Here is a 112,982-nt window from a genome sequence, read left to right on the forward strand (position 1 = left end):
ACATACACACACAACACACACACAACACAACACACACAACATACACACACACAACACACACACAACACAACACACACACAACACATACACACACAACACATACACACACAACACACACACAACACATACACACACAACACAACACAAACACAACACATACACACAACACACACACAACACATACAAACACACCACACACACATACACCACACACACAACACATACACACACACAACACAACACACACAACACACACACAACACATACACACACCACATACACACACACACAACACATACACACACAACACATACACACACAACACACACACAACACATACACACACAACACAACACAAACACAACACATACACACAACACACACACAACACATACAAACACACCACACACACATACACCACACACACACAACACATACACACACACAACACAACACACACAACACACACACAACACATACACACACCACATACACACACACACAACACATACACACACAACACATACACACACAACACAACACAAACACAACACATACACACAACACACACACAACACATACAAACACACCACACACACATACACCACACACACACAACACATACACACACACAACACAACACACACAACACACACACAACACATACACACACCACATACACACACACACAACACATACACACACAACACATACACAACACACACACAACACATACACACACCACATACATACACACACAACACATACACACACACCACATACACACACACCACATACACACACACACAACACATACACACACAACACATACACAACACACACACAACACCTACACACACAACACATACACACACACACAACACACACACAACACATACACACACAACACATACACACACACAACACAACACACACACAACACATACACACACAACACAACACACACACAACACATACACACACACCACACACACACCACACACACACATACACACACCACACACACATACACACACCACACATCACACACACAAAACACACAACGCACCACATACACACACACAATACACACACACAACACACCACACACAACACCACACACACACGGCCAAAAGCATGTAGAAACCTTGACATCACACATACCTACAGTGGATGTAAAAAGTCTACACACCCCATTAAAATGATCGGTTTTTCTGATGTACAAAAATGAGACCACAATAAATAATTTCAAAACTTTTCCCACCTTTACTGTGACCTATAACCTGTACAACTGAAAAACAAACAAATCTGTTAGGGGGAAAAACAAAAAATAAACGTGCAATAAGCTGGTTGCATAAGTGTGCACACCCTTAAACTAATACTTTGTTGAAGCAGCTTTTGATTTAATTACAGCATTCAGTCTTTTTGGGTTCACACCTGCCATCAATTAAAATGACTCTGATTAACCCCAAATAAAGTTCAGACATTTCCTCAGTTGCATCCTCCAGCAAAAGCCAGCGTTCACAGAGAGCTTACAAAGCGTCAGAGGGATCTCACTGTTGAAAGGTATCAGTCAGGAGAAGGGGACAAAAACATTTCCACGCCATCAGATATACCATGGAGCACAGTGAAGACCGTCATCAAGAAGTGGAGAAAATATGGGACAACAGTGGCATTACCAAGAACTGGACGTCCCTCCAAAATTGATGAAAAGACAAGATGAAAACTGGTCAGGGAGGCGGCCGAGAGGCCGACAGCAACACTGAAGGAGCTGCAGGAATTTCTGGCAAGTACTGGTTGTGTACTACATGTGACAACAATCTCCCGTATTCTCCATATGTCTGGACTATGAGGTAGGGTCAAAGAAACACATCCAGGCCCGGCTAAATTTTGAAAAAAAAAAACCTCTCCCAAAAGCATGTGGGAAAATGTGTTCTGGTCTGATGAAACCAAGATTGAACTTTTTGGCCACAATTCCAAAAGGTATCTTTGGTGCAAAAACAACACTGTGCATCACCAAAAGAACCCCATACCCACGGTGAAGCATGGTGGTGGCAGCATCATGTTTTTCTTCAGCTGGAACAGGGGCTTTAGTCAAGGTGGAGGGAATTATCAACAGTTCTATATACCAGTCAATTTTGTCCCAAAACCTTCAGGTGTCTGTTAGAAAGCTGAAGATGAATTTAATCTTTCAGCACAACAGTGACCCCAAAAAAGTTTTGGAACGGCCCAGCCAGAGCCCAGACCTAAATCCAGTCGAAAATCTGTGGGGTGACCTGAAGAGGGCTGTGCACAAGAGACGCCCTTGCAATCTGACAAGTCTAGATGTGGCAGGCTGATAGACTCCGACCCAAAAAGACTGAATGCTGTAATTAAATCAAAAGGTGCTTCAACAAAGTATTAGTTTAAGGGTGTGCACACTTATGCAACCAGCTTATTATACATTTAATTTTTATGTTTTCCCCCCTGACAGATTTGTTTTTCAGTTGTACAGGTTATAGGTCACAGTAAAGGTGGGAGAAGTTTTGAAATTATTAATTGTGGTCTCATTTTTTTAAATCAGAAAAAACGATCATTTTAATGGGGTGTGTACACTTTTTATATCCACTGTATATGAGCTTGTTGGGCATTGTGGTCCAAAAAACCAGTACTGCTCGTCTGCACCTACAGCAGCCTCCGCTCTTCTCCGAAGGCTTTCAACAAGATTATTGAGTGCGTCTGTGGGAACTTCTACCCATTTAGTCATTAGTGAGGTCATGCACTGATATTAAATGAGAAGGCCTGGCTTGCGGTTGACATTCCTGGTGTCCAGCTCGTCAGAAATTGTCTTTATGGACAATGGACATAAAGACAGAAAAGGGTCTTCCCTAATCTGTTGCCACAAAGTTGAACGCGCACAACTGTTTCAAATGTCGTAACGTTAACGTCACCCTTGACTGGAACTAAGAAGCCTGAACCCTGAGAAACAGCCCCACATCATTAGCGCTCTTCCACCACTCATTACTGTCAGCCCTGTGCAGTCTGGTAGGTAGCATTCTCCTGGCATTCACCAAACCCAGACTCGTCCATCAGACTACCAGACAATGAAACGTGATTCATCACTCCAGAGAACATGTTTCCACAGAGTCCAGTGGCAGCGATTTACACCACTTTCCACCAGCCCACGCTTGGCATTGCACACGTAGTGATCCTCAGCTTGTGAGCTACTCGGCCACAGAAACCCGTTTCCTCAACGTACAGATCTCACGCTGATGTTGTGTCCAGAGGCGGTTTGGAACTGTGTTGGCTGAACTGTTGTTGCTCCTCGACACTTCCATTTCACAATACGACCGGGAAGTTCAATCAAACAGGGACAAAATTTCACAAACTGACTTGTAGTAAAGATGGCTTCCTATGACAGTACCAGTCTACACTGTGGCACTGCCATAGGATATCATCTTTAGTATGATCCATTCTATTGACACTTTAAGAAGATTGCATGGCTGTGTGCTTGATTTTAGGCACCTGTTAGGAATGAATGTAGCTGAAAGACCTGAACTGTGCATGGTGTACACTCCCCGGCCACTTTAACAGGAACTTCTTGTTGATTCTAAGGTCCTTGTTCTTGGCTGCAGGAGTGGAACCCAATGTGTTCTTCTGCTGTTGCATGCTGAGATATTTTTCTGCTCACCACGGTTGTAAAGAGTGATTATATTAGTTACTACTGTATATCCTTCCTGGCAGCTCGAACCAATCTGTCCATTTCCCTCTGACCCTCTCTTATCAACAAGGCGTTTGTTTCCACCCACAGAATTGTCGCTCACTCACTCAGTGTTTTTTGCGCCATTCTGTGTAAACTCGAGAGACTGTCGTGTGTGGAAACCCCAGGAGATCAGCAGCTTCTGAAATACTCAAACCTCACACTCATCTGGCTCAAACCAACACCCATACCACAGTGAGAGAAAGAAAGTCACACTTCACTGTGAGATCACAGTTTTACCCATTCTAATGTTTGAACAGTGGGCGGCACGGTGGTGTAGTGGTTAGTGCTGTCGCCTCACAGCAAGAAGGTCCGGGTTCGAGCCCCGTGGCCGGCGAGGGCCTTTCTGTGTGGAGTTTGCATGTTCTCCCCGTGTCCGCGTGGGTTTCCTCCGGGTGCTCCGGTTTCCCCCACAGTCCAAAGACATGCAGGTTAGGTTAACTGGTGACTCTAAATTGAGCGTAGGTGTGAATGTGAGTGTGAATGGTTGTCTGTGTCTATGTGTCAGCCCTGTGATGACCTGGCGACTTGTCCAGGGTGAACCCCGCCTTTCACCCGTAGTCAGCTGGGATAGGATCCAGCTCGCCTGCGACCCTGTAGAACAGGATAAAGCGGCTACAGATGATGAGATGAGATGTTTGAACATTGTGAACATTAACTGAAGCTCTTGATTTGTATCTGTGGGATTTGATGTCAAGCGACTGGCTGATTAGAGAACTGCAGAAAACAGCAGGTGGAAGTATGGGCGATCCTAATAAAGTGGCCAGTGAGTGTATATGCAGTGTATATATGATCGTCCCTGGGCTATGCATGATGTCATGACTGAACCTTTTTTTTTGGGGGGGGGTGTTAATAAATGAATGAAAAAATCAATAAGAGAACAAGACGGCACACACAAAATGTCTGAAATCTGTATTGTTTTATTCTGTTACAGGCAAGGTACTTTTGTTTGTGTGTGTGTGTGTGTGTGTGTGTGTGTGTGTAGGCAGGTTTTTATAATACATTCTCATTCATGGTGAAAAGTAAGGACCGGCAAGTTATCTGGCAACAATAGAAAGATGTTTCTTCTGAAGATCAATGGCTACTATTACCGATTCTTTTAATAAATCAGTATATACACACAGATAAATTCCCCCCTCACTATTTATAATATATACTCCATATAGCTATAGATTTCAGATAAAGTCATCACTATGGTACAGGATACAGCCATTTTTCTTTATAATGTCCAAGTGGAATATTTATTCAGTTATTTATTTCATTCGACTGAAGAATGAGATGGGATTTACTTGCATAAAATAATCATGTGGAAAAAGACAGCTATTCACAATCACTCGGGGAAAAGGTACAGCAGCGGACCCTGAGGGCACGAACCAATGGGACAGAGGCGAGAAGTTGTTCAGTATCAGTAAACCGAAGGTCATCATCATTGTGGAATCTGGATCTGACCTTCATGGTACAGGTCGTAACTGGAGTATCTGCTGCCCAGTGATTATTCAATAAGAAGTGACATTCAGAGTGTGCAATCAGGGTAACTGCAGAAAGTGTGGAAGAAGCTGCACAGGTAGGCAGGATTTTTCTGCAGCATCTCTGAGCTCTGGAGATAAAGCTGAATCACACGACCTCCTTGAAATAAGAAATCTCACAATTCTGGACAAAAAAACCAGTCTCAGCAAATATACAAGTAAATACAGTCCTGGTGTAATAGCTGTGATTAAAGGCTATCAGGATATGAACACGTACAGTGATATGGGTCATGCAGTGTTTTAACAGGGTACAACACCGCTAAATGTTAGTTTCACACACAGATATGCAGATCAGAGAATTAGATGAGAATCAGTTGATGACATTATAGTGCACAGAATAACTTTAAGCCACTTTCTGCGCTCTCTCTGCAACGGAGCATAAACGGTAGGCTGCATCAGTCGCCCTCACTTTCATAAAATCTGATGCATTTTTGTTTGGGTGTTCCTTTTCACCAATAAAGACATCCTGTAAAATGTTTTGACCATATTCAAAAGTCTAATGGTGGCACCATGAGGTTCATTTTTTGCCAAAAAACGCTTATTTTATGTTTTCGTGTAAGGTTTGAATCACAATGTTGGTGATTTCTTGTGAGCCAGAGATCATGTTAAGAACCTTTGCAAGGGATTGAGAAGCATTAATGTGATTCATAATACATTTGTATTGTTTAAAAGTAGTTGAACAATGATTCAATGAACAGCTAAAACTCAAACTGTGCTTGATAATATATTTAGAATATGGACTAAAAATGTGTATCTAAGATATTTGGTATACTCTATAAGGTGCCATAATGTTTCATGAAAAGTGATCGAAATTTTGTCATAAAATAGCAGCTTTTTCCATAACTTTGAGCTCCTGGTGCCACCATTAAACTTTAGAATTTTGTCAAAATATTTCACCCAGTGTGTTTTCTCACCAAAAGGAACATAAAAACAAAAATGCATCATGATCGGAGGAACTTTTCAGTTTTATGGGGCAACTGATGCACCCTAATAAACGGGCGTCACATAAACATCCTGTAGTGTCGTGGAAGTGTTTTAAACAGGCCTGAAGAGTAACTGTGCACATATCGTCTACATGTAAGTGACCCAAATGATCACTATCTAAGTTAACTAGTCAATATTTGCTTACCATATTCGATTATTTATTCGACAAAGTTCAGAGAAGCAAGTCGCTGTTGCGGCGGAGATTTAGTATATACAGTAGGTGTATAAGAAACGGCAGGTCAGTGTGTATTACTGGGTTTTTATTTAGATTTACAAATGTGCAATGAAATAGTGCAAGATGTTTTCTGATGACAAAATACAGTAATGTTATGGAGCTTAAAGAAAAGAAAATCAGTACAAGGCTGGGGGAGGGGGCACTTACTTTTACAAAGGAGCAGGAGGTTCAGTAGTAGTGTGCACTCTGTCTAGGGCCTGTGTGTGTGTGTGTGTGTGTGTGTGTGTGTGTGTGTGTGTGTGTGTGTGTGTGTGTGTGTGTTTGAGCACCCAGTGTGTCCCACTGCTGTACTTTTCCTCCAGACACAAGATGAACTCCTGCTATAAAAAAAAAATGTCCAACTGAAAAACACTTCATTCAGAAAAAATAGAAAAAGGCAAGTCACACGGTAACAGTTAATAAAATATTCATCATAAAGTTAAACCACCGAGTAATATAATGTAATATAGTCATAGCAACAGCAGTAGAAATGATAAAAATGGAGAGGGAGAGAGAGACTCCCTAAAAAGACCAGTTCCTGCTACGTGTTCATGAATTTTGACTCCTAAAATAGAAAAAAGCATGTTCTGTTATTTGGTGATTGGTGTGCATGCCCCAAGTCAATGGATTTAAACGGCAAAACGTGGAAAAAAAACAATAAATAAAATATCAATAAATCCATGTAGTTTTTTTTTTGTTCATAGGTCATTTTCTACACATATTTGGCAGGGTACTATTGACAAAAGAGTTATAAATAAGCATTCATTATTTTCTCATGCACACAAAAACAGAATTGTAAATGTAAAAAAAATGGCCCCTAAACTCCAAAGTGCTCGATCTCAAGTGTTGCACGTGCTCAATAAAACACGCCACACAATCTTCAGTCCGAAATCTGACAAGTGTAACATAGAAATCAGAATCTTTCTTTCATCTGTGTTCTTAAAAGACCTGAGGAAATGTCACTCCATCTGCAAACCTCTCACCGTCCAAACGCGTTCCCTGCAAATCTGCAAATCTTTGTACGTGTGTTGTTCAGTGGCATTAATGTAAACATAAACATAAGATTGGACTTGATGAGAATTTTCGGTCATTTGTGTGAAGCTTCTTTCCTACGACGTTGTGTCCCCGGCCGCTGACAGGAAACCCGTTGTAACAGTGCACATCGACTGCATTCAGTGTGTAAAGTCCAACGATGGTACAAAATGAGGTTTTCAAAATGCTTCCAGTGAGTCCGCGATCTCAGCCTGGATGTCTTGAACAGGTTGCTACGCATGCATCTTTTTAAAGTGAAGATAGAATTCCCCCATGCCACCACTTATGGTTAGGAAGGCGTTAAAGAGGGAAACACAGGGAAGTGAAATATACAGACACCAAAAGAGAGCTGATTTCCTAAGGTCCACGTTTCACTACACTATGGATGATAACGTGTTTTCTTCAGCGTAAGGGGAAGCAGTGGAAGTCCGTAGCATGGTGTGATTGACGGGTGAGAGGTCATTCATCTCTCCGGACGAGGATAAAGGGAACGATGGAGAGAGAGAGATGCCGGACGAGGGTTCAGCCGAGCCAGCGAAGGTTCGAGGAGGCTTTGGGACAAGGTTGGGCTCGAGTGTGGCTCTGGCCAGTAGCTGCTGCTCGCTGTCCAAATCCTCTATGCGCTGTTCTTCCGTCTGAACTGAAGAGCCGCGTCCCGATTCGGATTCGGCATCAGAATTGTCCGGAGGCAGAGAGTCACTTCCATCTAGCTTGAAGAGGGAATCCAGATACTGAGCAAACTCCAGCACTGCCTGACTGGTGTTTCCATTGGACAGTGGAGACACCTTCACCTCTTTTGTACTCTTCTCATCTTTGTTCACACCTTCATTTTTTTGGTTCTTTCCACCTTGCTCCTTTATAATACCAGTCCAAGGTGCCACAGGACTTGATTCCTTGCTGTTAGACCTCTGAAACCTTTCAAAAGTCTCTGATTTGGCACGCACGAGAGCCTTCTGCTGGCCTTGCTGACCCTCACTGATCTGCTTGGGTGCAAACCGAGGAAAATAGCTACCACGGTTGGTTTGAGAGGGGGAACGGCCTTGATTAAAAGGTACCGCAAGTTCCGGAGAGAGGCCGTGGCTGTCATTGGGAGGCAAAGCGAGTTCTGGTGGGGTGGGGCAGCAGGGTCCAGTTTGGCCCATAAGTTCTCGCTCAGGTGAGGCCTGAATCAGCTCAGTACGTGAGCTCAGGGATGGATTCTCCTCAGGAATCGGGGCATCAAGGGGGAAAGGGAGTGTCCCAAGACACGGTGAGCCTCTGAAAGCAGCTGAGGAGCGGCGAGAGTCCATGCTGTAGACAGAGTCAACATCCGAAAGGCTCTCCATCATAGCTAAAGGAGCCTTTCGCTCCCGCAGCTCCAGAGACAAACGCTCACGAGCACTCATCAGCACCACAGGTACAGCTGGAGGAGGACATTCTGAAAAACCATCCAGAGAGATCTCGGAGCGAGCACAGGAGCTACAGGAGAGGAGGAAGGTGGAAGAGGATGGGGTGGGAGTAAAAGCGATAGATATACAGAAGGATACAGAAAAGGTCAGAAATCAAAAGAGAGTGAACAGTAAAGTTAAAGAAAAAGTAACAAAAAAGGACAATGGTACAGTATAATGTGAGCAGAAAAGAGACAGAGAAGGAATAAGAGGGATAAAGAAAGCACACAGATGTATGTAAAAAAAAGTTGGATTAAAAGATATTGAGGAAGAAGATATAAACAAATTAAGGCACATGGAAAAGCACATGGCCATGAAGACAGAGAGAGAAAAGGGAGAAAAAAGGAAATGCAGGTTAAGTTAATGCAACAGGACTTTATCTACGCTGTGCTTCTCTACTGAACCAAAGGGGCCGAGGGGGAAACTGGATACTACCATATGTGGTTCCTCTGTCGTGAGCATGAGTGAGAGAGGACAGGGCCCATGGTTAAGATGAGACAGATTGTGCGATCACATTAGATCTAATTTTCTTAAATCCAAATAAATCATCATCATAAGCTATTCTAACTTTGTGCACCTTTCTTAATATACATCCATTTCTGAGTTTCAGGAATTTGGCCTCTGTGTCACCTCATTTACAAGAAGTCATGGATGACTGTTTGTTTAAGAATTCCTAAACACTAAGGTGTGGAAAATAGATGCTCCAGGTACATTTTGGTCATACGAATTTTTAAAAGTGCCAACGATTGTGACCTGTGGTTTTGTTTTTGGAGGTTTGAAACTCAACACCATGCACATCACCCTGAGAATGCCATCCGTACAGTGAAGCATGGTGGTAGTAGCGTCATCAGGTTTTCTGATTAATACCCTTTTTACTCAGTCATCTTTTGATCCAGGGTCTCGTCTAAGCAGAGTCATATTTAAAAAAAATTTCTAACTTTCAAAGCTTGGGATATTATTATTTTTTAAGACCAAACCATAATCGATACTTTTCCAGAACTTTGTTTTGATTGCTCCTTGGTCTTTATGAGGCTGTTAGTGATGTTATCTCGTGAACTTTGGGCTTCTCCAGGAACAAGTGTATTTATCCTGAAGCCATGTGAAACTTTAATTGCTCACAGGCAGATTACACTCAACTGATGTAATGAAAAACGCAATAGTGGGTTGGGTGGATATCATACCATGAATCAATCACACCATTTAAGACATAATGACAATGAAGCTGATTTGTGGAGACGTTCGAGTGTAAAAGCCTGTAGGTGTATTCGCAGAGCTCACCGGACGCTGCTGTTTCTGCGGTGTTGGGTTTGTGGAGTGGGCTCATGGGAGTTGGAGACTCCATGGAAGTAGGTCTCAGCATTCAGGTCCACCTCAGTTGGGCTAACCATGATTTTAGCTGCTGAAAGAAGGGCAGTCTTGCCCTTATTGTAGTTTTCCAAAACCTAAAAAGTAAGACAGAGAAAGTGGAAGGGAAAAGGAATAAACATAAAATGGGCTTTTTTTTTTGGAAAGACGAGTACGGATATGAGTAAGGTCATCAAGAAACATTACTTATATATGAATAGTTTATATACTCACTTTGTACTGTATATATGGTTAGTGTGTGTGTCTGTCACTGGTTCAAGTGTATTTCAATGTTGAATCTTTATTAATGTTGAATCACTGTCATTAATCCTTTAAAATAAATCTACACACCCAAAATGTCATGCTGAAAGGTGTGTCTTGCACTGTAAGTACACTTAATACACTATGGAATACCATTTGAGGCCAATTTTAAATATGGCACAATTAATTAACTTTATCGTCCTTTTAAGTCCATGAAAAGTCCCCCCCACAGATGACACTGGTGAAGATGTGCAATCTTAATCAGAGAGATGACTTGTGAGGAAAGCAGAATTATTTCTGGATACAAGTACACACACCACTTCTCTGTAAGTGTAGCTACCGAATGCTCGGTCAGCTTATCCTTCATATTATAGCCATGTTTTTCTTTCCAGGAGAGTGCATCATATGAACACACACACACACTGAGATTAAGTTGATGATTTAAAATACCAAAATAAAACATGTAATGAAATAGAGAACACATGATTGTTTATTATAACCTCTGTTTAGTACCTCATGGCTTCATTAAGTTGTGTATTGAGTAACTTAACAAGTCTGTGCTGGACTGAGTGCCATTCTGTGCTCTGCTGAATGAAGAGTGTGGCAGCAGGGACGTGGTCAAGTGTCAGTTTGTGAGGGGGTGTTGTGGCTCGGGTGGATGGGGTGCCATGCCATGAGTCCGGGGATCCGCGTTCGATTCCGACCCGGGGTCATTTCCTGTCTCTGCACTGTCCTATCCAATAAAGGTGAAAAAAGCCCAAAAAAAATCTTTAAAAAAAAAAGTGTCGGTTTGTGAATTGAGGGTGGAGCCAGGGAAGGTGAGTGCCAAAGTGATCACACTTGGTGTCAATTGGTGTGTATGTGTCTGTCTGTTGCAGTGATGATGGAGCAGAGAAAAAGAGGGAGACAGCAAAGAGGTGTTTCATAAGCCTTCCTTACACTATTTAAGCAAGCTGCAGAGATGTGGGGGTGATTGGTTGAGCAACGCGTGGCTCGTATTCTGCTGCTCTTGACTGGAGAAGCTCAGCTCACTGTCCAACAGCTCCCCATTGACAGTTGGCTCCACTACACCAACTTGAAGTGAGCCATCCTGCAGCATGTCTGCTGCAACCTTGAACAACAACATCAGCACTTCCACATGTTGACACTGGAGGAAGTTGGCTGGCTGTTTGCTTTCAGCCAACAGCTCTGGGATGCCTGCCGATGGTGGCTGAAGGCTAAAGACTGCAATGCCAAAGGGATCATCAGTGTGGTGGCACCGGAGCAGTTCATCGCGCGACTGCAAGAAGGGATAACAAAGTGAGTCCAGTGCCACTGCCCGGCATCGCTGGATCGTATGATCGAGTTGGCAGAGGTTCCAGCAACAGATGAACATCCTGCCTCTTTTCTTTTTCTTTCTCTCTCTCCCCCTCTCTACCCCCTCTTCCCATCCCTGCCCCCACACCACAGAAATGGGGGCTGACCCTCCTGCAGCCAGCTCAGTGAGCCCGTGGTGTCTCCATCCCTCCCTCCCCTACCGTGTCTGTCTCTCCTCCTGCTCAGGTGAGTGATCCTCAAAACGCTGGTGCAGAAGTGAAGCCTGGGCTGGTATGCTGGCACTGTGGGGAACCTGGGCATTTCCAGAGCCAGTGCCCAGCAATGGAGGTAGGGGCTATGGTCCGGATCCCCAATGTGCCAAAGACCTCCCTCAATCAGGCTAGACCATATCGCATACCGGTATATATTCAAAAGGATACATATCACACATTGGTGGATTCTGGCTGTAATTAGACCTCAATCCACCAAAGCCTGGTTCAAGGTGAGGCTTTGGGGGAGCACGAGTGGTGAAGGTTGTGTGTGCATAGGGATGTTCATGAATACCCGCTAGTGTCCGTCCACATTCAATTTCAGGGAGAAAAACATAGTGTAGAGGTGGCGGTTAGCCCGTGCCTCACCCACCCACTAATTCTGGGGACAGATTGGCCAGGGTTTAAAGGTTTAATGGAGTGTATAGTAGTGGGAAGGTCCTGTGGTAACATATCACGGAGGGGATTCCAGTGTGGCTTTGTCTGGGGAAGCCATCTCAGAGCTGTCCATGTCAGCATTGCATCATAGCAATAAAAGGAGAGGGGAGAGGTCCACCCCTCCTCTCTCTTTTGGGGATTCCCTCGAGGATTTCCCTTTAGAACAAACACGAGATGAGACTCTGCATCATGCTTTTGGCCAAGTGAGAGTAGTCAGTGGTCAGATTCTTCAGCCAAATGCAACACTCTCCTTCCCACACTTTGCAATTATTAAAGATAGGTTGTACTGAGTGACACAGGACACTCAGACCTAGAAGTAAATAACCCAGGTGTTAGCCTCAAAGAACCATAGAGAACTCATATTCCATGCAGCTCACTTTAAATTCTATGGCCAGACACTTAGGTCAGGATAAGACACTAGTCCGAATAATGGCTCGGTTCTATAGGCCAGGGATTCGCAGGGATGTCTGCAGGTGGCATGCAGCATGCTGCGAATGCCAGCTAGTGAACCCAGTCGCCATGCCAAAAGCGCCTTTGTACTCTCATCCCCTGATCGATACCCCCATTGAAAGAATTGGTACAGTATGGATCTCATCGGGCCGTTAGATCAGTTGGTATGAGGATATCATTTTATTTTAATCCTTGTGGACTATGCAATGCAATACCTGGAAGCAGTCTTGCTGCATAACATTTCCACATGTAATGTGGCAGAGGCACTGTTTAATATTATCTCCTGAGTCAGGATTCTCAAAGAAAGCCTGACTAACCAAGGCACTGCATTCATGTCATGCACACTTCACAAACTATGAATTACTAGGGGTTAAATCCATTCGCATCAGCGTTTATCACCCACAGACAGATGACTTGGTCGAGCGATTTAAATAAACTCTTAAAAACTTAATTCAGAAGTTTGTAAGCAAAGATGCAGGTAATTGGGACAAATGGCTCGAGCCACTGTTATGCGCAGTATGAGAGGTCTCGCAAGCCTCCATGGGGTTATCCCCATTCAAATTATTATATGGGCGTAAGCCTCGCGGCATTTTGGATGTGCTGCAGGAAAACTGGGAGGAAGGACCTTCAAACAGTAAAAACAAAATTCAGTACGTTCTTGATCTGCATGCAAAGCTCCACACACTCAGTCACTTTATCCAGGAAAATTTGTGGCAGGTGCAAGAATGTCAAGCCAACTGTGCAACAGGGGTGTGTGCATGAGAGAATTCACACCAGGAGATAAAGTGCTCGTATTACTGCCCACTTTGAGCTCAAAATTACTCACTAAGTGGCAAGGGCCCTTTGACGTCACACAATGAATTGGGGACATCGATTATGGGGTGAGGCAAATGGATAGGGGTGGGGCGCTACAGATATACCACCTCAACCTACTAAAATCATGGAATGAGGGGGTTCCCGTGGTGTTGGCATCAGTAGTTCCGGAGAGGGTGGAGCTGGGACTGGAGGTAAAAACAAAAGTAACCACTAGAGCCACTCTAGTCTCCTGTGGAGACCACCTCTTGCCAGCCCAACTCACGGAGGTGGCCAAGTTGCAAGCGGAGTTTTCAAATGTGTTCTTGCCCCTTCCCAACCACACTCACCTCATAGAACATCACACTGAGACACCCCCAGGGGTGGTGGTGCGTAGCTGCCCATACCACTGATTCGAACACAAGAAAGCGGTGGTTTGGTACAAACTCAAGGCCATGCTTGAAATGGGAATAATCAAGGAGTCCGACAGTGATTGGAGCAGCCCGGTGGTCTTGGTCTCCAAGATCGATGGGTTGGTCCAGTTCTGTGTGGGCTATAGAAAAGTCAACGCGGTGTCTAAATATGACATGTACCCAATGCCTTGCATTGATGAGTTGCTCGATCAATTAGGTGCAGCTTGCTTTTATGTGACACTGGATTTGACAGAGGGATATTGGCAGATCCCCTTACTCCTCTATCCTGAGAAAAAATGGCCTTTTCCACACCGTTTGACTTGCACCAATTCATCACTCTTCCTTTTGGGTTATTCAATGCACCCGCAACATTCCAATGGCTCATGGACAAATTCCTCTGTCCACATGCCGCTGCCTACCTAGGCGACATCATTATATATAGCAATGATTGGCCGCAGCACCTAGAACACCTTAGGAGCTGTCCTGGAGCTGCTGAGGCATGCAGGCCTCACAGCTAACCCCAAAAAGTGCGTGATTGGACAGGTGGAAGTATGGTATCTGGGTTTCCACTTGGGTCATGGGTAGGTGTGCTCCCAAATTGACAAGACCACAGCGATTGTGGCCTGCCCGAGGCCCAGGACCAAAAAGGGAGTGAGACAGTTCCTGGGGCTGGCTGGCTACTATCACAGGTTCATATCTAACTATTCGGACATCACCGGCCTGCTGACTGATCTCACTAAAAAGGGAGCACCAGATCCAGTCCAGTGGATGGAGTAAAAGTTGCACTGTGTAGAAGGCCACTTTTACACTCCCCTGACTTCTCTCTCCCTTTTATTTTGCAGAGAGACACATCAGACAGAGGGCTGGGGTCTGTTCTGTCCCAGGAGGTGGAACGGAAGGAACGTCTGGTGCTGTACATCAGCCGCAAGCTCCCCATGTGAGAAAATAAGTACAACACCAATGAGAAGGAGTGCCTGGCCATTAAGTGGGTAGTCCTGACCCTCCGGTACTACCTGCTGGGGCACCCTTTCACCCTCTGTTCAGATCACACCCAGGTCCAATGGCTCCACCGCTGCCAATGCATGGATCACCCATTGGTATCGAGCCCTCCAGCCTTTCAAACTCGAAGTGGTCCACAGGCCAAGGGCGCAGATGGTGGTGGTGGCGGACTTCCTGTCCCGTCGGGGGGGCTGCTGCAGGCTGAACGGCTCCCCGGCCTAAGGCGGGCGGTAGGGGTACGTGGCAGCAGGAGTGTGGTCAAGCATTGGTTTGTGAATTGAGGGTGGGGCCAGGGAAGGTGAGTGGCAAAGTGATCACACGTGTTGTCAACTAGTGTGTGTGTGTGTGTGTGTCTGTTGCAGTGATGACAGAGCAGAGAAAAAGAGGGAGAGAGTGAAGAGGTGGCTGTGTCCCGACCAGACCGTGTGTGCATGTGTGAGATAAACTTAACGTGATGCTGAAAAGCAAGAATATTAATAAAAGACTGTGTTGCACATAATTTCCCGCCTGTCTGCACTTCAGTGTTCCACCCACCCTCAGGGACATACTACAATGAGTGTGGAAAGTATTTTGTTCAATTAAACCAGTGATTAATGTGATAATTACAACTAGGACTAGGAGTCACACAACAATATACAGTGTTGATGTAGGAGACTTCTATTAGATTTATTACAAGGCTAACTATCTTCTCTTTTGTTTGTCATTCGTATTCATCTTTTTTTTTCATTTTTAAATTGCGTCTTGCTTTTATGTTGCATCATAGTACATTTTACAGGAAAGCAAAAAAAAAAATTTGTTTCTTGGGTCTGCATTTTCTATCCCCGATTTTTTTTTCCCATTTCTCTTTGAAGGCAATGGTCTCGATGCTGTTTATATATGTTTTACAAACACCTTGTCTCAGACATTTCTACTCAAGAAAAAAAGATTTTAATACGCAGAAGGAAGATCACATAATATTTGGACTTACGCATCACAAATATTTTGTTTTCCTGTGCATTTATTTTTACAGAGTTGTATATATTTCCCGTTTGCTCTTATCATTAATTCTTCATTTTGTGCATGAATCTTCATCTCATATTATGCATAAAAATGTACTGTAGTGTTAATGAGGTACTGAATGAATTGTAAGTAATAAATACTAAATAATGTACATACTCTAAGATGTTCCTGAGAAATATTATGAAGTGTGTAAGGTATCCATGAGATGATGAGACAAACCAGCATGCAGACACACACATCTCCACAATCACTGCAAATGAAAACACATCCAATGTAGCCACACAGCCAGTAAGGATGAAATGGTGTTGGTTTGTTTATTAGTGAGATTAAAACATGCTAATGAGGTTAAAACAATTCACAGACACAAAAAGGGAAAAAAAAATGTAACATGGCCAGATAATAAGCTTATACAGTGCAAAAATAAAATAAAAAAGACACTAAATAACGCTAAAGTCTCTGTGTTTGCATTATAGGTTGAAGTAAACAGAGGAGTTTAGAAGGCTGAAGTTTTTACCCTTTAGTGAAGTAATACATGTTAGAGCAGGATGTTGTATCAGATCTCCTTCAGATCGACTGAAGTTATTCATGCTTATATTATTATTTTAGAAAATAGTGCCTGTATGTGCTTTTTATCATATATAAGCAAGCTGAGCACATTTATAAATCCAGTTGATCATCAAGATTTCTTTATATAAAACACTGGGGTTTGTTTAATCTTCTGTAAACATATAATCTATAGAGACGCATGACACGGTGCTGATTGGCTGGCAAATACCATCTCGGTTGCACCCTGACAAATATGTAACCATGGCAACAACCATAAATAGCTTTAGGCTTATACTGAAATGAAAAACAAGAAAAAGGCAAGTTGAACTGATATGAAGTGAAGAATAAAACACGGTATATGGTTTTAATACTATTAGGACTTCATAGGGTGAGTGTGACAGATGCTCCTGATGTTTTATCTCTTTACTGGGATTACAGACTGATTCTGATCTGAACAGGATGTAAATCGCGCTCTGGATAACACGCCAGTCACGTGACGCGAAAAATCGATGTGATAAAAACATCCTGGGCTTCTGTAGACCACACAGCATCTCGGTTTATGAAAACAGAAACGCATAAGGTATCAGGATCTGCCGGATGGTTGGTGTGTGTGTGTGTGTGTGTTGGAATACTAATGTGACATACTGTGTAATATATGATTCAGCTTTTCACTGCAGGTGTTTAACTGGAGCATAGGAGCATAATCAGTAACACACACACACACACACACACACACACACACACACACACTATCACCAGTGTAAACTCTCTCTCTGTGTCTGTGTGTGAAGTGAAAGTTGAACTATAAAACAAAATGAAACACTTGAACGAGGACAGAGTAAAAAGCGCGTGAGAAGGGAAAGGGATGGCGTGACTCCACACCGACACGCAAAACCCCACATGAGACGTATTAAAGAACAGAATGAGCTCTGTGGAGCGAGACTGAAGCTGGTTCTGAGACTCTCACCACCTCTGAACCACATTCATTACAAACTGTACAGGTTTAACACAACCACCTAAAGCAACAAAACACTGTCCAGAGACACAAACAGTGATGCAGAGCAGCTACCGCTGAGCAAAGCAGGTGAAGGGTTTGGGATCTTGTGCTACTTCCTGCTTGAGCTACAGCAAAAAGCATTCCTCAATCCGGACGGCTAAAACCGGGCCTGCATTCTCAGCAGGTGTCTGGAAAAGCTCAGTGTGCTGAGAGTTGGATGCTGAGATCCCAGGTGTCCTGATGAACGTCCAGCTGTGAGGTCGTTGTACCTGATAAACAGGATAATTATAGCGTCTAATGGAAGGATAATGGAGTAAATGGTTTCTCTGGAAGAGTTTAAACACGTAACAAGATTTCACGCTGCTTCTTTTGGCTAATGGACTTCGAGTAGAAGATCAGAATTCTTTCGGACCCTTTGGTACTCAGTGGCTAAAGGAGGCTTAGTTCATAGCGAAGAGAGAAATGTGAGCACTACAACAGGAAGCTGACTAATCGTGCAACAATACATCATTGTTGTAGTTCCTCCGCGATCGGCACGCTGCTGTTTACACACACCACAGGATTTAGGAAATGATGCTATCCCACCAAGTGCTTGACTGCTGTTATGGAGTCCTCTTGGTTACTATGGCAACCCTCTACGTCGTATGGCTATGTCCCAAATCACAACCTTCTCATTAGCACGCATTTAGTGTACAGTATACCTATTACACATACAGCACATACTGATTGACTTGTTGCCATGGGAAGCTTTTTTGCGACAGATAATTATCTAACTCGAATTTAGAAATATTATTCGTTCCATATGATTTTTTTTTTTGTGCAAATTAGTTGAAGTATTCACTGAGAGAACAGAGTGTTAAGGGAACGGTTCAGCAAACCCTGAAACTCCTAAAGGTCACTGATGAGCCGAGCTTTGTTTAGTGTCCAACGTTTCCTTCTTTACTCTGTCACCAGAGACACAAGGCTTAATTCACACTAAATCTGTGTAGCACACTGCTTAATTATTACCGCCGCCAACTGTGTTGTTGGAGGAGGTTGTGTGTTCACCTCCATTTGTTTGTTTGACTGTTCTGAACATAACTCAAAAAGTTCTGAACAGATTGTGATGAAATTTAGAGGAAAGGTGGGTTATGGGCCAAGGAACAACTGACTAGATTTTGATCTAAGTCCAGATATGTATGTGGATCGAGAATTTCTTTTTTTTTTTTAACTTTTTCCCAATGTAACTCAAAAAGTAGTGAATGGATTTGGATGAAATTTGGTGTACAGCTTCAGTATTATCCCAGGTTCGAGTGATTTGATTTTGACATTGGCAGCACAGTATGTGGCTTGGCAGAGGTATGGACTCTACCAAGCGCCCTTCTCATTTCCCATGCAGTTAAAGTAAGCCACAATATATTTGACATCATGTAACAGTTTCCCGCTTGACATATTTTAGCTAAACATCTCACAAATCAAGTTTAATCTTTTCATGACGCGTGCATTTTTAACCTGTCTAAATATTACTCATATATTAAAAAGTAAACGGATCATCCATGAGTTAATAGTTTAGACGTTCAGGTCTAAAATGAGACAAAAAGTAGAAAATCTCACTACGGGACTTAATGTACATGGTTTAGGACTGTTCCCAAAAACAACACTCGTTTAAAAAAATCAAAAGTAAAATAATTCAAGATTGAGATTGACAAAAAAGCCGAGAGAGATACAGAATTTACAGTAATACTCTCAAGTGATTTGGAGGTGATTTACATATAAATAAACATTTAAAATATGTTTTAAAAAATAGCCTTAAATTGACTGAGTGTGGAGACAATGAGTGAGAGTTAAAGTTAACTGTAAACTGTATGACGTTGCTGAAGAACTGAACTACATGCGCTCCGATTCGGGTGTTTACAGAAGGGTTTTTGGTGGTGTAGACTTCAGCACATTTCAGAGACCAAACACCAGCTGGTGTAAAGGATTTTGGTCAAACTTCTTCACCATCCTGAAATCAGATTAATTCAAAGTGCTGATTAATTCAACTGAAGCGGAAGGAGAGACTGATGAGGTTGGAGATGCTAGACATGTTGACGTTGGTTCTGATGGATTAGCGCTGAGCACCAGAGAACTTTCATCCTCCTGCTGCAGCAAAGGGGCCGAAGGGACAGAGGAGAGATCAAAACCTAACGAGTCATGGGAGAGCAGAGGAGTGAGGGAGGAATCTGGAGGAGTTTGATCAACAAAAACCAACGCCAGAGCACAAGTCTCCTCGTCCTCAGCGGAAACCAGCTCTGAAAGGTAAAATGGGTTTTCCAGCACCTGCAAAAACATACCAAGATGCGTTACTGTCGACCTGACATCGACAAGACACAAGGACGAACACACACACACACACACACACACGAGTGCGGAGACCCACAATAAAAGCTCAGGAAGAGAAGGTAAAGAAGAAACTGTAGGAACCAAGGAGAATTCCACACCACCGAGAGAGAGAGAGAGAGAGAGAGAGAGGGACCTGAAACCTCCATTAAACAAGAAAACTGGAGACAAATGACGTTTTCCTTCAGCCTGGTTTAAAGCAATTTTTGAATTTGCAAAGAGCCTGAAATGAAACAGAAGGTATTTGTAAAAACAATCAAAAGACTGAATTAAAAGCGTAACGGTGTGCATCTCTTCTTCTGAAGCAACACGATACTCACATTAATACACAATCAGCTCCGTGTGACGGGAACATCTGAAGCAGCCAGCAGTTCAGTACAATCCGCTGGACTGGAGCTGTTTCAAGTGAACCCAATCCCGTGTTTCAGATTTACCCAGGAACCTAATAAACACCTCTTCAGCGTGAAACTGAGCACGACGACTTCATTATGAGCAGCTCACAGCAGCGCAGGCAGAATAACGTCTACAGGCAACACAAGGTGTGAAAATATCAGCTCCAGAGGTTCTGGATGATCAGCGACGATCGGTTCATAACGAGATTCCGACACGATGAAAACAAAAACATGCTTAAATTACAGCTGAGCAGAAACGCATTGCTTATGAAATTAAACAAAACCTCAGATAACTCATGTGGCTTGTGAAAGCACTTTATTTAAAATCAACTCATTGACGTTATAAAGTACAAGTCTATGCTTTTAATGGCCGCTAATTAAATCCAGAGAAGCAAAATCCAGGGAAATTAGGGCGGTACGGTGGTGTAGTGGTTAACACTGGCACCTCACAGCAAGAAGGTTCTGGGTTCGAACCTCACAGCCGGCGAGGGCTTTTCTGTGTGGAGTTTGCATTCCTCCGGGTGCTCCGGTTTCCCCCGAAGACATGCGGTTAGGTACAATGGGGCCGCTATTAAATTAAATAAAATTTAAACGCGACCTTCTGGAGTAACAGTTCGACCCAAATCACAAAACCTCTTTTAAAAAAAACCAAACACTTTTTAACTACATAAGATGTCGTACAAGGCGGCACGGTGGTGTAGTGGTTAGCCTCACAGCAAGAAGGTCCTGGGTTCGAGCCCCGGGGCCGGCGAGGGCCTTTCTGTGTGGAGTTTGCATGTTCTCCCCGTGTCCGCGTGGGTTTCCTCCGGGTGCTCCGGTTTCCCCCACAGTCCAAAGACATGCAGGTTAGGTTAACTGGTGACTCTAAATTGAGCGTAGGTGTGAATGTGAGTGTGAATGGTTGTCTGTGTCTATGTGTCAGCCCTGTGATGACCTGGCGACTTGTCCAGGGTGAACCCCGCCTTTCGCCCGTAGTCAGCTGGGATAGGCTCCAGCTCGCCTGCGACCCTGTAGAAGGATAAAGCGGCTACAGATAATGAATGAATGAATGAGATGTCGTACAAGATGCACAAAGATGTAGGGATTGCCACGCCTTCTTTACACTGAGACACACACAGAGGCCACGCCTTCTTTACACTGAGACACAAACACACAGAGGCCACGCCTCCTTTATGCTGACACACACAGAGGCCACGCCTCCTTTACGCTGACACACACAGAGGCCACGCCTCCTTTCCTTAGACTGACTCAGAGAGAAGCCACACCCTCATTCCTTAGACTGGCTGACAGAGAGACCACGCCTCCTTTATGTACACAGACTCACAGAAAGTCCACGCCTCAGAGACCACGCCTCCTTTCTTTAGATGGACACACAGAGGCCACGCCCAGTATTGCCAGATACTGCTGACGTTTTCCAGTCCAAAACATGTTCAAATCCGCCAAAATGCACTTAAAACCGCCCAATCTGGCAACACTGGCCACGCCTCCTTTCCTTAGACTGACTCAGAGAGAAGCCACACCCTCATTCCTTAGACTGGCTGACAGAGAGACCACGCCTCCTTTATGTACACAGACTCACAGAAAGTCCACGCCTCAGAGACCACGCCTCCTTTCTTTGGATGGACACACAGAGGCCACGCCTCCTTTCCTTAGACTGACTCAGAGAGAAGCCACACCCTCATTCCTTAGACTGGCTGACAGAGACCACGCCTCCTTTATGCACACAGACTCACAGAAAGTCCACGCCTCAGAGACCACGCCTCCTTTCTTTGGATGGACACACAGAGGCCACGCCTCCTTTCCTTAGACTGACTCAGAGAGAAGCCACACCCTCATTCCTTAGACTGGCTGACAGAGACCACGCCTCCTTTATGCACACAGACTCACAGAAAGTCCACGCCTCAGAGACCACGCCTCCTTTCTTTAGATGGACACACAGAGGCCACGCCTCCTTTCCTTAGACTGACTCAGAGAGAAGCCACACCCTCATTCCTTAGACTGGCTGACAGAGACCACGCCTCCTTTATGTACACAGACTCACAGAAAGTCCACGCCTCAGAGACCACGCCTCCTTTCTTTGGATGGACACACAGAGGCCACGCCTCCTTTCCTTGGCAGGCCGTGTCCTATCATTGAGACTGACAGGAACAGGGGAGCGAGGAAGCGGAGAGAGAGAGAGAGAGAGAGAGAGAGAGAGAACAACACACACTGCAAAGGAAACTAACTTTTATAAATATCTGTATGCTGCTCACACAGAACTGCATGAGACAGTGCAGACGTCCCACTCAGACCTGTGAACTGATCACACTGGTGCTCATATACTAATACAACTGCAGTGCCACCTTCTAAATGGCAGTATTTGGTTTGGGACACAGCCCAGGACTCATGGCTTCACACATCTGGATGGAAACATACAGAAAGTTTTAAGCACGCACACACACATACACACACACGCACACACACCTCACCAGAGCCGGGCGATACCCGTAAGCTCCTATTCCCCCTTTGCAGAAAGTCAAAGTCGCTCCACGCGCAGTGAGCTCAGTAGCGTGTGCTCAGTAAAGCACAGGGGAGTAAAGACTTTCAGAAATATTCAGTTTGAGGCTGGACTGATAATTCTACCACAGCGTGGATGGATCCTCCAGCCTGACTGGTCTGAAGGTGAGCAGTATTTCATATAGCAGTTTCAGCTGTGACCTGAGCGACAGGTTTATATTAATGCACTCATTCTCATACGGTATAGTTTCTATACGAAGCGCTCAGACACAGGGACCGGGACGGCGAACGCGCCACACCATCTCACAGGTTAAACACGTGTTTAACAAAGTTAACCTTAGGCCACACCAATTTAATTAGTTGGTTCTCGGATTTTTTCAGGAAAAATATGAAGCGAGCGAGCGAAATAAAAATAAAATTAAAAAAATGCTCTGATGGTAAAATTAGCGGTGGAAATAAAGGGCTTTCATAATAGAGAAATAAAACATAGACAATACATTATTGTTACACATTTCATATGGCTCTTTTAATAGCTTATCTTATTTCCACCCGTATGCATTAAGGATAATTGAAAATAAAAGTCTGAAACAACAGTCTTCATTTTTTCCTTTTATTTGTGTAAACAAGCCCCCAAGGGGAGCTCAAACAAGTCTGCCTGACGAGTCAGAATGCCGTCTCTCTGCACGTCTTTTATCAGGCAAACCAGTAAACAGAGAGGCTAAATAAACGATTGAATTACAGTCAATTGAATATCTACAGGGCGGCACGGTGGTGTAGTGGTTAGCGCTGTCGCCTCACAGCAAGAAGGTCCGGGTTCGAGCCCCGTGGCCGGCGAGGGCCTTTCTGTGTGGAGTTTGCATGTTCTCCCCGTGTCCGCGTGGGTTTCCTCCGGGTGCTCCGGTTTCCCCCACAGTCCAAAGACATGCAGGTTAGGTTAACTGGTGACTCTAAATTGAGCGTAGGTGTGAATGTGAGTGTGAATGGTTGTCTGTGTCTATGTGTCAGCCCTGTGATGACCTGGCGACTTGTCCAGGGTGAACCCCGCCTTTCGCCCGTAGTCAGCTGGGATAGGCTCCAGCTTGCCTGCGACCCTGTAGAACAGGATAAAGCGGCTAGAGATAATGAGATGAGATGAACATCTACAATGCACAGAAAAAAGATTTGACCAGGAGTAGCTACTTCTGATGGCTAAATACTTCGAATGATTTTGTTTGCCCCTCACATCAATCAATGAAATATATAAATCAAACCCACCTCCACAGAGTCGTTGTCCAAGTTGGCACATCGCAGGGTAACAAGCTCACGGCATCTTGAGTACAACTGTGCAAAGTTTTCCCCCTCTTGAATTTCGACACACCTGTCAAAGATTTTACGCTTCTGTTCGCTGAATATCCTAACAATCACAAACAGGCTTTGCAGGATTCCCCTCCACAGGCAGGTTTCTTCCACAAGTCTTTATCTAAAGTGATTGGTTTTCAACGTCACGTGACCTCAACCTGCAGTCTTCAGTATTTTGAACCATCAGCCACGATGTTTTTCTGTTGGTAGGAGTTTGATTTCTATTTTTTTTTTCATTTTGCATTTTCTTCAAGCAGCGATTCCGAGAACCAACTAATCGAATTGGTGTGGCCTTAGAACTGTTAAACAGCTGTTACATGAAAAACATGGGTTATTTATGCAATATTTTTTCATAACTGTATTCAAATAATTTTATTTGAATAACAGATCTGCTGACAGTGTGTGTGTGTGTGTGTGTGTGGCAGCTTTGAGCACTTCAGTTTATTCAGAAACACCAAAGGAGAACCACAGCAGTAACCAGCAGCAGCGTGACAGACAAAAAAGTGCAAGAACACACACACACACACACACACACACACACACACACACACACACACACTTGCACCTTATTGAGTCCGTCCAACACCACGTGCGGCATGTGTTCGTTCAGCATGGCCGGTGAGATGATAACCTCATCAAAGGCTTTGTTATCACCCCAAAGAGCTGAGTAGGTGGGATCCTCCTGACCACAGCTACAGAGAGAGAGAGAGAGAGAGAGAGAGAGAGAGAGAGAGAGAGAGAGAGAGAGAATTGATTCCCTCCATCCATTACAATCAGCGTGTGCCATCAGGAGCTTGTTTCATTTGCTCATGTCTATAAATAATTTGACTCCTTTGATATTTAGGACTAAGGAACTCATAATTTAACACCATGGCATCCAGGTGAAGCCGAGTGAGAAATATGTACAGAGGACAAAACAAAAAATGTCCGGAAGAAATAAAAGCAAGAGAGTGAGAAAGAGAGAAGAGAGGAAGGAAGCACATGAATAAAATATGTATTTTCCTGAATAATTAAGAAGGCAAACGGCAGGTACCAGGTTTCAGGTGGATGGTTGTGCACGACGTGGATGATGCGTCCGGGCAGATAGAGAGGCGTGGACGCAGAGAGGGCGATGCTCAGGTCACTGGGGTGGAGACACAGCCGGGAGGTGGATGGAGTTACGCCCTGAGAGGGAGGGTCATCTTCTAACGGCAGCTCTGTCTTCGGGATGCACTTAGTGCCTCCTATAATGATCCTCCACTGTGAGGGAGGGGGGATGAGATGAGGGGAGGGGAGGGGAGTTTATTAAAGCCTAAGTGCCAGAGAAACAACTGCAGTGTATGTCATGTGGTTCTGGCACAGAAAAGACTGAGACTGCCGATTTATTCAGGTGTCAGTACTTTATAGTGCCTCTAATCTGTTTGCCCAATGCTACTGAAACCATGGCTTGAAGGTTAGAGAAGCAGCTTTGGGACCAAAAGGTCGCCAGTTCAATTCCCTGGATCAGCAGGAATGGCTGAAGTGCCCTTGACCAAGGCACCTAACCCCCAACTGATCCCCGGGTATGTTGTATTCTGGGTATGTTGTACGTCACTCTAGACAAGAGCGTCTGCCAAATGCCTGTAATGTAAATGTACTGAAATTTCAGTGCAAAATCAATTTAAAGTTTGAGATTTAAACACTGGTTCATCTTCATAAACACAACATCTGCAAGAATACAGTAAGTGCTTTTACTTCTTATAATTGAAAGGCTTACTGTGTGTGTGTGTGTGTGTGTGTGTGTGTGTGTGTGTGTAATAACCTTTGGCTTATCACTTTTCTGCAGGACTTCAAGCAAGTGACGACGAAAACCCTCGAGTTGAGAGAGGCCAAGCCTGAGTACAAACAAATCACAAACACTCAGTGGAGCACACCACACACACACACACACACACACACACACACACACACACTGCATTACCCACCTGGGGACGAGGTCTTTCCCCAACACCACTGAGGTGACGAACTCTTTGGAGTACTCCATCGCATCCTCACTGCACAACACAAGCATCACACACACAGAGCTGCAGTTACAAGAACTGGAACTTATTTATCTCAGATATTTTACTGATCATCTCACACTGATCTCCTCAGAGTCACAACGTTTATCCTGCAGCGCTACTTCACAAGGTTCAGTGCGTTTTTCTTACATCCAGTACTATTGTGTTTGGTTCCACAACAAAGTCTAAAATAATCTGCTTTAAATCCTGGAGAATTATCTGATGTGGACGCAAAAACTGAACCATTTTATTAATGGAATTTTTTCTGCATTGACAAACAGGAGGTAGAATTCAGTTTGCAAAAAAAAAAATTGAAGGTATTTTGTTTATAGCTTTATTTTAAGTCTTTGAATTATTTTATGTATTTGTGGCAGTGAGAGTGTGGTCAAGCATCGTCTGTGAATGGTGAGGAGTCAGGTTGAACCAGCAAGTAATGTGATGAGGTACACCTGTATCTAATTACTGGCTGTCTATTAATGTGCATCTCTGTGTGTCTTTCAGATAGCCGGTAACAAGAGAGAGAGAGAGCGCGTGCGTGCAAGTGAGTGAGTGAGTGAGCGAGCGAGCTGCATCCTGCAATCTGTGCATGCGTGTGTGTGTATATAGATAGTGACAGTGAAAAGTGAACGTTTAAAATAAAAGTGCACCTTGGATTGTAGCACCTGTCTCCAGTTCCTGATTTATCCCAGCAAAGCTTGTCACACTGGTGCCGAAACCCGGGAGTGAGGAATGAACGCCGCCATGGAGTCCAAACCAGTCAGAGAGCTCCTCCAGGCACTTTCCAACAACCTCTAGTGCCAGCACCAGGCACTCGTTGAACTGTCTGTAGATCAGGGGCAGCACTTTTTCAGACTTTGCTTGAGGCCCAGGTGGAGGGCTGGCAGGTGATCTGGAGCTTGATCCTCTCAGCAGGTACTCCAGTGGTCATTCCTGTGACCAGAATGCCCATCCAGCTGATCAAGATGGGTCCACAGGATGACCCCAAAGCCTTCGTTGAGCTGTTTGAGCATGATGTGGAGGCAAGCTTGTGGCCAAACTCACAGTGGATGGCTCATCTATTGCCAGTCCTGTTGGGGGAAGCCCAGCTCCTGGCTCGGCAGCTCCAGCATGCTGGTGGCTGGGAATACCCCAATCTGAAGTGGGCCATACTACAGCAGGTCAATTGTGGCCCAGAAAAGCAGCACCAGGGCTTCCATTTGCTAGCATGCAGTGAAGTCGGCCAGCCATCTGCATTCACACAACAGCTCTGGGACGCCTGCCGACAGTGACTGCTGGCAGGCAAGTATGACATCGAGACCATCATCGATCGAATGACACTGGAGCAGTTTGTCGCCCAATTGCCAAGAGAGACATCAAGGTGGATCCAGTGTCACCAAGTGGCATCGCTGGAGGAGGCTGTCCAGCTGGCAGAGGGCCACCTGACAGCGGTTCCAGGAGCAGGCACTCCTGCAGCTTCTGTTCCTCTCCCTCTACCACTTTCACTTTCTCCCCCTCCCTCTCCTTGCCCCTCCCCTACCCCAGCCCCACGGAAACGGGGGCCAATTCCCCCGAAACCCACTCCTCACACTCGTGTTTTTTCCTCATGTTTCATCTCTTCCTTCTTCTGTGTCTGTGCTGCCATTAAGCCCCCCCCAACAGGTGTACTCATCCATGCCTGGGCAGGTCTGTTGGTGCAGAGGGAAGGCTGGGACTTCCCAGAATCAGCGCTTCCACAAGGAGGCAAGGATACTGATTCGCATTCCTGATGCAACACAGGCTTCCCTTGATCAAGCAGGAATGTACAGAGTCTCTATGAGTATTCAAGGGGTACACATCAGGCTTTGGTGGATTCTGGTTGTAATCAGACCTCCATGCATCAGAGCCCGATTCATTGTGGGGCACTCAGAAATGCACGATTGGTGAAGGTCAGATGTGTGCACGGTGACATCCACAAATATCTGCTAATGCCTGTCACTATTCAATTCCAGGGAAAAAAAAGCATAATGGCGGTGGTTAGTCTGAGCTTCACCCACCTACTGATCCTGTGAACAGATTGGCTGGGGTTTAAAACGTTAATAAAACAGTTAGTAGTGGGTGGGTCCTGCAGTAGTACTTCATAGGGGAATCCTGCCGCAATATTCTCTGGAGAGGCAGTCCCAGGCCCATCAGCACCAGCTCCGCATCATGAGGACACAGAGTAGGGAGGGCCCTCCTCTCTCTTTGGGGAATCCCTTAGACTATTTCCCATTGGAACAGATGTGTGACAAGTCTCTGCGGCCTGCTTTTGACCAAGTGATAGTAATTGATGGCCAACCCCTCCAACCTAATGTTGCACTCTCCTTTCTGTATTTCTGCATTATTAAGGATAGGCTATACGGAGTGCCGGAGGACACTCAAACTAAGGAAGAGATGACACAGTTGTTGGTCCCGAAGAGCCGTAGGAAACGGTTATTCCATGCAGCTCATCATAATCTGATGGCTGGGCACTTGGGTCAGGATAAAACACTAAATCATCTCATGGCTCGTTTCTATTGGCCAAGGATTTGCATCGATGTCCACAGATGGTGTGCGGCTTGCTGCGAATGCCAACTATAAATTGGGGAGGTCGAATTGGGGAGGTCGACTATGAGGTCAAACGTCCAAATAGAGGCAACGCATGTAAAATTTACCACCTCAACCTCCTGAAACCCTGGAGAGAGGAGGTTCCTGTGACTCTGGCAACAGTAGTTCCAGAGAGGGCAGAGCTGGGACTGGAGGAAAGTCTAAAAAGTGCGGCCCAATTCACTCCGGGTCCCTGTGGAGACCACCTCTCACCGTCCCGGAGAACAAAAGGTGATTAGGTTGCAGGAGGAATTCTGCAATGTGTTCTCACCCCTCCCTGGTTGCACTGACCTCATAGACTACCACATTGAGACTCACTCAGGGGTGGTGGTGCACAGCTGCCCGTATCGACTCCCTGAACACAAGAAAAAGGTGGTTTGGAATTAACTCCAGGCTATGCTTAAGATGGGAGTAATTGAGGAGTTGCACAGTGACTGGAGCAGCCCAGTGGTCTTGGTTCCCAAGACTGATGGGTTGGTCCAGTTCTGTGTGGACTATAGAAAAAAGTAAATGCAGTGTCTAAATTTGATGCATATCCAATGCCTCATAAAGATGAACTGCTTGATCTGTTAGGCATGGCTCACTTTTCCTCAACACTGGATTTAACAAAAGGATATTGGCAGATCCCCTTGACTCCATTATCCTGTGAGAAAACGGCCTTTTCCACTCTGTTTGGTTTACACCAATTTGTCACCCTTCCTTTTGGGTTGTTTGGGGCCCCAGTGATGTTTCAGCATGTCATGGACCAAATTCTCCGTCCCCACAATGCATATGCCGCGGCCTATCTAGATGACAATCATTTATAGTCATGACTGGGAGCGGCATTTACAACATCTCAGGGTGGTCCTGAGGTCGCTGAAGTGCACGGGGCTCACATCAAACCTAGGCAGTTTGTGCCTAACTTTTTGGACAAGACCATCCCACTAACGGACTTCACTAAAAAGGGGGCACCAGCTCTGGTCCAGTGGATGAAGCCATGCAAACAAGCTTTGCTCAGGTAAAAACGGTTTTGTGTGGGGGTCTGCTGTTGCATTCTTCTGACTTTTTTCTCTCCCCTGTTGTTTTGCAGACCGACATGTCAGACAGAGGGCTGGGGGCCATTTTGTCCCAGATGGCGGAGTGAGAGGAGCGCCCAGTGCTGTACATCAGCCGCAAGCTCTCTATGCGAGAATCAAAATACAGCACCATAGAAAAGGAGTATCTGGCCATCAAGTGGGTGGTCCCCACTCTCCAGTACAACCTGCCAGGATGCCTGTTCACCCTCTGTTCTGACCATGGTCTGTTCCAGTGGCTCCACTGCATGAAGGATGCCAACATGCGGATTACTCGTTGGTATCTGGCTCTTCAGCCCTTTAAATTTGAGATGGTCCACATGCCGGGGGCACAGATGATGGTGGTGGTTTACCCCTCCTGCCGGGGGGATCCAGCTGCAGGCCAGATGGCTCCCCAGCCTGAGTCGGCCAGTGGTGGTATGTGGCAGTGAGGAGTCAGGTTGAACCAGTAGATAATATGTGATGAGGTACACCTGTGTCGAATTACTGGCTGTTTATTAATGTGCTTCTCTGCATGTCTTTCAGAGACATGCAGAGAAGCTGAATCCTGCAATAAATATTATATATATAATAAATAATGTGTGTGTGTGTGTGTGTGTGTGTGTGTGTGTGTGTGAGCGAGAGAGTGATAGCGACACTGAAAAGTGAACGTTGAAAATAAAAGTGCACCTTGGTTTGTAATGTCTTGGATTCCTCATTTATCCCAGCAAACCTTGTCACTGTATTATTTTTCTTTGTTTTATTTTTTAAATATTTCACTTTATTCTTGGCACATAATGATGCATCCTATTCACAATTCAATTCACAATATTTTTGAAAGAAAAATTAAATGAAGAAAATTGTATTCACAAATAAGAAGCAACATTTGTTTTTATTGTCAGCTGAAATATTCCTTTTGTTAAATTAAAAAACCCTTCATTTTCTGAATAACCAACAATAATTATTTACCCACATTTGTAAAATTTAGTAGCCTATTCACTAAAATATTCCTTTTATTAAAAATGATTAATACTGTAAATATTCCTTTTCTAATTAAACTTTTATGAACATTTGTTCTGCCTCCATTTGCTTCTTTTTTTATCTTTCAGCAGTCTGTAAAAAGAGAGCTCCAGTTTCTTGTTAAATCTATTTGTACAAATCACACAACAGCTCTTTCACATTTTAGATTGGTGTTTGTGTGTTTTCGTGGCATTAGAGCTGTGATATTTCCACCTACGCTGAAGTCACGTGTATTCCCACTACTGTATGTTATTGCTGTTTAAACAATGCAATTACCATGAGGAAAAATGATGGTTATGTACATAACCATGGTTCTCTGAATTTCGTATGACCATCTGAGACAGTGCTTTAAGCACCTGGAGGTCCATCACGTGTACGTACAGGTCAAGTGTTTGTATCAACAAATTCACCTGTGACCTGGGTGACGTATGCCCCTTGCCCGAACACTAAAGGCATGTTCACCCAGGAAGTGACCTCTTGGCAATCTTTTTGCAAGTATTCCGAGTGACTCCCAAGCTGTGGCAGTCAGCCGAAATTCACAGAACTACGTTTACATACACAACGATCATTCTATTTAATTTCTACTGAACGCCAGAGACGGTGCTTTAAGTACCTGGATGACTAATACCAACAAAGTCATGAGGAAGACCTACTCGCCCCTTTAAGAGAGCTGTGAAGGAGCAGGAAGAATGGCTATTGCCACTGGATTGAGAGAGACCTCATTAACCCTATAGAATCTTGCAAATTTGCAGGTTGATATCCATGATGCAGCTGCACAGATATCTGAAAGAGGAACCCCTCATAGGGCCACCCATGACACAGACACACTCCTCGTTGAGTGACCCCTCACATGAGGGATTGGGAGACCACTGCCCCGTAGGCATAGACAATTTAACAGTCGCTGCTTGGACAAGACATGACCTTGCTTATACCCTGTACGACAGACAAACAGTGAATCTGGCTGCTGGAAGTCAGCAGTGGTTTGAATACAAGTCTTTAATGCTCACACTGGGCACACTAAGTATGCACTCTGCCCCTGCTCATCCTCTTGAGTTGGGGGCTCAAAAGCTGCCAGACTGAGGGGCTGGTTTGTGTAAGATGAAAAGGTTTTTTGGGGAAAGGAAGAGTTAGGCCATAAGGTTACTCCTGTGTCACCAGGATTCCAATGTAGGCACTCTTGGCTCACTGATCAGGTGTGCAACTCACCTACTCATCTGGCCGAAGCCATGGCTAAGAGAAAGGCTGTCTTCACAGACAAATACTTCAATTAACCTCGAGAGAGGTTGGAAATTGGGGTTGGCACAGTGCCTTTAATACAAAGGGCAAGTCCCAAGAGGGTACTGGGTTTCTCTGAGGTGGTCTGAGCCTTTGTGCACCCTTAAGAAAGCGGGTCACAAGAGTATGGAACCCAACAGTCATTCCATCTACCCTGTTGGAAGGCCTTTGTCAAGGCAGGACTGGAGAAAACTGAGAATTACTGGTATAGAACAGCATGTCGGTTCCTGATCTTGTGCGTGGCACCATTTGGAAAAAAGCTTCTATCTGTTTAGTGGAGAGCTCATTGGTGGACGGTGTCCAGGAGCTGTTGATTGTCCACACAGTTGCTGGATTACAGGATCCTAACAATGGCTCTGGCCCTTCACAGGCCAGACCCACAGTTGCAGCCGAGCTGGGTTTGGATTACAGGTTTGACCCCCCCAGCTGTGAGAGGAAGTCCTGTCATACAGGGAGGCACCAGGGCTCCCTGTCCAGTAATCTGTGTAATATTGAGAACCACACTCTCCTGGACCATCTGGGGGCTATTAGTAGCACCTCGTGATTCCTACGGAGGATCCTGTCTAGAGTGGGCAGTATTAACGGTAGTGGAGGGAAAGCGTACAGTAGCCAGTCTGGCCACACATGAGCCAGCACATCTTAGCCGAAGGGGCTTGTTGATTCCCCCAGACAATACCAGAGGGGACAGTGTGTTGTTGACTGTGAGGCGAAAAGCTCCACCTCCGCCTTGCCAGATCTGTGCCAAATCTCTTGTACCACTTCAGGATGCAGTCTCCATTCCCCAGGATGGGGGCATTGCCAGGATAGGAGATCTGTTGCCCTGTTCTGAGTGCCTGGTAAGTGTATTACTTTCAGGCTTAATAGGAGTATGGGCCCACACTAATAATATCTGTTGCGCTATCCTTAAGGACTGTTTGGACCTGGTGCTTCCCTGGTGGTTTATATGGTAGACCACAGCTGGATTGTCTGTCCTTATAAGGACATGTTCCCCTACCAGCACTGGGAGGAAATGTTTGAGGGCAAGCAGAACAGCGTGTAGTGCCAATGCATTTGTGTTGTTCCTGCTGCTGAGGACTCCATTGGCCTCTGACCATTCTGCATTGCCACACTGCTCCCCACCCTGCTAGGGAGGCGTCCATGGCCACAACCTCTCTGTGTGAAGGTATGGACCCTAAAGGAACACCCTGGGTGAGATGTTTTTATCCTCCATAGGTGCAGGCATCTTAAGCAGCTGGCAGTGACTCTGACCAGCTTGCATCTGTGTTGAGCGGGATGCAGACAAAGATCGTTCAGCCCAATCTGGAGAGACCTCAATGACAGAAGGCCTAAAGGGATTACAGATGAGGCTGCTGTGAGCATGCCTAGCAGTCTGAGAAATTATCTGAAGGCCAGGGTTCTGCCTCTCTTGAAGTGACTGATGAGTTGGAGGATGTTGTAAATCCGCAGGGCAGTCATCAGCTGCAAGTCCAACTGGATGCCGAGAAACACTATGTGCTGACTGGGTATAAGGGAGCTCTTTTCATGATTTATTGTCAGCCCTAGCTTGATGACATGGGAAATCAGTGAACCTGATTCCCTCAAAAGCATCTACCCTTGACTGGGAACAAAATCAGCCAGTCATCCAGGTAGGGGATGTGAGGGAAATTTAGTGAATGAACATTCCTATTCTCTGTGTTTCTATGTGTTGAGCTCAAGTGGCCTAGTGTACTGAGAAAAGTTGTTTTTCCAATGCTGTAACCGCCTTTCTGTGGCCTTGGTGGTGATAAGCAGGGTGCCCGAGTTCTCCCTAACTATGCATTAGGGTGCATCAGTTGCCCTCACTTTCATAAAATCTGATGCATTTTTGTTTGGGTGTTCCTTTTCACCAATAAAGACATCCTGTAAAATGTTTTGACCATATTCAAAAGTCTAATGGTGGCACCATAAGGTTCATTTTTTGCCAAAAAAACACTTATTTTATGTTTTCGCATAAGGTTTGAATCACAATGTTGGACTCCATTTATTGATTTCTTGTGAGCCAGAGATCATGTTAAGAACCTTTGCAAGGGATTGAGAAGCATTAATGTGATTCATAATACATTTATATTGTTTAAAAGTAGTTGAACAATGATTCAATGAACAGCTAAAACTCAAACTGTGCTTGATAATATATTTAGAATATGTACTAAAAATGCGTATCTAAGATATTTGGTATACTCTATAAGGTGCCATAATGTTTCATGAAAAGTGATCAAAATTTTGTCATAAAAGTCATAAAATAGCAGCTTTTTCCATAACTTTGAGCTCCTGGTGCCACCATTAAACTTTTGAATTTTGTCAAAATATTTCACCCAGTGTGTTTTCTTACCAAAAGGAACATAAAAACAAAAATGCATCATGATCGGAGGAACTTTTCATTTTTAGGGGGCAACTGATACACCCTACTATGCATCCGCCTGCACATATCAGAGCATTCCAGGTGCACGCTTTAACAAAGCTTCATAGAAAATTTTGAGCCAATCACGTACAGACGTGAGCAGTAAGCGAATATCTTCAGAGTATAATAGATAACATTTCTAAGAGACAACTCAGAGTGCACTCTCGACATCACCGGAAGTGGTGTCTTCTTCTTCTTCTTCTTCTCCTTCTTTTTCCCTTTCCTATTTTATATATATCTGGTTTATATGATCTACTATAATAAATAACCAAAAAGACAACTACTAAGCATTCTGAAGTGTTTATTAGAAGTTTCCATTACAATTTGGCATCCCTGGGTGGGCTCTGCGTGTCTGATCCTCGGACGACGGGACACTCCCAAGGCTACGGTATGGAGCTGAGAACTTGGATGAGAGACCAGACCGTCAGGGCTCACCGAACCAGTACATGATAACTTTGCATTTTTATGTAAAGAAATTAGTGGAAACAGTATTTAAAAAGACTGATACAAGAGACAGACAGAGATTTGTCCTGGTCAATGAAGACTGATATAAGAGATGGACAGAGATTGTCCCAGTCAATGAAGACTGATGTAAGAGATGGACAGAAGTTTGTCCGAGCCCAGGAGGACTGCTAAGCTGTGGTACCATCAATGTGTTCGCCGAAACGGATAAAACACAATTTTGAGACAATAAACCGTGAGTAGTTTATTGGGTTCTGTAAGAGAAAATCCGCCTAAGTGATGACTGGGTAACGGCTCACCTACTTGAGCGAGGGAAGTACGGGTGCGTTTCGATGGATTCATGTTCAGCTATTCGTAACTGGTAAAGAATTGAATCTTGTTCCCTTTGTTCTGTGTGAACAACTGGCCTGTCGTAGGAACGGGATAGAGAGGTTCGATCATGAAGTCACCAAGACACGCCGGTGTACACGCAAAATATTGATGAATTAACAGAGTACTGTCCTCCTCCAAATTCTGAAACAGAGAAATAGATCTTGTACACATGTGAGTTGTCTTTGAGATTGTTGTGCTAAATGATACCTACTTTAATTTAAGGCAAATGTCAGATAAATTGCTTACTAATAAGAACATACCTAAAGGATTACTGTGTCGCATTTTTGGACATAGTCCAACTTGTTCTTCTTGTGATCCTGATAAAGAAACTCAGCCATTGTTGTCACAACCTATTGATATAACAGTGTACAATGGGGAACAGCAACGGCAAGCTAGGGAAAGAAAAGGAAGAAGCAAGTAAGCCCGAGGCTACATGTGCTAAAATAAGAATTGGGTGTTCCGATGACAGCCCAAACATCCAGTTTATGAAAACCTCATATGGCGAGGATTGCTGAGCACAGTTTGATATATGGGTAAAGGACTTAAGGGCAGTTTTAGTCCCAGGCAGATCGGACAGTTAGAAGAAACAGAAGGAAAAAGAAGAGTCTGCAGATAATGTTAAGTTCTTAGGGGACTGGTGGGCGTTTTCTGCATGGAAAGAAGAAACACTTAAGAGAGAGTACAAAAGAGAGAAACGACAGGCAGGGCTCTCACCCTCTTCTCAGTGTTTGAAATTTCAAATGGACTCTGATCTGGAGTCTGCCCCACCACCCCGACACACACTGCCTCCTCAGCAAGGCGGAGCATCATTCCCACAAGCGCCTCACCCACAGAAAGGGGGAGAAGTCGAGACAAAGAAAAAAACTGAGCCTCTGGAATCTCTCCCAGCCGCCTCCAGCGTCAGCGCCTCCCCTCACTTCTCCATCGCACACGAGATCTGGTCTTGCATATGGCGATGGAAGAGACACCCTCCTGGACCTGACCACATGCTCACCAGTGGGTCCACAAGGCCGTAACCTAAAGTCTGAAGTCCTTCTTCTTCCAATGGTGGAAGTGGCTGGAGTTGATGGCATGCTTCTAGTCCACAGACCCTGGATGACAGGCGATATCAAGGAAAGCATGGCTTCTCTCCCCAATGTGAGAGAAGTAGGAGGAAAGAGATTTGGTAATGAGCTGTTGATATTTTGCAGAGAATTCTGACTGACCACCCATGAACTTCGCCGCCTGCTCATGACCAAGATGGGTATAGATTGGAACAAAGTTTCCAGAGAGTGGCCGGAAGCTGACCAGCGAATGACTACACCAGACTGGAGCGCGGCTGGCAATGGTGAGTACAGAGATACCATCACTGCTTTCTGTGCTCGTCTGGACAGTGCCTTTCCCTTCAATATAGACATGACTAAGATCAGTATGTGTAAGGAAGAAGATGGTGAAGTGGTGTCAGCGTTTCTCGCCCGTCTCACTGCCGCACATGAGAAACACAGTGGCCTGACCAGACCCGTGACCCTGGCTGGAGTGGAAGGCACTCCTGAGGTCTGGGAAGCGCACCTGCAGAACAGTTTCATGAACGGTCTGAATCCAGCAGTGGCCAAGTCAGTAAAGCAGCTCTGTCTCCTGTGGGAAACCGCCAGCCTCACCAAGATCGAGCAGTACGCTGTGCATGCAGAAAGGCTGCTGAAAGAGAAGGAGAAGACAAAGTCAACACAAAGAGACCAAGACCTACACGCCGCCACTCTCACTCTTCTCCAGACTGCTCAGCCTGGACAAAGTGGAAGAGGAAGAGGTTGAGGTAGGGGCCAAGGCAGGATGACCTGGGGTGACCCGTCCTGGATAAAAGGCGCAACCTGCTACAACTGCAATCAGAAGGGACAAATTGCTCGAAATTGTCTCCATATAATTCCTAGGTGGGGTATACCTAGCAAAATCTTAAGTGACAATGGAACACCCTTTGTTAATGCAGCCCTAAAGAAAATAGGAGCATCCCTAGGGACAGACCTGAAACAACATTGTGCCTACCATCCTGCCAGTGCGGGAGCAGTAGAGAGGGAAAATGGGTCCCTTAAAAATAAACTAAGCAAAGCTTGTGCAGAAACAGGGCAAGGATGGACAAAGGTCCTCCCTGTAGTACTCACACAAATGAGGATGCAAACAAGGCCTAAACATGGGTTAAGCCCATTTGAAATTCTGTTTGGACGAGTACCCAACATGGGGATAGGACCAGCTCAAGGAACACTGCCGGACACTACACTGTGTGATGATGCAATGTTGAATTACTGTGCAATGTTGTCCTCTGCTTTGAAATCTATCCACAAGCAGGTAAAAGAAGCACTTCCCAAGCCTGCTGAGGGACCTCTGCACGATCTACAACCAGGGGATTGGACAGTGGTGAAGGACTTCCAATGAACCAAGTGGAACAAGCCACGGTGGAATGGCCCATTCCAGGTCCTGCTCGCAACCCCAACGGCAGTGAAGGTCACGGGCAGAGTGACGTGGATCCACGCTAGCCACTGCAGGAGGGTTCCTGAACCAGCTGAGCAGGAGGAAAAGGAAGGCCTAAGTGACCCAGATGCTAACTAAAGCTCGTGAGGAAGAAAGGCATCACTACATGGAACAGTGCGAGTATCACATCAATCATGCACGCACCCGAGAATTAGTGGACAGTGGAAGGTGTAACCCATTAGGAGGCGGGCTGTGGCTCCTTATCACGGACGAAGAGGTCAGGGTGACAGCTCCAGGAGGACAATCCCAGCAGACAAATCTGAATGACACCAACGAGGAGAAAGAAGTGTTAATTGAGTACATCTTAGCACAGAACCCCAACCATAAGGTGAGACAGGTGGTAACCCGAGACTCAAGAGGAGAGGTAAGCGATTATCATTTAGAAGGTGCCCCACATGTCCGCTTTCCCACCTTGATCCAAACCACGTGGCAAGCAAGTTCCGTGGAACTGAGTGCGGCAGCACAGTTATGCTGTTGCACCCTCAATAGAGGAGAGTATTTCAGTATCTAGTCAGTAAACTGGTTTCAGAAGTCCTGAGTTTCTCCAAGCCCTGGCGAGGTGGAACGAGGGCTGATAGGGTGTGCCCGCCCTCTGAGCACCAATACACGTCAAGAAGGGCAAGGGTTAACTCAGAGACCTAGTTAACATAAAATGAAGGAGGTAAATCAGCTAGGTCCAGTCGTGGGCCTGAGCATCCTGATCCTGCTGGGGCTCACAGGAGGGTTCGTGTGGTGGTCGATAGAGGGAACCCAGACTGACACAGAGTCGAGACAAGGGAGACATCCAACTCATAATTTGTATTGGCAGTATGCTACTTTTACAGCTAAACAGGCTAACAGGTCAAATTGTCTAGTTTGCTCCACCCTGCCACACACCATTACACAACCATTCGTGTTTGAGACCGTCAGCACAACTGATGAGGATACTGCGCAAGCATGGCAAGCCGTGATGGAAGCTGTCTGTGGTGATGTAAAAAAAAAAAGACTGTAATGTCACGTATCAAGGTGGGGGAGACAACCCAAGAGTAGAAATTAGCATAAATGAACCAGGAAAGGAGATAAATTATACCTTACGTGCAGGCCGAAAGGGCGATCCAAATTCTACCCCTGTGGGGAAGGTCAAGGAAGCTAGGTGTTCAACTGTTTGCACAGTGCAGGGTTCAGTCCCAAATCCAAACATGACCTGCACGGGACGAAATGGCACTCTGTACAAGCAAGGCAGAAAAGCGACAATAGGAGGTAACTTAGGGCCAGGAGGGAATCTAACTCAGTTAGCGGGTCCAACCTTTTATTACCCAGGCTGGCAGTGGAAGTGTGGTCACCATGTGTACAACTTCCTCCCGGTAGACTGGAAAGGCATGTGCGCCCTGATCCAATTAGATGCGCTCCTAATAATAGCAACCCCTGAGGCGAGTGGCAGACGGTGCAGAAGCACCGACGATGATTTTCCTCCTCCAGAACATCAACTGCAACCCAAGGTGAAGAAATTCTTCCAGGCACTGTTTCCACAGTATGGGATAACACAACTCTGGAATGAACTTGAGGTGGTGCATTATAGACTGGCACAGTTTGTGAATTCAACCATAGAGGCCATGGAGGGCATGAGAACTGAATTGACTGCACTCAGATTAATGACAACACAGAATCGCATGGCCCTTGACATCCTTTTGGCAAAGGAAGGTGGAGTGTGTGTCATGATAGGAGAACATTGTTGTACATACATTCCTGAAAATGACGGGAATCATGGTAACATCACTGAGGCACTGAACAAGATGCACAAGGTTGCTGAACAATTACGAGCAGATGAACACAGAGGAGTCGAAGACAGCTGGTGGCATTGGTTTAGTGGATGGAAGACTCTGATTCTATCCACCATACCGGTCCTGGGCTTAGTGATTGTGATGCTATGTTTGCTCCCTGTTTTCTGTCAATGTTGTATGTCTGTGTTTCAGAGGCAGCTGACAAATATTGGTTACCAGATGGTGAAAATAGACCCAGACGACTTGCCTGACTGGCCTCCAAACCCACGCGAAGACTATAACCCACCGTTTGATGACATCAGCACAGCTGACATGAAATTAGCCCTAACTTAAAACACTTTCATTTGTGGTTGTTTCCTGTTCTATTGTTTCCTGATCTATGTATATAGCTTGCTAGCATTAACTTAAGACGTCTGTGTCTTACAAAACAGCCTTAGCATTATCCCTGTACACTCAATGACGTGTTAAGTCGAATCTCTCTGGGAACTCTTACCACTGAAATTGTGTACATTTCTTTCTTTTAGTAATTAGACTGTAGGATAAAAAGGGGGGGAAATGTGAGGGAAATTTAGTGAATGAACATTCCTATTCTCTGTGTTTCTGTGTGTTGAGCTCAAGTGGCCTAGTGTACTGAGAAAAGTTGTTTTTCCAATGCTGTAACCGCCTTTCTGTGGCCTTGGTGGTGATAAGCAGGGTGCCTGAGTTCTCCCTAACTATGCATCCGCCTGCACATATCAGAGCATTCCAGGTGCACGCTTTAACAAAGCTTCATAGAAAATCTTGAGCCAATCACGTACAGACGTGAGCAGTAAGCGAATATCTTCAGAGTATAGTAGATAACATTTCTAAGACACAACTCAGAGTGCACTCTCGACGTCACAGGAGGTGGTCTTCTCCTTCTTCTTTTTCCCTTTCCTATTTTATATATATCTGGTTTATATGATCTACTATAATAAATAACTGAAAAGACAACTGCTAAGCGTTCTGAAGTGTTTATTAGAAGTTTCCATTACAGGGATAATGCGCATCCCTCTAGCCTGTAGTGGGGACAGCGCTGCTGCTGCACACCTTGTAAAGACTCTTATTGCCAGTGAGATTCAAGGTGAGGCATTGGGGAGAGCACAAGCAGTGAAAGTGTTGTGTGTGCATGGGGATGTTCACAATTATCCCTTAGTGTCTGTCAGTATTCTATTCCGGGGCCAAATGCATAGAGTAAAGGCGGCGGGTAGTCCTCGTCTCACCCACTCGTTGGTTTTGAGTACTGATTGGCCAGGGTTTAAAAAACTGATGGAATATTTAATACGTAGTGGGTCCTGCACTAGTAGGTCATGGGAAGATCCCAATGTGGCATTGGCTGGAGAAGCTGTCACAGAGCCGTCTGCATCAACACCGGATCAGATTGAGGAGCAGCCCGCTCCTCCTCCCTCTCTTGGGGATTCCCTTGGGGATTTCCCGTTAGAGCAGTCGCGACACGAGACTCTGCGGCATGCGTTTGACCAAGTGAGAGTAATCAATGGTCAAACTCTTCAGCCAAGTGCAGCACCGACCTTCCCTTATTTTGCCATTATTAAAGATGGATTGTATTGAGTGACGCAGGACACTCAAACTAATGAACAAATAACCCAGTTGTTAATCCCAAAGAGCCGTAGGGAACTCGTATTCCATGCGGCTCACTTTAATCCCATGGCTGGACACTTAGGGCAAGATAAAACACTAGCCCAAATAATGGCCCAGTTCTATTGGCCAGGGATTTGCGGGGATGTCCGTCGGTGGTGTGCAGCATGCTGTGAATGCCAATTAGTAAATCCTGCGGCCACTCCAAAAGCGCCGTTGTGCCAGCTTCCTCTAATCGAGACCCCGTTTGAGCGAACTGGGATGGATCTTGTCGGGCTATTAGATCGGTCAGCACGGGGATATCGCTTTATTTTAGTTCTGGTGGACTATGCAATGTGATATCCAGAAGCAGTGCCTCTCCGCAATATCTCAGCATACAGTATTGCGGAAGCGCTCTTCCGCTTTATCTCCCGGGTCGGGATTCTGAAAGAAATCCTGACAGACCAAGGCACTTAATTTATGTCACGTACACTGCGCAAACTGTATAGATTATTGGAAATTAAGTCTATCCACACCAGTGTCTATCACCCACAAACGGATGGCTTAGTAGAGCGATTTAACCAAACACTTAAGAACATAATTTGGAAATTCCTAAGTGAAGATGCGTGTAATTGGGATAAGTGGCTCGAGCCCCTGTTATTCACAGTATGAGAGGTCCCGCAAGCCTCCACAGGGTTTTCTCCCTTTGAATTATTATATGGGCATAAGCCGCGTGGCATTCTGGACGCGCTACGGGAAAATTGGGAGGTGGGACCTTCACCTAGTAAAAATGAAATCCAGTACGTTCTCGACCTGAGCGCAAAACTCCACACCCTCACGCACCTAACCCAGGAGAATTTGCGGCAGGCACAAGAACATCAAAGCCGGCTGTATGACAGGGGCACGTGCCTTAGAGAGTGAATACCGAGAGACAAAGTGCTCATATTATTGCCCACATCGAGCTCCAAATTAGTCACCAAGTGGCAAGGGCCCTTCAAGGTCACACGGCGAGTCGGGGACGTCAACTATGAGGTGAGGCGAACGGATAGAGGCGGAGCACTGAAAATCTACCACTTCAACCTTTTAAAATGCTGGAATGAGTGGGTCCCCGTGGCGTTGGCGTCAGTAGTCCCGGAGAAGGCAGAGCTGGGGCCAGAGGTGAAAAAGATAACATCTCGGACCACTCCAGTCCCTTGTGGAGTCCACCTCTCACTGGCCCAACTCATGGAGGTAGCCAAGTTGCAAAAGGAATTTTCCGACGTGTTCTTGCCCCTTCCTGGTAGTACCCACCTCATAGAACACCACATCGAAATGCTCCCAGGGGTGGTAGTGCATAGCCACCCTTACCGCTTGCCCATACACAAGAAAAAGGTTGCTCGGGATGAACTCAAGGCCATGCTCAAAATGAGCATAATTGAGGAGTCCCACAGTGACTGGAGCAGCCCAGTGGTCCTGGTTCCCAAGACCGACAGGTCAGTCCGGTTCTGTGTGGACTATAGAAAAGGTCAACACGGTGTCTAAATTTGATGCATACCCAGTGCCTCGCATTGATGAGTTGCTTGATCGGTTAGGTGCTGTTTGCTTTTATTCGACACTGGATTTAACAAAGGGATATTAGCAGATCCCCTTGACTCCTTTATCCTGAGAGAAAACGGCCTTTTCCACACCGTTTGGTTTACACCAATTTGTCACGCTCCCTTTTGGGTTATTTGGGGCACCCGCTATGTTCCAACGGCTTATGGACAGGGTCCTCCGCCCTCACGCTGCCTACGCAGCCGTCTATCTAGGCAACATAATAATCTACAGTCATGATTGGCCGTGGCACTTGGAACACCTGAGGGCCATTCTAAAGTCGCTGAGGCGAGTGGGCCTCACAGCTAACCTGAAAAAGTGTGCAATTGGGTGGGTGGAAGTACGGTATCTGGGGTTCCACTTGGGCCATGGGCAGGTGCATCCCCAACTTAACAAGACTGCAGCGATTGCGGCCTGCCCGAGGCCCAAGACCAAAAAGGAGGTAAGACGGTTCTTGGGGCTGGCTGGCTATTATCGTAGGTTTCTACCTAATTATTCGGATGTCACCAGCCCACTAACTGATCTCACTAAAAAGGGGGCTCCAGATCCGGTCCAGTGGACGGAGCAGTGCCAACAGGCCTTCTCTGGCATAAAAGTTGCACTGTGTGGGGGGCCACTTTTACACTCCCCTGACTTCTCTCTCCCCTTTATTTTGCAGACTGATGCATCGGACAGAGGTCTGGGGGCCGTTTTGTCCCAGGAGGTGGAGGGCGAGGAGTGCCCTGTGCTGTACATCAGCTGGAAACTGTCGATGTGCGAAAGCAAGCACAGCACAATTGAGAAGGAGTGTCTTGCCATCAAGTGGGTGGTCCTCGCCCTCCGATACTACCTGCTCGGGCGCCCTTTCACTCTCTGTTCGGACCACGTGCCCCTCCAGTGGCTCCACCGCATGAAGGATGCCAATGCGCGGATCACCCGTTGGTATCTCACCCTCCAGCCATTTAAATTCGGGGGGGAGTCAGCTTCAGGCCGGACGGCTCCCCAGCCTGAGTCGGGCGGTGGGGGTATGTGGCAGCGGGGGTGTGGCCAAGCAGCAGTCTGTGAATGGAGGGCGGGGTTGGGGAAGGTAAGTGTCTAAGTCATTCCACTTGCTGTCACTTAATGTGTGTGTGTGTGTGTGTGTGTGTGTGTGTGTGTGTGTGTGTTACAGGGATGGAGCATAAAAGGAGAGAGAGCAGAGAAAAGGCTCTCTCCCTGACCATAACGCATGTGTGAGTGAGTGAGTGAGTGAGTGAGTGAGTGAGTGAGTGAAAGAAAGAAAGAAAGAAAGAAAGAAAGAAAGAAAGAAAGAAAGAAAGAAAGAAAGCTCAATAAAGTGTTTGTGTAAACATCAACTCTCGCCTGCCGTGCTTCTGTGCTCCACCCACATCAGGAACTGTTACAGTATTATATAATAATGCTGTTTTATTACCTGAACCACTGCCAGGACACCACTAACCAAAAGTTTAAATATGAGTTCTGTTACAGTTAGAAAAAAAAAAAACCCTGCAGACTGCATTTACTGCACAAATGCCCTTTATACTTAGGCCTACTTAATACTTTGGATAAAATTGTTATTGTTCGTTACACACTTATCAACCTGTGTGACTCAGTTGTGCCTTTTGAATCGAGAATAAATGAAGCGGGAACTGAGCCTAAACCGTTTATTGAAATTATTATTACAAAGATGATTATAGTTACTATACGACTACAGCTACAACTGGAATGTGCTGATTCTGTGAGTATTTGTAATTATTGTACCATCCACTATTAGATAAAATTAAAATCTTGCAATATTGTTTGAAAGTCTCAAGCAAGATATTCTGTTATTTTACAAAAAAAAACCCTCACACAACCCACTTCAGGTATTGTTTTAACAAGACTAAGTATCACTTTATAAATGATAGAGTGCAAATAGTTGTGTAACTAGATATCCGTGGAGTTACTGAGACATGGAGGGCCAGAATACCATCAAGCCCACAGTTCAGGTAGGAGTTCTTTGAAAGTAAATGCTTTGGCTTTCGCAACATTCTGTTCCAAAAAGCTGATGTTAGGAAAAACATTTTACACAAAAAAAGTTTTCTTGCTTTTGTAGTTTCACTGTTCTTCTGTGTCGGGACCATTTGGGAAAAAGAAGGTATATTTCAACATGTAGCTAATGCTAGGCCACAAATCTGCACCATCACTCCACTCGAGGAATTTTGTATGGATCATAACCACTAATAAACTCTAATTTCTGCATATTTCTATCCTTTGCTTCTTTCTGACAAAAATTGTCCAAGTAGTCCGGTAGTAAAGCTTTTTAAGCTGTAGTTTTCTTCGGGCAACAGACACCAGACATCTTCGCTTGTCTTCAGTATGTGAACAGTATGTAAACAAAGGTTGCTTGTCCCCCAGGCATATGGTAGCAATGGCTGCTAAGGTAAATGTGATGTTAGTGCAAGGGTGCTCACCCGCGCACTGAAGTGTCATGGTACCAATGCAGCAGAAAAGTGATTGAGGGCATTTATTGTGATTGGGGATTTCCCTGGGGTATTTCCAGTCTGCCTGAGTGTATCCTGGCAGCAAACCGGCCCAAAACACTGATTTTCCTTCAAAATATGCCCCAAACATCGCAAGATAGAAATCTGACATGATTTTTTAGCGAGTGTTGGAGCAAAAAAAAAAATAATAACGTGTCGGCATGAAATTAAAGTGTGTCGGCCCCGGCACGCAAAAGCGCTGTGGGGAGAACACTGACTTTAGCCTACCCAACTGTCTTGTCATATCGGCAAACGTCTGCAAAAAGGCATCACTCAGGCTCTGGGCAGAAGGGTTCACACAGAGGTCTGCAATGTCTGGGACAGGGCAAGTATAAGGTGTGACATAGAATTCCCAATGTGTCCAATACGAGCTGCTGTGTCATAGTTCCTTACAATCAGATCATCTGTCAAATGGCATTGGGGTCGGGGACAGTGTGCATTGGGCCAAAGTGCTTCATCAGGTGACAGCATCAGGACAGCAACAGCTGGCTCTATATTGGGCATGCGATCTAGGCTGTGATCAGCTGCATCCTGCATGCTAGCCAGTGCTCTGCAATCGCTGGGGAGATGAGAAAAACATCTGGGGTCAGCCCAGCATCTCTGCAGCTCCTCAATATACAGGGCTGAAGGTGGGACACAGAAAGGTGCAGACTGAGAGGTCTTCTTGAAAAGGGCACTTTCAGGAGTCACCTGGGCTGGTGCTGCATCCAACCCCAGACATGGTAGAGCCATCTTCACAGCAGGCCTGACTGATGTCTGGCTAGTCTCAGAGCCCATCAGTGAACTGTGGCTCATCTCCTGGGGGTTGGGATGAGAGAAGTGGGAGTTCTCCTCTACCCCCTCCTCAACACCCTTACCGCTGAGAACTAGGTTTCTCTGAAGTCCTAATGGAGAGAGCATCTTCCTCCTGGATCTCAAAGGCCGGTGACCATACCGGAGGCAGTGCCTCAGAAGGAGACTGTTGCACGGCTATAGTGGGTATGCTAGCAGGCTGTGCACTAGGTTGTTGCAGATTAAGTAGAAGGGTCTTAATCTCTGCAAACTCAGAGGCCAAAGGATCAACCTTTTGGACCAGGGGATCTACTTTCCTGCATTTGCCCCTAGTGGGGGCCTCACGTAACTCAGATCTGTGGCGCTTGTGTGCACTAGGAGACAGCGCTGTTCCTCTGTGCAGAGGGAAATTGAGAGCTTATTTTGCTCTCTAGTTGGGCTAGCCTGACTGACTGTGTTGCCACACACACACACACACACACACACCTGTTGTCATATAACACCATCCGTGGCTTGCTCGAAAGCCTACGGAACACACTTAACTGTAAATAAAAGGCTAATCGCAGTCTTTGGAGGGTGAAAGCTCACAGCTCCACCTCATCTTGAGTGACAAGGTTACCAGCAATTCCTGTACATTCCTGAAACCTACTTAATAACGCGAGAAGATAGCAAGAGGTCACTTCCTGGGTGAACGTGCCTTTAGTGCCAGGGCAGGGGGCATATGTCACCCAGGTCACACGTGACTTTGTTGATGCAAACACTCGACCTGCATGTACATCCAGGTGCTTAAAGGACCGCTTCTGGTGGTCAGTAGAAATGAAATAGAACTAAGAGATTACGCAGCCTAATAATCATCGCAATTAATTTTTTTATTTCATCGATTGTATACATCATAAAATTGATTTATCAGTCATAAAATTGTATCATGATTTATCACCACACAATATATATCATTACAGCTATTGTATTCTATATTTGACAGCAAAACAAACTATTAGAAATATAAATGCTTGAATTTTAAGGAGGTTCTTTCAAAAGAAATGAATACATGTGTTTTTTGAGGAAGGTTCAGATCCTTTAGGGTTCTCGCTCTCTCATGCGTTGTGTATCGTAACAGTTATCACTGTTTCTCCCTGTCGCCATCATCACATCACCTCTGTGTGCTTTAATAAGCCATGCAGTGAGTAATGAACATGAATCCTGTGTGTGTGTGTGTGTGTGTGTGTGTTGCCTGACCTGAGCAGGCCTCCCGGTGGAGAGTAAGCATAGCAGCGCAGCGTGGGATACTGGGGGCGGAGCAGGAAGGACAGGATGGCAGCGGTGCCGGCACCGAGAGAGTGACCCACGATCACCAGGCCATAGTGCATGGTTCCTTTACTCTGGGGGGAAAAAGGCAAAATACTACAAAACAGAAACATGAGGAGGCATCAAACTAAGGCATGCGACATCTTATCTGTTTGTTTGACTTCTAGCTTTATTTTTGTGTGCATGTTCCCTGAGACTACAAACCGCTAATTGCTAATGAGCAATGCATTATGGGTATCATCTACTGCGCCAACTCTGCTGCGGTGAGATTTCACAAGTCACTGAATATTCAGCTCAGTATCGTGCCCACCTCCTGTTTATTTCTCATTTTAACTTGAATGTAAATTGTTTAAGTCTAGTGAAATGAACATCGCTGAATCGATGGGTTACAGTTTAATCCTCATGCTGTTACATGATCAGTGCAGGTTTAGTTTTGTTCTTTACTCTAACCGGCTCACGTTACCACATGACCACGAAACGCCTTGATTTAAATCCTCCTGCAGTAGAAACGTTTAAAAAGCGAAGTCCTGCACTGTGATTAATACCTGCTGGTTCACCTCTACTGAACGAGAGATGTGGCGGAGCGTTAGTCATTTTAGTCGGTGAGATAAACAGTGACTGAGATTTTCTTTTCCCTCCTGCACAGTGCGATAAATATGTTTATAACAAATTAAATGTGTGGTTCAAGGGGAGGTGTCCTTCACGTCCAACATACCAAATCTCTGCCAAAAGCCTGAGACAGAATCATCTCCTGCTCCAGTTTCTTCTTAATGTACTCTGCTGAGTAAACCATTCCCTGCAGCAAGAGAGAGAGAAAGAGAGAGCTTAACAGATTGCTTTTGTGAAGCTGAATGTATGTCTTTGGGTGTTACAGAAAATCTTGCATTTCTGTATATATATATATATATATATATATATATATATATATATATATATATATATTATAGGTCAGGGTTATATTGAGGTCAGGTCAGGGTCAGGATACCTTGCTACTGGTAACATGTAACCCAGTACAACCTGCCGCATGGATGGGTAGTCGGCGTCTAAACCGGCTTCCCCACCAGTGTAATGCTGGTGAGGATGATGGCATGTCACCCAGCAGGATTAAAAACAAGACCTGACAAAGGGCGGATGAGCTCCTCGCGAGCTAACAGCCAGCATGCAAAACAGGTCAGCAAAACAGTGGCCCTGTCCCTGTTATTTTGCATCAGGGGTCCATGCCCCTGCCAAAGCAGCATCATTATGCGTGCCTTGGCCTGCTCTTGATGAAGCATGGAGGTACCATATATACCTGGGCAGAAGGTTCCAAGAGTGCTGGCTATCTCAAGCTGGCCCAGTATGCTTGGGTCAGTGCCGTCAGGTGTCAGCCTGCTGGCTCTACAATTGACCGCTTCACATGCAAACATTGCACCAATATGCAGCTCTTGTAGTTCCATTCTGCAACAGCACCTGTGGAGGACGCAAGTACGGAAGTAGGCAGCCTGCTTGCACGTGAGCAAAGGCTTGCAACCTCAGCTCATGTTTACTATACCCACAACGAGCCCTAGTCAAGAACATCAACAACCTCTATGTTGTACACTTGGGCAACCATCTGGCAACCATGACGAGCCTCAGGCAAACCCATCTGGAACCCGTGCCTCTGATAAGCCCAGACGTGCGCGTAACTTCATCTCTCAAGTTAAGATCACATCATGGAATGTGCGCACATTGTCAGACACTGCAACAACACATAGGACAAGCTCCAGAGCGTAGATCTGCTCTGGTAGCAGCTAAGTTAGACCACCTCAGCATTGATATAGCCTGTTTGAGTGAGTGCTGCATACCTGGTGAAGGAGAGTTTACTGATGGCAACTACACCTTTTACCACTCAGGACGGAGCACTGATGACCACAAACTTGAAGGTCTTGTCATAGTTCTCAAAACCAAGCTCTGTCCCTCCATGATTGCCTGGCCAGGTGTGAAACTCCAGGATGATGACTATGCGTGTAAAGCTTGGAAGACACTGCAATGCCACCATCATAAGTGTCTACGTGCAAATATTTAAGAGACCCATGGAAAAAAAGATCCTTTTCTATGACCAACTTTCATCCCAAGTCCCTCATGGAGACAGATTATTTCTGCTGGGTGACTTTAATGCGAGAGTAGGATCTGATGCCACCACTTGGCCCAATACCATTGGCCCCCATGGGTTAGGAAATGTCAACTCATAAGGCTTCATGCTGATTGAGATGTGCACAAGGTTTGGCCTTACCATCACCAACACACTTTTTGCACATCCTGACATCCACAAAGGTACTTGGAAGCATCCCAGATCTAACCGTTGGCACATGATTGATTACATCATCATCAGTCAACATTTCAAGAGTGATGTGATTGACTTGTATGTGCGGCGCAGCACTGACTGCTGGACAGACCCCAGGCTTGTCTGTGCGCGGCTCAAACTGCACTTCCACATATCCAGACAGCGCAAGAGGAATGCAGGCCCAAAGAAACCTAACACAGCAAGACTTAAGGACCCTGTCATCATGAAAGATTTCCAGAAGAAACTCGCAGAGAACCTTACCAGCATCAACACCAATGGACTTGATCAACACTGGGAGTCTTTACAGAGTTCCCTATACAACAGCTCCAAGGAAACTCTAGGTACTCAGAAAAGAAGACATCGTGACTGGTTTGATGAAAACAACCACACCATAAAGAACCTGCTGGAAGGGAAACACCAAGCCTTCCAGACCTATCTCCGTGACAACACTCCTCAGACCAAGCAGAAATATCAGCAGGTCAGAAACAAATGCCAGAGAGAGCTCCGCAGGATGAAGAATGATTGGTGGCTTGCCCAAGCTAAAGACATTGAATCCTGTGCTGAACGTCACAACTTCAAAGGGTTCTTCAAGGCCATCAAGTTGGTTACCAACAGGCAGACATCTGGCTTAAGTCCCATCAATGACACCAATGGCAACAGCTTAACCGAGAAGGATGAGATCCTTGCAAGATGGAAAGAACACTTCAGCAGCCTACTCAACCAACACAGTACAGCCGACCCCTCAGTCCTTGACAACATCCCAGAAGAAGAAGTGATAACAAGTCTCAACTCAGTTCCATCCATTGAAGAATTAGCTAAAGCCCTAAAACAGTTAGCCCCAGATAAAGCTCCAGGACCAGATGCCATCCCTAGTGAGGTCCTCAAGGCTGGAGATGAACCTCTGCTCAGACAGCTACACTCCCTACTTACCACCATCTGGGAGGAAGAACGGGTCCCACAAGCCTTTAGAGATGGAGACATTGTCACACTCTTCAAGAAACAATGCCGTTTTACATGTGGAAATTACAGGGGAATAACGCTCCTCTCTGTTGTTGGTAAACTCTATGTCCGGGTAATCCTCAACAGAATATGGCCTCATGTTGAGAAGCACCTCCCTGAAGCACAATCCAGCTTTTGAGGCAGAAGATCCACGAATGATATGATGTTTGCCCTACGTCAACTTCTAGAAAAAAGCAGAGAGCAACATTGTGAACTTCACATAATCTTTCTGGATCTCGTCAAGGCCTTTGACACGGTGAACAGACCACTTATGTGGGGCCTCCTCCGGAAGATTGGTATCCCCAACAAGGTAGTCAACATCATCCAAAGCTTTCATGATGGCATGAACGCAAGGATCTCGATCAATGGAGAGTACACAGAACCATTTGAAGTGACTGCTGGCCTCCGGCAAGGCTGTATATTAGCTCCAACCTTGTTCATCCTGTTCTTCACCTATGTGCTCAGGCATGCTTTCAAAGACCAGCCAAACTTTGGTGTCAAAATCAAACACAAACAAGATGGGAAACTTTTCAATACTAGACGCCTGAAGAATAAGTCTGTACCCGCCACAACCCGAGGCGTATTCCTATATGCTGATGATGCCTCATGTGCTACCGATAAAGTTGAAGATCTCCAAGCCACCACACACTCACTGAACACTGCATGCTCTAGTTGGGGCTTGACAATCAGCAAGGAAAAAACAGAAGTCCTCCACCAGAACTGTGATGACCCCCCTCCTATCATGTTGGATGATTACAAGCTTAAGCAGGTTCACAAGTTCACATACCTTGGTGGTGTAGTGTCTGACGATGCCTCACTGGACCATGAAATCAGTAGGAGGATATCTTGTGCTGTAGCAGCCTACAAGTCCTTTGATTCAAGGTGCTGGAAATGATCGAGACTCTCCATAATAACAAAGCTTGCAGTATACAAAGCTGTTGTCCTCCCTACTATCTTATATGGCAGCGAAACCTGGGCCACTCTAGCTAATCACACCCACAGACTAGAAGTGTTTCACCAACAGTCCCTGTGTCGCATCATGAACATCAACTGGTGGCAACATATCACCAACCAAGAGGTACTGTCAAGAGCCAACTCAACAACTGTGGATACAATGCTGAGAACAAATCGCCTATGGTGGGTAGGCCATGTATCAAGGATGGAAGAGGACCACATCCCAAAACAATTTTTGTTTGGAAAACTAAAGAATGGCACCAGAGAACGTGGATGGCCAAAAAAAGATGGAAAGATTGCGTGAAAGACGATATGAAGCTATTTGCCATCAACAGTACAACCTGGTATGAAGAGACACAAAACCGAGACAAGTGGCGCCAGAATCTGCGACGGGGTCGAGCCAGCTGTGAGGCTGAACTAGCAACCCGTGCCGTAATAAATGTGAGTGACAGGGATTGGAGTGTGTGTGTGTGTGTGTGTGTGTGTGTGTGTGTGTGTGTGTGTGTGTGTGTGTGTATAAACCTTATGCCCAAGCCAGACACCATGATGTTCATCCACAGGCAAGCGCTCTGAATCTCCAGTGAGATCAGTCAGAGCATCCTGAAAGAGAGAGAGAGGAAGAAACTGAAAGGGTTACATCAGTAGGTCATTTGTTTGTTTGTGTGTGAGAGAGTGAGAGCTCACTTTAGGCGACAACGTTCCTCTGATGCTGATGACGACTTTCTTCTTGCCGTGATCTACTGCTACATAGAAAGGCGTCTCATAAACCTAAAAATCACAATCCTGTTATTTTATCAGCGTCAGTCTGCATGTCCATGTAACCCAACAGAAGATCGAGCAAAATACCACATGAGGAACACGAGACAGAAAAGCCAGAGCCCAGAACTTCCTCTCAGGGACCAATCAGGAGGTTCAAATGTGGCAACGGAAAATCGACATAACGTCAATAGCCATCTGAATGATGGAGAAAAAAAAAAGCTGCTGTGAGCATGACATCACATCCTGTTGCTTATATTTGTAGTGGGATCCTGGGAAACCCCAGCTCACCCCTCCTCTGGTAGTGTTCAGGACCTTCATGATGACTCGCTATTGCTGAGAGTCATGAAGTACCACACACACACACACACCACATTACTCACTCACACACTCATAAGGATTATATGGGGAACAGAGGTTACTTGTTCGCAGTCCAATAAATGCCGCTAGAGGGCGCTTGTGAGCACTCCTCTGAAACTAAAAATGAGAAACCGGACACGATACAGCTTCGGGGTCATTTATAACAGAGTATGTGTGTGACATGTTTGTGTCTGGATGTTTGGATTCTCTCACCGCATCGTGGCAGGACGTGTAGACGATCTGAACCTGTTTAAGGTCTCGGTCCAAAAACTGGCGCCGGATAGCAAGGACGTTACAGCCGCAGCAGTTATCCTCTTCTACTGTTACAGACTGAGAGAGACGAGACCTGGAGCCGGATGTACAGCTAACGAGAGAGAGCGAGAGAGAGAGAGAGAGATCAATCTTGGAGAAAAGAAAGAAAGAAACAAATTCCCCTTGTTACAGCTGTTCTCGTTTCTATGCCACCGTTAAACCAATTAACCTCACCCGTAATAGAGTATTCAAACATATTCACATTTACAGCCTTATTGTTTAAACAAGTTTATTGCTAAATAAAGAAGCATATGATAATTTTTAATGCCTGTATCTCCACAGAAAAGGACCACACGCTAGGTCAGGGCTTCGCAAACTTTTTTGGGCAAATGGACAATACAAAATTTGTGTGACTCCCGAGCCTGAACAGCACTACAATTTTATAATAAAAGGAACATGTACACTAACATTTAAACGTTTCATTACATCAGTAACATACAGTGGTGCTTGAAAGTTTGTGAACCCTTTAGAATTTTCTATATTTCTGCATAAATATGAGCTAAAACATCATCAGATTTTCACACAAGTCCTAAAAGTAGATAAAGAGAACCCAGTTAAACAAATGAGACAAAAATATTATACTTGGTCATTTATTTATTGAGGAAAAATGATCCAATATTACATATCTGTGAGTGGCAAAAGTATGTGAACCTCTAGGATTAGCAGTTAATTTGAAGGTGAATTAGAGTCAGGTGTTTTCAATCAGTGGGATGACAATCAGGTGTGAGTGGGCACCCTGTTTTATTGAAAGAACAGGGATCTATCAAAGTCTGATCTTCACAACACATGTTTGTGGAAGTGTATCATGGCACGAACAAAGGAGATTTCTGAGGACCTCAGAAAAAGCGCTGTTGATGCTCATCAGGCTGGAAAAGGTTACAAAACCATCTCTAAAGAGTTTGGACTCCACCAATCCACAGTCAGACAGATTGTGTACAAATGGAGGAAATTCAAGACCATTGTTACCCTCCCCAGGAGTGGTCGACCAACAAAGATCACTCCAAGAGCAAGGCGTGTAATAGTCGGCGCGGTCACAAAGGACCCCAGGGTAACTTCTAAGCAACTGAAGGCCTCTCTCACATTGGCTAATGTTAATGTTCATGAGTCCACCATCAGGAGAACACTGAACAACAATGGTGTGCATGGCAGGGTTGCAAGGAGAAAGCCACTGCTCTCCAAAAAGAACACTGCTGCTCATCTGCAGTTTGCTAAAGATCACATGATCAAGCCAGAAGGCTATTGGAAAAATGTTTTGTGGACGGATGAGACCAAAATAGAACTTTTTGGTTTAAATGAGAAGTGTTATGTTTGGAGAAAGGAAAACACTGCATTCCAGCATAAGAACCTTATTCCATCTGTGAAACATGGTGGTGGTAGTATCATGGTTTGGGACTGTTTTGCTGCATCTGGGCCAGGACGGCTTGCCATCATTGATGGAACAATGAATTCAGAATTATACCAGTGAATTCTAAAGGAAAATGTCAGGACATCTGTCCATGAACTGAATCTCAAGAGAAGGTGGGTCATGCAGCAAGACAACGACCCTAAGCACACAAGTCGTTCTACCAAAGAATGGTTAAAGAAGAATAAAGTGAATGTTTTGGAATGGCCAAGTCAAAGTCCTGACCTTAATCCAATGGAAATGTTGTGGAAGGACCTGAAGTGAGCAGTTCATGTGAGGAAACCCACCAACATCCCAGAGTTGAAGCTGTTCTGTACGGAGGAACGGGCTAAAATTCCTCCAAGCCGGTGTGCAGGACTGATCAACAGTTACTGCAAACGTTTAGTTGCAGTTATTGCTGCACAAGGGGGTCACACCAGATACTGAAAGCAAAGGTTCACATACTTTTGCCACTCACAGATCTGTAATATTGGATCATTTTCCTCAATAAATAAATGACCAAGTATAATATTTTTGTCTCATTTGTTTAACTGGGTTCTCTTTATCTACTTTTAGGACTTGTGTGAAAATCTGATGATGTTTTAGGTCATATTTATGCAGAAATATAGAAAATTCTAAAGGGTTCACAAACTTTCAAGCACCACTGTACGCATGTGTAACCACGACAAACTGAAGGAACATTTCCTGCACAGAGGGAAGTGTTGTGCTGTGATAGGAAAATAATCAAGGCCAAGGTGGTGTGATGTGGCCAGATGCCAAGCAGAGGAAGCTGGATCGCACGCACATCCAGAACATTCAAAACCGACACGTCAGAGCCAGAACGTCCCTCTCCATCAGGTTTCCGAGTCGAACCGTAACATTTTTAGTGATTTCAAGCACAGCCATGTTAAACACACCGACAAGCTCCACTTTTCTTACTTTCCACTGTTGTCTTGATTGTCTTCATGAACCGCGTCTCTAATGGAAAACTCTATCCTTCCACTGCGCTACTATATACAGAATCCAGAATTCCGCAACACGACAGACCTAAAATAACACACTATTAATTTAAATGTGGCTTGTCTTAAAAAGAAACATTAACACTCTTCAACATTCACATTTCTAACATTAAATTTTAAAATAAATGAACGAAGCCAAAGAGGATATTCTGAAGTTGCCCTGCAAACCCGGTTTGTAACTCGGGGGAGTTTGAGAAATCCCTGCTCAGTGAAGCGGCTCTTACGTGCAGGAGCTGAGCAGCCTGCAGACGCCACAGGTCGCGTTCCTCAGCAGGTACATGGGCCAGCCATACGCCGCCATGGCAAACAGCATGTAATAACACACCTCCTTATACATGGCCATCTCCGTCTGCAGGAGCGGTGCACAGAGAGAGCAGTTACACACACGTACACACACTTCACAACAGGAACAGGTTTTCACATTCGTGCTCTCACTGAGTTTTTGAGGTCCAGGTAGCGTGTACTTCGTGTTACCGGCATCCCGGACAGAAAGGCTAAAATATCGTTGTTTCCCTGAAGGACAGAAACACAAGTGAATTTTGATTCTCATGCATTTAGTGTGTGAATTTTGCCAGCTCTGACTTGTACCTGGTCCAAGATGGCGGATCTCTTGGCTCTCTGTCGCTGCCTGAGCAGCACCAGGCCAGCGATGATGTCACTGGGTACGATGTCCAGATCCCTGAAGAACTCGGCGAAGAGGCTCGCCACCTCCGAGTAGGCGTCCTGAGGAAGCACAACAGAGCAAAGCACGTTGAGATGTTTCACTTTCTCTTCAGTTTGCTCAAGATCAAGCTCTATTCTACAGAACACGCAGGTTCAGTGCACGCCAAGCTTTCGATCGCATCTCTGTACGGGCGGGAGATCAGAAATGTAAAGCGTTACAACCATCTTCCCGATACACGGAAACATTTCACGCTACTTTATAAACAGTTTATTACTTACACAAATAACAGCATTTCAGGCATGAGTGTGATGATGCACGTGGCATGACGCGGCTAGTGAGAGTGTTCACTTTATTAATGAGTTACACAGAGAAGTGCAAGTGTTTTAACGTGAGAGTAGAATGTGGTTAAGGCCTTCACAGAGACCAGATGAAGCTCTGCACTCGCTTTTCATAAACAGACAAAAACACTTTAAACAGTCAGGAAGCTTCTGTTTACACCGTCCCAGTAAAGCTATTAGTGTGGATATACAAGTGCGTGCGTGTGCGTGTGTGTGTGTGTGTGTGTGTGCGCTTACAGACTGTGTGTCTTTAGCTCTGGTGCAGCACATAAAGAACCGGAGTCTCCTACTCCAGCTGCTGGCTTGACCCTCTTCTAATCTGTGTCTGAGAGGGACAAAGGACAGGAAAGACAAGGAAGGAAAAGCAAGAAAGGGAAGGGAAAAGCAAGGAAAGGATGGAAAAGTAAAGGACAGAACAGGAAAAGATGGGAAAGAAAGGGAAACAACAGGAAAGGAAAGGAAAGGAAAGGAAAGGAAAGGAAAGGAAAGGAAAGGAAAGGAAAGGAAAGGAAAGGAAAGGAAAGATAAGGAAAGGCGCAGATGGGAAAGGAACAGAAAAGAAACAACAGGAAAGTGAATGATGGGAAAGGAAGGGGAAAAAAGGACAGGAAAGGATAAAGACAAAAATAATAATATGGTTACATACGCCCATCCCTTTGTATTTTTACACTTCAGTTACAGCTGTAATTTAATGTATCTGAATATTAATTAGGTAGCAGATTAGCTTTATACTACTAACATTTTGAGAAACACACACAGGTTCCACATTCACTTTTATTTTCGTTTTTGTCATAAACTTTCCCCAAGTTTACTGATGAAAGTCCTGCTGCTTGGTAGAAATCCAGCTGCTCATACACACATCCTTCTAAATGACACTAACCAGCTTCGGCCTGGAGTAAAGTACACCGACACAGCCCACTGGACCTTACCTTTAACTACAAAAACACCCCACAACAACAAAACACACCCTTTTGCCCCTGTGGGTCAAAAGCCGGAAGCACAGCTGGCTCTCGGTCAGGTTCCTCTGACGCTACGTGGAAGTAGCTCTAGGTGTGAAAGTTAAAGCCACCTACACAGCCTGTGCAGTTCCCACGCATGGAGCTCAACATGCCGGTCATGTGATCCTCTCTGACAGAAGACAGAGCTGTCTTCATCATAAGGGCAGACAGGAAATGAGGAGTAGCTGCAGACAGCATGCATCTGGCAGAGCAGCAGCCGCCTCAGTGATTAAACGGTCAGTCACTACAGGGCAGTTCAGGAACTCGGCGTCTCCGTCTCAGTCTCAGTAAAGTGAAGGACCTGCTGTTTACGCAGCACCATCAGGACGCCTCACGACAACTCTGACACACATCCAACCAGCAGACGGTGCTACAGGTGATGGAGACAGGGTCACAATCGGGGTCACAGTCGGGGTCACAGTCGGGGTCACGACTTGCTATCACTGCTCCACTAGTTACCCCGGAGTGTGATGTGTTTCTGAGGTGTGAGAAAAAAAAACTGTGTTTTTTTTTAAATCCTACGTCCACCCACTCCTGAGGGAATTTTGACCTGTCCCACCCACTGCCACAGACACTCTTCAGTGATGTGTATAAAGGCGATGAACAGAAACACACACACACACACTCTTTCCCGTGCTAATGAATGTGGCTTTTCTCCGTCCGCCGAGCTTCATATCCGTCCTCCAACTCCCACTGCTCTTTCTGTTTCACAGGATCGCACTCCTGATACACACCTCCACTGCACTTTATCTGAGTGTGTGTGGTGTGTATTTTATCCGAGCGTGTGTGGTGTGTTGTACCTGAGTGTGTATGTTGTCAGGTTGCGTTGGCGGCGGCGTGTGGCTTTCAGTTTGACGAAGGTCCGTCCCGTGGGGTCAAAGGTGCACATCATGGTGAAACACACACTGAAGATCACTAACCAGTTACACACCACGATGCCTGTGTCACACACACACACACACACACACACACACACACACACACACACACACACACACACACACACTATTACCTCTTCACACAGGCATTAGATTCTACCAGGACTGACTGACTGGATGAAAAACAGGAAAGTCTACATCTAGAAATATAACAAAAATCATGAAAGATGGTAAAGATCAAGGAAATGAAATGGTTGAGGCTGAAGGGAAGAAATGATCTCCAGAGAAAACAATAACAAAAAAAAACACAACATGAAAGATAAAAGGGACTGTGTGTGTGTGTGTGTGTGTGTGTGTGTGTGTGTGTGTGTGTGTGTGTGTGTGTGTGTCTGACCGAGAGCGAGGTTTTTGGCTGTCACGTCGGAACAGGGTTGGTAGTACTGCACCAGCCAGGCGATCCCGACCACCGCATACACCAACTCTACCAGCAGGATGGCTGAGGGACGGACACACACACACACACACACACACCTGTAAAGAAATGAAGTATACAAACATATAAGACATCTAAATACAAGTGTGCATGTGTGTGTTAATAGCGGCTCGTGCAGAGATCTCTTTTGAGCGAGCAATGATTAAAAGAAATTGTTCGACACACATAAGCCGATGTCCTGCTGATTTTCTCGCCTTTCCAGATGTTGCGTGGTCACTGTGCAGCTCACTGCTGAATTCAGCCCCATAGAGCCGAGTCCGACCCCCTAGTGGCCAAAACACGGAACTGCAAGAAGCACTGACGAGGCCACTGGGGCAGGACTCACACTGCCTCACACTCGCTCAGTGGAGGAGGAACACCCAGGACAGTGAGGGACAGCGCTGGTGTTTTAATCCTCCACAGCCACCAAGATATTATTTTATATATAAAAAAACCCAAAGGATCAGAATTCTATCTAAAATAATACATTTCCTTTAAACAGAAGCAAAGATGTACAAAGTTACTTCGATATTTTATACCTGCAAAGTATCAGTGTTTATTTAGAAACTACTAAAGAGGAAAAGGAGGAGAGTGCGGGAACAGAGTTATTTCTATATTTTACACCTGGATATAATTTTTATTTATAAACTACTGAATAATTTTTTTCCAGGTTTTACCCACATGTACAATCCATTTACTTTTAATATACATGATGTTTGGAGGGAAAAAAGTGCTTTTAAATCATTTTTAAAAACATCTGGACTCATTTTGGGATGATTTATGCACAAAAGCGTTCAAATCAAAGGACTGCAGGATCAAACTGCATGTATTTTACTGAATATTCGGAGTCAGGCTTCAATCAGTGAGCTCTGTGTCACAGCAGCCGCCTGCGTCCCATCACAAGGCAAAGGACTGTGGGATATGCGAGATGGCGAAAGATACATGAATGCTGAAAGTGAGAATTAGGAGTGTGTGTGTGTGTGTGTGTGTGTGCACGCCCCTTTCTTACCGAGCCGTATATAGAGCACGTACTGCACGGCCTCTCGGGGCTGTGTGTACAGGATGCTCCCTCTCATGCTCAGCCACATGATGGCACTCTCACAGATCAGGCAGCTGATCAAGATGCCCATGTAGCCGCGGCCATGGTCCACCAGCGTGACGGAGCACGACTGATCTGAGCCGTACGGGAGACCGAACAGAACCACAGACAGCACCACCAGCCTAGGAACAAACAGACCATAATAATAACAACAACGATTAGTAATTCCCTGTATTTATGTTCCCTGTTAAATAAAATCTGATTATTGTATTAATTTGACTAAACAGTATAGACCCTTTTCACGTGACGTCACGACAAACGCGGCCGCCATTTTGGACATGAACTACCAGTAGTCTACCACAGCCAACAACGAGGAACGACGGTGAAGCATCGAAAGGAATATAGCCATCAAAGAAAGTTTTTACTTTCAGCAAGACTTCCATCATGCCATTACATTGTTGTGCACCTGGATGTAGTAACCATCAACACACAAGGCAAGATTTATCATTTTATCGGATCCCGACAGATGCTGACTGACGGAGAAGATGGATGGTCTCTAAAATATTGGCAAAATGATGTTTATTGACATAGCAATCGTGTGTAACGGAAGCATTTGCATATCCGAAGTGTTGTGTTTACATCAAAGATAAAATAAACCGATATGACAACGACTGCTGCTGCCAGGTTGGGGACACAAACTAGTAGAAAGGAAGTGTGCCAACAGTGCCAACAGACTTCCTTTGTGGTCGATTCTGCTTTAAGGTAAGATGCATTTAATTATTCGTCTGCTGTGGGTTTGGAATCGGTAGCCTGACCGATTCGTTCATGTTTGTGGTGCCGTTTGTTTGTTGACGCGTGTTGAAATGGAAGATTGGTTGTTGACGTGATTTCCAGTGGTGCTTTGGTGCTGCTGTGGATCAGATGTGTTGAGTAGCCTGACTGTTTTTTTTTTCTTGCGTGTGGGATCATTGTTGACGCGAGGTTGTTTTTTGAACATGCCAATGCGGACACGATTTCCCCTGATGAGTTATGACTTCAGACGCGATGCGTGTGTGGAGTCCGTGTGATGTGTGCGTAAGATAGGCTTCTCATGTGTTTGGAGATCCGCGCTCTGAGACAAGCGCAAGCACCCCCCCCCCCCCCCCCAAGGGAAAAAAAGGGGCCCCCCGAAAATATCGGCATAGTTCGAACACTGGGTTGGAGAAAGTAATGGCAAATAGCGAGTGCACAAACCATAGAAGGTAAACTGTACACAGCGCCAGGGCAGTGTGATGGTATGTCTACTTTTAGATTGTGTTAGCTTATCAATGAACACACTCGTCACTCGACGAGTTTCACGTCTTTACGACGGATACTTAAATGTGTGTTAGGTATTATTGTTGCAGTCTAAGCAGTCATTGTAGCAGCTAGATGAGCGAGAACCGAAAGGGTCTGTGCCATAAACCGTTATTTCTTCATGTCCAAAATGGCGGTCGCATTTACGAAGGTCACGTGAGTGAAAAGGGTCTATAGCTTGTTAAAGGTAAGCGAAATAGATTTTATCCTTCACACACAGACACTGACCATATGCAGTGCAGTAAGAAGAGGAAGAGAGCGGGCAGCACCAGGTCATCACTGCCAACTGACCAGCGCCGCCGAAACATCACCATGCCTGGCATCACTGCCCTGAAACACACACACACCACAATCCACACAGCTGCTTTAATAGATGCTTCTAGAAAGAGACAAAATGACCAGCACTACAAAGAGAAGTAAGATTTAAGAGAAATATTGACAATCTTTCACAATGTTCCCCAGGTCAGATTAGGCAATCACAGCGCCGTGGATTCTTGGCAGCACTACAAGACTGACCCTGAACAATCATCGTGTGTCGTCAGGGAGGACGTTTACTCATGATGAGTCATTCTATGAAACTCACCAGTGGCCTCCCAGAAAACCATTCAGGGAACCTAAATCATGCAGAATCCTAAAGCTCGACTCCAAATCCTTCTTTAGTTATGACTTTTTGAAGTTTCGTGGTCTTTGCGATTCCATTCTCAGCCTCACCAATCACTTACTTTTCACTGGATTGCACTGAAATTTATTCTGAACATCCAAGATGTCAGTAACAGTGCTGAAAATCCGAGTTCAGAGCGGCCTCCAAAACATGGCCGCTCTGGACTACATTTCCCAAACGCCTCAGTGCCCCTCATCTGAATTCAAGGAAGTAAACCCGTTTTCCATCATCCCTCTAATCACTGCTCTATATAAGCCCAGCATTCACAAACACTCTCCGCGAAGTATTGTTCTGTGTCCCGTACCGGAATATACCAAGCCTTCTGACTTCCTGCCTGACTTTGTTTATGTTTGTTCGACTCTGATCCCTCACCTGCCCTTTGACATATTGTTTGCTGACCCACGCCCGACCCGGACTTGGATGCCAGTTTGTGACGCATCCATAAGTGCCTGCGCCCTGACACAGAAAACGCTCAGGCTAACATACAGCATGTGTTCATTCAGGTGAAGAGTTTTGTCTGAACATTTACAGCAATCGAATGAATGAATGAAAAATGTTTTGTTTTTTACCCCCAATGAAAAATCTTTCATTTTCAAAAATCTCCACTAGTCTTCATGTTCTTGCAGCCTAAATGTCACAGTGATTTGGTCCTGCGTAAAAAACTGAATATAGCTTCAGGGCTTTGTGTCGTGATGCGCTGATGATCTGAACATCACACTCATCAGAAACACTGGATGATAATGAGAGCCTGAGGTACAGGTTTTCCGGATGAGGTCATGATGATTGACAGCGCAGAACAGGAGCTGAATATTAAATTACTAAACAAACGCTGACTAAACATCTGCATTCATGAACAGGGCGAGGAAGTCATTACACGCAGAACAGCTTTTATTGGACAAAGGACTGAGAAATTTGCCAGGATGAAGTTTGTACGCGGTGGTTAACATCGCTGGACTCCTGATGCTCTGGTGCAGGACAGATGTGCCGGGGAGCCAGGAATTAACATGCAAGGTGCAACCCGACTGCTGACGCGTTTTGTAGAAGTAAAAGGAAACGGGATAAACGAATGATGGAATCATGAATGAGAAATTCCTATTTCGGTCCCGATAACACCGTGACACCGGGACAGCGCCATGCCCCTAACCAATACGGCATCGTAAAGAACGCACACAAAAATATACAGGAGGGAAAGATGGACGGAGGAAAGAGGACGAGACGCAGCATCTCACAGGAGCGAAATCAGCAAACAGTAAACACATGGAGGGCAGACGGCAGTGAGAACGAGGAAAACAGACAAACGAGAGGGAAAGAAGAGAGAGAGAGAAAAGAAAGACAGGGAGGGAGGACAAAAAGAGGCAAAGAGAGAGAGAGAGAGAGAGAGAGAGAGAGAGCAAGACAGAGAAAGAAAAACAGAGAGAGTGTTCATTAGTCCAACATTGGTTTGTCACCGTCAATGAAAATGAGGCTCCTATCCGGTTGCCATGGTTACCGCACCCTGTAATCGGTCAACTGGTTCTGTAGCATCAAGTGTGAGGAGATGAATCAATACACACACCTCAGCACAACACACACATCGTAATTACTGATTATTACTATTATTTATTTATTTTTATTTTTTTTACTGGAACACGTCCTGGAAAATATACGCGCAGCAGCTCGGCTCCACCGCTCACGCTGACACAGCGAGCGTGCCGGTAACCTTTATTTACTGTCAGTCAGACAGAGCGAGGAGACGCACTGCTCCGTTTCAGAGCGAGGACGAGGAAGAGACAGGAGCCGTGCAGAACCACAGGGGGACTGGAGAGCGCTACAGCCTCATTTAGCCTGGGGTCAGTATAGGCGGAGCTTAAGGTAAAGTTCATCAGCTAAATGCCAATTTGATCATGATGTCACCACTGAGGGATTTTTTTGTCGCTCTTTGTCTTAATGCACCGCTTCGTAGACATGGCCTCTGTTTTTAATTTAGACAAATAAAGGCGCTTATCATGAGTTACTGTACGCCGAAACATCCGTTTTAGTGATCAGACCACAAGCGGACTGCCTGATTTCATCACCGAGATGAGACGCTGCTGACATGTGAACAGCTCCGAGAGAGGATAAATCTGGGAAAGAGAGTGGCTGATATTATTTGTGATCTGCATTATGAGTTCACTTACGAGAACAGGAAATCCTGACGCAGACGGCAAGGTCAGCTTCTCTGTGTCAACAGTTTAGGCTGGTGGGGGTTGTGTAATGGTGTGGGGAGTGTTTGCTCCGCACACAAAATGTCTATTTACCAAATTAGAAGGATGACTTCCAGAACGATGCTGCTCCGCGTCACAAAGCACAAGTCGTCTCAAACATGACCCTGAGTTTCGTGCACCTCAGTGGCGTCTGCAGTCACCAGATCAGAATGCAGTAGATTCACAGCAGGAACGCGCAGCTGATGAATCTGCAGCAATGACGCAATCGATCATGCAGCAGAATCTCAGAGGGACGTTTCCGGAACCTTGTGGAGGCTGAGCAAGCAAAGGGGAGCACTAGTATGGTGTTCCTAATAAAGTGGCCAGCGCGTGTACGGTAGACACACATACAATACTCTGGTTAAACATTAGCATGGGCATCCAGGACAGTTAGATTTCATGTCCAGGTGATCATCTGAGGACAGAACTCCACATCGCAAAGCCAAAACGCCCTTTTGATGATTATATACACTCACTCATTAGTGCACTTAACTAGTGAACTAGCTCACCATACACCATGGAGCGCTGACTTTCCCATGAGTTAGCACTGATGATTTGTCTACCTCTGTATGGACCCCTCCCCCCTCACTCTCGCTCATCAGGAGTCAGGCCAGTACACCATCAATAAAAACCACAGCCCTTGGCATCTCCAGCCAATCAGCACTTCGAGATCTCCAGCTTCAGCAAAGATCAAATGGGTTCTTCTGCAGACGCAATTGAGCATCGATCTCTCAGTACCGAGCTCTTAAAAGGGGTGGGTTCATCAGTCCATCACAGAGAAGGAGCCCTGAGGGAGCAATAAATGTCACACAAGGCAAAGCACATCAGGTAATGCAAATCAGGAAGGGGAGAGAACGGTCGAGAGAGAGAGATACACCCATATAAAACCGTATAACCATTGTTGGCATGAAATCAATTGATCATGATATAATAATGATGTAATTGATCAGCGATATAACAACATCAGGTACTCACCATAAGAACAAGTGGGGTATTTAAAGCTCATCTCATTATCTGTAGCTGCTTTATCCTGTTCTACAGGGTCGCAGGCGAGCTGGAGCCTATCCCAGCTGACTACGGGCGAGAGGCGGGGTTCACCCTGGACAAGTCGCCAGGTCATCACAGGGCTGACACATAGACACAGACAACCATTCACACTCACATTCACACCTACGCTCAATTTAGAGTCACCAGTTAACCTAACCTGCATGTCTTTGGACTGTGGGGGAAACCGGAGCACCCGGAGGAAACCCACGCAGACACGGGGAGAACATGCAAACTCCACACAGAAAGGCCCTCGCCGGCCACGGGGCTCGAACCCGGACCTTCTTGCTGTGAGGCGACAGTGCTAACCACTACACCACCGTGCCGCCCCTTAGTAAATACTAAATTTAAAAAAATTAAACCTTATTTGTATTTTTATTTTTGCAATATTATTTTAAACTAATAGCTTGCTGCATTTCTTTTAATTCCTCGTGTGTGCTGTTTAAAGGAGCCGACCGTACCGGGCACGTTCTCGGTATATTATATCCGGACACTGAAATATTTTTATTGCAGTGTTTAATGATTTAACAACACAGGAACTACAAGAAGCATGGTAGTGGCAGCATCACGCGATGACGCTGCGTCTCTTCAGCTGGAGCTGGGGCTCTAGTCAAGAGAGCTGGAATCCTGGAGAGCTCCAAACAGCAATCTACTGCGGCACAAAACCTAAAGATAAAGAAATATTTCCAGATTCTTGTGCGATAAACGCAAGCAGGTTATTGGATGTGTTTCTAAAACGTTTTATAGAAACATTACGCTCTTGTAAACAACGTAAGAATACATAGCCTTCTGTTGAAATTTTAGTTGAGACAAAAACAGAACGCACACACACACACACACACTACATTAAACACACCATCGATTATAACGTTATATAAAATATACCCAGCTCGATGTCCACCTTCACATCAGTGAGTCATGATGCATCAGTGCATTACCCAGAATCCACCCAGGGTGTTAAGACACAGGAAGTGACATCACTAATGCTCACTCTTGATTTCAAAAGTAGAATACTTACTTCACAGCAGCAGGGAAATGTGCTCAAGTGGTTTTTTTTTAAAACTGCACTGCATTAATCTGTAGTGTGTGTGTGTGTGTGTGTGTGTGTGTGTGTGTGTGTGTGTGTAAGCCCTTCATTTCACCGAGTACAATCTGGAAAAATCACGCGCGACTATGATCGCAGCTATGTTTTCCCGTAGTCGCGGGCAAAATCCGTGCGACCTAAACCCATTATTTTCTGTGCATGCTCTATGTTCGATGTTATCTCGTTCGACCTTCGATGTGTACGCTCTACCTGCGTCCTATATGCTCTGTAGACGCTTTACATACGCTCTACTTGCGTCTGTCCACTCGATCCGATGCGATCTTAACATCAATGTTCGACCAATCTGCAACATAGCGTTGATCTCTCGGTGATCTATCCTCGCAAGTGCGCGACCTCAGCCGATCAAGGCTCAATCTTGGCCGATCTAGCTACGTATGAATTGCAACATACCCTCGATCAATACGATTTAGCCTGTGATATAAACGTTCTAGCCTCGCTCTGTATGCTCAATTCTCGATCTTTTCTAGACAGATTCTCGCCTGAGCTACGCGCAAATTTGTCACGGTCGCCCGGATTTGCGTGCGACCCACTGTGACCGTATAAAAAGGCCCGGCGATCGGTGGCCGACCATCAGTTTTTGACCAGCCTCCGAAGGGACAACATGGACCCAATCGCTCTGCATCATGCTATTGCGCCCTATTTATATGACGTTCAGTAGGCGTAGCTTAATCGGATTAAGCAAAGATAGGTCGCAATTTAAGCGATGGTCGATCTTTATTGTGAAGTAGGTCACACCTTAATCCTCTTTATGTGCCCTATTTATGCGCCCTATTTATATGACGTTCAGTAGGCGTAGCTTAATCGGATTAGGCGAAGGTAGGTCGCAACTTAAGCGATGGTCGATCTTTATTGGTTGAAGAAGGTCACACCTTAATCCTCTTTAGAATCCAATCGTGCCCGTGGGAAGAATAGGGAGCGTACGGGTCTAGGGAAGGTCTGGGACAGGTTGCGCAGAGCGAGGCTTGATTGCAAAAGAGTGAAGCTAGATCGCACGGATCGAGCGAGTGTTGAGGACGGGCCGAGCAGCACAACCATGCGCGCAATCAGTTCTCGCTTGAGAAGACTGAGCATCGCTCGTCCCCGTTCTAGCCTCGATTGTCTCTTGACCAATGCATCCTTTCCTCGACCTTGTTCGCTCTTTCGACGCTCTCTGTGCGACTTTTAGGTCGAGGCTCAGTTTTTTGACATGTAAAAAACCGAGCTACGATCTCTTTGTCGGGGAGACCATTCCTCGACCACGTGCAACCACGGAAGACCGAGGCGTGATCTACCCTCGGTCAACCGTCGACTGCGTACGACCTGCGGCGACCAAGCCACGCTCTGAGATCGCAGCTCGGTCTTCCGGGAAGATTTCTCGGTGAAATGACCCCCTCAGATATACAGCATATTCTGGCACCCATACATTGCCATACACGTGCACCCATATGTGCATCTACTCCTGCATGCACACACACACACACACACACACATAGTATATATGCATATGGAAACACACATTCATATGCGAGCACACACACAAATATATAAATATATGTACACACACATGCACAGCTAAAAGAGGTGAAAAGGACCAAGTGGGTGGTGGTGGGAGTGAAAGACAGGGAATGAAGCAAGAAAAACATGAAGAAGAAACAAAGATAGAGTGTAAGAAGCAAAAGAGAGAGAGAGAGAGAGAGAGAGAGAGAGAGAGAGAGAGAGAGAGAGAGATTAAGCAAAATGCAAGAGGAATGGTGGAGGGAGAGCAGAGTGGGTGTGAGTGGCACACAGTCCTCATTCTAAAAAAAGGAGATGATGCCAGTTCGGTGCCAGAGACTGAATCTGGATGTGTGAGATAAAGTGCAGGAGGAGGAACAGCTGCACATGAGGAGAGAAACAAGAAGCAAAGGATGACGAAGGAGCGGTGAAGATCATGAGAAGATCTGTTAATGTATATATAAATATATATGTGTGTGTGTGTACTGTATTTAAAATATCTAATGACTTATTTGTTCCACTCTTTAGACAGAAAGAGGATTCCTGAACTGATGAATATCTGATGCCAGTGATGATGCACAGATGGTTAATCAAAAGGTGTTACGATTTTGGGGCAAAGGAAAGAGGTTGAGGAAAGGACGACTGAAGGGAGCTGTGCATTGTGGGGCAGGAAGAAGGAGGAGCATGAAGGAACACAGCACGCTGACAAAGGATGCTGAAAAATAAATAGGGCATGAGAGAGAGAGAGAGAGAGAGAGAGAGCACTGAATATATAAGATGTTTAAATGTTATATCTGTTTATCAATATCTTAAAAAAACACCACCACATCCGTCAAATTTATTAACAAACACATTTTTAAAAAAGTCACTTCCTGTTACAAAGTGCTGACACTGGAGACTCTTTCCATAAATGCAAATAAACATCTCTTTACACAAATCTTCATCTCATCAACACGTCGACGGAGTTATCATTCACATGTGTGAAGAATCTATGATGCAGGTCCAGTTTGATGACATTTCTAATATCACAAACTTGATCATTATCACAAGAACAATGCAGCCAGGACAGAAATGACTTCGACATGTGCTTAGTTTCCATCCAAAGTGTGTGCACGCTCAGTTGAACACAAACGTCTTGCTGATGCCACGCAGTCGCCCAGCAGCCAAGCAACACGCACGTCCTCTTAGGCCCACTTTACACGGGGACGGTCTGAAACAAAAACGCAAAAGTCCGTTTTCGTTCTCACTTTTTTCCGCGTCTACACGACCGTTTTCAAGGAGGAAATCTGCGTCTATACGGTGACGCATAAATGTGTGGAATTCAATTGGATGTGCATGCCAGGCGGCTAGGTGGTGCTGTGAAAGACCTCCGCTATGTCTGCACGCATGCGCAACGTCTTCCGTCTTGTCTGATCTGCACATCTGTGCCACGAAAACTTTGACTACTCTGGCTATGGTAAGTAAGAAAGTAAGAGCATGCTATACCCGCCTCTGTTCATTAACGGTATATGTGCAGATTCGGTATAGATGTTCGAAGGACTCCTGGACGTTTATTAAAGCTGCCAGAGCAGCTTGAAGGTCCGTTGGATCGATGTAATCAGACGTGCTCTTACTTTTTTACTTACTTTCTTACTTCCCGGGCTGGCATGTACAGTATATGACATATGCATGACGTAAACGCGTACCCGACGTGAGCAGATCCGAGCAGAGTTTCACGTATTGGGTAGTTTAGACGGATATGCAACGGGGGCTGTTTTTAACTTATCCACTCTGGAAGGCGTTTTCAATTTTTTCCGTTTTTCAGCCTCGGAAACGCCGTCCCCGTGTAGACGAAAGGCACTTCCGATAAAATATTTAGTCGTTTTTACCCGACAGCGTCCTCGTGTAAACGGGCCCTTGATCATCACTGAATTTTCTCTTCCAACACAATACCTGTTAAAAGTTTTGTCCAGCGATTCCATGATGCCGTTTACAAATATGCCACGTCTGCACCTGCTCGCACTCAGGACTCCACTTCTCAGAGTTCACAGCAGCCTTCAAATATGGCCGCCATGGATCACAACAAACATCATACACCGCATCGCTCTCAGTCTCCACAATTCTAATCAGATAGACTTGTTCCTGATCACAGCCACAACCAGGAACAGACTCACAACTGGTATTTGTTCCCAGTGAGTTCTTCTCACAGCAAGAAGGTTCTGGGTTCAAGTCCAGTGGCCGACGGGGGCCTTTCTGTGTGGAGTTCGCATGTTCTCCCGTGCCTGTGTGGGTTTCCTCCAAAGACATGTGGTGAGGTTAACATGGGGCAGCCTTGGCCTGAAGTGCCCTTGAGCAAGACACCGAACCCCCAACTGCTCCAGCATCGCTGCCCACTGCTCTGGGTATGTGTGTGTGCACGCATGTGCGTATTCACTGCTTCAGATGGGTTAAATGCAGAGGAGAAATTTCACTGTGCTTAAGTATATGCATGACTTCCTGGTTCCTGAGTTGTTTGCGATGAGTCCTTTTTTCCCGCGAGTGAAAAAAAAATTAATTACTAATCTTTTTTAACTTTTTTCTACAAATTATTTTCCAGTATCCTCTTCAATTTTATTGTACTGTTGCTTTCCTTTTTCCGTTTTTTTCTCTCTCTCTTTTTCGGAAGAACGCCAAGACCGGAAGCTTTCTTTTTCTTTTTTTTTTCTCCTCCTGTGTAAAGACCACAAGCGGAGGCCATCTACATTGGATCTGCTTTAATATCAACAGATCTTCGATTAAGGTACGTGAATCTTTTCATCATGGCACACCTTCAGCCTGTTCAGTGTGCTGAGTGCAGGATGTTTAGTCATTCTTCCTCCGTCACTAGCGATAGCTTTACTGTATTTGTGATAAGTGCAGATTAGTTAGCTCTCTGACAGAGAAGATTACAGTGTTAGAAGCGCATGTCCAGGCTTTAGAGAAGGCTAGTGAGAATGAGAGCAGTGTAGTTTCTGTAAAGTCTGGATGCCCTAGGTGGAGTTAGTAATCCCCCAACTCCGGCGTTAGAGCCCTTACAGCAGGGCGAATGGGTGACGACTCGGCGGCATAAGCGTAGAGCCAAAGCTACCGCTGAGGCTCGCCCACGGGAGCACCACTCCTCTCCGCGTCACGTGCTGAACAGGTTTGCTCTCCTTAGTGATGCACCCACTGAGAAACCTGAAAGAGCTCTGGTTATAGGGGACTCTATCATATGGCATGTGAAATTAGCTCAGCCTTTAGGGGCACCAGCAGCTTTAGTCAGGTGTATACCGGGAGCCAGGGCGCCGGACATAGCAGGTAATCTTAGGGTCCTAGGCAAGCACATGTTCTCAAAGATAGTTATCCATGCAGGAGCTAATGATATACGCCTTCATCAGTCTGAGGTTACTAAGAGTAACTTTGTAGAGGTGTTTAAATTAGCGAAGGCGATGTCTGATGCTGTAGTATGCTCTGGCCCCATCCCAATGCGGCGTGGCGATGTAGCTTACAGCAGGTTATGGTCGCTGAACTGCTGGCTGTCCAGGTGGTGCTCTGAAAACAGTGTGGGCTTTATAGATAATTGGGCTAATTTTGAGGGCACTGCTGGCCTGTTAGGGCAGGACGGTATCCATCCCACTCGGGAAGGTGCTGCTCTCATTTCCTGCAGCATAGGTCATAGTCTCAGAACAGGCCTAGTTAATTTCTGACAATCCAGAGCCAAGGCCAGGGAGCAGACAAACAGGCTAAACCGACTGTCTGCTAGCTGCACAGAGTCGTCACTCAGGGCCCACTACATCGAGACTGTGTCTGTTCCCCGAGCTCAACAAAAAGGTAGAAATATTCAGAGAGTTTGTTCCAGTAACCTAATCAATATAAAATTAGATCATACTGACTGTACAGCTGCTGCCAGCACCTTTGATCTAAAGGTGGGGCTATTAAATATTAGATCTCTTACATCTAAAGCGCTAATGGTTAATGAACTCATTACTGATCAGGAGTTTAATGTACTGTGTTTAACAGAAACATGGATTAAGCCAAATGAATATATAGCATTAAATGAAGCGAGTCCTCCTGGATACAGTTATATACACCAGCCTCGTCTAACTGGCAGAGGAGGAGGCGTCGCGGTTATTTATAACGATTATCTAGGTGTAACACAAAAACCTGGTTATAAATTTAATACATTTGAAGTTCTTCATACTCATATAATGTATGTAGCCTCGAAAAATAAGTCTACCCAGTTAATTCCATTGCTTATTATTTACAGGCCCCCGGGGCCATATTCTGAGTTTCTTTCTGAATTTGCAGATTTGATCTCAGATTTGGTTATTTCCTTAGACAAAGCTTTAGTTGTCGGAGATTTTAATATTCACTTCGATAACCCAGAAGACCCTTTAAAAACAACGTTTGTGCCCATTTTAGATTCAGTCGGGATTAAGCAGAATGTCATAGGACCGACCCATAATGGTGGTCACACCCTCGATCTAATACTAACATTCGGGTTAAACGTAGACAATATAGTCATACTTCCACAGTCTGAAGTTATCTCAGATCATTGTCTCATCTCATTCAAACTATGTCTGAGTAATAATATATGCACCTCACCACGCTACTGTATTAAACGTACTTTCACGTCAACTACTGCACAGAGCTTTATAAATGATCTCCCAGAGCTGTCAACTTTGATTGGGTCACTGTCAGCCCCTGCAGAACTTGATCAGGCAACTGAATGCTTAGAGTCAACGCTCCACCATACTTTAGATAATGTAGCTCCTCTTAAAAGGAAAATGGTCAGAGACAAAAAAATGAGCACCCTGGTATAATGATGACACTCGCACATTAAAACAGACCACTCGAAAATTGGAACGTAAATGGCGTCAAACAAAATTGATAGTGTTCAAATTAGCGTGGAAGGAGAGCTTCCTGAAGTATAGAAAAGCTCTTAGTGCTGCGAGATCAACATATCTCTCCTCCATAATAGAAGATAACAAAAATAATCCTAGATTCCTATTTAATACTGTAGCAAAATTAACCAGGAATAAGTCCACTATAGACACATGCATACCTGCAGTATGGAGTAGCAACGACTTCATGAATTTTTTTAATGACAAAATTGAGAATATCCGACAAAAAATTCAAACTACTAATTTAAGGTTAGACAATGTAAGTGACCCTGTAGTTAACAATATAACTGTATCAGATCAGCAATTAGAATGTTTTACTCCCCTAAAAGAAACTGAATTACTTTCATTAATCTCGGCATCAAAAGCCTCAACTTGTGTACTAGATCCCTTACCTACACGTCTATTCAAACAGATAATACCTGAAGTAATTGAACCGCTTCTAAAAATAATAAATTCTTCTCTTATGATTGGCTATGTACCCAAATCCTTTAAACTAGCAGTTATCAAACCCCTGATTAAAAAACCTGACCTTGATCCCTGTCAGCTGTCCAATTATCGGCCAATATCAAACCTCCCCTTTATCTCCAAGATCCTTGAAAAAGCTGTGGCACAGCAGTTATGCTCATATTTACATAGGAATAACATCCATGAAATGTATCAGTCAGGATTTAGACCTCATCATAGCACAGAGACAGCTCTGGTTAAAGTAGTAAACGACCTACTGTTGGCGTCTGATCAGGACTGTGTCTCACTGCTTGTGTTGCTTGACCTTAGTGCAGCATTTGATACCATTGATCATTCCATTCTTCTGGATAGACTAGAAAATGTTGTGGGAGTTAAGGGAATGGCCCTCTCCTGGCTCAGCTCTTATTTAACTGATCGCTATCAGTATGTTGATGTAAATGGTGATTTTTCTAGACGTACTGAGGTAAAGTTTGGTGTTCCACAAGGTTCTGTCTTGGGTCCACTGCTTTTTTCTCTATATATGTTCCCTCTGGGTGATATTATTCACAAACATTGTATTAGTTTCCACTGTTATGCTGATGACACACAGTTGTATGTCTCTGCAAAACCTGATGAGAGACACCAGCTTAATAGAATTGAGGAATGTGTGAAGGACATTAGACACTGGATGCTTATTAACTTCCTTCTGCTTAACTCTGACAAGACTGAAGTACTTGTACTCGGACCACATGCAGCTAGAAGTAAGTTTTCTGATTCCACAGTGACTCTGGATGGCCTTTCTGTTTCTTCACGTGCAGCAGTAAAAGACCTCGGAGTGATTATTGACCCCAGTCTTTCATTCGAAACTCACATTGATAACATTACCTGGATAGCTTTCTTTCATCTCAGAAATATTGCAAAGATAAGAAATTTAATGTCCCTACATGACGCGGAAAAACTAGTTCATGCTTTCGTTACGTCCAGGTTGGATTATTGTAATGCCTTACTGTCTGGATGTTCCAATAAGTGCATAAACAAGCTCCAGTTAGTTCAAAATGCAGCAGCAAGAGTCCTTACTAGAACTAGAAAATATGACCACATCACCCCTGTCTTATCCACACTGCATTGGCTCCCAATCAAATTTCGTATTGATTATAAAATACTACTATTGACCTTTAAAGCACTGAATGTTCTCGCACCACAGTACCTGAGTGAACTTCTGGTCCTCTATGACCCGCCACGCCTACTTAGATCAAAAGGTGCAGGCTATCTGCTGGTACCTCGTATAGTGAAGGCTACATCAGGGGGCGGAGCCTTTTCTTACAAAGCCCCACAGTTATGGAACAGCCTTCCAAGTAGTGTTCGGGAATCAGACACAGTCTCAGTGTTTAAGTCTCGGCTGAAAACAGATCTGTTTAGTCAAGCCTTGTGTTAATGGTGTTTATGAGGTAAAGGTGTAGATCTAGAGGATCCTCAGACATAGAGTGTTTTGGTAAACTGGGATGTATGGATGCTGTCAGTCCCCACTCGCTTGCTCACTCGAGTTTGTTGACAGTGTAGTGGCTGCTGCTTTATGTCCCGGGGCCCCTCATGCCTGTGTTACCTTCTGGCTCTCCCCTTTTAGTTATGCTGTCATAGTTAGTTGCCGGAGTCCCTGCTTGTACTCAGTGCAATATGTATACTGTTCCTACTTATTCAGGTGACACTGGGCATACCTAACAACCTGTGTTTTCTCTCTCTTCTCTCCACCCCCCCCAAATCTGTCCCTCTGAGTTACATGTCAGTCCTGGGATCGAGATGCTGAACCTCTTCTGCTCCTCGGACCTGCCTGGTCCATCCTGGTGCCCTGTGTCTGGTTGGAGTCTCATCGCATCGCTCCTGTGGAGGACGGCCCCATGTGGACAGTTGGGGGTCGTGCCTGGAGGACGCTCTGGACTCTTACAGTGGTGTTTTTGTGGCTGGGGACTGCAGTTGACTTGCTGACTTAGGGACTGCGGTTGTCGTGAACGGTTTTGCACTCGGGTTTCTGTTGGTGGGGGGTTTATAGCATCAACGAAGCTGACTTTGCTAGGACTGTTAATGTTATAGTCATGTTGTCTGTTGTTGCCCGGATGGTGATGGGTTCCCTTTTGAGTCTGGTTCCTCTCGAGGTTTCTTCCTCATGTCGTCTGAGGGAGTTTTTCCTTGTCGCCGTCGCCACAGTCTTGCTCGTTGGGGATAGATTATGGATAAAATTAGCTCATGTTTTAAGTCGTTCAAATTCTGTAAAGCTGCTTTGCGACAATGTTTATTGTTAAAAGTGCGATACAAATAAACTTGACTTGACAAAGGCTTCTTGGCTTCTTCTTCTTTTCCTGTTGCCTGAACATCTAACTTTGGTAAAGTCTCCTTCACAACAATGTACTGTACGCACGTTTCAGTTAAATAAATTAAAACACTCATGAAACCTTTTCACAGCACACAGAAAACAGCATTTTGTTTGTTTCAGTCCACTATAACTACACTTCCCCATGAAATATACTTTTTTTTGCATTAATGCATGAAACTATTGAAAAACTTAGGCATGAAACAGCCATTCTTTTGTTCAACTACATTCACTAAACCCTGTGATGTGAACACGAAATGTTTGAATGCTGACACGAGGGCTAAACTGCACCTGAATCATGTACAGTGGTGCTTGAAAGTTTGTGAACCCTTTATAATTTTCTATATTTCTGCATAAATATGACCTAAAACATCATCAGATTTTCACACAAGTCCTAAAAGTAGATAAAGAGAACCCAGTTAAACAAATGAGACAAAAATATTATACTTGGTCATTTATTTATTGAGGAAAATGATCCAATATTACATATCTGTGAGTGGCAAAAGTATGTGAACCTCTAGGATTAGCAGTTAATTTGAAGGTGAAATTAGAGTCAGGTGTTTTCAATCAATGGGATGACAATCAGGTGTGAGTGGGCACCCTGTTTTATTTAAAGAACAGGGATCTATCAAAGTCTGATCTTCACAACACATGTTTGTGGAAGCGTATCATGGCACGAACAAAGGAGATTTCTGAGGACCTCAGAAAAAGCGTTGTTGATGCTCATCAGGCTGGAAAAAGTTACAAAACCATCTCTAAAGAGTTTGGACTCCACCAATCCACAGTCAGACAGATTGTGTGCAAATGGAGGAAATTTAAGACCATTGTTACCCTCCCCAGGAGTGGTCGACCAACAAAGATCACTCCAAGAGCAAGGCGTGTAATAGTCGGCGAGGTCACAAAGGACCCCAGGGTAACTTCTAAGCAACTGAAGGCCTCTCTCACATTGGCTAATGTTAATGTTCATGAGTCCACCATCAGGAGAACACTGAACAACAATGGTGTGCATGGCAGGGTTGCAAGGAGAAAGCCACTGCTCTCCAAAAAGAACATTGCTGCTCATCTTCAGTTTGCTAAAGATCACGTGGACAAGCCAGAAGGCTATTAGAAAAATGTTTTGTGGACTGATGAGACCAAAATAGAACTTTTTGGTTTTAATGAGAAGTGTTATGTTTGGAGAAAGGAAAACACTGCATTCCAGCATAAGAACCTTATCCCATCTGTGAAACATGGTGGTGGTAGTATCATGGTTTGGGCCTGTTTTGCTGCATCTGGGCCAGGACGGCTTGCTATCATTGATGGAACAATGAATTCTGAATTATACCAGTGAATTCTAAAGGAAAATGTCAGGACATCTGTCCATGAGCTGAGTCTCAAGAGAAGGTGGGTCATGCAGCAAGACAACGACCCGAAGCACACAAGTCGTTCTACCAAAGAATGGTTAAAGAAGAATAAAGTTAATGTTTTGGAATGGCCAAGTCAAAGTCCTGACCTTAATCCAATCGAAATGTTGTGGAAGGACCTGAAGCGAGCAGTTCATGTGAGGAAACCCACCAACATCCCAGAGTTGAAGCTGTTCTGTACGGAGGAATGGGCTAAAATTCCTCCAAGCCGGTGTGCAGGACTGATCAACAGTTACCGCAAACGTTTAGTTGCAGTTATTGCTGCACAAGGGGGTCACACCAGATACTGAAAGCAAAGGGTCACATACTTTTGCCACTCACAGATATGTAATATTGGATCATTTTCCTCAATAAATAAATGACCAAGTATAATATTTTTGTCTCATTTGTTTAACTGGGTTCTCTTTATCTACTTTTAGGACTTGTGTGAAAATCTGATGATGTTTTCGGTCATATTTATGCAGAAATATAGAAAATTCTAAAGGGTTCACAAACTTTCAAGCACCACTGTATAGTCTGAAGCACCATGGCATTAAAAATACCCACGTCACCTCAAGTTCTTTTTAACAGTGAGATATTCCTTTATTTTCTGCAAAACAGCAGTTCAAACAGTGAAGAACTCAGAAAAATCTGGAGCACTACCGTTGAAGACGAGGCATTACGGTAAAGACTAAGCACAAACATCCCACAAAATTACATTTTAATAATAAACCAGGTATCAATTAACCTGATATTTTGTCAAGAAGACGAGTAAAAAAAATGCATAGATTCATTTCATGGACTGCAGTGCACCTAAATTGTAAACACACCAGTGGTGGACTGGCAAACTATTCCGTGCCAACTGGGATGCGGCCCAAGTGTTGGTGAGTGTGAGGATATAAATAAAGTCAGACCGTTTCTTCAGTATTTCAGAAGGTTCATGACAATAAAACACGTTTGCGCTCAACAAAAGCCAAGTTTCCATCAAATTTAAAAGTGGAACACGACGAAAAATAAGAACGTGCTGGAAATGTTTGCTCAGTTTTCTGTAACAGCACGTTTCCATTAAAGAGCCATCAGTCCTCAATGGTTTTCCTTCGTCCAGTGTATGATCAGACTCCTGCACTCTCGCTCTGAGGAGCTGGTTATTTTCCTTGAACTGCACATCCAGAATCCACTTTTTATTCCGTTATAGTCACTTTTAAGATTGAACATTCCATGAAACACGTTAGTTCAGATTATTGTTTACGTTACTGCAGTTATAAACAGCCGGTTCCTTCATCAGGGCCCTCGGGGGCTTTTTCTTTTCTTTTCTTTTTCTCTCCTGAAGACCGAAGTCCTTATCCTGAAGACATGTCCATTTCAGAAAACTGAGTTACTGCTTTAAATGTACGGATCTACTTGTCATTAAAAAATAATAATGAATTACCACTGTAGTCTGTGCTCGCGTCCCCTCAGCCTCAGGCTTGTGCCTTTTATGTTTTCCAATCCAAATGTTCTCGTTACTCAACCTGCTCAGCCAGGCTAATAGATTTTTTAAGTCAGAAGAAGCTCCTGGTTGCTGAGTATAATTTGTAGAAATGGAGCACTGTGTCTATTTACTTTGTTTCCTGGAATACTGATGATGCTCAGGTCACTGACAAGTTACACAACTCTGTTCACCTTGATTTACGACTAACAGCCAGTCATCTGGTCTAATAATCAATCAGTGAGTCATGCTGTTATACTTGTTAATGCTGTAAATAATTATTGTGCGAGAACAGGAGGACGTTTGGATGAATATACGTTTCGTATTATATTCATAAGAACGCTGTTCACTTTTCAGTTCAAGATTTTATCCAAATTATCTGCACAGAGATGTTTACGCAGACTCTCGCCACCCAGTTATCAAATAAACCCCGTGACTGTGGGCGGAGACAGGAGCCACGTGCCTGTGGACCGAGGGGAGAAGTCTGTTTACCTGCCAGGAGCTGAACAAACACACTAAAGCTTTGGAGAAAGATTATCTGCATGACTGCACTTCACAACAGGTTTAAGGTGGAAAATGGAAACTCATCTCATCTCATTATCTGTAGCCGCTTTATCCTGTTCTATAGGGTCGCAGGCGAGCTGGATCCTATCCCAGCTGACTACGGGTGAAAGGCGGGGTTCACCCTGGACAAGTCGCCAGGTCATCACAGGGCTGACACATAGACACAGACAACCATTCACACTCACATTCACACCTACGCTCAATTTAGAGTCACCAGTTAACCTAACCTGCATGTCTTTGGACTGTGGGGGAAACCGGAGCACCCGGAGGAAACCCACGCGGACACGGGGAGAACATGCAAACTCCACACAGAAAGGCCCTCGCCGGCCACGGGGCTCGAACCCGGACCTTCTTGCTGTGAGGCGACAGCGCTAACCACTACACCACCGTGCCGCCCCAAATGGAAACTGGAAATGAAAATTATAGTAACTGCTTTTTTAAGGAAAATATACCACTGTCAGTTCTCCAGAAGGACAAAGCTGCTTCCATGTCCTCCACAAGACCGAAAACGAATAAAAAGCCGCAAGATACCGACTCCAAACTATTACAAAATCTACATAAGTGTGTGTGTGTGTGTGTGTGTGTGTGTGTGAGAGAGAGAGAGAGAGAGAGAGAGAGAGAGAGAGAGAGAGAGCGCCTAAACATGTGGCATTCTATTAAAGCCTTTGTTCAATTCACTATCCAAAAATTAATAATTAGAGAGAAGCAGAAGTCCTTTATTAGCGTTTATATGTACACAGGGAAGGACAAATTGTGCAGTCATTAGCTAGCTCACCTGGCATGTCACAGCTACCGTGTGTTGCCAGGATAAATGAGGCTGAAAACTAGGCTAAGGTCAAGTAACTCAATAAACCTTATGACGAGCTAATTACGGTTAATAGTACAGACTATGGAAATTAACCACATGGGGGGGTGTTAACTTTATACAGCTGCAGTCTTTATCCTCTCCTGATAACGTCGCTGATGGTGACGATCGTGTGTATAGTAATAAGAACATCTACAGTGGTGCTTGAAAGTTTGTGAACCCTTTAGAATTTTCTATATTTCTGCATAAATATGATCTAAAACATCATCAGATTTTCACACAAGTCCTAAAAGTAGATAAAGAGAACCCAGTTAAACAAACGAGACAAAAATATTATACTTGCTCATTTATTTATTGAGGAAAATGATCCAATATTACATATCTGTGAGTGGCAAAAGTATGTGAACCTTTGCTTTCAGTATCTGGTGTGACCCCCTTGTGCAGCAATAACTGCAACTAAACGTTTGCGGCAACTGTTGATCAGTCCTGCACACCGGCTTGGAGGAATTTTAGCCCGTTCCTCCGTACAGAACAGCTTCAACTCTGGGATGTTGGTGGGTTTCCTCACATGAACTGCTCGCTTCAGGTCCTTCCACAGCATTTCCATTGGATTAAGGTCAGGACTTTGACTTGGCCATTCCAAAACATTAACTTCATTCTTCTTTAACCATTCTTTGGTAGAACGACTTGTGTGCTTAGGGTCGTTGTCTTGCTGCATGACCCACCTTCTCTTGAGATTCAGTTCATGGACAGATGTCCTGACATTTTCCTTTAGAATTTGCTGGTATAATTCAGAATTCATTGTTCCATCAATGATGGCAAGCTGTCCTGGCCCAGATGCAGCAAAACAGGCCCCAACCATGATACTACCACCACCATGTTTCACAGATGGAATAAGGTTCTTATGCTGGAATGCAGTGTTTTCCTTTCTCCAAACATAACGCTTCTCATTTAAACCAAAAAGTTCTATTTCGGTCTCATCCATTCACAAAACATTTTTCCAATAGCCTTCTGGCTTGTCCACGTGATCTTTAGCAAACTGCAGATGAGCAGCAATGTTCTTTTTGGAGAGCAGTGGCTTTCTCCTTGCAACCCTGCCATGCACACCATTGTTGTTCAGTGTTCTCCTGATGCTGGACTCATGAACATTAACATTAGCCAATGTGAGAGAGGCCTTCAGTTGTTTAGAAGTTACCCTGGGATCCTTTGTGACGTCGCCGACTATTACACACCTTGCTCTTGGAGTGATCATTGTTGGTCGACCACTCCTGGGGAGGGTAACAATGGTCTTGAATTTCCTCCATTTGTACACAATCTGTCTGACTGTGGATTGGTGGAGTCCAAACTCTTTAGAGATGGTTTTGTAACCTTTTCCAGCCTGATGAGCATCAACAATGCTTTTTCTGAGGTCCTCAGAAATCTCCTTTGTTCGTGCCATGATACACTTCCACAAACATGTGTTGTGAAGATCAGACTTTGATAGATCCCTGTTCTTTAAATAAAACAGGGTGCCCACTCACACCTGATTGTCATCCCATTGATTGAAAACACCTGACTCTAATTTCACCTTCAAATTAATCCTAGTGGTTCACATACTTTTGCCACTCACAGATATGTAATATTGGATCATTTTCCTCAATAAATAAATGACCAAGTATAATATTTTTGTCTCATTTGTTTAACTGTGTTCTCTTTATCTACTTTTAGGACTTGTGTGAAAATCTGATGATGTTTTCGGTCATATTTATGCAGAAATATAGAAAATTCTAAAGGGTTCACAAACTTTCAAGCACCGCTGTATAGTCATGTATGTGTCAGTGTTGGCCTGATGGGGACATTCAGCTTTTTACAAAAACTGCAAAAACTAAAAGAGCCTTTTTTTCCCCCATTTACTGAGGTTAAAGTGCATATCACGAGTAAATTCAGGAGCGAGATCAGTGTAATTCTCCTATTTTATATTAAACTTGGGTCAAATATCGGTCACATTTTGCACAATTTGTTTACCTTGCGCAATACCAGAAAAATTCAGTTGTAATCAAGCCATTTGAGGCAAATTGAAAAAACTTGGCGTTTGGATTTCCCGGGAAACATTGATTTTCGTGACATCGCGTGCGGGACGCCTCCTTCTGAATCCGACATCAGCGCTGGTTTGTTTATGAGAAAACGACCTGGTGCTTTTCTGCAAATTTCTTCAACGTTATCGCGTAATTATTAAAATGGTTAACAGATGTATCGTAGGAGGGTGTAGCAACACCAATTTTGATGGGATTAGTACTCATCGTTTCCCAAAAGACCGGACAATGAGAGAGAAATGGGAGCGCTTGGTCTACACAGGCTGTGCACTGAAACCGTACAAAGCTCTCTCAGCCTGCTGGCGCTTCCGCAGGTGACGTCACGAATCTGGCTCCAGACTCCCTTGGGATTTTTCCAGACGCGTTTTGTTATTTTATTTTTTTCTGCTGTAGACAGATGGCCTTGTGCAAAATTACCCTTCTGGATGAGTGTGTAAACGGACAGACTTTCATAGAAAAAAAAACACTAAATTGGTCCAGAATATGCCCTTTAAGGTTAGAGTTATGTTTAGGTTTAGCAGAGTACAGATTAGCATTAATAATTACTAATTAGCACTCCAAGCCAAGTGTGTGCGCTACATAAAATACAAGTCACACATCCTTTAGTATCAGATTTTCTCATCTGTGGGATGCGTGGGACGGCACAGATCCTGCACACGGATCTAGGACATGTTTTAAAATCACACCTAGCTGTGTTTTACATAACCTGCTAAGAAAAACCTGGCAGAGTTTGCTTGGACACTAAGCGTTGGACAGTATTCAGAGCTCAGCATTATGGAACAAAAATGGATCACTTTTTCCATTTTTTAAAAAACGACTTTCAATCCTACACCACAAGGAACTGACTTCCCTTAATGACCACGTTCTGGACAGAGAAAGAAACAGCCAGCAGGTTCACGACAGATTCACTTCCCAAATTAATCTGCACGTCATCATGTTTACATTTTTCCAGATTGAACATGCAGCAAGATCAGACCTGCGCATCTGCTCTTCCTGAAAAAGAGACGCTTCTGTCTGTAATGTTTTGGACTCGTTTGTACGGGATTGTCTTCTCTGAGGAGGACCAGAGGACCCGAACATCAGGCCATTGCCTTCTCCAATAGAACACGTTCTTTTACCTTGTGATCATCTGAGCACGCCTGTTCCAAATTCATCCTTACAGTCACACAAAAATATCCCCTTCTATCAATTCTCAGTTGATATGAACGCAAATGCACTCCCGCGGCCCCTCGGGGAGAACGTCCACAGCTTCCATTAAACCCATTCAATATCCCAACCACAGCCAGGCCATTAATGCGTCTGTGTGAAAGCTTTAGTGTGTCCGTATGATAGCATCGTTTCCGTTTCCCAGCAGTGTGTGTGTGTGTGTGTGTGTGTATCAGCATGCCTGATGCTCACAATTAGCAGACTGTGTGTGATTCACTGCACTTGCAGAAATGCACATGCAACACGACTGCAAATAAAATCTGCATTCAAGACGAGACGTTGCTGAAACAGAAATGGACGCTGCTGATAAATGCTGAGGGATCAGAAGACATTAGTATGCGCTCCGCTGCCCCCCTTCTCTCTCTCTCTCTCTCTCTCTCTCTCTCACGCAACAGAATGACCAATGAGAAGAGCTGGATGTTGCACCCAGGCTGGAATGCGTGTAAACAGCCCATGACACTTGTGATTATCCATGCTGATCTGTCCTGATCCATGCTGAGGACGCCCGTAACAACAAGTCTCTCACCTGTTTTAGGACGGTGTCTTCCCGAGACCGTCGTCTTCTTCTTCGCTTCTGTTCTCTCTCCCATCCTCCGCAGATCGCCACCCAGACGCCTCTACCCGCAAAGAAACGGTGGGAGAAAAGGACGAAAAGAATAAACCTGTCCCTGTCTGCTGGATGTCCTGACACTCATAAATAAGAAGAAGAAGAAGAAAGAAGGAAGGACGTCAATATGGCCAGTTAGGACAAAGATTTGCTTTGTGTCCTTGTTATTATATGAATACCCATACAATAAAGGCACGCAGCCTCCCTTACGTCCTCTACAACTTCACCTGCTTAGAAAATCAGTCCAGAAACAAAGCAAGTCATCGTTTGGGTCCTGAAACAGTCCAATTAATGAGCGAAGGACCAAAGGTCCGAGTTAAACCTGAACACTTCCTGTCCACTAAAGAACAGATTAGAAATCCTGTCCCTGCTCCAGTGTCCCCATGAAAACAGGCTGAACCCAGAAATCAGGGAAGATCCAGTCTCTTGCTCTTCCCCAGTGTCCCCTGATCCGGGTGAGGGAGAGCTCCAGGAGCAGCTCCAGCTCACTCAGGCTTCCTCCTGATGTCCAGAGATCTGTCTTTACACGTCGTGGGTATGAGCAGTGCCAGGATCTCTCTGCTCTGAGACGGCAGGTGAGTTGCGACTAATCCCCAGGCAGGGTGGGACTGGAACCCCTTCTCCTCCTCTTTCTGCTCCTCCCTCCAGGTTAATGAGAAGCGAGTGGAGCAGCTCAGCCCAGCTCTCCTGCTCTCAGCACACGGACTGATGTCTTCCTTTTCCTCTGCGATCTGCTTCCTCCCGGGCGCTGCTGGGACTCGACTCTCCCCCCTCCTCCTCCTCCTCCTCTCTCTCTCTGTCTCTCTCTCTCCAACCCTGCAGCACGCTCCAGCTCCACTGCGCCCTCAGCGCACTTTGCGTAACTCAGCTACAAATCTTACAGCATGGGAGCGTCTCACACACACACACACACACACACACACACACACACACACACAATCCGATGTGCTTGGAGTCGTATCCCCTCCATCAGGGTTGCCAGATCATTCCAAATTATGATTCTGCTATCCAAGTATCCACAAACTTTTGGCCTTCATCTCATCTCATCTCATTATCTCTAGCCGCTTTATCCTGTTCTACAGGGTCACAGGCAAGCTGGAGCCTATCCCAGCTGACTACGGGTGAAAGGCGGGGTTCACCCTGGACAAGTCGCCAGGTCATCACAGGGCTGACACATAGACACAGACAACCATTCACACTCACATTCACACCTACGCTCAATTTAGAGTCACCAGTTAACCTAACCTGCATGTCTTTGGACTGTGGGGGAAACCGGAGCACCCGGAGGAAACCCACACGGACACGGGGAGAACATGCAAACTCCACACAGAAAGGCCCTCGCCGGCCATGGGGCTCGAACCCGGACCTTCTTGCTGTGAGGCGACAGCGCTAACCACTACACCACCGTGCCGCCCATGAATAAAGAATCATCACACCTTTATATTTTAATCATTTTTTTTACAAGAATGTGTTTTCTTCTTCTTTGGCATGAGGAGTGTCTTTAATGAGATGATTGTGAGTTTGTTTCCTATAATTCTGTTGTTTTGCCTGAAGGATGGGATTATACCGTATGTTGTGTACATAATAAAATATATTTATGAAAGAAATGTGAAGGAAATAATAGTCCAGCTGAGCTGTGTGTTTGATTTAGCTGTGTTTGAAGAGGGTTTTTTATTATTATTATTATTATTTATTTTTATATTAGTAAAACCATATTAGAAGTTTCTGAGTTCCAGTGCAAACTAAGAACCGCAGACTGACGGCTCTGTACACACTAAACACATTTCTTTTTCTTTTCTTTTACAGGACTGTAGCATTCCAACATTTTTTAATGGAAAAAAACCCTCCCACTGCACATGAGAAACACCGAACGCCATGCTGCAGGAGATGTGATCATCTCCCATCTCCCACACTTCCCCTTACATCAATCACATTGTCCTCCAGTTCTGTTTTACTTCCTTTAGTGCTCGGTATGATGGGATGAGATTGAATCTCTTGGAGGTTCTTTGCTTTATAAGCAGACACTCACCAGCCACTTTATTAGGCACAGCCCTACATCCCCCCGGAGTTCTGTAATCAGCCGATCCCTCCACAGCAGCACGATGCATCAAACCACACAGATACAAATCAAGAGCTTCAGTTAATGTTCACAATGTTCACACATCAGAACGGGAAACATGGTGATCTCACGGTGAAGTGTGACTTTCTTTCTTTCACTGTGGTATGGGTGTTGGTTCGAGCCAGATGGACTTGTTTGAGTACAAGGTGTGTCAGAAAAGAAACAGGACTGGGGTCACAAAAAATGTATGTCAAATCCAAACTACAAACTACAAGTTTTCACCTTCAAAATAATCCACCTCAAGTCTAATACACTTTCCCATCCTTCTCCGCCATGCCTCCATGCACTCGTGGAAGGATTGTCCCAGGAATCTCTGCAGATCCGTTGTCACAGCCCTCTTGATGGCTTCCACATCCGGAAAACGGGTCACCTTGATGACCCCATAAGCTTGGGGAAAAGGAAAAAAAAATCACACGGAGCCAGGTCGGGTGAGTAGGGAGGTTGCTCCAGCACGGCGATGTTCTTCTCGGCAAGAAACTGCTGGATGCTCAGGGCATCGTGAGCCGGTTCGTTGTCGTGGTGAAGCAGCCACGAGTTATCCTGCCACAACTCTCGCCTCTTCTTGAACAAAGCAAATGCTGCAGGATCTCTCTGTAGACATGCTGGTTGATCATCTGGTCCTGTGGCAAAAACTCTATGTGGATGGTGCCCCTCACATCGAAGAACACAATCAACATGAGTTTGACTTTGAACTTTGACTGTCTTGCTTTCTTTGGCCTCGGCAACTCCAGACTCTTCCACTGAAGGCTCTGGCGCTTGGTCTCCGGGTCGTACTCAAAGTCCAGCAAGTCTGGTTCGGTTTCAAGATGCTCGAGGATGTCCTGACACACCGGCATGTGCCACTCCTTCTGGTCATCGTTCAGCAGCTTCAGCACCATCTTCATGCAGATCTTCTGCATGCCCCAATCTTCGGTGATAATCTTCCAGACACTGTCTTGGTTCATGCCCAGCTCACTTGCGATTAGTCAAACAGTCAGCTGATGATCGCCACGCACCACCTGCCTCACGCACTCAACGTTGGCCTCGTTGAAGCCCTTCCGCTCCTGGGGTCGTCTTCCATGTCCTCACATCCCTCTGTGAACCTCTTGTGCCACTGACATCATCTCATCTCTGAACACTTGTTGCAGTAGTCTGAGTGCTTCTGACGGAGTTTTTCCCAGTCAGACCAGAAACATCACCACACGGTGAAGTATTACTTCACAACCCGTTAATCCCTACCCCACTCACAGCTCACACAGCACACTCAGTCCTGTTACTTTTCTGACACACCTCATATTTCAGAAACTGCTGATCTCCTGGGGTTTTCACACATGACAGTCTCTAGAGTTTACACAGAACGGTGCGGAAAACAAAAAAACAAGCACTGAGTGAGTGAGTGAGAGTTCCGTGGCTGGAAACAAACATCGGGGGAAATTGAACGAGGAAGATTGGTTTGAGCTTTTTTGCCAGGAAAGATAAAGTAACTCATATAATCACAACCGTGGTGAGCAGAAAAGCATCTCAACATGCAACAGGAGAAAGAAGAACACAGTGGGTTCCACTCCTGCAGCCAAGAACAGGTTCCTATTAAATCCCATATTAGTGGCCGGTGAGTGTATCTACATGCGAGCTACTCATGTATTATGTTTCTGAGTTTTGTAAAGGTATCAGAGTGTGTAAGACCAGAAGACTCGTAATATTTAATTTGATCTCGTGTGATTTTTCAGTTAAAGTGGAGGTACATCACCAGCGTGATGGAAACTTGATTCATTTTAATTTCACAGTAAATTCTCTGCACTTGTCGTAGCGACACAACACACCAGACTAACTGCTGGAAAACAAAAACATGTTCACTGTGACGCATTAAACACCACAACAATGACAAATCCATGATTAGACGCTTTAATGAGTCAATTATACCTGTCATAATACCAGGGGCATAGCTAGGATTTTTCAGGGGGGGGGGGGGGGTGTCACACACTGACTGGCATCCTGAGTACGTACCCGCAGGTTTGTACATGAAAAAATACATTGAATAAATTTGAGAAAATAACGCAGTCTTTGCGTCATTCTTTCATCTCATGTTGCGAGCTGTTGAGATGTCGGACAATGATTCGGCCAAATCAGCTTTATCCGGCGGCGTAGGGATAGCGGCTCGACGTCTTACCCGAGTCAACTGATGCAGATCTCTCTATTCTTGTTGTCTTACTGCTCATCGGCCAAAATGTTTCTAAGTAAAAGGCGTCGTGGATGACGAATGGCAAAGATGTCAGTGTCGATCGCTCTGCCATAGTGTATTCTTCCACGTTTTCTTGATGTTGTGTTCTAGAAATGCCACGTTAAAACTTAACTTCGAAGCCACAAAATATTTAATAAATTGCTTCACGTCGAAAGAAGGAGGAAAGTTTCGCTTGTTTTGACACGGCGAATTATTAACACGAGGAAATACCCATAATTTGCAACTAAAAAGGCCGCAGCTACACTGGCAGCTTGGCCATGCTTTCTAGTGCGATCGTGTTGCGCTTGCGCAGAACTGGGTTTTTGCACCTGAACCACAGGAAGTCCATACAAGGTTATAGAAACCCTCATGAGGCTGCGGCGACAATCTAGTTAAAAAAAAAAAAGTTAGAAAAATGACAGTGGCCGCTTTTCTAATCTTCTTATGCGGGTATTGAAAAAATGTATCGTCCGACAAGGTGGGGGAGGGGTCACAGGCACCCCAGGACCCCCCCAGCTACGCCCCTGAATACAGTTTAAAATAATGATATGCACCCACTCGGCCAGGCCATACATGTCAACCTATACGGATTGTCTGGAAATTATACGGATTTTAGCTCATTTCAAGGGCGTACGGGCGTATAAACAAAGCCTTACGGATTTTCAGACCTAAATTTATTTTGTGTATCTTACTTGAACATCGTCAGCTGATCGTCGCAAAAACATCCAAAAGCTCTATTTATAGACAAAGAACAGCGTGTATGCAGGGGCAGATAACCCAGACTATGTGAAACCGGGTGTTTATTCCTCAAGCCTCGTGCAGTATCGTGACTGCAAGACTTCGCTCGTTCCGGTCATGAGCACGATCTGCATTTAAACGTGCCAAACGGTCATTGTTCAAACGATTTTCTCATTGTTTACACCAGAGAGATTTTAAATAGCGGCTGCTGAGTGAAAGAATGGGAACACCGAGAAAGAAAATGGGATACGGCGGGCGGTATCTTCCTGAATGGAAGGAGACGTTTAATGGTGTCATTGCTCAGGCGAAAAATGAGGAGTACGCGCACTACACAGTTTGTGTGCGAGATATAAAAGTTGCGGCGTCTGGAGTTTACGACATGAGGTCCAAACTACATCAGTGAAATTTGCACCAGAAACAGAATCAGCCGCAAATGACGATGTTTGCAAAGCCTAAGACCGATGATCAACCAACAAGTGTAATAAGAGCAGAAGTTACGATCTGTAATTTTATTGCTCAGCATGATTTGCCGCTAGCCGTTGTGGACCACCTGACAGAACTGTTGCCGCAAATTTGCACGGACAGTACGATTGCGAAATCTATCAGCTGTAGGCGCACAAAACAACGCAAATAATCAAAAAGCGCTTGGCCCCCGAAGCTACACTACTGATCATCCAGCACTGCCGGGCGTCGCCATTTTCCTTGATGATCGACGAATCCAATGACAAAAAGACGGACAAGCGACTGGCCGTTTTGGTGCGGATCTTCGACATAAACAGAGGGGCGAAGTCAAGAATCATAGGCATGCCCGTGTGCAATATCGGCACGGGCGAGGCGATTTTCGACATGCTGGACGAAGTTCTCAGGCAAGTTACACTACCGTTCAAAAGTTTGGGGTCACTTTGAAATGTCCTTATTTTTGAAAGAAAAGCACTGTTCTTTTCAATGAAGATCACTTTAAACTAATCAGAAATACACTCTATACATTGCTAATGTGGTAAATGACTATTCTAGCTGCAAATGTCTGGTTTTTGGTGCAATATCTCCACAGGTGTATGGACCCTTTTCACGTGACGTCACGACAAACGCAGCTGCCATTTTGGACATGTACTACCAGTAGTTTACCACAGCCAACATTGAGGAACGGCAGCAAAGAAAGTGTTTATTTTCAGCAAGACTTCCATCATGCCACTATATTGTTGTGCACCTGGATGTAGTAACCATCAACAAACAAGGCAAGGGTTATCATTTTATCGGATCCCGGTAGATGCTGACCGACGGAGAAGATGGATAGCGGCATACCAACGCTTGTGTAGTGACCACTTTGTTGGAGGTAAGACGAATAAAATTAGCCAGAAAAGGCATTACATTGCTGTTAACATTCCATTCTGGTTTACTGTAATTATGATCTGGCAGCTATTTACACCGGATCCAGTGTAAATAGCTGCCGGAGCCGACGTCCGAGGTTCCGGAGCGCACTAGCTCGCGGCCGGCTGGAGCGCGCTCCGGCAAGCTCGGACGTTGGCTCCGGCAGCTATTTACGCTGGATCCGGTGTAAATAGCTGCCAGATCATAATTACAGTAAACTAGTAAATACAGTTTTCTGCATCTCGCTCCTTTTTCTTTTATGTTTGTCGCCTTCCTCGCATTCAAACCGATTTGAGCCGAAGTCCACTACATGTCCAAAATGGCGGTCGCGTTTACGAAGGTCATGTGACTGAAAAGGGTGTATAGAGGCCCATTTCCAGCAACTCTCGCTCCAGTGTTCTAATGGTACAATGTGTTTGCTCATTGCCTCAGAAGGCTAATGGATGATTAGAAAACCCTTGTACAATCATGTTAGCACAGCTGAAAACAGTTGAGCTCTTTAGAGAAGCTATAAAACTGACCTTCCTTTGAGCAGATTGAGTTTCTGGAGCATCACATTTGTGGGGTCGATTAAATGCTCAAAATGGCCAGAAAAATGTCTCGACTATATTTTCTATTCATTTTACAACTTATGGTGGGAAATAAAAGTGTGACTTTTCATGGAAAACACAGAATTGTCTGGGTGACCCCAAACTTTTGAACAGTGGTGTAAACCAGCCACCGCCCAACCCTGCCATGAGTGAAATCTCCCGACATGGCAACCACATTCCCATCCCTGCACGCGCTTGGTTGCCGGTGCGCTGTTTGCGTAAATCCCCGCGTCACTGAGCTTCGGGAATAGCGCGGGCCGGAAACGGCCCCCTGCTGGACACCGAGTGCACTGCTGCTCGCGGAAAGCTCACTGTTTCCCCCTCCGTGTAGTGCACTAAATATCACACACACAGCAACACAGCCGTTTAGGACTGAACCGGGCCCTGTTGCGTCACTTCCGGTTTCTCCAGTTCTGTTTCCGCTCCCAGACCCTGAGCAGCAGTGAGCTGGGCTGTGTGCTGCTGATCTGATCCTCCAGGCTGGGAGGAAGGCCTCTGTGAGCTTTAAGCACAATATATTTTCAACTTTCAACACAAGTAGCACCAATATCAGATAAATACCTTCAATAAAATAACAGACAGAACAAGAGCATGACAATTAATCTTACAAACATGAAGAAGAAACCTTTATTCATCACATGCACACTTCAAGCACAGTGACATTCATCCCATCTGAAGCAGCGAACACACACCCAGAGCAGTCAGGGGTTCGGTACCTCGCGCAAGGGCATCTCAGCCCACACAGAAAGGCCCTCGCCGGCCGCTGGGTTCGAACCCGGAACCTTCTTGCTGTGAGGTGACAGCGCTAACCACTACACCACCGTGCCGCCCAGATCAAAATATAAGTGTTTTCACAGCTTTCTTGTTTGGTGAAGCAGAAATCGTTGGCCGTTGCTGTTCCAGGCCCTTAAAAATGTAAAGAATTGAGATTTTTCTATCTCATCTCATTATCTGTAGCCGCTTTATCCTGTTCTACAGGGTCGCAGGCGAGCTGGATCCTATCCCAGCTGACTACGGGCGAAAGGCGGGGTACACCCTGGACAAGTCGCCAGGTCATCACAGGGCTGACACATAGACACAGACAACCATTCACACTCACATTCACACCTACGCTCAATTTAGAGTCACCAGTTAACCTAACCTGCATGTCTTTGGACTGTGGGGGAAACCGGAGCACCCGGAGGAAACCCACGCGGACACGGGGAGAACATGCAAACTCCGCACAGAAAGGCCCTCGCTGGCCACGGGGCTCGAACCCGGACCTTCTTGCTGTGAGGCGACAGCGCTAACCACTACACCACCATGCCGCCTGAGATTTTTCTGAATGTAGAATTTGGTTCAAAGTAAAAATTCAAGTGCATTTTCATATTTATAAATCATACTGACCAAATATAACATTTCTATAGTAAAGAGAAAAATCTGAGAGAATCTTTTTATCGACAAATTAACAGTGATTCGCTGAAGGTGCAGTGAATGTCGGTGAATAATAACTCGGACGAGGTCGAGGTTTTTATTCACCGATCTTCACTGAGCCTGAGGTGGATCACTGTTTTAGAATAAATACACTGGTGATTATTTTTTAAAAATCATATTGAAAATAATTTCTTTCAAACTTCAAAAGCAGCATAAAATGTAATAAAGGCGCGGCGCAGACTTGTGTCACTTCTCTATGCCGAGTCACATAAAATCCTTTGTTTTGAAATCGATAAAATAAATTACAATTCCACCTTACCTTAGAATAGTTTTAGACCAAACTTCACAGTATCTTTAGGAACAGCATTTTCTTTCATCATTTGTAATTCTTCCTCACTTACAGTGACAAAGCGATTGGCTGCCAAGTCGCTCGAGATTATCGGTGAGAAATAGTCTGAATTTCTCGACCAATCAGCACACTTGATTTTCAATAATCACCTGTGGATTTATGCTGAAAAATTATTAACCACTTTCCACAGGGTATCTGTAAAATTACAAGACCAAAGTAAATATTAGCGGGTTTCAGGACCTGATGGCATTTCAGGTAGGGTCCTGAGAGCCTGTGCAGACCAGCTTGCACCAGTGTTCACAGGGATCTTCAACCTCTCCCTGGCTCAGGCAGTGATTCCCAGGTGCTTCAAACAGTCAATTAACTATTGTTCTGCATTCAACACAATAATCCCCTCAAATCTCTTCACAAAGTTGAAGGATCTGGGACTCAACCCATGTGTCAGTGGATCCTCAACTTCCTTTTGGATAGCCCACAGGTGGGGAAACATGTCTCCCCCAATCACCCTCGGCACTGGAGCCCCCCAGGGATGTGTTCTGAGCCCCCTGCTGTACTCTCTGTACACTTACAACTGTGTAGCCTCATCAGACTCCACCACCATCATCAAGTTTGCTGATGACACTGTTGTGGTAGGCCTGACCTCCGATAACAATGAGAAGGCCTATCTGGAAGAGGTTAAAAAACTGGAGCTCTGGTGCCAGGGCAACGACCTCCTCCTAAATGTCAGCAAGACAAAGGAGCTGATCGTGGACTCCTGCACAAAGCAGGGGAGGAACTACAAGCCCTCAACATCAACGGGACCCCAGTGGAAAGAGTGGACAGCTTTCGGTGCCTGGGCGTTCACGTCACACAAGACCTGTCATGGTCCTGCCACATCACTGCCTTGGTTAAGAAGGCCCACCAGTGTCTTTTCCATCTAAGATGTCTCAGAAAGTTCCATCTTTTGCCAAGGATGCTGAGGAACTTTTACTCCTGCACCATCGAGAACATCCTGACAGGAAATATCTCCACTTGGTTTGGGAACAGCACCAAGCAGGACAGATGGGCTCTCCAGAGAGTGGCGCAATCAGCCGAGCACATCGTCCTGACCTGGAATCTATAGGGAGGGAAAGTAATCTCATCGCCCCCTACTGGATGTGTTCCAACCTCTATGGCAAAATGAATGGGAATATCTTTTCAAAAAATTACATTTCGGGTTACACTTCAAAGTTAAGACAATGGCTTCCATATGTTGTGCATGTCGGGCAGCTCTATCGATCCTGGTGATCATACTTTATTTTTTCCACCGATTTGAATTGTTTTGAATGTTTTTTAATAAGCCGATCAAAGACTACACGGACCCGACGTCGCGTGTGTGATGTCACCGCAAGTCTAGCGCCTTTCCAAATCTGTAGCAGGTAGCGGCGGCGAGTAGCCTACATCAACATGCCGATTTGTATCGCGTGGTTGGCGGAGTATTTCTGTACCAATAAGAAATGCATCTCTCATGGGGATAACCATTACAGATCAGGGCATGTAGTCAACTGCCGCTATTCACAGGGAGAGCTGTCAGCACTCGGAAAGGCGAGTATGAAGAGCAAAACTTATCAATCCTACTGCTGACGTAATATGAGCGACTCTGACTAGACAGTTTGGTTGTAGTCCGTTTCTGACAGGTTAGGCGCAATTTCGATCTTTTAAAAGACAGCGAAATTTCACCTGATACTTTCACAGTTAGTAGATAATCCCAACATATACGACATATTTTTTGGGGGTGTACAAGTTCCACGTCATAACTTCGTGGGATTTTTTTAAAAATCGGGTCTATGGGATTTTCAATAGTATGGCTCTCGGCTTAGGAACGCTACCACTAGGGTCGCTGTGCTTCACTTTTCCTCCCTATTTACACCAAGCGGTGCCAGACCAAGGCCAGGAAGATAATGAAAGGCCTCAGCCACCCCAGCCATGGTCTCTTCTCTCTGTTGAGGTCAGGGAAGCGCTTTCGCTCCCTCAAGGCCAACACGGAGAGAATGAGGAGGAGTTTCTTCCCTCAGGCCATTCGGGCTCTTAATCAGGACAATAACAGTAACAATAAAGGACAACAATGGACAACCACTAGGTATCGTCACCACTTTACCCTCTTCCGCAGGAAGTCGGGCCATGAATTCACGTCCCCGCCCTCTCAGGCATCAGTAATTACATAACTACGTCCGGAGGCGGCAGCACGGTGGTGTAGTGGTTAGCGCTGTCGCCTCACAGCAAGAAGGTCTGGGTTCGAGCCCCGGGGCCGGCGAGGGCCTTTCTGTGCGGAGTTTGCATGTTCTCCCCGTGTCCGCGTGGGTTTCCTCCGGGTGCTCCGGTTTCCCCCACAGTCCAAAGACATGCAGGTTAGGTTAACTGGTGACTCTAAATTGACCGTAGGTGTGAATGTGAGTGTGAATGGTTGTCTGTGTCTATGTGTCAGCCCTGTGATGACCTGGCGACTTGTCCAGGGTGAACCCCGCCTTTCGCCCGTAGTCAGCTGGGATAGGCTCCAGCTCGCCTGCGACCCTGTAGAAGGATAAAGCGGCTACAGATAATGAGATGAGATGAGATTCTGTATATTCTACAGTGTATATTGTGTATATCGCAGAGCTATATAGAATTTATGCATATTGTGTATATTCTGCAGAACACTCTATCACCACATTCTTATTTTCTTTTTATTACATTCTATTTTACTCCCTATCCTTTTTTCCCACCCCCCGCTCTCCTAACGACCTACAGAGTATTGAAATAAGCATTTCACTGCATGTCGTACTCTGTATGAGACAAATAAGTTTGAATTTGAATTAACTGCATGTCTTTGGGGGAAACCGGAGCACCCTGGAGGAAACCCACGCAGACCCGAGGAGAACATGCAAACTCCGTACAGGAAGGCCCCTGTCGGCCACTGGGCTTGAACCCAGAACCTTCTTGCTGTGATGTGACGGTGCTAACCGCTACACCACCGTGCTGTGATTTAGGTATGCAGTTATTTCATCGTTTTGCTTGAACTGTTCCTTTAAACAGATATTTTGTTTCATAGCATGACACCCATGCTAACTAACCAGCTTCTCAAACATACAGGTCCTATTTTCATTCAACAGTAACTATGTTTTCCAGTTGCGCAGTTTTCCACCCCTCTGTTCGAAGCTGAAGTGGTACGTTCCTCCTCCTCTCTGTCCTCCTCCGGTCCTTGCTGCATCCTCCATCACTGAGATCCTTCATTCTCAGTTTCTCCTTGAGGACCATTTTGCGGTCTGTCTCACTGTCACTTAAAGCCCAGCTCGGAGTCTTCGATCTACTCCATCGGTACAAGGTCACAGAGGAATAAAGGAAGGACAGAAGAAGGTAGGTTGTCTTTCTGCTCTTTTTTAATGATGCTATTTACATTGGAGGTGAACGAGGAGGCCTGCGGCCTAGCAGGCTGAACTCTGTGTAACTCAGCCATTTGTGCTTTTCTTCTATCCATATGATTTATTTTTTAAGGGCTCTCTTGTTTTCTCTCACTGTCTTTGCGTTTTTATTTATTCCCTCACTAAGGCCTCACCCTCTTGTCCTCCATCAGTGCTGCGTATGACTCATGTGGTTTTACAGAGACACAGGGAGGGACAGAAGGAGAATATAACAACACCCTTCACTTATGTGGCTGTACAAGACAGCTTTGTTTCGTGTTGGGTGACATGTATCACATTGCCGTGTGCGTGTGTTTTAATCAGGGTGGCTGTCAACAGCAAAAAGGCTGACTCTGTTCTTCGTTACTAGGCTCTTTGTAACTACATTTGACCCAAGACACACGCACACACTTTCCCATGAGACGACCCCACCGGATGTTATGCTCAAAGCCTAGTAATTATCCCTTTGGCGAACATCTCAGCATGGTCACTCAAGGTTTCATGCATCAGTGCAGGATTAAACTCATACGCACTCACATGGACCGTCATGGAACCATCACTGAAAATCTTTTCCGTTAATTTCTCATCTCTCTGTGTATGTTTCTGTATTTATGCACATGTAGCTGATTTATCCTGGTGAGGGGTGTGGTGTGAGGCAGGAAGACACATCCACCTTGGAAGGGAAGGGATGCCAGTCCATCTCAGGGCAGCACACACACACACACACACACACATTCACATCGAGATTAAATTTCATGGAGCTCTGAATGGCAGGTCAGAAGAAACCGGAGAACATCCGAAACTCCACACAGAGCTCAGGATCGAACCACAGAGCCTAGAGAACGAATATATCTCCACTGAGGGTTGTTAAACACTTAAAGAGGTCCCTGGTTTTGACAACAAAGAGTAGAAGAGGATCCAACTCCGTAAGACTGGTCGTGTGAATGATGTAAAAGCTACGTCCAGTAAATTCCATCCATTTTGCACTGAGAGGGGAATATATTTAGAAATCTACCATTCACTGAAGTTGTAACATTGGACTCACTTGAAATGATTAGGCACATCGTCCATCTGAGATATTGAATGATATTAAATTCAGACACGGAATACGCTGGGCATCAGGCAGACGGCGATATCCAATCTGGCCCGCTTCTGGTTTCATAACATCACAATGAGAATAAACAAAGCCATGCTTTTAGGATGAAACTATAACCAATGTCAGTTATAAACTCTCATTGGTGCATTGAAGTGCGTCCTGCATAACTATATCTCTGTTCTTCTTCATTTCTATCCAGGACATCCAAAAGCACCCGAGAGACAAAAACACCCCCCATCCTCATGGAGTCGAAGGCTAAGAACAGCAGCGCGAAACCAGGTACCAAGACGGAGAAGAAAGAATCGGCACCTCCTCCAAAACCGAGCCCCGCTCCTGCCGAACCTGCGCCACCAGCCGAAGCGGAAAAACAAGCACAAGATGGCAACCAGGAGGGAGCGCAGGAAGGGAACGAGGCAGCAGGGGGCAGCTGTGAAACCCTGGAGAACCTGAAGCCATTCCTCATTGGTGGAGCTATCGTAGCATTTGGAGCCGTCGTGGTGGGCTTGGTCTTATTAGCCAAAAAGAAGTGACAGTGTGATGTGATTGGCCAACAGGTTCATGGGTGATTGGGTCACAACCTAGCAGCAGGGGGTGGTGTTTAAATATCATCGGGGTGGGGAGCCACCGTGCTTACTTCTCATTAAGCTTTGATTTCAGCACTAGTCATCACAGTAGTAGAAATAGTAGCAAGCTCACGTAGGCTATGTTCAGATGTGAATCCAAACAACAATGCAGTTGTTTCCCCAAAGACCAATGATGTGCTGCAGGCTATTTAACGAAATAAAAAACAAACTAGGAGACTTGAGACATAGCATACTTTCTAAAAAAAAAAAACAGGATTACAATTTATATTCTCTACCGAATCATAATGCTAGCGAGTTTATCAAGACTTCAACACGCTCGCTAACACTGCGGGTGTTCACTCGTTAAAACGCCAGTGTGTTTGGATTTTGTCACATTAAAATGAGATGATTATTATTATTATTATTATTATTATCATTGAGTCAGCGGAGTTTCCAGTCAGTCACCCTGGAAATCAGAGTCAGAGCTGTTTGATCATCAGTTCTGAAACCTTCTCCCGGGGTCGCTTGCATGAGCAGATTTCCAGCAGTGAGGGCGCAAATCCCCCGATCCACAAAGGTTACTTCCTAGCCAACATTCTATCAAAACACTGTTAGATTAAATAGCATCTCTGTAATGTTCTGTAAATATGAAATAGCAGTTGGCTGCGTAACATTTTGAACGACAAACAAACAAAAAAAAGTTTTCAAACAGCCAGAAGAAGCGAAGACCGCTCTGCACTCGCAGCTAGTCCGAGCGGATTGTGTAGTATCGTGTTCTCCGTTAGCTGAGTAACTGTATATAATGTAAAACGTAATATCAACGTTGTGTCATTTCTCGAAACAACATTAACAGGGACCTGAAATATCACGGAATATTTTCCAAAATACGTTTCATTTCCTGCATTTCGTTTCGACTCACACGAGGCGTTTCTGTGCTGCATGCTGATTGGTCTGTGAGGCTGCAGCTACACCATGCAGTTATTTTAACACCACATGCTGCAACAAACAGCCAAGTGTATTTACTGGAGTGCTCTTGATCAGATTATTCATCACTAATACCCTCTCTGCCATGTTCGATAACAAATATCGCTCTATGATCCTGAGGAAAATGGATGTTACTTATCCCTGAAATAAAGCGCAACATGTATAACCGTATTTTCGTACCTGATTGATGAAATCCACCAATTCATGGCTGCGTCCTGTCCTTTTGCTTGGTGACTGAAACCCATCCATTTCCTGGTGACCATAAAGTATTTAAAAGAAAAGAAAAGACACTAATGGAAACCCATTAGACAGTTTAATGGCGTGATGGAGAAGCAGATCACTTCTTTATGCCAAATCGATGTCAGTAAGACAACTGGACTGAAATGGTCTTCATACAAACTGCCTTTGTCTGGACATATAACCAGTTATTAAGGACAAAGACGATTTTGCGTCCCCTCAAGTGCGTATGTAATGCAATAATACAAATAGCACTCTGTAGATCAACTGATAGAGCTGTAAAGTACGACAAGATCACAAGGATAGTGTTTATAATGCTGACGCTGAGTTGTGATGAAGAATTATATGACAGATGAAATATAAAATATATACTGTACATGTTGAGAAATATTAAGTTCTGACAGACATTTTTTTCCCCTGGTTGTTTTGCGCTCTCCTGCTCCTCAACCCCCCTCCCCCCCCTCCCTCTGCTCCCTGTGTACAATAAAATCAAGATGGCTGCAATGCAGTGTGTTTCACCCACAGCAGATTTGTTTGTTTTTCAGTCTGGGCTGATGGAAAACAGTTTTATTAATCCTAGAACATGATTTCTTCTGTGATCTTTTTTTTTTTCCTTTTTGTACACAATGTGACCAAAAGTATGTGGACGCCAGACCATCACATCACCCGTATGTCTGTGATGAACATCCTGTTCCGCAATTATTCCTCCTTTACTCTCATAACAAGCTCCACTCTTCTCCTCTGGGAAGGCTTGCCACTAGGTTTTGGGGCGTGGCTGTGTGGATTTGTGTTCATTCAGTTCAGCTATGAGAGCAGTAGTGAGATCAGACTCTGATGTTGGGATGTTGAGGAGGCTCCAGTTCCAGTTCATCCCAAAGGTGTTCAGTGGGGTTGAGCTCAATCAGGGCTGTGTTCAGGACACTCCAGTTCTTCACTCCAACCTTCACACACCGGAGCTCGCTTTGTGCCCAGGAGCATCGTCATGCTGGAACAGGCTCGGGTTCCTTAAGTCCAGTAAAGGGAAATTGTAATTCTACGGTATAACACAAAGACATTCCATACAACTGTGTGCTTCAGACTTCATGGGAACAGTTTGTGGAAGAACCACATGTGTGATGGTCAGCTGTCCACAAGCTTTTTGTCATACAGTGTATCCTTGGCTCTGTTTACACTTGGTTTTAAAATGCATCTTGGACAGCACTAAATACAAATGTAAACAAACACCAAGACACATTCACTAACCACTTGCCGAGGAAGTCCAGGACGCATTTCACCACGTGTCTTTTGTAGTGTAAACATTAATGCAGGGTGGCACGGTGGTGTAGTGGTTAGCGCTGTCGCCTCACAGCAAGAAGGTCCTGGGTTCGAGCCCCGTGGCCGGCGAGGGCCTTTCTGTGCGGAGTTTGCATGTTCTCCCCGTGTCCGCGTGGGTTTCCTCCGGGTGCTCCGGTTTCCCCCACAGTCCAAAGACATGCAGGTTAGGTTAACTGGTGACTCTAAATTGACCGTAGGTGTGAATGTGAGTGTGAATGGTTGTCTGTGTCTATGTGTCAGCCCTGTGATGACCTGGCGACTTGTCCAGGGTGTACCCCGCCTTTCACCCGTAGTCAGCTGGGATAGGCTCCAGCTCGCCTGCGACCCTGTAGAACAGGATAAAGCGGCTAGAGATAATGAGAGGGGGATGAGACGTAGGCAGTAATGAAATCTGAACACAAGTGTTCGACTGGACACCTGGGAGACACAGACATGATGGACACAGGTGTAAACAGTGATGTGTCTCCCAACAGACTGCTGTTCTACATGTACATGACCAAGGAGACGCCGATGGACGCTTCTGTTTTTCTCAAATTATTACAGGATACAAGGTATAAAAAAATGACAAGATACTAGTGCATCTCAGACAATTAGAATATTGTGAAAAAGTTCATTTTTTCATAATTTAATTCAAAAAGGTAAACTTTCATATATTCTATACAGGTAAAGTGAAATATTTAAAGCCTTTTTTGCTTTAATTTTGATGATTATGGCTTATAGCTCATGAAAGTCAGAAATCCAGTATCTCAAATTATTAGAATATTTCCAAAGATCAATCAAAAAAGGATTTACAATACAGAAATGTCCAACTTCTGAAAAGTATATTCATTTATACACTCAATACTTGGTTGAAACTCCTTTACCACGGATTACTACATCAGTGGGGCGTGGCATGGAGGCGATCAGCCTGTGGCACTGCTGAGGTGTTACTGAAGCCCAGGTTGCTTTGATAGCAACCTTCAGCTCAGCTCGTGAGCGAATCTTCGGTAACGGAATTACATTTGCATCAAAATTAGGCAACATTTTTAGTTGTTGTGCACGAGAAGATGGCAAGAATTGAAGATGATATGGAGTATGGGATGCTGCTAACTCCTAACTATCTTGAGAAAAAACCCATTGAACTTTATTTTCACTAAAAGTTTCTGTGAAACTGGTCAAATATATCTTAACAGTTCCTCCTTTTTCTGCAAGCTGTACGTATTGTCTTCGATCTGTAAGCATCGTCTTTTCCAAATCACTTCTCATCAACTCTCAAACAGTCTCTGAACAAAGAAGTGTCAACAGTAACGGAATTACAAAATGGTAACAGAATTACGCTCTCTGAATTAATGCTTAAAAAAATCATATTGCTCATATGAGGACATCCCTCAGATCACTTCTGCTCTAGTGTATGGCTACTTCTGAACAACTTTAACAGCTTTTTCCCCAAACAAAAGTGTTAAAAATAAAATTCAGCGTGGCAAACTCTCGCCTTTCAATCACGAATTTGTAAAGAACAGCCTGTAACATGAAAACTGTAAATCTGACACGAGTGAATCCTTTGTCCAGTCCAGAACTCCATCCAAGTTGATCGGTTCACACAGTGAGTACCAGATTTCTCTACTTTTTATGCTGGTAAAAGATGCGAATTTGGAGTGATAATGGAATTACAGTTACCCTTCTGTTTTTCTGTCATCATGAAACATTCATGTGTGGTAGGTCACTTTCACACAAATGGTCTGTTTTATCATATATTTGTATAATCTAACCGTTCTGAGGCACTTTTAAACTGATTTGTCCTCTTAAGACAGGCCTGTGATTTGAACTACACGGCAGGGACCCACAAATCTGAAGTTGCCCTGGTGGATCATTGGGCTTTCAGGGCATTCACACTTGGTAGCCCAACGTTTTTTATGTACAGAATAAAAAAGAGACTATTTTTCATCTCATTATCTCTAGCCGCTTTATCCTGTTCTACAGGGTCACAGGCAAGCTGGAGCCTATCCCAGCTGACTACGGGCGAAAGGCGGGGTTCACCCTGGACAAGTCGCCAGGTCATCACAGGGCTGACACATAGACACAGACAACCATTCACACTCACATTCACACCTACGGTCAATTTAGAGTCACCAGTTAACCTAACCTGCATGTCTTTGGACTGTGGGGGAAACCGGAGCACCCGGAGGAAACCCACGCAGACACGGGGAGAACATGCAAACTCCACACAGAAAGGCCCTCGCCGGCCACGGGGCTCAAACCCGGACCTTCTTGCTGTGAGGCAACAGCGCTAACCACTACACCACCGTACCACCCAAAAGAGACTCATCTCATCTCATTATCTGTAGCCGCTTTATCCTGTTCTACAGGGTCGCAGGCGAGCTGGATCCTATCCCAGCTGACTACGGGCGAAAGGCGGGGTTCACCCTGGACAAGTCGCCAGGTCATCACAGGGCTGACACATAGACACAGACAACCATTCACACTCACATTCACACCTACGGTCAATTTAGAGTCACCAGTTAACCTAACCTGCATGTCTTTGGACTGTGGGGGAAACCGGAGCACCCGGAGGAAACCCACGCAGACACGGGGAGAACATGCAAACTCCACACAGAAAGGCCCTCGCCGGCCACGGGGCTCAAACCCGGACCTTCTTGCTGTGAGGCAACAGCGCTAACCACTACACCACCGTGCCACCCAAAAGAGACTCATCTCATCTCATTATCTGTAGCCGCTTTATCCTGTTCTACAGGGTCGCAGGCGAGCTGGATCCTATCCCAGCTGACTACGGGCGAAAGGCGGGGTTCACCCTGGACAAGTCGCCAGGTCATCACAGGGCTGACACATAGACACAGACAACCATTCACACTCACATTCACACCTACGCTCAATTTAGAGTCACCAGTTAACCTAACCTGCATGTCTTTGGACTGTGGGGGAAACCGGAGCACCCGGAGGAAACCCACGCGGACACGGGGAGAACATGCAAACTCCACACAGAAAGGCCCTCGCCGGCCCCGGGCTCGAACCCGGACCTTCTTGCTGTGAGGCGACAGCGCTAACCACTACACCACCGTGCCGCCCACAAGAGACTATTTAATAAAAATAATTTAGTCAATTTTTGTATTTTGTCAGGTCTGAATTTTTGAATGGTTGCCAGCCAGCAGGATGTAGTGGACTGTTTAATTGCAAAACAGTGTGGCATCAAACCTTCTTTAAGGACTGACAGTAAAGTGTTATAATTAGCACTGAAAATGAAATTTATAGAATTTCCTGAACATTTTTTCCCCAAAGCAGTACAGAATTGTTTCCAATTGAAACCTATGAGAACTATGAAAATACAGTGGTGCTTGAAAGTTTGCGAACCCTTTAGAATTTTCTATATTTCTGCATAAATATGACCTAAAACATCATCAGATTTTCACACAAGTCCTAAAAGTAGATAAAGAGAACCCAGTTAAACAAATGAGACAAAAATATTATACTTGCTCATTTATTTGTAGTCCCTCTCCTGAAGACGTCTGTGTGTGGTGGCTCTTGATACACTGACACCAGCCTCAGTCCACTCCTTGTGAAGCTCTCCCAAGTTCTTGAATCGACTTTTCTTGACAATCCTCTCAAGACTGCACTCATCCCTGTTGCTTGTGCACCTTTTCCAGCCACCCTTTTCAGCAATGACCTTTTGTGGCTTACCCTCCTTGTGGAGGGCATCAGTGATCATCTTCTGGACAACAGTCAAGTCAGCAGTCTTCCCCATGATTGTGGTTGTGTGGACTGAACTGGACCGAGAGATACACTGTGTTCATACTGTTTTACTCAAACTCAGAATGAATATTCTAACATTTTGAGATTTTAAAAAATATTTTTGTGCTCTAGGCCATAAATATTAAAATTAAAATAGAAAAATGCTTGAAACATTTTTGTCGACATGTAATGAGTCTAGAGTATATTAAATTTTCACTTTCTTAAATAACTGATGGAAAATATTGAACTTTTTCACAATATATGTTTTTTTAAAGAGCATCCAAAAAATTAATTACATTTTAAAACACTAAGACATTTAATCAGACACAATAAACTGTATTTATTTGCGAGAAGAGTTTGACCTTTCGGGAGAGGAGAAATTAGAGGAAGCGAGAGAAAGGAGGAAGACATATCAAGGATGAGGTTTAGTCACACTGCTCTGAACAGTACATTAAACATAATGGATGAGTATGCTACTGGTAGATGTGAACATTGTGGACTACAGGAAACGGTGGAGCATGTGATGTTGGATTGTCCGAGATATCACCAAGTGAGACAAACACTTAAAAGGACACTTCAGAGGAATCATATGACACTAAGTATCAGAGAGATGTTGCAGTTGAGGTCAGGATATAGGGCTATTTTCAGGTTTTTAAATGATACAGGGATTATTAGGAGAATTTAGCACAATAGTGTTAAATACAGTTGGGCGGCACGGTGGTGTAGTGGTTAGCGCTGTCGCCTCACAGCAAGAAGGTCCGGGTTCGAGCCCCGTGGCTGGCGAGGGCCTTTCTGTGCAGAGTTTGCATGTTCTCCCCGTGTCTGTGTGGGTTTCCTCCGGGTGCTCCGGTTTCCCCCACAGTCCAAAGACATGCAGGCTAGGATAATATGGGACGGCCTTGAACAAGGCACCTAACTCCCAACTGTTCCCCAGGCGCTGTGTGTGTATGGGTGTGTCTGTGTGTCTCTGTGTCTGTCTCTGTGTGTGTGTGTCTGTGTCTCTGTATGTGTGTGTCTCTGTGTGTCTGTGTCTCTGTATGTGTGTGTCTCTGTGTGTCTGTATCTCTGTATGTGTGTATCTCTGTGTGTGTGTCTGGCTGTGTCTGTCTCTGTATCTCTGTGTGTCTGTGTGTGTCTCTGTATGTGTGTGTCTCTGTGTGTCTGTATCTCTGTATGTGTGTATCTCTGTGTGTGTGTCTGGCTGTGTCTGTCTCTGTATCTCTGTGTGTCTGTGTGTGTCTCTGTATGTGTCTGTGTGTGTCTCTGTGTCTTTGTCTCTGTGTGTCTGTGTCTGTCTCTGTATATGTGTGTCTCTGTATGTGTCTGTGTGTGTCTCTGTATGTCTGTGTCTCTGTGTGTCTGTGTGTGTCTTTGTGTCTGTGTCTCTGTATGTGTGTGTTTCTGTATGTGTGTATCTCTGTGTCTGTGTCTCTGTATGTGTGTGTTTCTGTATGTGTGTATCTCTGTGTCTGTATGTCTGTGTTTCTGTATGTGTGTGTCTCTGTATGTCTGTGTCTCTGTATGTGTCTCTGTGTGTGTGTCTCTGTATGTGTCTCTGTGTGTGTGTCTCTGTGTGTGTGTCTCTGCATGTGTGTGTTTCTGTATGTGTGTGTCTCTGTATGTCTGTGTCTCTGTATGTGTGTGTTTCTGTATGTGTGTATCTCTGTGTGTGTGTCTCTGTATGTCTGTGTCTCTGTATGTGTGTCTGTGTGTGTCTCTGTATTTGTCTGTGTCTCTATATGTGTGTATCTCTCTGTGTGTGTCTCTGTATGTGTGTGTCTCTGTATCTGTCTGTGTCTCTGTATGTGTGTGTGTCTCTGTGTGTCTGTGTCTCTGTATGTGTGTCTCTGTATGTGTGTGTCTCTGTATGTGTGTGTCTCTGTATGTGTGTCTGTGTGTGTCTCTGTATGCGTGTCTGTGTGTGTCTCTGTATGTGTGTGTGTCTCTGTGTGTCTGTGTCTCTGTATGTGTGTGTGTCTCTGTATGTGTGTGTGTCTCTGTATGTGTCTGTGTCTCTGTATGTGTGTGTCTCTGTATGTGTGTCTGTGTGTGTCTCTGTATGCGTGTCTGTGTGTGTCTCTGTATGTGTGTGTGTCTCTGTGTGTCTGTGTCTCTGTATGTGTGTGTGTCTCTGTATGTGTGTGTGTCTCTGTATGTGTCTGTGTCTCTGTATGTGTGTGTCTCTGTATGTGTGTCTGTGTGTGTCTCTGTATGTGTGTGTCTCTGTATGTGTGTCTGTGTGTGTCTCTGTATGTGTGTCTGTGTGTGTCTCTGTATGTATTTTAAAGACATGCAGATTCGGTACAATGGGGCCACTGTAATTGGCGCAAGCTGTTGTGGTTTCCCATGCCATGATGTATGTACATATATATATATATATATATATATATATATATATATATATATATATATATATATATATATATATATAATATCTTCCTATGGCAAAAAGCTAAATAATAAATAAATAAATATGTCTGTGTCTCTGTATGTGTGTCTGTGTGTGTCTCTGTGTGTGTGTGTCTGTGTGTCTCTGTATGTGTGTCTGTGTGTGTCTATGTGTCTCTGTATGTGTGTGTTCACTGCTTCAGATGGGTTAAATGCAGAGAGGAATTTCACAAGAGCGTTTCAGAAGAAGCATTCTGGTTCACACTCCAGTCCAGAAGGTGGCGGTAATGCACCGAACCGCCATAAAACAAGAAGAAAGAAGAGGAAAAGACTTCTTTGTGAGTATTCGGAACTCACATTCCACGTCCAGGAAGGACATTCTTCTTGGCATTTTACAGTTGACAAGTGTCTTAATGAAGGCAGGTTTTAAACTTTCCTTTTTATGGGTTCCAGCTCATGTAGGGGTGGAGGGGGCTGACAAATATCCCAACAGAGCGGCAAGTAGGGACAATATAGATACTGATATACAGTATAGTAGGGACAGTATAGATACTGATATACAGTATAGTAGGGACAATATAGATACTGATATACAGTATAGTAGGGACAGTATAGATACTGATATACAGTATAGTAGGGACAATATAGATACTGATATACAGTATAGTAGGGACAGTATAGATACTGATATACAGTATAGTAGGGACAGTATAGATACTGATATACAGTATAGTAGGGACAGTATAGATACTGATGTACAGTATAGTAGGGACAGTATAGATACTGATATACAGCATAGTAGGGACAATATAGATACTGATATACAGTATAGTAGGGACAGTATAGATACTGATGTACAGTATAGTAGGGACAATATAGATACTGATATACAGTATAGTAGGGACAATATAGATACTGATATACAGTATAGTAGGGACAATATAGATACTGATATACAGTATAGTAGGGACAATATAGATACTGATATACAGTATAGTAGGGACAATATAGATACTGATATACAGTATAGTAGGGACAGTATAGATACTGATGTACAGTATAGTAGGGACAATATAGATACTGATATACAGTATAGTAGGGACAGTATAGATACTGATATACAGTATAGTAGGGACAATATAGATACTGATATACAGTATAGTAGGGACAATATAGATACTGATATACAGTATAGTAGGGACAATATAGATACTGATATACAGTATAGTAGGGACAATATAGATACTGATATACAGTATAGTAGGGACAATATAGATACTGATATACAGTATAGTAGGGACAATATAGATACTGATATACAGTATAGTGGGGACAATATAGATACTGATATACAGTATAGTGGGGACAATATAGATACTGATATACAGTATAGTAGGGACAGTATAGATACTGATATACAGTATAGTAGGGACAATATAGATACTGATATACAGTATAGTAGGGACAATATAGATACTGATATACAGTATAGTAGGGACAATATAGATACTGATATACAGCATAGTAGGGACAATATAGATACTGATATACAGTATAGTAGGGACAGTATAGATACTGATATACAGTATAGTAGGGACAGTATAGATACTGATATACAGTATAGTAGGGACAGTATAGATACTGATATACAGTATAGTAGGGACAATATAGATACTGATATACAGTATAGTAGGGACAGTATAGATACTGATATACAGTATAGTAGGGACAGTATAGATACTGATATACAGTATAGTAGGGACAATATAGATACTGATATACAGTATAGTAGGGACAATATAGATACTGATATACAGTATAGTAGGGACAGTATAGATACTGATATACAGTATAGTAGGGACAGTATAGATACTGATGTACAGTATAGTAGGGACAATATAGATACTGATATACAGTATAGTAGGGACAGTATAGATACTGATATACAGTATAGTAGGGACAGTATAGATACTGATGTACAGTATAGTAGGGACAGTATAGATACTGATATACAGTATAGTAGGGGCAATATAGATACTGATATACAGTATAGTAGGGACAGTATAGATACTGATATACAGTATAGTAGGGACAATATAGATACTGATATACAGTATAGTAGGGACAGTATAGATACTGATGTACAGTATAGTAGGGACAGTATAGATACTGATATACAGCATAGTAGGGACAATATAGATACTGATATACAGTATAGTAGGGACAGTATAGATACTGATGTACAGTATAGTAGGGACAGTATAGATACTGATATACAGTATAGTAGGGACAATATAGATACTGATATACAGTATAGTAGGGACAGTATAGATACTGATATACAGTATAGTAGGGACAATATAGATACTGATATACAGTATAGTAGGGACAGTATAGATACTGATATACAGTATAGTAGGGACAGTATAGATACTGATATACAGCATAGTAGGGACAATATAGATACTGATATACAGCATAGTAGGGACAATATAGATACTGATATACAGTATAGTAGGGACAGTATAGATACTGATGTACAGCATAGTAGGGACAGTATAGATACTGATATACAGTATAGTAGGGACAGTATAGATACTGATATACAGTATAGTAGGGACAATATAGATACTGATATACAGTATAGTAGGGACAGTATAGATACTGATATACAGTATAGTAGGGACAGTATAGATACTGATGTACAGTATAGTAGGGACAGTATAGATACTGATGTACAGTATAGTAGGGACAGTATAGATACTGATATACAGTATAGTAGGGACAATATAGATACTGATATACAGTATAGTAGGGACAGTATAGATACTGATATACAGTATAGTAGGGACAATATAGATACTGATATACAGTATAGTAGGGACAGTATAGATACTGATATACAGTATAGTAGGGACAGTATAGATACTGATATACAGCATAGTAGGGACAATATAGATACTGATATACAGCATAGTAGGGACAATATAGATACTGATATACAGTATAGTAGGGACAGTATAGATACTGATGTACAGTATAGTAGGGACAGTATAGATACTGATATACAGTATAGTAGGGACAGTATAGATACTGATATACAGCATAGTAGGGACAATATAGATACTGATATACAGTATAGTAGGGACAATATAGATACTGATATACAGTATAGTGGGGACAATATAGGTATTGATATACAGTATAGTGGGGACAATATAGATACTGATATACAGTATAGTAGGGACAATATAGATACTGATATACAGTATAGTAGGGACAATATAGATACTGATATACAGTATAGTGGGGACAATATAGGTATTGATATACAGTATAGTGGGGACAATATAGATACTGATATACAGTATAGTGGGGACAATATAGGTATTGATATACAACCCCGATTCCAAAAAAGCTGGGACAAAGTACAAATTGTAAATAAAAACGGAATGCAATGATGTAGAAGTTTCAAAATTCCATATTTTATTCAGAATAGAACATAGATGACATATCAAATGTTTAAACTGAGAAAATGTATCATTTAAAGAGAAAAATTAGGCGATTTTAAATTTCATGACAACAACACATCTCAAAAATGTTGGGACAAGGCCATGTTTACCACTGTGAGACATCCCCTTTTCTCTTTACAACAGTCTGTAAACGTCTGGGGACTGAGGAGACAAGTTGCTCAAGTTTAGGGATAGGAATGTTAACCCATTCTTGTCTAATGTAGGATTCTAGTTGCTCAACTGTCTTAGGTCTTTTTTGTCGTATCTTCTGTTTTATGATGCGCCAAATGTTTTCTGTGGGTGAAAGATCTGGACTGCAGGCTGGCCAGTTCAGTACCCGGACCCTTCTTCTACGCAGCCATGATGCTGTAATTGATGCAGTATGTGGTTTGGCATTGTCACGTTGGAAAATGCAAGGTCTTCCCTGAAAGAGACGTCGTCTGGATGGGAGCATATGTTGCTCTAGAACCTGGATATACCTTTCAGCATTGATGGTGTCTTTCCAGATGTGTAAGCTGCCCATGCCACACGCACTAATGCAACCCCATACCATCAGAGATGCAGGCTTCTGAACTGAGCGCTGATCACAACTTGGGTCGTCCTTCTCCTCTTTAGTCCGAATGACACAGCGTCCCTGATTTCCATAAAGAACTTCAAATTTTGATTCGTCTGACCACAGAACAGTTTTCCACTTTGCCACAGTCCATTTTAAATGAGCCTTGGCCCAGAGAAGACGTCTGCGCTTCTGGATCATGTTTAGATACGGCTTCTTCTTTGAACCATAGAGTTTTAGCTGGCAACGGCGGATGGCACGGTGAATTGTGTTCACAGATAATGTTCTCTGGAAATATTCCTGAGCCCATTTTGTGATTTCCAATACAGAAGCATGCCTGTATGTGATGCAGTGCCGTCTAAGGGCCCGAAGATCACGGGCACCCAGTATGGTTTTCCGGCCTTGACCCTTACACACAGAGATTCTTCCAGATTCTCTGAATCTTTTGATGATATTATGCACTGTAGATGATGATATGTTCAAACTCTTTGCAATTTTACACTGTCGAACTCCTTTCTGATATTGCTCCACTATTTGTCGGCGCAGAATTAGGGGGATTGGTGATCCTCTTCCCATCTTTTCTTCTGAGAGCCGCTGCCACTCCAAGATGCTCTTTTTATACCCAGTCATGTTAATGACCTATTGCCAATTGACCTAATGAGTTGCAATTTGGTCCTCCAGCTGTTCCTTTTTTGTACCTTTAACTTTTCCAGTCTCTTATTGCCCCTGTCCCAACTTTTTTGAGATGTGTTGCTGTCATGAAATTTCAAATGAGCCAATATTTGGCATGAAATTTCAAAATGTCTCACTTTCGACATTTGATATGTTGTCTATGTTCTATTGTGAATACAATATCAGTTTTTGAGATTTGTAAATTATTGCATTCCGGTTTTATTTGCAATTTGTAATTTGTCCCAACTTTTTTGGAATCGGGGTTGTACAGTATAGTAGGGACAATATAGATACTGATATACAGTATAGTAGGGACAGTATAGATACTGATATTCAGTATAGTAGAGACAGTATAGATACTGATATACAGTATAGTAGGGACAGTATAGATACTGATATACAGCATAGTAGGGACAATATAGATACTGATATACAGCATAGTAGGGACAATATAGATACTGATATACAGCATAGTAGGGACAATATAGATACTGATATACAGCATAGTAGGGACAATATAGATACTGATATCCAGCATAGTAGGGACAATATAGATACTGATATCCAGCATAGTAGGGACAATATAGATACTGATATACAGCATAGTAGGGACAATATAGATACTGATATACAGCATAGTAGGGACAATATAGATACTGATATCCAGCATAGTAGGGACAATATAGATACTGATATCCAGCATAGTAGGGACAATATAGATACTGATATACAGCATAGTAGGGACAATATAGATACTGATATACAGTATAGTAGGGACAGTATAGATACTGATATACAGTATAGTAGGGACAGTATAGATACTGATATACAGCATAGTAGGGACAATATAGATACTGATATACAGCATAGTAGGGACAATATAGATACTGATATACAGTATAGTAGGGACAGACAATATAGATACTGATATACTGCATAGTAGGGACAATATAGATACTGATATACAGCATAGTAGGGACAATATAGATCCTGATATACAGCATAGTAGGGACAATATAGATACTGATATACAGCATAGTAGGGACAGTATAGATACTGATATACAGTATAGTAGGGACAATATAGATACTGATATACAGTATAGTAGGGACAGACAATATAGATACTGATATACTGCATAGTAGGGACAATATAGATACTGATATACAGCATAGTAGGGACAATATAGATACTGATATACAGCATAGTAGGGACAGTATAGATACTGATATACAGTATAGTAGGGACAATATAGATACTAATATACAGCATAGTAGGACCAGTATAGATACTGATATACAGCATAGTAGGGACAATATAGATACTGATATACAGCATAGTAGGGACAGTATAGATACTTATATACAGCATAGTAGGGACAATATAGATACTGACATACAGCATAGTAGGGACAGTATAGATACTGACATACAGCATAGTAGGGACAATATAGATACTGACGTACAGCATAGTAGGGACAATATAGATACTGACGTACAGCATAGTAGGGACAATATAGATACTGACGTACAGCATAGTAGGGACAATATAGATACTGACGTACAGCATAGTAGGGACAATATAGATACTGACGTACAGCATAGTAGGGACAATATAGATACTGACGTACAGCATAGTAGGGACAATATAGATACTGACGTACAGCATAGTAGGGACAGTATAGATACTGACGTACAGCATAGTAGGGACAGTATAGATACTGACGTACAGCATAGTAGGGACAGTATAGATACTGACGTACAGCATAGTAGGGACAGTATAGATACTGACGTACAGCATAGTAGGGACAGTATAGATACTGACGTACAGCATAGTAGGGACAGTATAGATTCTGACGTACAGCATAGTAGGGACAGTATAGATACTGACGTACAGCATAGTAGGGACAGTATAGATACTGACGTACAGCATAGTAGGGACAGTATAGATACTGACGTACAGCATAGTAGGGACAGTATAGATACTGACGTACAGCATAGTAGGGACAGTATAGATACTGACGTACAGCATAGTAGGGACAGTATAGATACTGACGTACAGCATAGTAGGGACTGTATAGATACTGACGTACAGCATAGTAGGGACAGTATAGATACTGACGTACAGCATAGTAGGGACAGTATAGATACTGACGTACAGCATAGTAGGGACAGTATAGAT

At 44.4% G+C, this 112,982-nt stretch overlaps 1 protein-coding gene across 2 annotated transcripts; it reads right to left on the reverse strand.

The window, feature by feature from the left end:
* Positions 1–4,639: 4,639 nt before the first annotated feature.
* On the reverse strand, positions 4,640–84,414 carry dagla (diacylglycerol lipase, alpha). Of its 2 annotated transcripts, XM_060941887.1 has the most exons (21): positions 83,801–84,414; positions 83,510–83,667; positions 61,521–61,622; positions 59,928–60,139; positions 58,841–58,942; positions 58,369–58,507; positions 56,808–56,895; positions 56,157–56,291; positions 56,004–56,081; positions 55,793–55,917; positions 53,070–53,220; positions 52,425–52,508; positions 52,263–52,340; positions 48,201–48,281; positions 47,417–47,559; positions 26,254–26,322; positions 26,091–26,163; positions 25,344–25,549; positions 24,876–25,002; positions 10,201–10,364; positions 4,640–8,953 (listed from the first exon to the last, which is right to left on the reverse strand). In XM_060941887.1, the coding sequence occupies exons 3-21, from the start codon at positions 61,613–61,615 to the stop codon at positions 7,870–7,872; spliced, it is 3,234 nt and encodes a 1,077-aa protein (XP_060797870.1). In that variant the 5' UTR covers positions 61,616–61,622; positions 83,510–83,667; positions 83,801–84,414; the 3' UTR covers positions 4,640–7,869. The 2 variants fall into 2 exon arrangements, with proteins under 2 accessions (XP_060797870.1, XP_060797869.1); XM_060941886.1 differs by having other exon boundaries at positions 83,510–84,414.
* Positions 84,415–112,982: the final 28,568 nt, after the last annotated feature.

Source organism: Neoarius graeffei, chromosome 15, assembly GCF_027579695.1.
Source record: "Neoarius graeffei isolate fNeoGra1 chromosome 15, fNeoGra1.pri, whole genome shotgun sequence".
NCBI classification, from domain to species: Eukaryota; Metazoa; Chordata; class Actinopteri; order Siluriformes; family Ariidae; genus Neoarius; species Neoarius graeffei.

Coding starts and splice junctions, on each gene's coding strand:
- dagla (XM_060941887.1), bottom strand. CDS start 61,615: ATGCCAGGCATGGTGATGTTTCGGCGGCGCTGGTCAGTTGGCAGTGAT. Junction 52,509..53,069: donor ACACGTCCTGCCACGATGCG/GTGAGAGAATCC, acceptor TGTGATTTTTAG/GTTTATGAGACGCCTTTCTA. Junction 8,954..10,200: donor CGCAGAAACAGCAGCGTCCG/GTGAGCTCTGCG, acceptor CCTCTCCTGTAG/CTCCTGTGCTCGCTCCGAGA.